This window comes from Canis lupus, chromosome 21 (genome assembly GCF_003254725.2).
Source record: "Canis lupus dingo isolate Sandy chromosome 21, ASM325472v2, whole genome shotgun sequence".
NCBI classification, from domain to species: domain Eukaryota; kingdom Metazoa; phylum Chordata; class Mammalia; order Carnivora; family Canidae; genus Canis; species Canis lupus.
In genome coordinates this window covers 5,984,605-6,096,274 of record NC_064263.1, presented here as the reverse complement: position 1 = coordinate 6,096,274, position 111,670 = coordinate 5,984,605, and the positions used below count along the sequence as shown (strand labels likewise).

Below are 111,670 nucleotides of genomic sequence, written 5' to 3'. Positions count from 1 at the left end.
CTAGAATGAAAAAGATTCCTGTCTGCTTGTGGGGTGTTATAGATAGAGATGGATGGTGGCTCCAAGCTGGAAGGACAGAGCTGCCGTTGGCCGAGACCGGAAGACTGTGGCAAAGGCACAGAAAAGCTGAGTTGGGATGTACTAAGTCTGAGGTGTCTCACACAAGACCTGGTGAGGTTGTCTAGGGAGGGCTGGGGTGGAGATAGAAATGCGGGGCTGCGAGTGGCTCAGAGGTTTAGCGCTGCCTTCGGCCCAGGCGTGCTCCTGGAGACCCAGGATCGAGTCCCACCTGGGGCTCCCTGAGTGGAGCCTGCTCCTCCCTCTGCCTGTGTCTCTGCCTCCGTCTCTCATGAATAAATAAAATATTAAAAAAAAAGAAATGTGGAGCTGTCAGGATACAGAGAGGCGGCATGAGGCTTTTTTTTTGCCTGTATGACTTTGTGGTATTTTCACAATTAATTCCCGATGCATGAGGGCAAACACTGTTATTCTCACCTACATGAGGAAAGTCCACTGGGTGACGACGTAAAAGAACTTCCTGCGGCCAACATCTCATAGTAATACCAGCCGCTAAGATATTGGAGCACGTCTGTGTTGGGCACCGTGTTAACACTTTTGCTTCTATCTTGCAACAACACTCTGAGCACAGAAAGGAAGGTTAACTTAGCCAAGGTCACTCTGTGGATCAGACCACCTCCTGATCCTGCCCTGAATGTTCTGTTCCCAACCTTGCGACTCCTCTTCCTCCTCCACATGCTAGGCTCCCCCCAGGGCTGGGCCCAACCATAGGCAAAGTGAGCGGCTACCTCCTTTCTTTGAAGGTAGCAAAAGTCTCCCTCCTTTCACTTCTCTCCTACTAAGCCGGCTGCAGGATCTGAAAGTTCAGTCACTCCCTGGGAACTTCCTAGAACAAGTGAGGTCAAAGTAGTTTGGTTCTTTACTCCCTCTCTATGGAATGGCCTTTCTCTCATTCTCTATATTGTGAACAACTCCTATATATTCTTCCAAATTCTGGTAGATTCCTATGTGTTTTTCCAAACCCAACTCCTATGTCCCTTCCACTGTGGGCCTTTCCTGTTCCCACCAAACAGAGTTAGTTGCTCCCTAATTGACATGACACTTTGTTCATGCCTCTGTTGTTGTAAGTGTCACAGTAAATGGACAGTTTCCTGTGGGTTTGATTGATGCCACTGTAAGATGAAGATTTCCTCTGGGAAAGCTTTTTTTTTTTTCTTTTTTTTTTTTTTCACTCCATGTTCTTTGCTTCATGGCTAGATAAATGGATGAATGGCCCATCAGTAATCACTATCAAAGCAATTTTATAGGTGTCAAATACTGTTTTAGAGATGAGGAAATAGGCTGGAAAAAGTGACTTGCCCAGAGTCATCCAGCTCATTAAATCCTAGAGACTGAGCTCCAGAGAGATGATGAGGTTAGGCTGTGCCTCATGAGGTCTCTGACAGCTGGGGAAGCCCAAGGACTTCACACCGCTGCTACCTTCTTTTTCCAGGGCCCACGCAGGGTCACTGAACTCACCCCCAAATGATCCTGCAGATGGCAACAGAGGCCCAGGAAACGTGCCTCATCCTGGAGGGAGCCCAGATCTCTGGGGGTGTGAGGAAGGCTGAGCCCTCCCCCCACCAAAGCAAAGCAAGGTGATTTGAAGAAATCCAGGCAAGGGAGAGCATCTTTCGCTTCCATCCTCCATCGTTTGTAACTCAGAAAGAAATTATTTTGAATCCTAAAATTGACATGAAGAAAGAAAAAAGCAATTAAAATAAAAAGGACATCCAAAGGCAAAATTAAACTTTACCTCTGGATGGAAAAGCCACATGGTCTGTCACAAGTCACAGGAGTAGAAAAGGGCAGAGGGGCGTCCCTGGGTGGCTCAGTGGTTGAGGGTCTGCCTTCAGCTCAGGGCATGATCCTGGGGTCCCGGGATCGAGTCCCACGTCAGGCTCCCCACAGGGAGCTGCTTCTCCCTCTGCCTGTGTCTCTGCCTCTCTCTGTGTGTCTCTCATGAATAAACACATAAATCTTAAATATATATATGTATGTACGTATTTGTTTTTTACCTGAAAGCCCAACCTCATCAGGCATCTGGATTTGATATGCCAAGCATACCTGTAAGTGTGAGTTCTGGCACGGCATCTCCATCATTCTGACAGTGTTCGGTTTTCCTGTGACCTACCCATAACCACCAACTCAATTCCTGACGGGGCCCTGGGCAGCTAACATCAATGTACGGATGAGGTGATCAACAGGAGAAATTGGGCCTGGAGCTGAATGCAAAATGAAGAGTGACTGCCAACCCAGACATTCAAATTCAGATGTTGAAAATATGTCCTACATCCCCGTTGAAGCATAAAGCAAACAAATACACGCATCCGCAGCTGGAACCTGGGTGAAGCTGGACCCCCTGGCCTGGCGTTGGGCGCCGCTGCGTGAGCATGCTGCCCTCCTCGCCCTGGCCCCCTCGTCCACCAGCCAGTGCCCGCTCACCATGGCCACCACACCCCTGGCCGTCTGGCACCTGCTGGCCGCTCAGGCTCCCAGTGATTCTTCGCACTCCAGGGTCAGGGCACTCCTCTGCCCACGGACACCGAGAGTGGTCACATCGCTTCCTCTCCAACAGCCCGAAGAGAAGACAGGCCGTGACTCTGAGAGGGCCCTACCATGTGCCAAGTCCTTTGTCTATAGACATTTGCTTATTTTTGGCTCCCCCTCTTCGGCGAGGTGATGAACCACTCAAAGGGTGGCACCTGATGCTGGACACCCTCAAATTCCAGCCTGAGTTTTAGTGTGAAGCCGTGCTCAGTATCCACTTCCCAACAGGGCCAAGGGTCACTGCGGACTGGGAGCCCCAGCCTCCCCCAGGGCCCCCCCTGCCCGACATTTCCTTACCACCTCCCAGGACCCCTCCCCATTCTCGCTGCAAACAGTTTTTCAAATCTGAGGCTTCCGTGTGAGTTTGAGCTTCGGGCTCAAAAATCCACTTTCGGCAGAGCTGATTTAGGACCTGAATTTGAAAGATGTCTGTCTTTTTTTGGCTTCCGATCTGCCGGATAGTTCTGCTTTATTAGAAAATTAACCATAGCACCTTCAAAGGCCTCCTCTTGCGCATGTTGAGCTGAACCAGATTTGGGGTTTTGAAAGGAATGCCATCGAATCTTGGCAAAGCCGTAGCTTTTGTTTCTAAGTGTGTGTGTTGGGGGGCGGGGAGCAGGGGGTGGTGAGGAACAGGGAGGACTTGGGTCAAGGACCAGTTGGCCCCAGACCTGATCCACCTCTGATAGGAAAGGAAAGAATCCCGGAAATAACCGAATTAGGTGCTAAACAGGGGGGCAAAGGAAGTGGCAAGCGCCAGCCAGGCAACATTTCTGTCCTGCTAACTCCAAAGACTTTTCCAGTACCCTCCGTGGCTCAGGATTGCTTGGATCCCCAGCTCCTTTCAGGCTGAGAGGTGTGAGCCAGGGGCTCTGCCCTCGCCAGGGCTGCTCTGAAGCCAGCTCGCCCTCACACAGCTCCCTCTGGCTGACTTCCTCTCCTTCCACAGTTGCCTCCTGGAGCTGCCTGGCCAAGGAGGGACCCTTCTGGAAATCCCATTGCCTTTTGAATTCTGCTGTTACTCTTTTCTTCAAAAACAGGACCCCTTCCTCTCAGCAGGAAAAGGTGTCACAACAAATGCTATGTCTCTGTTTAGAATTAGGCTCCAGGCTTCTCCAAGGTGGGGGGCAGGGGGGGTGGTGGTGGTGGTGGAGAAAACTGGCTTAAAAAAAAAACTGGCTGAACTAGAAGTTCTTTATTATACATCAACTTCAAAGAGACTGTACTTGGCCCCTTGGACAGGACTCAGAGCAGAATTTCCCAATCAGAAATCAGGGGCAGAAAAAGGAGACCAGGACCCATGGGTGAATTTTCCTGGATTAGTGGTTTTCCTTTAATAATCTATTTAGTGTCTTGGGGGAAGGAGCTTGCATGTGCTGTATGCCAGGTACAGTGTGGGGGGCCAGGTGGACACAAAAGTGAATGAAACACAGTCCCCCTGGCTCTCCCCACCTGACACGGAGGAACTGGGCTTGGACACCCTGCATCTGGGAGAAGGGGTGCAATGTGGTGTCTATGGCACCAGCTCTGCAGTCAGAAGGCCAGGGTTTGTGCTCTGGCTCTGCTGCTTGTGGGCTGTGTGGCATCGGGCAAGTTACTTGTCTTCTCTGTGCCTCACATTGTGTATCAGCAGAGTTAAATACAAAACCTGCCTTATGGGGTTCCTGTGGTGATTTGATGAAGGTACTTCGGCACAGTGCTTGACACTTGTGCTTACTGCTCTTATCCAGGCACGTAGGAAGCGTGCGAGAGGGCAGAGGAGTGCGCAGCTGAGGGCCTGCGGGCAGCAGGGGAGCTTCAAAGAGCCCGGGATATTTGATTTGCACCTGAGAGGTGAGTGGGGTTGGGTAGACAGAGGTGATGGGAGGGAACCGACCCAGTTGGAGCCCAGTTGGAGCGTGTGGGTGGGAGGCAGGAGAGAAGGCAGGGTCTGTGAAGAAGGAGCAGAGGCCAGTGTGGCTGGAGTCAAGGACTCAAGTCTGGCCTGGGGAGGTAGTAAGGGTGTAGGGAGGGGGTGTGGAGAGGTGGGGCCGGAAAGGCCTTGAGTTCTGTGTCCTAGGTCATTCATTCACTTGTGTCGGCCACTTTGTACGTGGGGTACTGGAAATGATCAGTCAGTTCTAGTGTCATGATTGTGACTATTAACTTCGAGTGCTTTGCAGGCACGATGTCACTGAATTCTCAGAGCATCCCCGGCAAGTAAGTTCTAGTATGCCGTTCTGGAAGACAAGAAGGAAGGTGGACCTTGTGTGATTTGCACGAGGGCACTGGATCAGTAGGGGTGGCCCCCGGAGATGGCACAGCTGGACTTTGAATCTGGATCTGAGTCCAGAGCCTAAGTGCTTTCTTGGCCATGACTCGGTGCTTTCTCCCAGTGTTTGAGGCTGCTGCCTTCACACAGTGCTTCCCGTTTGCCTTGTTAAATGGGGTTACACATGAATCATAACCATGCTGCTGACGCCGAAAAGGATGAAATTAAAGGCATCCAATAAAGCCATCTGATGGGGACCTGGGGTGGAAAAGCTTACTTTTAGTCCGGGGTGTATTTCAGGCAGCCTGGACGGGGTAGCTCTTGGGCTGTACCCCCAGGACCACCTGACTCCCTGGTGCCCTGACCACAGGAATCACCATGACAATCCCAGTTAGCATTTCTTTGCAGACAGCTTGGCAGCTGGCAGCGTTGAGTGGGACCTGACGCCTTCTGGGCCCCTTCACTTTGAACAAGGGCTTGACACCCTTGGGGGTGAGTGAGTGCAGGCGGGCTGGACCTGTCCTCAGGCTGTGGCCCAGAGCCCTGATACCTGATCAGACCAGGGCCTGCGGTACCTTCTCCGCCCATTCGCTGCCAGCCAGGGATTTGGGTCCCAGTCCTCTCCCTTTCTTGTGGGAGACATTCACTGGCCAAAGACACTTAGTCAGTGAGGCCCCAGGGGTCCTCAGCACCTCCGGGTAAGTGGCTGGGGAAGGAAGATGGGCTCCGGTGGGGAAGCAGACAGTGGGCACCAGGGAGCACGGCTCTCCGAGCACTTCTCTGTTCACCCTGCACTGGCATCTTTGATCCAGGAGTTAAGAGATTGTCTTGGACCCTGTGGCCTTGGAACAGCTGCCTCTCATTAGCATCCCAGTGCAGAGTTGCCAATCTGCAGAAATGTTGCCTCCTCTGACAACCCTTCCCTGACTACCCACCCCCCCACCCCCCATCGCCCTTATTCCCTGCCTTTCCCTTTATAACACTTCCTCCAATTTGTGGTTCAGTCATTTTGTGGACTGAAAACTCCATGTGGGCCAGGCGCATGTCTCTTTATTCCTATTGGGTAGCCAGAGCCCTGAGGACTTAAGGGGCACGTGGCCTCTCTGCCTGCATCTCTGGGCGTTCCTTTGCTAGCTCCTTCCCTGGCCAAGTGCCTTCTCCTGCCCTGGCCTTCATGTTGGGTCCTTCGAGGCTGGCTCGGTCATCTTCATCCCTCACTCTTATTCCTAAGCCATCGCACCTGTGTCCAAAGCTTCAGGTCACCCACATGACATCTTTGTATGTCTTAAAGGCACCCCAAATTCCCAGTGACCAAGGCACAGACACATGGCCTCTTCCCTATGACCTGGCCCCTTCCTAGTGTTCTTCGAGTAAGGGGCTCCAGCAGGCAGCAACCTGGGGCAGGTGGGGAGCTGGGGGTCATCCTGACTCCTCCTTCTTGTCTGCCCCAACCTTGTCTGATCACTGCTGCTTCTTGCATGTCCCCGAATCCATCTCCTTCTTACCACCTCTGCTGCACCACCCCCACTCCCAAGTCCGTGCTCCCTGCTCCTCTTACTCCTCCGATGCCTTCTGAGCCAGTCTTCACACTTCTATTCTGGTCCCCTCCATTCTCCATGCTCCCTTCAGAATATTCTTGAGATGGAGATCTGATCAGGTTACTATCATTCCTCCCTCCTCCATATACACAATTTAAAACTCTGCTGTCACTTTTGTTGCTCTTACAATAAAAGCCAACAGCCCAGACCACAGCAGGTGGACTCAGAAGATATATTCTGTGAGTGGTCTCTTGCGGGCACCCCAGTCTGGCCTTTGTGCTGGCGGGATGGGACACCTCACTCTGGCAGGTCTCCCTCTTAGTGTACCTTCCAGATGCTTCGGCCTGGTTACCCATCAAAGTCTTCTCTGGGCCTGCAAGGAGATCAGACCTGCTTGCCATGTCAGATGCTGGAGGGGCAGTTGTGCTTGCCCAAGGGAAGCTCGGGCCGCCGTTTAGCTGTGGGCTTTCTTTTAGATTGGAGCTGCATAGCAGTCTGCAAGCTTCCCCAAACTCTACAAGCTATGTATAAATTCCTCAGAGTGGTCTCTGCAAAGGGAGCTGGACTCAAGCCTGGTTCTTTCTAAAGAAATCTTCTCTTCCTGCCTCCCCTCTCTGGGCTCTTCTGTAGCCAAGAGTGGGGCTGGAGGAAGGCTCACAAAGAGGATTGGGGTCAGCTCTGTGGCCAGTCCTTTCATTTTGGAATATGGGGGCACTTTACCTTCTCCTGAATCGTTTTGGGGTTCACAGGTGGAATTGAGTCGAAAGAGTTCTAGTTACAGAATCCTGTTACATAAAAAGTGCTCAGTGGAAAGAGTTGGTTAGAATCTACTGTCATGGGGTGAGAAGGGACTTGTTGCTTTTGGAAAAGTCAGGTGGATACAGCCCTGAGTAGCCAGAGGCCCCATCAGAGTACAGGAAGCAGAGAGGGCTGTAGGAGCTAACTTGCCTCCATCACCACCACCCCTGGTGCCTGGAGTCATGGGGCAGGGTCTTTGAAACCCTCAACTATCCCCTCCCCTGCTCACCTCCTGGTGTCTCAGTAAGCCCTTGGACGCCATCTGGTGTCCAAGTCGTATACTGAACACAGAGAGGGTGTAGGTAGTCAATTTGGACTTGAGGCCACGAAACCATTTGAGTGGATTTGAGGCCATGTAACTGTGGATAATGTTTTCCAAGGGCACTCCCAAACATACCATGCTCCCATGCTCCCAAAACATACCTGGTTCTCAAAAAGGAGACTTTTGAAGTATGATGCCGAGTACATTAAAAAAAAAGTGTATGTGTGGAGCTTATCAATAGGGAAACCATATGAGCCCTTACCTTTCAATCTAATCCAGTAAGTCTGGGTATTTCTGGGAATACTTATTTTAAAGGCATTTCCCTGAGGCACGTGGGTGACCCAGTGGTTGAGCATCTGCCTTTGGCTCAGGTCGTGACCCCGGGTCTTGGGATCGAGTCCTGCATCAGGCTCCCCACAGGGAGCCTGCTTCTCCCTCTGCCTGTGTCTCTGCCTCTCTCTCTGTCTCTCATGAATAAATAAATTAAATCCTTAAAAAAAATGAAGACGCTTCCCTATAGATTCTGATGCTCAGAAAGAGGGTCTGAGAACCTCAGTTTAGACTGAAATCTAGCATGGTCCATTTAATTTTTAAAGATTCCCCCATGTCTTATCTTCATGGATATATTTCATGCTTACCACAGAGTTATAAGGAGAAGAACAATGACAAAGGCACACGTAGCTCGTGGACCTTTGCACATACAGACATTCAGGTCCATAGAAATACAGATATAAAAGCATAGAGAAATCGACAATAACTTCAATCTGCCAAAGTGTTCCGTTCACAGGCAAGAATGGACACTTGCCTCCTGTTCCTCCGGGTCCCAAGAAACAGGTGTGTGTTTCCGCGTTCACCTTCCCAGCACTTCTGAGATCCCACTGCAAGGAGCAGCGGGGGTTCCTTTGCATCTCTGCCGCGTGTCTTCTCCCCAGTCGGCCTGCGGGTCAGCGCGGTCAGTCAGGGCTGCCGTGGTCTCCACGGTTAGCAGGGTGTCCGCTCAGTGGGACGGGTTTCGAATTCTTGCCTACTGGTTCTCAAAGTGCGCTGGATGTTGGAATCCCCAGGAGAGATCAAGATCAAATGTCCTGGGTGCAACTCGTACTAATTCCATCAGAATCTCAGGGTGGGCGATTGGTTCTCAGATATCGGGGTTTTTAAAGTCTCCAGGTGATTCTGGGTGCGTCGGGGTGGAGAACTATCAATTTACTCCACCCGGGGGAGTAAAGCATAGCAGAAACCTTCACTGACAAGCCAGCAGAAAATACTCCTTTTCCTTGTATCCTGCCCCCATTAGTGATTTTATGATTACTTTCTGTATCCACTTGTCTTTCTGCGGTTTACTTTGCTTTTTTTCTTTTTTCTTTTCACAGACTTCAAATATTACCCTGTGGCATGCACTTGTGTTTTTAATGCATTCAGAACTGGAAAGTTCTTATGCCCCAGCCATTCTCCTTCAAGGTCTGACCAGTGGCCACCAGTTACCTGGGAGCTTTTTAAAAATGGAGGTCCCTGGCCTCTGGCCCATACGCACTAAATCAGAACTGTTGGGGGGTGATTCTATGAATCTAGATCTTTAACAGGTTCCTCAGGGATTCTTATGCTCTGAAGTTTGGATATTTCTGCCCCGAACTCACCAGTCCAATTATGGGTACAGTCATGTTTAAGGTCCCAGATATTGAGGATGAAGACCTAAGAAAGATTAATAGGAAATGTGATACATTTTAACCCCAGAAAGATGGACGTTCTGAGGACAGGGATGAACAGAGGGCTGATTATTAAGTAGCTAACTATATTCACTCTAAAGATGTAAATGAAAATCCTTGTATTCCTGAGGCCATACTTAATAAACAGAGACAGGAGAAAGAAATTCCCAACCCAGGATCTTTCTGGGATGCAGTACTGACCACCCCCAGCATTTACGTCTTATCAGTCACCTATTGCCACAATCATGCTGTATAACACACAGCCACAGAATCTCTATAGTGCTCAATAAGAGATCATGAGTTTTGGGGCACCCAGGTGGCTTGGTTGGTCAAACATCTGACTTCGGCTTGGATCATGATCTTGGGGTCCTGGGATCAAGCCCTGTGTGGGACTTCATACTCAGCGAGGAGTCTGCTTATCCCTCTCCCCCTTCCCCTTCCCCTTCCCCTGCTCATGCACACCCCCCCCCCCAATAATTTTTTTTTTAATTAAAAAAAAAAAGGAATGAATGAGTTTTGCTCGTGCATCTGGGTTGTCTGGGAGAGTCTTCTGATCTAAACTGGGCTCAGTGAGTCAACAGTCAGCTGTAGGTAAGCTAATGACTTACTGATCTTGGGTGGGTTTCTCCACCCAGGGCCTTGGCCAGAGCGATTGAAACAACTTGGCTTGCTGCAGGCCTCTCATTCTCTGCCAGGCTGGGCCCAAACATGGCAGGACCCTGAGACAGAGCAGAGGCAAGCAAGATCTCTTAGAACCCAGGTCTGCAGTTTGTACCATGTCACTTCTGCCACAATTGGCTAAGTCAAGCCACCAGATGAACCCAGATTCAAGAGAAATAGACTCTGCAAACAAGTCTAGACTGCCTAGCTAGAAGGCATAAAGTTCTAACAGCTGTCAGATTGGGCCTGGGTATCAGCAGAGCCTTGCATGGGAAGGGAAGGCCTCGCATGGCCACGGTGCACTCCCAGGATCTTATACTTTACCCACGAAAGCCTGGTGTACACCCCCAGTGGGGATGTGCCAAAGTACTCTGGAGATTATTCCAGATAGGCAGAGAACCCCCCCCCCCCCCCCAAAGATGGCATTCCCCTTACTTTGCACATCCTGTTTCCACGAGGTCCTGAAATTCTAATCAGGTTCTGGTTGTCAAGGAGATGCCGTGGTTTCAAAGTAGGGCACATCCATGCCTGTGCTCAAGACCTATTGAAAATGGCTTTCAGCTCCCTTTCCAAATAAATAAATGCAAGTATTTTAGTCTAACCTCGACGACCCTGTGTGGTCTGAGCAAATGACCCTTTCCAAATTCATCTTCTAACACACAGCCCTCCACTCATGGCCTGGAGATTTCACGCTGCATTTTTGCTTCCTCTGTCCTCTCTGCCTGAATGTGTTGTTCTTCAACCTCTGCAAATCCAAATCTTAGCAACTCCAGGAGTGCCCAAACCTTCACGGAGAACACCAAACACAATGAAATACCTCTTTACTTGGCATAGAAGAAACAGAATAGCAACTAAAGTTAGACTGGCCTGAGAACCGATCTACCAGCCACTTGTTTGGCCTTAGACAAGTTACTTAATTTTGTTCCACCTACTTTTTTTTTTTTTAACTCTTTAAACAGAGGGCCATCCCCATTTGTAGGGTGACTATAATAAAATGATGTTTTCAAAGTTCCCAACATTTAGAAGATTCTTGATAAATAATGGCCAGTTTTATGACTCCATAAAACTATCAAACCATCCCTTTATTTTTGTCTCTGTTGCCTGATGTGCCACCGCTACCCTCTTCCACCCATACTTCCCCTTTCTTAAGGACAGGGGGCTCTGTCCGCCTTCATCCTGTTATCTGCATTTTCCAGATGAGGAATCAGAGAAACCACAGGATTAGGTAACTTGTTCAAGGACAGATGGCTGGCAATGCTGGCGTTGAGATTTGAATTTATTCCAGGATGGGTTTTCGAAATTCCTATCTTATACTGTCTTATCTTGGCCTGGGGTATCCTGGAAGCAGAGCCAGAGACCCTGGTTTAGGAGATCTGGAGAAAGTGGAGGACGGGGAGGGAGAAGGAAAAGAGGGAAAGGCGATAAAGTTGGACTAGTACTTGATTCTGGGGTCTCTGAGTCTCCAGGCCATGGCCTGGCAGACTGAAAGAAGGAAGCATCCATCCTGTCGTTAGTCACTGGCCATGGGTTGGCTGACAACTTGCAGCACTGCACATGCCCAGTGCAAGGGCAGGGCAAGTCCCTCTGGCATCCTTACTACAAGCACTCGGAGCGGCCCCGGGGCTGGAGGCCAGATGTCAGCAGTCTAGGGCCACCAGATGTGCTTCCCCGGGGAACCTGGCCAGTGCCTGCATGAAACTGGCTGCAGCAGCAGGGCAGGAGGGAGTCAGCAGGGGGCTACCGTGATTGTGCAGTGGTGTAGAAGAGGGGTTCACTACTGCCTCTGAGCAAGCAAACAAGCGAGTCAGCGGGTGGTGGAAAGTTCTGTGACCAGGCTCCTCTTCCTAAATTTCACCTTGATATGAAGACGAAGCATGTGTTAACATTCATTTGAGGAGCAGGCTGGTGCAAGAGGGGATATGAAGTCTTCTCTCAGCTGTCTTTCAGAGTTCTATGGAAAAGTTTGGCTCACTTGTGCTTTGAAACATGTTAAGGATGTGAGATTGGGGAGAAGAGACATTCTCTGGCACTAGCTGTACTCAACCCAGAGTGAGAGAGTTATTTATGTGCATTAGAAACTATGACTTTGAACAAACAAACAAAAGCAAAAAGAAAGGAACTATGACTTTGAATTGGTAACTACCACCATAGAATAGAATGGTGCTAAAAACAGAAATGCAATACAGTTTTAAGCTTTCCGGAGTCGTCTTTATAATCAGGTTTGTTCTCTTGAGAGAAATTCTTAGCCTTTACATTTACAGGTACTGGTTGGATATAATTGTCTGGGAACCTTCCCCTCCAGGACCATCTTTTAAATCAAAGCACCTCTTCCTGACTGGAGGGAAAAAAAAAACAACTCGATTTTTTAAAATTAAAAAAGTTGCAAGTTAGCCAGAGAGGAAGGTTATCTAACCTCTTGTTTGGAGCAGGGACTGTCCTTTCACTTTTTTAAGTAAAATGTCATGTTGATAGCATTTACATCATCACTCAAGAGACAGGCTGAATAAAGGTAGGGAAGTTCAGTAGAGGAAGTGGTATTAGACAGACTGGAGTTCAAACCCTCACTGTGCCGATTCCAGGTGCCAACACTTGGGCAAGGAAAGCTCTCTTGAGACTCAACTTACTCATCTGTAAAATGGGGTAACGATTCTTTCCAAAGTTATCCTGAGGAGTACATGAGATCATGCATGTGGAAGGACCAAGCAGACACATAAACATGGCCTTTTATTTCCCTTTTAAAAATGGTTCAACATCGTTAATGAATTCCCAGGGAACCAGCATCAAAAAGGAGGATTCTGAATTGGGGAACGTCTTGAGGAAGGGCCAGGCTGCTGAATTGGCAGGATGTGTCTCCTTTTTCTCCCCCAGACATTGCACATTATCGAGTCAGACTCTAATCAGGAAGGAGCTGGTTTCTGCCCACCCTGTGGGACAGCTGGACATGAAGCATGAAGGGAGAGGCTCTTGCCTTTTTTTTTTTTTTTTTAAGATTTTAAAAATTTATTTGTTCATGAGAGACAGAGAAAGAGAGAGAGAGAGAGGCAGAGACACAGGCAAAGGGAGAAGCAGGCTCCATGCAGGGAGCCTGATGTGGGACTTGATCCTGGGACTCCAGGATCATGCCCTGGGCCAAAGGCAGGTGCTAAACCGCTGAGCCACCCAGGGATTCCCCAGGCTCTTGCCTTTGATATGCATTTTTAGGTCACCAGCATGAACCGAAATGAAGACTTCCCTTGGAAAACCTTGCATGAGAGGCTTTACACATCCTCTGCAGCTTTCCAGAAGCCGCTCTGATGTATCTACTCGCACCTTACTATCACTGCCCATTCCAGGTGTGTATCCTGCCCTTCCCCATCTGTTCTCCTTCCCACCTCTTTATTTCAATTAGCAACAATGCTGTTGTTGGGCTTTCTCATTCAGCCATTCGAATCCGCCACTTTTCTGTATATTTCAAATGTAACATGATTACATTTCACCTCATTCTCAAACAGACATGTTAAGAAGGTATTCTGCTCCTCCGATTGTGGGGCGGAAACCAAGGTTCACAGAGATGAAGTTACTTCCAAGTTTTTGAAGCTGGGCTCCGACCCCAGGGTCAATGCCCCTTTCCCGTTCCCTGCCTTGGCTAACAAGAGACAATCGTGTAAGGCACATGCCTCTTGCGGCGATCACGATGGCCATTTAAAAAAGGTAACAATAATTATATATTTGGCACCACTTACATTATTGCAATATTCCACTAATGCGGTTATCAAGTGATTGTGAGAAATGTCACCAAAAAACCGTGGGTCGGGAATAAAGGGGGAAAAAAAAAGACAATTCTGATGTCTTTCCGAAAGCACATCTCAATCATGGTGCAGAAACGAACTTAGGCAAGAATGCTACTCCAACATAAATATACACACATATAAAAGCAAATAATCAGGGTTCAGTTTTGCCAATTTTATTGAACCAATAAAATTCCTACTAATAACAACGAAATAAATTTCTGCAAGTATAAATGTGATACAGTTTAACAAAACCCATTGTTCTGTACCTATAAATAGATTTTCAAAATGTCATAAAAAGTGCAGTTATGAATTGTTAACATGTTTAATACACAGTTCCTTTATTTCAAATGTGTTTGTCTTGACCCACTAACAGTTCCTTCTGCATCTCTTCAAATAATATTACCCATCCCTCCAAAAAAAAAAAAAAAAAAAGCCATTAAAGCACTAGAATATTACACATAAACTGATCCATTCAGGTCAGCTTTAGTCAGAATTGTAAAATCGGCAACATAAGAAAAAAATAAAACCTACTTATACATACAAAAAAGCTTTCATGGGTTCTATAATCTCCTTAACTGCTGACTCCCGTGGAGGGCATAATAGTTGAAAAGGCTTATATGGTTAACTACCTTAGACTACTACATCTAGAGCAGGGTCCGGTTTGCCAGCACAAGTTTAAAGTGGCTGTTTATCAAGTCTGCTATTTTCAGAATTGAAACTATAAATATAGGACTGCCATTTGACGCCGAAAACTGTGTGAATCCTAAATTGCATCAATGATCTATTTGATAAAAGCTTATTCTAATTGAAAACCTTATATAGTAAGAGACTGATATATATAGCAGTCTTAAAGATCATGTCATCTGCCTCACATTAGTCCAAAGTCACGTGCTTCGTAAAAAAAAATTACAGTAACAAAACACAGGACTACAAAGGCAAAACATCACAGCTTCTGATTACATTGAATAAAAAGTACCAAGGAACGCAAAAGATAAATCTGTATTAATACTGATGAATTAAAGAACTATAATAGACATTTCACAGCATGCTACATATATCGCTCACAACTGAAGGATAAAATGATGTCTAAAATTGAAAGTAAGAAGTTGGCAATCTGATTTCATGTGCAATTCAGCTACAAAGTCTTAATATATACATTCATTATGTAGCTGCCCTGCAAAATCAGGATTTTTTTTTTTTTTAAAAAGAGATTTCAAGTTCAAATCCTATTTCATAAGCTAAAGGATACATCCAGTTCTTCCATGACCAGGAAAGTTTTCAGGTTTGAAGGAGCTAATCCAAGGAGCAAGGCCATGTTCCGAGTTGACATGATGGGGTTCTTTTTTACCTCACTCAGATTGTGCGTGTGGATGTGACTATTCTATTAGCATGGAGAAGATGCCAAATGGGCTTGGTTTGCTTCCTGTGTCTACCTTGAGTTGAAAAGAGTAGATATGAAGAGAAAGAGGAAGGGAAAAATCATATTTTCTTTCAGAGAAGATCTGTGGATGCAAAGACAATGCATACTAGATAGAGAGTTTGGATCACTTTCCTTGATGAGCAAGGGTACCACTGAACTCCTGCTTTTTATTTTAGAGAACTAGTGAAATTCAGAAAGGAGAAAGCAGTCTCTCAACATCACAAAGGAAACATCTTCCTACCCAACCAATAGGTTTCCTTTATCCCTCCTTTTGATCCTTACTTATGAGATTTGGAAGTCCGTGGAAAATCTGTAAAGATGGATTAATTTAAGAAAGAGATGGATAGCCACTTTCATTTGCTAAGTGTCATAATGCACACACTCAGCTAATCAGAATTCATGAACAACACTTTAGCATTAAAGACCAGAGTTTCTCTCTCCCTTTGATAATCTTTCTGTGGAAATGATACATTCATTTTTAAGAGGTTCAACTGAGGGGTACAAGAAAAATAGACTGTTTTAGCAAAATTTATATACCAAAAATTATATTTATTATACTTACTAATGTTTGATGTGGTCCTATCAGCTATAAGTCAAACGGGGTATTTGTTCTAAAGGCTATTTTATAGTATGCCTTTCATTATCTCAAAGATTTCCACAAGCATTGGAAAAAAATCAGATATTCCTTCTCCCCACCCCACCCCCTTATTTTTCCTTTTTCAATTCTCTGCTTCATAGTGATAAGTCAGAATGAATTTAAAGCTAGAACGAACACTTTGGGACATACGATTTAATAAAAACCATCCCTTCAACATCTTTTATGAAGTCTCATTTCTTAAATGAGACATCGATTCATTCCTGGGCCCCTGAAGCCATTTGACTAGACTCTGCTGTCAGGTTGGGTTGTTCATGAACAGAACGTGAAGCGTTCAGATACCATCACAGGTTGTCATAATCTGTACTTCCACACAGAGTGGTTCATCATCAGGTGGGACAGCCATCGGTAGAGCAACATGCCCCATGTTAGAAATCTGACTAGGGCTGTCATCCCTGAACCACAGAGAGTGCACATTGGCCAGAGTAGAGGGACTACAGTGGTTTCCTCCTTTAGGCACGTGTTCCTTAATGACGCAGTCTGGATATGCCTGGAATGCAGCCAGGGGAAGACAAGACTACAAAGTCAATGCATTCCCTTTCCATCCCATAAATACTTTTCTCCCCGCCTGAGAACACAGTAGGAATGGGGGGTAGAAGCTTAATCTGACCCAGGAAAACTTGTCCAAACTCTCATGTGCCCAATTGTGTGGTACTTTATCTATGTTCTGTATTGAGTGGGCTCGTGTGATCTGATGGGACCACAGCAACATCCTTTATACTATCTCCTATTAGAAATGTGTTTCAAGGCCCAAGCAATAACAATGAAACACCACCCATTTACACGCCAGAAATGTCCTGATCCACTGAAGGGTTACAGATCACTCTGGATTGCTAGAGAATCTTAAATTTACATTCAGATAACTTGGACTAACACCAGTATTTATTTCCTAATATAGATCCAGGTTAGGATGGTAAACTCAATCATGTTAAAGTCCCACTAAATGCTAAGTTCTGCATGGTAGAAATAGTTCCATTTCTGTATCATGTATAAATATAAAGACTTCTACTCTGATAGAAGGCAAAAATCTCCTACGATTTATTAAAATATGGAAGTAGCATTATTGGACAACAGAGAGTAAATCCATGAAAAGGTTGGATACTCTGAATTTATAGGCTCTTTGGGGATGAGGTAGAGGACAGCATGATATTTTGGCAGCCAGGAAAGAGTAGAACGGTATGGGATGGACAGGCTTATGCTCAGTGCCGCATAGTATCTGGTAGGGTGTCCAGGGCAAAGGTTAGCCAAAATGTAGCTGGATGGTTGAGGGACTTAGGCGGGGCTGGGATGAAGTCATATTCTTAATGAGTGGAGGAAAAGTAACTCAGAAAAGAGAATGCTGGTGACACTCAGCAGGTGGCTGGTGATGTTTGGTTTGGATTGTGAAAAGGCCTGCAGACCAAGACAGGCTGAGGGAAGTGGGGGACAGTGAGCATGTAGAAGGTTGAGGCACTTGGGGGAAAGAAAGCAGGCAGGAGAGGGTGGATTGAATGCAGGTAGGAATTCCCAGAGGGGAATGTTCCTTTACAACAGGTGTACGATGCTGAGGACTGCCACACTCAGTGTGATGTTCCACGTGTTCTTTGAAAAACTTTTCACAGGGCTCTGCCTCTGCCTCTAGGATCCATTTAACCCCAGCTGTTTTTGTTCTAGGTCTCACCTGAGCGGACACTGCTAACTGAGCCCAATTAGCATGGAAAGAAGCTCCACACATGGGGGGATTTAAGTTCTGTTGACTGAGAGGAATACATTCATGTTACAGTACTGTTCTGAGGAAAGACTCCGTAATTTAATTCTCAGTCTCCAGAGGGATACAGTAGGGAAACACAGATGAAGATGATGGCCACCAAGAATAGATTCTGGTGAGGACAAATTAAGTAACTTTGCACTTGATCTGAACTGAGGGGCCACCTGTCTTTCAGGGTGCTGTGGAATTATACTACCCAGAAAATTTCAGATACTGTTCATATAACATTACTGTTGCATACTTTTTACTCCATGCAAGACCGCCTATTTGCATAAAAGAAGAAAAAGTCTGTTAGATAAAGAGAAGAGTTTAAGGTCTTGCTTTCCAGAGGAATGGTTTTGAATTGTCTTCAAAACACAACACAAAACAAAAACCTCATTTTACTGTCACAGTACAAATCATTTTTAGAACATGCACTGAAATTTATTTTTTCCCCCTGATGAACTGTCTTTAAGAGTTTAAAAGAATCTTACTGTTATCTATGTATGCACTCTGCACTAAAGTGGTGAGCTATTTTTAAGTATAGATCTGTAATTGTTTGCTGATCATTTTATTTTGCATGGGCATAAAAATCTTATATTTTGGATTAAAAAACTCTATAAGGTGGAAAAAGGAAAAAAGCTGCTCTGGAATAATGTTATTTAATCTTCAGAAGAATTTAAGAACTTTAGGAGACTTTATAACACAATTAAAATAGGGGCTCTGGTTCAAATATGGTTTTAATATAAAGCTTCCACTGAGTTTTCTGTTCTAAAACAGCCCTGTGTTGCTCTGCCATAATTAAAGGCCAAGGCCGTGGCCCAGATTCCACATTAGCCATCTTTTATTGTAAAAGTACCCCAGATGGGATGAAGATTCTTCCAGAGACTGAGACAACATGCTTGGTTCAAAAAAGTAAAGAAAGTAATGAGTGGTCTCATCTCAGCCTCTTTTCTGCTATCACAAGCCCATCTGAGGAGGTCTAATTTGAAGGGCTGAATGGGGCAGCTGCTGGGCCACTCCCACAGTCAAGCGATCAGCTTACAGAACAGATTCACTTTCTGATAGGAGAGTATTCAGGTATTTCCTAAGGTGATCTGGGAAATTATGAATTACAACCAAAGCTGGTAAGTAAACAGATATCAATCAAGCATATACATCAGTGGGTTATTAATTTTAACATGATAAGCAATGAAGTTAGAGAATTCACATTCACATGTGCTTTTTTTCCCAAGTACACTTGCACATTTAAAGTTTGGCACAATGTGAGCTCCAAGGTGTAGGTCAGCATATTGTATAATCATGTCGTTACACCAATTGAACCAGATATCTCTTTTAAAAATATCACATTTTAATATAAAAAGCTATACTATAAATTACTACATAGTAAATTCAATACTCTGAAAAAATACCACCCTGGAAAACCACATCAGAATTTCAAGTTTGCATTAGAGAACGTTCCCAGCAAACTTGCTGCAAAATGATATTCACACCCTGGAATGCTGTGCATGCTGTAGCTCAGGTGCTCTAGCACCTCCGCAAGTCAATTTTTCTTAGCTGGTTCACTGAGGTTCATAAATATATTGTTTTGTCTTTGTTTAAAGTTCCAAGTCGACTTATGTTCCTGATTACTGATGAGATAGATCAATGCTGAGCTAAAAAGAAACTTTGATAGAAAAGAGATCTAGGAAAGGCACTAATATTTCCAAAACCCAAACTCAAACTACTTACATTTCTGGGGTAAAAAAAATAAAAGACAAAAACTAAGTGGCCATTTTAGTTACTTACACCTTGTTTCCCCTTTTGGTCTAAAGCTCATATGGTGTTCTATGAGAATTTCTCCTCCTGTTCCATTTATAAAGATTCCATTCATTTTTAATCCTGTAATACAGGTCACCTGCACAACAATATAGGGCTAGTAACTGAAAGGGTTGTAGGAAATAACATGCCCCCCCACCCCCAAATATCAAGAATAAAAGATAACCTCAACTTGAAAGTTCTAAGGTTAGGGAAGTCAAATTAACATTTATGCTATCATCCATGTTTTGTCATTTTCCTACTTTCCTTGCAGTTAATACCATCCATATAATGGGATGCCAAATAAAAATCAACATATGGTATATACAATTAAACAGAAGAGATCTGGCAAGAATTCTCTGAATAGTATCTTTAAATAAACCACCCTTTCTTAAAAAATATTAGTAATTTTTTCCTCACATGGAAGATTTCAAACAAGATTCTGGTCTCTAAAAATGCAGAACCACCTCATGTTAGTAGGTTTACAGTCATCTTTCTGTTTTCTTATCTGAAATCAAATCTAAAAGAAAGCAACCTAACATATTGTACCAGAAAAGAATGATGAATGCAAGGGCAAAATGATCTAACAAAACATTCATCCACGATTCTTTCATGGGAGAAAATTCCTATATAACAAGTAAGGAAGTAAGTCTAAGATGAAATCTTTGTGGGAACTCTAATGGAGAATTTTGATGATATTATTTACTATGAAAAAAATGGAGCGGTTTTTAAAAAATTAGCATGTTTGTGTACAAGTCACCCTTAATTAACCAAAAAAGTGTTTAAGCAGTGCAGTCGTGTCCTACTGGATAGCTGTAAGCATCTCTTAGGCACTTCACTGGTTCATTAACACAATACAAATTAAAGCTATAAACACATAATGTTGTGCTCTGTGAAGATAGTCTAATCAAGCAACATAAACCAATGCGAAAATGTGACTTTTTGGATGCTTATTCCTCCCCTAAGACTTGATATCTTTTTAAACCAGTTGTCCAAAGAGATTTTTTTTTTCCCTGGGGAAGGGGGTGCTTTGGCATTAGGAAAATAATATTGTTCAACCCCAGTAAGGCAAAAGCCTTGAGTGCGATAAAGAAATTGGAACCAAATTTCTTTATGGCTCTGTTCAAAAGGACACTTCTGCAATGACATAATGGGGGGAAAGTTCAGCAGAGTATTTTTTCCCAACATATTGCACTTTTTTTGTTGTTGTTGCTGTTCGATCACATTAATGCATAGAAACACAATTTTTTACCTTTGAGTATTCAACTGTTCAACCTATTGTAAGAAAAACCACAGGAAAGAAGTTCTAAAAGCCTATCAGGAAAAAATACAAGTCTATTAACCTTCCTCTGCTTACTGCAATATAGAAAACACTATGAGAAAAGAAAAATGTGCAAAGAAACTTTTTGGTCAATCTTGTGTGGGGACAAGTTTGTATGTGCCAACTGAATGAATTGTGAGCAGCTCTGTGAGCACTGATTATTTCGGTGACTGAGGATGGCTGTCAGTGATAGAAAGGATTGTGCATAATTCCACTTTTAATATATACATCTGATATGGAAAACGGAAACTTCCTTTTTCAGAAGAGAAAGAAAACAGCTGAATTTGGCATTTCAGTAGCATGCTATAGAATTCATCATGATTAATTTCACATTAAATTATGGACAATGGCTGTATCACATTTCACGTTATCGCCAATAGCAGTTAAAAACAAAAACAAAAACAAACAAACAAGAAAAACCACAAACAGTGCCTGACAAATTATCTCCTGGGGACACAGATAATGTGTCCTGTGAGCAGCTTAGTTCAAAAGCGCATGCTTTTCCTCCACCAGATTTAGGACACAACATTAGAAGTTTAGAATGGCCAGAGGAGGCCATTCTGTGCTGAATTCCAATATCTGAAAAACAATTGCTTGAGCAGATTGTAAGCGCTTTTCCTTATTAAAAAAAAAAAAAAAAAAAAAAAAAAAAAGGAAAGAATACAACATACATACAAACCCAAAAGCGCTGAAGTTAAGCATTAATAAACCAGGTTCATGATTTATGATCAGTATCCCAAATTCCAACTATAAAACAATGCAAAGTAGTGCTCCTCAGTATTATTTTTGCTATTGTTAGTAATGTTAAGCATCAAGAAAAAGAAAACACATCATTGCACATGACAGCCGCCGAAAAGAACGGCTAAACTTTGACATTAGAGAATTGAATAATTTTTGATGCTACATCACAAACAGCTTCTGATGTATATCTTGTGTGAAAAAAGGCTTTACACACATATGACATTTTCGTTGGCTGACGATGCTTCAGGTCAAATGCCGAGTTATGGCACGAAGGGCATAAAGGAGTTCAGCTTGCATCCGTGCTTCCATTAAAAGTAGATTTACGTGAACCTAGAAACAAAAATGTTCATCTCCTTAGTGACCACTGTAAACAGCTGCCAAAACTTTTTTTTTTTTTTTTTTTTTACATATGGGACACTCACACAGGTTCATCAGGTTTATACAGACACAAGTACAGACATGGACATGTCTGCACAGACATCCCTAGGCATATTGATGCAGGTAAATGATGTAAGGGCTCATTTGCAAAACTGTTTGTAAACAAGAAATGTCTCTCATGAGCAGGAAAAATGACCTCCAAAAGCCTTGTGAGATACCAACCATTATGTCAAGATGTACATTATGTAATCAAGCTTCTGGATTATGATATAACTGTTTTAAAATATTTTTATAAATGACAACTTGCCTGCAAGTTATACTTGCTTCCAGTTGTAAAATCTTATATGGCTAAAAATCAGCTCGACATTTCTTAGTGTCTATGTTCATTCCTTGGGAAGCTTTTAAAAACGTTTCTTACTGTGGACTTGAAAGATACTCAGGTGAAAACCTGAAGCTGAAAGCAGTCTGTAATCAGTGTCTGGTCCTTATTATTTCTGCACAGCTTCCCTGGAATCTTTCAGAAGTAACTGAACAAGCTTCTGAGTTTTGAGGGAGATACACCCCAGCTGATGGGTTATAATTAATACCTACATATTTTTGAAATTCACTACAAAGAAATGTATTTTGAAATTATATGTATTTTGAAAACATTCTACAGGTTAGATATACTGTTAGATATATTCCCTAGATGAGTAAAGAAAATTTCTAGATACAACCCATTAAAGGAAGAAAGTCTAATGCAAACATATAAACAGGGCATAAAGATCCACTGAGAAGAGATGCTGGCAGTAAAATGGGTTATCTGATGTGTGACTGGCGCTAAGACTTCAAGAAATCTGTTAGGTTTAGGCCATAACATTCTCTGCCAAGGTCATAGAATTAATTCGTGATTATTAGGACCCTAAAGAGATTTTTTTTTACTCTCAAAAGCTTGTAAAGTGGTAAAAAATGGAAGATTCTTGGACTTACTTGTCAAAAAGACCTAGGATTTATGGGTAGTTCTTACGTTATAATGTTGGTAAAGATCCTTAACATTTATTAGGTCTTAAATGATTCCTATATATTTCGTCTAAAGAAATATTCTTTTATAATGGTACATACACACTTGGCTCAAATATCACGCATTGTATTGTCAAAATAGTCAATTACCAAATTGGAATGAGAAACTGTTCTAGTAGGTTAACTCTAATGGCTAGTTACTCCCTAAATGGAGATACCTTCTAGGCCTGGAACAATCACACCTAATACATCTTGGTAGGTTTGATTTTTATCATTAGAACATTAGACATTTTCCTAAAGGTACTTTAAAAATATCAATATCCAGATCCAGCCTTTCAAAGGCTGATGCTACATATTTACTATACACACCACGTTGGCCAAACATATAACCAAAATTTATAGTTAATACTCAATAGACTGGAATTTTAACATCTTTTTAAAAGATGGCCAGATGATACCACTTCCTTTTCTTTAATGGCACTCATTTATTAGTATTTCCTGTGTAATTTGCAGGATCGTTACTAATTACATTGGAATGTACCTAAGGTGTCTGTAACATCATCATGAAACACACCTTTTCTGAGTGCTTGAACTGACGCCAGTAACTATCATACATGCGCTTGGTGGTTCTTTCAGGATAGCAGGTCACTGTCTTAATGTAAACCTTCAGGCTTCGTTCAAGTAATTGATTAACTTCTCCGTAATCATAGTCATCATACCTATAAGCAAAATGACAATAGTTTTAAAATGACAAAGTCAAAATTTCTGATTTTTTAAATCTTATTTGAGAAAGAAAGAGAGAGCACAAGCAGGGGGAAGGGGCAGAGGGAGAGGGAGAAGCAGACTCCCTTCTGAGCAGGAAGTCCAACGCAGGGCTCGATCCCAGGACCCCAGAATTATGACCAGAGCTGAAGGCAGACGCTTAATCGACTGAGCCACCCAGGTGCCCCCCAAATTTCTGATTTATATCAAGAGATGTTTATTGTATAGCAATTAAATGCAAAAAACTCATTAACTAAATGTTGTAACAAATATTTACTGAATGCCTATCATATGCCATGTACTTTCCATGTACCTTTCTAGGCACTGGTGATACATGGATGAACAGAATAAACAAAAATCCCTGGTCTCATGGAATTTCAATCCTACTGGAGAAGAAAGGAAAAAACCACAAAAAATCTAGCATGTGAGGTGTCAGGGGGTGTTTACTGCTGTGGAGGGAAAGGGAAATGAGGCTGTGAGAAGAGGAACTGTAGTTTTAGGGAGGGGGGTGAGGCTGCCATTTGAGCCTATGCCAGGAGAAGTACCAGCAGGAGCCCAGAGGCTGGACTCAATGTGTATGGAGGCAGAGGGAGTGATGGACTGTGGCCCATGCTACTGACCGATCAAATGTGATGGGAACTGAGCCCTGGAAGCAGCCATACAGGGGCCAAAGGCAACCTCACTGGGAGTGGTCTGGTACCCTAGTGCGTTCAAGAGCAAATGGAGGATAAAATGGTGACAGTAAGTATATACAACGCTTCTTCAAAGAGATGTGCTGTGCATGGGAGCAGAAAAATGAGGCAAGGGCCAGAATGAAAAGAAGGATGAAGAAAGGATTTTTTTTTTAAGATGAGAGAATTCACAGCATTGTGTATATACTGATGAGAAAGTAAAGAGGTAAAGTTGATTCTGCAGGAGAAGGAAGAATTTTGTTTTATTGTTTTATTTTCTTAAGGGCCTGAACTCACAACCCTGAGATTGAGACTAGAGTTGAGATCAAGAGTTGGATGCTTAATAGACTGAGCTGCCCAGGCACCCCCAGAAGCAGGAATTTTTATTTATTTAATTTTTTAAAAGATTTATTTATTTATTCATAAGAGACACACAGAAAGAGAGGCAGAGGGAGAAGCAGGCTCCATGCAGGGAGCCTGATGCAGGACTTGATCCTAGGACTCCAGGATCACGCCCTGGGCTAAAAGCAGGCGCTAAACCGCTGAGCCACCCAGGCATCCTGGAATTTTAATTTTTAATTATAGTTGGCATACAATATGATATTAGTTATAGGTGCATGATACAGTGATTCAACATTAATATACTTCACAAAATGCTCACCATAAATGTAGTTACCATCTGTCACCATACAAATTTACTATAATCTTATTGACTAGATTCCTGGGGTGAACATTACATCACCGTGACTTATCTCTTTTATAACTGGAACACTACCTCTTGATGCCCTTCCCCTCCCCCTCTCCCAAGAGCCCTCAGTTTGTTCTCTGTATCAGTCTGCTTGTTTCTTTGTTTTGTGTTTTAGATTCCACATGAGTGAAATTATAAGGTATTTGTCATTCTCTGGTTTATTTCACTTAGCATTATACTCTCTAAGTCCATCCATGTTGTCACAAATGCCAAGATCTCATTCTTTTTAATGGCTGAGTAATATTCCATTGTGTGTGTGCATGTGTATACACACATACATATATGCAATATATATATATGCATATATACAATATGCTACACATATATATACACACACCACATCATCTTTATTCTAGAATAGGGATCTTTAAATGGAAGGAGATGGGAGTTTGTATACAGGTACACAGGGCTACAGAGTTTATCCATAATAAAAGAGGAGACAGGGTAGAGTCAATGGGCACAGAGACTACTGGGAGCTCATGGGATTTCTCTTCTGTATTTTCAGTTAATTTTTAACCGAAACATATGCTTAGTTAAAAATAAGTATTCAAAGATTTTATACGAGTTTTATTTGGTGGCATCTAACAGATAATCACCCATAACATTTGTCCTTTATTGTCTTGAACATAATTTATCACAATTGAATTATATTGTTAGTATTTATTCTTCCTAGATTAGGTAGGTATAATAAATGTGTTTTAAAATGTGATGATTAGGGGATCCCTAGGTGGCGCAGCGGTTTGGCGCCTGCCTTTGGCCCAGGGCGCGATCCTGGAGACCCTGGATCGAATCCCACATCAGGCTCCCGGTGTATGGAGCCTGCTTCTCCCTCTGCCTATGTCTCTGCCTCTCTCTCTCTCTCTCTCTCTCTCTGTGACTATCATAAATTTAAAAAAAAAATGTGATGATTGTATGTTAACTTACTGTCTGGAATGGTAAGTGAGCAAATAGCATAGTTAACTACCATTTTAACAGTATCTTCTAGGTAGAATGCTTGACTATTAGTTGATATTTCAGGAAAAATTTTTAAATGAAAATTATAGAAAATACTTTGCTTAACAAAGTAAATTCTAATTCCATTCCATAAAGGCTTTCTGATACTCTATTAGAAAGAACATAGTAGAGTCAAACTGAATGTATTCTTAACTGGGAATTTATTCTTTTTCCATAACTGCCTTCAAAACCGAGCTCAAAAAGGCACATTCTCCCCAAAAAGCTTTCCTGATTAGACCAATCTATCTCATTCACTCATTTACTCACTGTCCTCTCAATGCCAATTTTCTAAATTTAGAGGCCATTAATTTATATTGACTGAGAGTTTCATTTCAATATTCTTATGTGAGCTTTATGAGGACACAATCTAACTTAGTTTCATTTATATCCTAATTACCATTCCTTTAAAAATAAACAAACAAACCAGCATTTATTACAGTGAACTAATGGGGCACAATGAAAGGTTTTTAGCTGCCTAATTCTTCCAGGAAGGATTCTTAAATTGAGTCTGATGCTATCCTATCCCTCAATGATTACTGATTTTTTTTCCCTCAGTAAAGTCTTAGTACTGTATTTCTAGGTGCCTGCTAAGATTCCCAACAGTCAAACAAAGAAAAAAGGTTTTTCTATAAAATGGAAGTCATTTTTCCAAATCAGAAGTCCACATGTAATATTTTCTCCCTAGTACTATATAGCACTAAATAGGACTCATGTCAGAATTTTCATTTAGAAATGTTTAAAACTGTCTCAGCAATGAACATACCTGATTCCAAACATACAGTGAACATAGTTAAATAAAGCTCTGCGCAGCGTGGTTGTGTCAACATCCTCATGGGCGGCCATAGTGTTATAGGTGAGATTGTAGACCATGCGAAACTTCTCATCAAGAAGATGTCCAATGTCAGAATAAAGTCTGTTCACCAGGGAGAACCCATGATTTTCCCAGGTATAGTCCTAAAAGAATAAATTGTATCCAGTTACAAAATGGGCATTTTCCAGTTAAATTCCATGTTTGTAGTAAATGTAACTACTGAAGCAAGTACATGAAGATATTTCATATTTAATTCTAAGCTGATAGCTTTACTAGAAACCCTTCACATCAGTTCATAGATCAAAATGCCATGTAAGTTCCCTCAGTGGGGTCCATAGTTTGACATGCTGGTGATGAACTCTGGCCACCTCCTGTTGTTGTGTACTATGCAAACTATACCCTTATCTGGAAGAACCCCAGAAGACCTGAGAATATTCTTATGTGACCAAACCTACTCAGTGACACAGCAGATCATATGAAACAAGTGCAAAGGAGTCTGTCTTAATTCAAACTTCTACTTTCTTTAGGAGCCACATCACTACTGTCGTTCTGTTTTCTAGGGGTGGGGGTGGTAGCACTTAAGCCCATAACTACTGGTCTATGGTTTTATTACAAAATGCCATTTTATTATAAATGTAACTTTATCACTTGATTTCCTCCCTGCTCCTCTAAAAAAAAAATTGGTATGAATTTTATACAAAATTGGTATACAATTTTATACATGTAATAATGCAAGTAACTGAGTAAGACATTTCCTTTTGCCTTCTTAGAGAGGAAACATTGAAATAAAAATTCATCTCCTGGGAGATCAAATTAGACTAGGCCAAAAACTAGGTTACATCAAAAGATTCACAGACTATCAAAATGACCATTAATTTCTTTAGAAGTCAATGTACTTACATTTCAACATTTCACAGTTAAAATGACAGTATTTATTCTCTAGTTTCTCTGAATTAAAGGCATCTTATACCTGAGCTCGGAATGTTGGCAAATGTTCTTCTCCTCGTCTGGCAAAGTCCTCATACCCAAAACCAGGGTCTTCGATATATCGAGAGACATCAGATGTTATAATCATGTCATCTTCAAAATCTAAGGACAATAATGAACAATCCAGAATAAAGGAAATTGTGCAGAGAACAATGAAACTGCTCCATTGCCCTCCACTTTTTAGCTTTTCCATGGATTTCTGAAGTGACAATATTGACTTCATGGCTTAAGTTTCTAATTTAATTTCATTACCAAATACTGACAATCGTAACATTTACCAGTAGTTGTCTGGGCAAAAACATGACTACATTGAAATATCTAATCAGTAATAGCAAAAAATCAATACACTAGCTTTACTTATTTAGAAAATGAAGATAGCACAGAGCTTTGAATATGTATTTCTATGTATATATATTTATACATATAAAGCTTAAACTTTTTTTAAACTCTTGTGGGATGAAGTGGGCTGCAGGGAAAGAGAAGAGATGAAGGTGAAAGACCATCTGAAGTCTAACATTAAGACAGATTTTTGTTAAAATTCAATGGTGTTTCATCTGGATATGTTCATGGTGAAAACTAGTGCAATTTAGTTTTTTTTTTTTTTTTTTTTCAATTTAGTTCATTTTTTAGCTCATGAAGAGGCATTGAGGGAGAAGGCCTGGGAAGAGAACTGGGACAGGGAAGAAAGTGGCCTTCTGGTACCACCATTATTCTGAGTTGACTTGGGCGCTACAATAGAAAGAGTCAGTTTGAGAAAATTCATTGAGTTTTACACCTAACGTATGTGTGCTTTTCTGTAGACATGGAAATAAAAAGGGCATACAATGTATGAGGTAAACAATGTGTTGAGATTGTGATTAGACTATTATAAAAGTGACATTCAGGAAGACAGGAAGACTACAACAATCTTTTAAGACAGCTGAATTCTGTATACTTGATAATATTAAAAATTTACCACTGAACAATGTTAAGTGCCCAATGTATGTTAAATTGTTTAAAGATTATTCGAACTCACTTTTTTTTTTAGGATAGTCTGACTTTATAATTACTTTTCTCTGATTTCAACTACTGAAAGGGAATGAACAACCTTTATTTACTACTTGCTACCTAGAAAATGAACATACGTTTTCAAAATAAAAAAAAAAGCTCCTTCCATGCAAAGAACAGTATTTTCTTAAGTATTTTAATCAATATCAAATAAATGCAACTTAATAAATAACTAATAAAGAAATATTAAATAGTTTCTAAAACAAATTTTTAAAAGATTTTATTTATTTGAAAGAGAGAGTGCGAGCAGGAGCGGGGGTGGGGCAGAGGGAGAGATAGAAGCAGATTGCTTTCTGAGCAGGGCTCCATCCCATGACTCTGAGATCATGACCTGAGCCGAAAGCAGATGCTTAACCCACTGAGCCACCCAGGTGACCCAGTTAAGCAACATGATGGCATAAAAAACTAATTCTTAAATGGACAGTGTTGAGAGGCTTAAAAAAACAATGCAATTATAGTAATTCATCCAAAAGGCACAGTAAATTAATTTGCCTTCATTCTCTTTAATCTTTGCTATTTCATGAAAATCCTAGCAATAATTATTCTCTTCACAAGGGGTTAGCCTTGCTTTAGATCACTGCCATGGACTATAATAGAGTGCTTGATAATGGCAGGAAAGGTCAAGCATCCAGGATACCTAAACTTTGGAAATATTAAAATTCTTACCTAACTTCTTTACTATCCATAATGAGAAGAGACTGACATTTGCTGGGTACTTACTATATACCAGTTACTATGTTTTGTACTTAATATCTATTTTTTGTTTCAGTAATGCAAAAAGAAATATCTTCTTAAGAACTAAATTACTAATACCCTGTCAGTCCTGAGTGTCAGTAAGAAATACAATGTGGATCAGGTTAGGATGGTGTGGAAAACATGTAAACACTGAACTACTTAATTTGATCTGAAGCTTTTAAGTGACTGTTTTCTAAAGGGAAATCTTGGGCCTATCTCTAGCTAACCCACAACTACCACGTGTCTCCTCAGGCTGCAGAAGTCCTTTTGAGTAAATGGAAACACTTTGAAAATGGCATTTTCAATGCTTTGTCTCTTCATATTCATGAACGAGGTTATGCTTTCCTTAATTCAATCCATCACATACTCATCGACAGAAATGAAGGAAAAAAATTGAAAATGTAGTTAGTGCTCACTGAGGCTGCTAGGAAAACTAGGAGTTTTGTGGGCTGTGAAGTAAAATCAAACCAAGAACAGTGAGTGATAACTGAAGTCTGCAAAAGTTTCTCCCCTGATGTGTTCTCACTGCCCACACTGCACAACCAGTTTGGTTATACTGAGCAAACACAGACTCTGGGGTTGACGATTACCCAGCTAGTTCATTTGATTTTGATGTTAGTTTTTGATTTGTCCATAAACATTTTCAAGTTGTCATATGACTTTTAAACATTTAAAAATAAATAATAATGAGTAACTAACCAAATGAGACAATTTATCCCATGAATAATAACCATTTATTCATTTTAAAATTAGGAGTCAATCAAGACCTGTCTTCTAGGCAATTTTGTTCACTTAAAGAAATGTACAAAAGTCTCTCAAAGTACAAATATTTTTTAAAATTTTATTTATCCATTTGACAGAGAGAGAGGGCCAGAGAGCACAAGCAGGGGTAGGGGCAGAGGGAGAAGGAGAAGCAGGCTCCCTGCTGAGCCTGACGTGGGGCTCGATCCCAGGACACCAGGATTGTGACCAGAGCTGAAGGCAGACACCCAACCGACTGAGCCACCCAGGTGCCCCTACAAATACTTTTTTTCAAATTTATTTTAAGAAGCTAAAATTAGCACTCTGATCAACAAATCTAAAATTCCAATTTTAATTATATCTAAAGAAATATTTCAAAGTCTAGACTACAAGGAAATAGTATTTTGCACATTGGCTGCATTCTGCTGCCCCTAACATAATACAGAAAAAAAAACCAAAAAACAACTCTATTACAGTGAAGAAATAGCTTTCTAACTTCAAAAACAAAAACAAAAAAAGAATAAAACCTGGTTAACTCTGTTACCAAGCTATAGAATACTACCTCTGTAGAACATTTTAAACATTTATTTTCTTCAAAAGGCTTGAAAAGCTATTTTTAGAATCTCTACATGGAATCTGGAATGCTTTATCACACAGGTCAAACCAAGAAATTCATTATGGGAAAAAAATACATTTCTATTTCCATTTCAAAACATGGTAAGGTTATAAAAAGGACCCAATTAGCTACTGTATGGAGTCATTTTTCTGTTACTTTTGTGGGACTGGCAAATACTGGGAATGGTTAAGAGTAAACAACGAAACGATTTATTTCCTTGACTGATTTACAAATGATACAGCCTCTTCTGTCAAAATTAGAACATAAATTTTTGGCTAGGACCTAAGACTTGCTAGTCAAAATCCACTACTGTAGAAGGTAGGAGTCCCTGCTTAAGAGCCCAAGAAAGTACAGACTGGGGTCCAACATATATTTTCAAGGGGCACCTGGGTGGTTGAGTCAGTTAAGTGTCTGACTCTTGATCTCAGCTCAGGTCTTGATCTCAAGGTTGTGAGTTCAAGCCCCACATTGGGCTCCATGCTGGGTGTGGAGTCTACTTAATAAAAAAACAAAACAAAAGCAGCTCTCAGAAGAGCTTTATTAAAGGAAAAAAATACACACACACACACGTGTTTTTAAGTATTAAAAAATGACTAAGAGAAATAAAAATATTTATACCCTTCCAGCTCTAGTGATGTTAGAGAAGCTCTTAAAAATTAATGTCTGAAAGCAAATAGATATTACCAACCTTAATAAAAATGTTTACATTTTACAATCTTGGTTTACCTTGAAGGTTCACCCTAGGCTTATGATTTCCCTTTGTCCCATGCGTTCCCTCTGGATGGTTTTTATAAGCGTCTCTTCTGATTTTAACTCCCAATCATATGCCAATCATTTCCAAATTTTCCTCTTGAGTTTAAAAGCCTCTCCTGACCCTTTAGATCATCTGCTGGGCCCTGGCTACTGTGGTTTGTATCCTGGCAGCACTGCCATCACTTGGGGGAATGACAGTAATGTGGTCTCTCAGGTCCTAGACCAGACTGAGTAAATCGGAATCTGCATTTTGATAAGATTCCCCAGTGACTGACATGCAATGAAAGTTTAAGGAGCAGTGTACTAGACATCTCCAGGCTGGAGGTTTTACAGACCTCTTAGCTTGAAATGTCCAAAATATGGCAGGATGCATGCTCCTTAAGCTTAGGAAGGTTATCACAGTAAGGCCTCTCTGTTTACCTAATCAGCTTATGTGGTGGCATTACATGCCTCATGGTTTATGCCTCCTTGTGTCTCTGTCCAGCATCATGTTTCCTTATCATGGTGCCATGGCTCTGTTGGTTGTTTACCATCAACTCTCCTGTCCCGCAGCCACTGACCGACTCCCTTGCACTCCAGTCTCTAAGACATAGAGTCCAATGGCTGGAGGAAGTCTTCCTCTATGGTCCCTCCTCTGCACACTCTTCCTCTACCCAGACTTGATTCAGGGTCCTCTTCTAGGTTCATATACTGCTCACACTCTGCTACGTACAGTGCTGAGACTATAGAAGGTACTCAATAAAATGTTTGTAGGATGGATACTAAGCCAATAAGTAAAACATCAAGTTTCTTTATTTGGGATTTCCTGCTGCTTAGAAGCTCTGAGAAACTAGAACTTAATATAGTCAATGAAGTGGATAAAATCTTTCATAAAAAAGACCACAGGGAAGATGATAAAAGGGGTTTTTGTTCTTCCTGGTGAAACTTCTGAGAACTACTGGTCAATGCTATGTTTAAAATTAACAAACAAGTTATGGCCTAATCAGTTACCCTTGGAATTTATGAGACTGTCTGGTCTTAAGACTAAACATTTTTTAAACCAATGAAACTCTATTTTTAAAATGTTATGTAGATTGATGATTTTGGAGGGTTTCAGCCTTCTATTGAGTCAATGCTATTTTTTTAAAGATTTATCTGAGAGAAAGAAAGACAGAGGAGTGAGGCACACAGGGAGTGGAAGAGAGAATCTCATGCAGACTCCCTGCTAAGTGCAGAGCCCGATGAGGGGCTTGATCTCATGACCCTGAGATCATGACTTGAGCCGAAACCAAGAATTAGCCATTCAACTGACAGTGCCACCCAGGTGCCCCGATGCTATTTTAATAAAATTTACTCTGTGGTGTTCGAGATCTTTTTTTAGTCATAACTGCAAAGTTGCCTAATTCAAAGTCTCTTAGAGTATTACAGGGGGAAAAAGTGCATTTTAAGACAAGAGCAAAGATGTCTAGCTTTTAATACAGAATGAATTCCTCCAAATTCAACAGAAGAAAATGACCTAAATAATGCAGTTTTATAAAATGCTGAAGATGTCTCCAAAGAAATGCAAATGCAAGTACAATGTAATTTTAGAAGTAATCTGGAAAAGTAGCAGTGCGAGAACAATCCTCCCACATCCTCCCCACATGCAAAAAAAGGCAGAGATATGGTTTTTTTTTTAATTTATCTATTGAAACAGGATTTTACTCATCATTTCAAAACATCACAAAAGTAGAACGAACTAGGTATCCCTATCTAACATTGTAGGCAACTGTTCTGGCTTTGAATCACATTTTACCCAGGATGAGGGTGGACTACAAAGCTGGAAGTCCCTCACCAATGGACCTGGAGTGTATTCAAGGATGCATCAATAGCGTTAGGGGGAGCTGTAGGAGGAGTAAATAGGAGGAACATGGTAGTAGACTTGCTTTTATGGATCTGTATGGAAAATATGGATCGTGGTTAATCAGGGATGTAATAACTCAAAGGTAAAGACAGTGGTGGCAGGAGGAGTAGGGGAGCTCACCTGAATGAGGAAATGAATGAAAAGTGTCTCCAGAGACCACAAAAAGACTTTCTTTCTTCTCCTTCTCAAAGCGAGTGGTCATTTCTTCCTGAGATGCCTCTTCATCTTCCCTCTCTCCCTGAAGCCTCTTCATTCTGTCCATTAAGGCCTCTAGCTCACTTAGAGAATCGACAATCTAGGGTCAGGTAAGATAATGTTGGGTGTCAGTTATATTAAGAATTATTCTAGTAAGTGTCCCTACTTTTCCAATGCAACCTTATTATGTACAGTGGTCATAGTTATTTAGTTCCCAGGTGGGTTTTCTGTGAACTCCAAAGAAAATCATATGACATATTCAAATGTTTTCAGAAGTATGAGTTTTTTTGTTGTAGTTATAAATATATTTAACCTAGAATTCTAGCATTTGGTGTATATTAAATTATAGTTTATTTTATTTTAATTTATTTTATTTTTTTAAAGATTTTATTTATTTACTCTTGAGAAAGAGAGAGAGAGAGAGAGGCAGAGACACACAGGCAGAGGGAGAAGCAGGCTCCATGCAGGGGGCCTGACGTGGGACTCGATCCTGGGTCTCCAGGATCACGCCCTGGGCCAAAGGTGTTGCTAAACCGCTGAGGCAGCCGAGCTGCCCCTATAGTTTATTTTAAACAGTGAGGCAGCCTTATAATTTGTAATAATATCAATTTGCTTTAAAAGCCTCTTTAAGATAACTCAGAACTTCATATACAGGTTAAATTTTTATAGTAGTAAAAGTTGTGCAGAAATATTTCAAGTATATGATATCTTGTTTAGTCAGACAAATTCTTTCTAGATATTTTTCATGTTGGGAAGTTTAAAGGCAAAATAGTAAAGAAAAACAAAGTTCAGAAAACTAACCCCAAAGTTGCTGCCTGTAAGGGATGCATTCTCTATATTGTTATCATTAGCGAGATCACAAACACAGAAATTGTTGACTGATATTAGCCTGAATCCATTGGAGATTTCTGGATCCCTCTCTGGATTGATGCCACTACCAAAAACAAAGCTTGCCAAAGCATGATAATGTGCCAGTAGGACCACAGCATGTACCAGTTCGGGCAGAGACCAATTATTTTCTCCAGTTTTGACAAGTTTCTGAAACAAGAAAGCAAATCAGAGTAAGAATGAAAATCACAGAATGCTACACAGCAATTTTAGAAAGCATGGAAAATCCACCAACTTTTTATGTCCATTTATAGCAATTAAACTTAAAACTCCCTTTTAAAAATGCTTTGTATAATAAAGATACGGCTTTGGTCAAACAATAATTACATTCAACTGTCAAACCTCTCAGCATAGTTATGTTGTAGATTCTAAATCTCTTATATGTACAATGAAATTTCTGCTTTCAAAGCACTTTTTACATATGTTATTTTAATAAGATATTTCAGAATATCAAAGAACACAGAAGCTAGAAGAGACTTTAAAGATTACCTAGCAAAGCTGCTCATTTTAAGGTTTTTAGGTAAAGACTACCTTAAAAGTCACATAAAAATCCAATTCAGTAAGTCAACGTTTAGATAGCTTCCTGATGGAGAAAGAGCCTGTAGCAGATGATAGAAACCGTAGAATACTAAGAACTTCAAAAGTTTCAAAGCACTTTTTTATATGCTATTTTACTTGAACCTCCTGCTGAATGATGGAATCACAAGGGAAGCCATTAAAAACAGTGATGTCTGCATCCTCACTTTCTCCAAGAGCCAATTCCATCTGTCGAATCCATCAGAGATTGTTTCCCATCAGAGTCCTCTCTATCTTGCTTGGTGTACATGTGCATGTGTGCACATCCTGCTGCTCCTCACAAATCTACACTTTAATTTGACTCACTTCACAGCCAAACCCCCATGATAAACCTCTTATGCTTTACTCTCCATTAACCACACACACACACACACACACACACACACGCACACGAAATTTAATATATCACCAAAAGCTCAGGAAAAAGAAAAGGAAAAATTAATCATATTCTATCACCTTCATATAACTTATACATATTTTATAAGCATAATTATATCATCAGAGTAACACATCTATTTTTTCTCTGCTTTTCAAACCTGACATTTTGACATGTTCATTTTTCATGAGGCTACACTGTCTTATATTAAGCATGGACTGTATATTCCATAGCAATGGATGTTACTACTTCTGCATGCTTTCCTTTACTGTTAGATATTCAAATTGCCTCTAAAGTTTTTTTTGTTTGCTATTATGAATAGCATCTTCATGCTATAGCTTTGAATAATTCCTAATAGGATTTTTAGGGCAACTACACTTTAAGACTTTTGATAATACTGCCAAAAAGCCTTCCAAAACAACTGGTAGCATTTACAATGCCTCTGTCAGGCTTTTTTTTATTAAACCTGAAAGAATAGACAGTCGATACTCATCTCGAATTTCTCATCTTACCTTCATTTCTGTTTTTTTTTTTTTTAAATTCATTGTAATTTGTTTTCTTTTTTAAAGCAAGCTCCTGAAGCAACTTTCACTAAGGTCACAAAGGACCTCCGAAAAGGCCAAATCGAATTATTTCTGTATGCTCCCACTTCTTCCTATCTCCTACCCCCACCTCATATAACCTTCCCTACATTCTGTAACCTGAAGCTGTTAGCTACTTTTCCAACATATAATGTTTCACACTCTATTATTTGTCTGGGATACCCTCCCTCTACTTGAAAATTCCCACTTACTCTTCAAGACCTATCTCAGATGTTACCTCTTTCATGCAACTTCCTTATCCCATTCTTTTTTACCCATATCTCCATCAACCATTGTGCTGTGCTTATTGTCATTACCTCTCTTTCTTTCTTCCCCTAGAATCCAAGCCTGTTCAAGGGCAGGGTCTATCTTTTTAGACCCACCACAGAAGTAATTAACATACGACATAAAAATAATGATTAATTCTTCCATCTAAGTAACACAGTGTCAAATCAGAATGTAAATCTCAGGGCAGCATTACGTTTCACAGATTCCCAGGTACTCAATCTCTGAGAGTACAAAGACTTAAAAAAGCTCAGTTTGGTTTAATTGAGCAAATAACGAACAAAAATGTAGCCTAAGAAGAGGATCAACAAAACCAATGACATTTCTACTCATCAGAAGCAGGGAATTTAAATACCTCAGGCTTCTCTGATAATAATTTAGATGACAGCTGTTATGTATTGAGTAGTTACCAAGCCCAAGCACCATGCCAAGGATATCCTACAAACGGCCCCACCCTTTCCACCTGCAAGTGCTCTAGTCACCAGCAACTCTGTTTCTCCTGAGTTGGAAGAGTTCATTTTTCTTTCTTTTGGAAAGAATGGAAAGAAGCTCCTTTCCACCTGCAAGTGTTCTAGTCACCAGCAACTCTGTTTCTCATCTAAGCTCCAGCTTCCAGAGGCACCTAAGTGTTCACTCCAGTTGGCAAGTCATTTTTTTTTGCAAAATTGTAATTTCCAAATCTTAAAATTATGAAATGTTAGAACTACAAAAGAGCCTGGAACTCATTTAATCAAGACCCCTCATTTCATAGAGGGTGGATCTCCCGAGGCTGGGAGAAGTTAATTCACTCAAGGTCACAAGTGCAAGAACCCAGGTAGCCTATCGTGCCAGTTTTCCTTTGTTCTACCTCTTGCTTGAAAACAGAAATCAACATTTCTCACGAAAGCAGTTAATTATTGATTACCTGAAGAGGAATATTCTATTTGTACCTAGATTAAACCCCAGACTTTCTTTTTTTTTTTTTCTAAAATTTATTTATGATAGTCACACACAGTGAGAGAGAGAGAGGGGCAGAGACACGGGCAGAGGGAGAAGCAGGCTCCATGCACCGGGAGCCCGATGTGGGATTCGATCCCGGGTCTCCAGGATCGCGCCCTGGGCCAAAGGCAGGCGCCAAACCGCTGCGCCACCCAGGGATCCCCAACCCCAGACTTTCTATATTTCTCTCTTCTACATGTTGATATCTCATTTTTTGTTTCTAACATGCAAATATTTAAAATTAAGTCTTAAGCAAAAAAAAGAAAAAAAGAAAAAAGAAAGAAAAATGAACTCTTAGCTAGAATCAATAGTAAATTTCTTTTTTATTTTAAAACAGCACTCAGTACCTGAATGTGCTCTTTCGTGATCAGCCAGGGTCGGTGTGCTAGCAGCTTGTTTATTTCATTAAGATTTTTCAGTCTTTGCGGTACATATTCCAAACCATTCAACCACTCAGCAATACCTCCTGTCTTCAAAAATTCATCCACGTGCATGTTTATTAGGTAGGAACACTGATGTCTAGCCGCAGCCTAAAACACAAGAAGAGTCAGTTGATACAATAATCATGATTATTAAAATAATAATAATAATAATAATAATCGTGGTTGTTATTCTACTATTTCTAAACAACAGTAATTCATTTGGAGTTTAATAGTTTTAATAACCAATAATTCTTTTCTTACAGATTCCTTCTCCTGCTAAAACTTCTATCACAATATGTCACAGATTCTTTTTTTTTTTTTTAAGACTTTATTTATTCATGAGAGACACAGAGAGAGAGGTGCAGAGACCCAGTCAGAGGGAGAAGCAGGCTCCATGCAGGGAACCCGATGCAGGACTTGATCCCAGATCCCAGGGTTGCACCCTGAGCCGAAGGCAAACACTCAACTGCTGAGCCACCCAGGTGTCCCTATGCCACAGATTCTTGAATCAATACTTGTAGCTGATAGTTGTATTAAGCGAACAGCTGTCACATGTAGATAGTTACGTCCTTAGCCAGAAGAGGGAATGGATTAACCTAGAATCTACTTTCAAGTTGTGTCAAGAACATACATGTCCATTTCATGATGGTAAATGATATAAACTATGTTCTATTTAAAACACAATAAAATCTCACTAATTTATATTCTACTGATTCATAATTCATGCTAATTTGGGTGCTCCTCTTACCCCCTTTAAGATAACAGTGATTTTGGTCTTACTGGAAACATCGCCCTACTAGGACAGGCTCCATGACACCTTTCTTCCTGTGCAGTCAAAACCAGCCTTAACACCGCTGGTTTCGGGAAATCCATTCAAAGCAGGCTTTTCACCGCTCCTTTCCCTAGGACTGCTTCTCAGGAAAATAATACCATCTACTGATTCTGTTTTCTGTATCTTGCTTATCTTCTTAGTTTGCGATCATTGCAAGTCTGCCTTCGGCCTTACTATCGTCAAAATTGTAAGCTGGAATACAGTCTTGGTCATGTTTGTCGGCTGATAGGACATAGGGTGCTGCCCTTTTCTTGTTGTTGTTAAAACTTTGGTTAAGAGTATAAACAAGAGGGGTCCCTGGGTGGCGCAGTGGTTTGGCGCCTGCCTTTGGCCCAGGGCATGATCCTGGAGACCCCAGATCGAATCCCACATGGGGCTCCCGGTGCATGGAGCCTGCTTCTCCCTCTGCCTGTGTCTCTGCCTCTCTCTCTCTCTCTCTCTATCATAAATAATTAAAAATTAAAAAAAAAGAGTATAAACAAGATCATCAAATTAAACCTGGGAAAAACTAATCTGCTAACTGCAGGCTAGCTCTACCAGTCCAGCTTTTCTCCTAAACTTTCCCAACAACAGGGCACTTGGGCCAGATCCTTCTTTTTCTCTGGAAATGATCCACCCCTGAAACTGCTCCTTTCTAACCTTCTCATCCCAATTTATTTTATTTTATTTTTTTCATCCCAATTTATAATTCTCTCCCCACCCCCACCAAGACATTAACTAGTTAACTAGTTTGCACCAAGTACTATATACTTTGGAGGGTTAGAACTCATTGGAGAAATTTTCTCCATTGGTGCTGATGGATACTTTCCTCTTATCTGGCCAGATTAGTGATATTCTTCATGTGTAAAATGAGTAAATCAGATGTCACTGCCAAACCATTTTATGTTAACTATACAAAACAAAGTATCAAGAGCAAAAATAAAACTTGTGGGATGCTAGGGATATTCCTTAGGACATTACAAACATCATTAATTGTAAGAGAGTAAATTGAAAATTCAAGGGGAAACATTCGGTGCATTGAGATGCCTAGAACATTCGACCAATGTTCTTGGATACATTGGACCATGTATCCAAGACCCATGATATCCAAAAGGTTACAGGCTTCATCAGTTCTTACTTCTAGAAAATTCTACCTCGTTCTACACACACCAACACACACAGACTGGTAGGAGAAAGGAGGAGTAAGGGCGACGTCAAGCGAAGTGGGGCAAGCGGGAAGCAGGCGCACCATTATTGCAATGTAGTGCCTGTGTGGTAGAGGAAGGGGGCCGTCCATGCGCAGCATGTAGAACTGGCTCCGCAGGAACGACTCCAGGTACTGAGTGTGGAGACTCATGACCTGGGTGATGTTGTCCAGACGACCGGATGTAGAGTATTCTTCCACAAGAAAGTTAGTACGTTCATCCACTGTGTTTGCTTGGACAACCTTACAAGCGAAGACACACAAAATGATCATTGAGAAATCATGGCTTTTTTGTTTACATACATTATGCCACTCTTGAGGCAAATGAATGTTCTTTTGATACGAACAGACACTGAGATTAGGCAGTTGCTCATACCAGAAATAAAAAAGAAAGCACCACTCATTTTTGGCTCTGGGACCACAATTTATTAAACAACAAATGTCAAATCATCAAACATGCAACTATGAAATTGGAGAAAAGCAGCTTCCATCTGCTGCGCCAGGCACATAAGGCAAAATTTTCAGGGCCCACTTGCCTGGCCTATTATTATACCAATTTGTGCAGCGGCGAAAGCAGTGGCATTTGATTCCTATAGTTAGGATTGTATCTCAACTGCCTGTGAAGATACTTAATCACCTTCTTTTAAGACAGATATTTTCAGCCTGATCTTTTGCTTATTTTATTTCAACATAAAATGAAAAGCTCCCTGAAGTCTTTTGAGGGACAAAAAAAAAGAAAATATGATAATATGTAGGAAAATGTTAATTGAAAAATTAATAAGGGCACTAGAATATTGTCATTCCTATTTTTAGTCTATTGTATTAATTACTAAAAACAAGTTTAGTGATTAAAATGGACATCCTCCATCTTAGGGAATCAAAAGTGCTTCCTCAAAAATAGATTCTTATATATAGCCTTATACACAATGACAGCTTGGGCATCACACCAAGAATTGGCTCTGAAGGTGTTAAGAGCTTATTAGCACCTTGTAAAAGGACCCGGCTCTGTGGGAATTAATGGACATGAGATGAATATTTCTAGGATTGGTTCATTATTTATTGATAGTTTAGAATTAGAATTCTGGACTTAAGAATACATTCCTTATTTCAGATTCAAAATTAAATTCGAGCTCATGCTCCGAGTTGATGGCAGAGCCTGGTCCAGAATCCAGATTTTCTAAAGTCCAGACTAATGGTCTTTCCAAAGATCCATACTGCTATTAGAAACTCTGTTTACTCTTTAAGGCTGGCTTCACAGTCTCTTCTGAAAAATAAGTACAAATTACACAAAGGCACTATTGACTGAGGAAAATCTAATCCCAAAGGAAATAGAATGTTTGGAAAGTGTGAACTGTGAGGAAATGTTAATTACAATGGCGTCAAAAAGCAATTTCAGTTCAGCTGGTTATAAAGCCAAGTACACTTTCACTTGCCCATTTCCCCCCATTTTGTCAACTACAGGGACCAAGTGATGGTAAAAACAATAAGATACAGATCAACCACATGTAATTAAATGTAGAATATTTGTTGGTTTTGTTTTGTTTTCCCCAGCAGAGTTTCTTTTGTTTAACTGATGCCAGAGATTGTTAACGGATGCAAGAGGTCCTGAAAACAGTGGTGGCTCCTGCAAACCAGCTTACCTTCAAATATATACTGTGAAAATGACTGTGTTTTAGGAAGTCTTTATGTATCTGAGGTAATCTCTCGGCCAACAGTGGCCCCAATGCTGTAGGGAGAAATGGGCACAAATGCAACCATGTCTCTAATGACTGGTGGCCACCTAGATCAGCTAGAGATACTGAGTTCCCAAAACATTACTGTTACTTTTCCTTCCACCTTTCCATCCAGATGGTAAGGTCACTCATAAAGTGAAATAAAGATGAACTACTGACTCTGCCCATAACCTGGCATGTATTCTTTGAATTCTCTTCATCCCTTCTTTTAAGACAATGCCTGGCAGGTGCTCTGTACATTTATTGACTACTTTCAGAACAATACAGGAATAATGCTGGTGCTTTAAGATAAATGTCTTCACAGTAAATAGTGAAATCAGTATATACCATTGTATTCAGTAAGTTAATAACTCCTTCTAGCAGAGAAAAACTCAATTTAGTGGTTCTTAAGCTTCTCTTAACCAAAGCATATACCTGAAAGGCATCGAGGAATCAAGGAAATCCCGCACATTGCTGTCACCTTTCATAAAGATGTACACCCACAAAATGGGCACAACTCTTCTACTGATTAGAATTTCTTTTGCATTGTATTTTATGACCTCTCTTTCTTGCAGTTACTGTTTTGACATCCCACTCTCACCAAAGGTACAGATTATACAGATTGCATTGACATTCTGCCCAAGAGACTAAGAACCAATCAACCAAACAAACAACTACTAACGATGTCATGGCATGTTTTGCTTAATAGGTTTAGTTGGGAAACTCCCTTTTTCATTTCAAAATATAGTTTCTTAATATATTAAATCACCATGAAACAGTGGCCATTTAAAAACCTAAAACCTTCAAGTTGATATTAAACTTTATTTAAAAGAACTTTATTACTATTAGCAGCTTTGTTCAGAAAAGTTGTGTTTGAAATCAAAAATGGTAAAATTTACATTTTTCTAGCCTTATAATACAACTAACTCTAAAATAAGAAGGCAGATTATTAAACACACAAACTTTTAAGTGAAGTTCAAAAGAAAATATCTCTATGTTCTGACATATAAATAAGGAACAAGAGCAAAACATAGGTTTACTTCCATATTAAAAATGGAGATATTCTTTGATACAATTAAGTCACTTTTTTGTGTAACACGTAATATATTTTAACACAGATAAACTTACTTCCTTCTCTGGAATAAAGGCACTTGGTCCTCTTGTCAAAGGTTGAGATACTCGGATTCTTTTATCCTATTTTTAAAAGAAAGGTTTTGTGTTAATGGTGACTTTCTAAGAAAAGTTAAATTGGTACAAATTTATTGCTGAGGTACTAAGACAAACTAAATAAACAGAATTATGTAAAATCAAAATAAGGGACAGGTCTCAGATAACAAAAATCCATAGGGCTAATGAGGTAATGGGGCAAGTTCCTCAAAAAGTTAAAAACAGAACTATCTTATGATCCAGCAATTGCACTAGTGGGTATTTACCCAAAGAATACAAGAACACTAATCCAAAGGGGTACATGCACCCCTATTTTTATAGCAGCATTATTCACAATAGCCAAGATACAGAAGCAGCCCAAGTGTCCATCAATTGATAAGTGGATCAAGATAATGTGGTATGTACATACAATGGAATATTAGCCACAAAAAATAATGAAAATCTTGCCATTTGCCATAACATGGATGGAGCTAGATAGTAAAATGCTAAGCAAATTAGGTCACTCAGAGAAGACAGATACCCTACGATTTTACTTCTACGTCGAATTTAAGAAACAAAGCAAACATGCAAAGGAAAAAAAATGGGAGAGACAGAAAGAGAAATAAAGAAACAGACTCTTAACTAGAGAGAACAAACTGATGACTACCAGTGGGGAGGTGGGCAGAGGGATGGGTGACATAGGTGATGGATAAGGAGTGCACTTGTGATGAACATCATGTGATGTACGAAGTTCTGAATCACTATATTGTATGCTTGAAACTAATATAACACTTGTGTGTGTGTGTGTGTACACACTATATAACCAGTTAGCACATTAACTGAAATTAAAATAAAAACTTAAAAAAAAAAAGATAATGGGGTAATAACCTCCTCCTCCAGTGCTGGATACACAATGCACTTCCAAATTTCATTTCCCTCAGTCATATTCTACAGCACCAGAGATTTTTAGCTCATATTTGACAAGACTAAAAACTTTCGATCTCCATAATAAAATCATATCTAATAGTACACTAGTGCACTAACAGTGCTCAATCTGAAAGCTCCAGGAAAGGTTGAATTCAGAGGATTACACACAACTCCCTAAAATGATGACCTGACCTGTGGGGTTTTTTCCTGAACAAAATAGGAATAAACATATCTAATATAAAGTTTTGAAGCTTTAAGTAAGAAAACTGTACAAGCTGGAGAAATAGAGGTTAACTTAATGTAAGAAATGGAGAATATAGCAATGTTTATTGTTCTACTTGCTACTCTATTTAAGTGGTAGATCACTAATGGCATGTTTGAGTGTTAGATTTTTTTTTTTGAAGTTTTTAATTTTTTTGTTAAATTTTTTTAATTAAAAAATATTTTGGTTATCCCCATTTAAGTGTAATATCTATAATGTCGCATCAGTAGAGAAGATATTTGCAAATCAGATACCTGATAAGGGGTTAATATCCAAAATATATAAAGAACTCATATAACTCAAAAGAAAAAAAAACTCAATTAAAAAAAATGGGCAGAGGATCTGAATAGACTTTTTTTCAGAGAAGATGTTCAGATGGCCAAGAGACACATGACAAGATACTCAACAACCCTCATCATCAGGGAAATGCAAATCAAAACCACAATGAGGTATCACCTCACACCTGTCAGAATGGCTAAACTCAAGAACACAAGAAACAAGTGTTAACAAGGATGTAGAGAGAAAGGAATTCTCATGCATTGTTAGAGGGATGCAAACTGGTGTAGACACTGTGAAAGACGGTATGGAGGGTCCGCAAAAAATTAAAAATAGAATTACTCTATGATCTAACCATTCTACTTCTGGGTATTTTTCTGAAGAAAAGGAAAACATTACTTTGAAAAAATACATACACTATGTTTATTGCAGCATTATTTATAATAATCAAGATATGGAAATAGATTCTAAGTGTTCATGAATAGGTGAATGGCTAAAGAAAACATGGTATACTATATACATAAAATGGATTACTTCTTAGCCATAAGAAAGATAGAAATCTTTCCATTTGTGACAACACGGACAGACCTTGAGGATATTATGCTAAGTGACCTAAGTTAGACAGAAAAAGATAAAGACTGTAGATTTCACTTACATGTGGAATCCAAATGATAAAACGAATGAACACACAAAACCAAACCAAACTCCTAGATAGTGAAAATAGACTGGTGTTTGCTAGAGGCAGAAGGGTAGAGAGGTGGGCAAGCTAGTGAAGGGGATTAAAGAGGTACTAACTTTCAGTTATAAGATAAGTCACAGGATTATGATGTACAGCATGGTGACTACAGTCAATAATATCGTATAGCAAATTTCAAAGTTGCTAAGAAAGTAAATCTTAAAAGTTCTCATCACAAGACCAAAACAATGTGTGAGTGTACATAGTGACAGATGGTAACTAGACTTACGGTGGTAATAATTCTGCAATGTATACAAATGTTGAATCATTGTGTTGTACACCTGAAACTAACATAATGTATGGCAATTATACTTCAATAAAAACAAAACAGAGACTATGCCATGGTTTACAAAGATTATAAAGAATGCTTGGAAGACTGAAGAGCATGAGAACAGAGGTCTATTGGGAAAGTAGTATGTTAAGCTTTAGGTGTCACCAAGCCCTCCTCAGGAAACTTCTAAAGCGAGGAAGTGACTCTAAAATGGTTCCTTATCCAAAATGGGCAATATCTACTTCACATGACCTTGTTTCCGGCCATAGCAGACTAGACCAACCAGCACAGAAGCTTATCTGCAACCTATGGGTGCCCTGATGCAAAAATTCTGCCCAAACACAACTGAGGGTAATTCACTGGACCATTTAAGATTCTAGAGTTAGGGACATCTGGGTGGCTCAGTAGTTGAGCGTCTGCCTTTGGCTCAGGTTGTGATCCCAGGGTCCTGGGATCGAGTATGGCGTCAGGCTCCCCTAAGGGAGCCTACTTCTCCCTCTGCTTATTTCTCTGCCTCTCTCTCTTTCTATGTCTCTTGTGAATAAATAAATAAAATCTTTAAAAAAGGAAAAGATTCTAGAGTTACTATAGGTGTATGAAACCAATGCACTCTGATAAAGAGAAGAGCAACAACATAGCACTCAGAAGGCAGAGGCAGAGAACACAGTAAAGCAGCATTAGAAAAGGCAACAATAGATAACTGCTTCTAAGGGCAAAAGCACCAGTGTTTCTAGGGAGTCCCTAGAGGAAGTCAAGTCTAATCATGGGCTCTCCTATGTCTTTTCCTCTTTTCCACCTTCACTCCTCTCTCTAGAAGATAACCGGAATCCTTGTTGTTCCTTAAAATCAAAGAGCCTACCAAACACAAAACAGTTATTCCAATCCCTTATTTCAACAAGCAGCAGTTACAAAACAAACTGACAAACGCAGGCAGCTAGGGCACACTCAATGATTTTTCTTTTTTTTTTTTTTTGAGAACTTGATCACCTCTGATAGACTCAGGGGGTACAGGGCAAGCAAAACAGAAAGGGTCCCTGCCCTCATGAGCATGGCACATAATCTCCATCAATTTTCAGAATTCTATCAGAATAAATATATTGAATAATGATCATCTAAACCTGCTCAAGTGTCAGAAAGAACTAGGCATTTAGGTTGTATTTATAAAGGGATGACACATACATCTTTAGCCTACTGGTCAAATATACTAGAAGACTCTATGTAAAAAGGAGTAATTTAGAATTTCTAATATCGGCATTTCCTGTCTACATCAACCACAATCTAGTTTAACCCAGAAAAAAAATTTAGAAGAAAATAATAGATTTCTTCCTCTGCTACCTCTGTGAGTTATAGAAAACAAAATTTTAAATACTCTCTATATGATATAGCCTAATGCAGTCATATGTGAAAAGCAATTTCCTTGATGATGAATCATTTCGAATGAATAAAATAGTTAAGAGAAACTGATTGTGAGGACCTATCACAGGTTTGAGGAGGAAAATGCCAATAGGAAGATAAGTGAAGGTTTTTATTTATATTTATAAAAATATACGTGAAATGGAGAGAAAATACAGGGAGCAAAAAACTGAAGGTGTACGAAGGGCCTTTGGGAGACAAAGAATGATGCATTAATAATATGATTTGTTTATAAAAATCACTATTTGATACATTTATCAATTGAATACATCTTTACATGCTTGAAATTATTATTTTGCCTACAAAAATATTTTCTGGAACAGATGTTTAAATCTGAAATACGTCTTCATTACAAATGGAACAGTGTGCTGCTGTACTTCAAAGAACATAATATCTCTCTTCGTTTTGACCAATTGATAAGAAGCAACAGAAACTCAATTTCATTTGTGTCGACATTCATTTGGTCATTTAGTCAGCAATAATTCATGGGGTATTTACAACATGCTGGATACAAATAAGGACTAGCCTGGCAGAAATGCATGCAACCAACCAACCATTCGGCCTCTGACATACCTCAGAGCAGATACATACACTAGGTGATATGGGAAGACATCATTTTAACTATTGCCACTTAGTCATTCCTCTTTCATTGAACATTAAAGTTATGTCCAGTTTTTATTATTATAAATAATGCTGAGTATCTTTGTACAAAGAGATTTTGTACAAAGGACAGGTTTTACAGTATTTAGAATAGATTCTTTAGGAAGAATCCTAGATGTGGATATCCTTTTAGGTCATAAGTATCTTTAGAGTTCTTGTTGCATGCTGCAAAAGTGCTAACAAAAATGTTTTACCAATTTTATTTTCATCAGCTGAGAAAATGCCCACTTAACCCATTCACTTTTATTTTATTTTTTTTAAAGATTTTTTATTTTTTATTTTATTTATGAGAGAGAGAGAGAGAGAGAGAGAGAGAAGCAGACACAGGAGGAGGGAGAAGCAGGCTCCATGCCGGGAGCCTGATGTGGGACTCGATCCCGATCCCGGGACTCCAGGATCACGCCCTGGGCCAAAGGCAGGCGCTAAACCGCTGAGCCACCCAGGGATCCCCAACCCATTCACTTTTTTAAAAATTTTTTTTTTTTTGTAAATTTTTATTTATTTATGATAGTCACACACACACAGAGAAAGAGAGAGAGAGAGAGGCAGAGACATAGGCAGAGGGAGAAACAGGCTCCATGCACCGGGAGCCTGACGTGGGACTCGATCCCGGGTCTCCAGGATCGCGCCCTGGGCCAAAGGCAGGCACTAAACCGCTGCGCCACCCAGGGATCCCCCATTCACTTTTAAAAGTGAAAAAAAAAAAACATCCAAAAATGTGATGGGAACTTTTCATGATACATATTTGAGGTAAAACTTATGTAGAGATGTGTCATATAGTCAATACAGTTTTTTATAGAAAACAATTTTTTAAATAATATAATTCTGGGAGTGACGTAGCCCCTGGGCCGAAGACTAACACCAACCAACCAACAAAAACATCTCCGGTGGGAAGTTAACTGCAATAGCCTGGGGGGAGGATGATGTGGCCTGACTTAAGAGAGCTGCTTAAACACTAAAAGGAAGGGAAAAGTTAACAGCATTGCTTTTTAAAGATTTTAAGGTATTTGAGAGAGAGACAGAGATAGCACATAAGTGTGTGTGTGTGTGGGGGGGGCAGGGGGAGAAGATCTCATGACCCTGAGATCATGACCTGAGTTGAAACCAAGAGTCAGACACTTAACCAATGGAGCCAACCCTGAAAACTAACATCATTTTTAAGTTTTGCCATCATGTACCCTTCTTTGCTTAGGTTTTTAAAATGGTGCCACTCCTGAAATAATCAGCCTACTTCCTGCTTCTGTAAAAGGAGCACCTTTTTGGTGAGGATTCTACTATTGTTTCAGCTGCTTCATATAGTTATAAGAATATAAACAAATATATTTGAAAAATAAAATTTAAAAAGTGATCAAGGCAGCTCACAAATTCTACTATGAATTCATCTTTCTAAGTTCTTTTTTTCCCCCAACTACGTTGTTGGTGTACGTTTTGAAAGTTTAGGTCAAACCCAAAAGAAAGAGGACGGCATCATATCCCAAAGATTCATCTTAAAACCATAAGTTGAAGTTCCGTTCTCCTGTAATACCCTGTAACACCTTTCCTCAGCTTTCATTTCAAATCCAAAATGTCCAGGAATGAGTTCCTACTTCATTCATACCCTTGATTAACAATCTGAATCTCTAGACCTGTGTTGCCTTGTACGATAGCTATCGATCACATTTAAATTAATTAAAATTGAATAAAGTTAAAAGTACAGTTCCTCAATCACTAGTTGTTGGGGCCAGGTGGGAAGGGAAACTCCTCAAGATGGCGGATACGCCAAAATGGCTGAGGTTCCTGTCACCACCTCCACTTGGGACGACAGCTTGAGCAGACCCTTACACCTCTCCTTTGGACTTCCCCAACCGAACCCAATGCCCTTCAAACCCCAGAGGAGGAAGTCACCTTTGACTGGTCGAATTGCAATCCTTCCTTTGCACAGTGAGGGTCACTCTGACTGGTTGGATTGCAATCCTTCCTTTGCATATGAGCCAACCAATAGGAAACCGTTCTGCCTTACAACGTTATGTAAACCCCCTACCACCTTGTCTTGGCGCGACTTCCTCGACTCACTCTCTTTCCCCCGTGAGTCGTGGAACCTCGCCCGAGGGTGCCTGCAATAAAATCTGTTCTTGGACCCTCGCTTGCCTTGGCGGTCTCATTTCCATCTAGTTACTAAAAAACTTAACACTAGTCACTGTTCCTGTGCTCAGCAGTCACATGTACCCATGGCTACTATAAAGGACAGTGGAGACTTTCCCATTTGCTAACACAGAAGGTTCTACCAAATGGCACTGTTCTAGACTCTTCAATTTAAAAAAAAAATCACATCTTAGGCATTTTAGTGTTTTTTTTTAAATGATAAATGATTTCTCCACAGAATTATCAGTTTGATGATCACACATACTAATCCCATAATCAAGCATTTTAGCGTCATTGCGGAAATGCTCTCAACGAAATTAAGAGTGAGTCCGGATAAGGGCAATTCAGGAAAAACAAACCAACAAAATCAGCCAGTTCCAAGAATCCTTGTCTCAATGTCTGCTCATGTAACAGTTTCCCGAAAAATAAAAACTTTTTTTTTCCTTTGAAAAATTTATGGTAAAAAACCCATAACATGAGATCTACCCTCTTAACAAATCAAGCGTACAGTACAGAATTGCTAACTGTAAGTACATTGTACAACAGATGTCTAGGACTTTTTTTTATCTTGCATAACTGAAACTTTATACCCATTGAACAACAACTCCGCATTCCCCTCAACCCCCAGCCCTTGGCAACCACTACTCTGTGCTTTTTATGTAAGCACACTTCAGATCCCAGCTGAGATGCTCCTTACGTAACCACCAGCTTTCTTGCCTCCTAGCACGATTCACCATGCAGATCTGTCTGCTGTGCAAGTCCACTCTTGGTTGCTTCTATAACATTGGACCACCCATCCTACTTAGTCTTTGACCACTTTTACATTTTTCCTGGACATCCCCTTAATTTCTTTCATTAATATTCATTCTAAGGGCAACCTGGTGGCTCAGTGGTTGAGCGTCAGCCTTTGGCTCAGGGTGTGATCCTGGAGTCCTGGGATCAAGTCCCACATGGGGCTTCTTGTGGGGAACGGGCTTCTCCCTCTGTTTATCTCTGACTCTCTCTGTGTCTCTCATGAATAGATAAATAAGATCTTAAAAAATATATATTCATCCTCTCAAGTGAGTATTCTCTTTCAGGGATTACACCTTCTTTCCACAAAACCAAATTGGCTGAATTGTGTGATAGTCCCTGTACTGGGGGGAGGGGGGGGGGTGGTGGAAAAAAAAGAACATGTGAACTGAAAATGAGCAAGGCAGGCAACTGACTCCTGAATCTTATATCTAGCTTGGAGCTCTTGTTGGCCCTTGGGTCTGGCTTTGGGGCATTCTGAGCTGCCTGTGAAGTCATCTGTTTATAATATTTACACCTTAAAATCAACACGTTTAAAACCAATGTTCTGGGGCATCTGCCTTTGGCTCAGGTCATGATCTCAGGGTCCTGGGATGGGGCCTGGCATGGGGTTCCCTGCTCAGCAGGTGGGTTGGGGGTGGGAGGGTAGAGGGGGGGTGGTTGTCCTGCTTCTTCCTCTCCCTCTGCCCCTCCCCCTGCTCATGTGCCTCTCTCTCTCATAAATAAAATATTTTAAAAAAAAATCTTCCACATCAAACCCACTGTCCCTTTTCACTTTCCTGTCTGAGTAAAATCACTGCATGCACCAGTGGCCCTGGCTCTAATGCCAAGTTATCTTTGACTCTTCATCCTAGGAGCCTGCATTCAACAGTTGCCAAATCCTGTAACTGCCTTTTCCCAACTAAATCTTTAAGTCATCCTCTCCACACACCCTCCTCAGCCATAAGAATTGAGAAATAGTTTCCCCTCCTAACTAGGAATAATGTCAATTCAACGTCTTAGCTTTCCTACAGGTGGGGAGGCTTTGAGAAGATAACACATAAAAAAAATGCAAAGCATAATACATACCAAGGTCTTAGTTTTATTTTTCTTCTGCCAATTGTCCCTACTGTAAAACAAAACAAAATATCCCAAACTAGAATAGCTATATTTTCTAAACAAAGAGAACTCAAGGGTTGTTCTAGAAGTGAAAGTCACCTGTAGCCACAGTAATTTTGAGGAATAATACTGCCATATTTTCCTGTTTTTAAGTATAAAGCTGATACTTACTCTACAGAAACAAATGGCTTTGATCATACTAGCGAATCTTGTACAATGGCCTTGTTCTGCTTCTATGAAAATCTAAAATCCTGGGGTGCCTGGCTGGCTCAGTTGGTGGAGCATATGACTCTTGATCTTGGGGTTGTGAGTTCAAGGCCCATGTTGGGCATAGAGATTACTTTAAAAAATGAAAAAAAAAAAAAAACAACCAAATTAGAGAAAATCTAAAATCCCAAAACTAGCCCTTGAGGGTTTTTTTTAGCTGCATTGTCCATTACAGTAGTCACATGTGGTTATTTCAACTTAGGCTAACCTTAAATAAAATAAAAAATTTAGTGCCCTAATGCACTTGTTACATTTGAAAGTGTGCAATAGTCACATGTGGCTAGTGAGGTCATGCTGCACAATGCAAAGCTAGGATATTTCTAGTCATCACCGAAGTATCTATGGTACAGCATTGCTCCACAGCATCACTTAATCCTGATTTTAGCAACTGAAATGATGCAAAATACAAAATGGTTAAAATTTCAGAAATGAACATACGCATAATAAACATGCATTAAAGTAACTTTAAGGGCATCTCAGTGGCTCAGTCGGTCAAGCAGCTGACTTTTGATTTCAGCCTCAGGTCATGATCTCAGGGTCCTGGAATTAAGCCCCACGTCCGGCTCCATGCTCTGCAGGGAGTCTGCTTGAGGATTCTCTCTCTCTGTCTCCCTCTGCCCTCACCTCAAATCAATAAATAAACCTTCAAAAAAAAAAGTACCTATAAAAATAAAAAAAAATGGATTTGCATATTAAAACTAGAAAACCAACAAGTTAACTATAATGACAATAATGTTGGAAGATACCATTCTTCGGAATCTTTATTTGGTATCAATGTTCAAATCACTATCTAAATAGAACAAAATTTCTAAAATGTTGACTTTATTGTTAAAAAATAAAAGGTTATAGAAAATTTTATGAAACAATTTTTTTTAAGTTTTTATTTATTCAAGACAAGAGTATGAGAGAGAAAGAGAGACTGAGAAAGCACGCAAGCAGGGGCAGGGGGAGAGGGTGAATCAGACTCTCCTGAGCAGGGGGCCCCAAAGTGAATTGGGGGCTCTATCCCAGGATTCTCAGATCATGACCTGAGCCAAAGGCAGATGCTTAACCAACTGAGCCACCTGGGTGCCTCAATCTTAAGAAACTTTAGACAATAGTAAATTTAATTGGGCTTTGTTTTCAAGTGTCTTAGACAGTAGTCACAGGATTTGTTGAATTTTTTTCCATAAAATTCCATGATTTTAATCAAGAAAAGAAACTAGCTATAAAATAGGAACTAAGACTCTGTCAGTTATGTGTTCTAAGATTGTTTTACAAGGGTTGGAAGGTCAAGAATGCTACCATGAGAAAAGTTTCTTTTTTCAGATGTGTTATTATAGCTGAAAGAAATTATGCTTGAAATTCATCAGTGGAGGGATCCCTGGGTGGCACAGCGGTTTGGCGCCTGCCTTTGGCCCAGGGCCCGATCCTGGAGACCCGGGATCGAATCCCACATCGGGCTCCCGGTGCATGGAGCCTGCTTCTCCCTCTGCCTGTGTCTCTGCCTCTCTTTCTCTCTGTAACTATCATAAATAATAAAAATTTAAAAAAAAAAAAAAGAAATTCATCAGTGGATATTATGCCTGTTAAATCATTATCTGCTAGAAAACAAAACACTGAAAGGATAAAGATTAATTATCTTTAGAAAACTGCTTCTTTTGACATGTAACAGCTAAGCAATTTACCAGATAACTTTATATAAATTAATCTCTAGCAAGTTAAGGATACTTGGAAGTCAGGAATTCTTAAAATTGTGAGTTTTTAGAGGTGATCAACAAATCACTTGGCCCTAAAAAGCTGACTACCCTGGAGAATTAGGTGCTGCACTTCCTGCTCCTAAATACTTTTAAATTATTAAATTTCATTTTTCCTTATCTCGCCAGTATCATGGGAAAGCAAAACACATGCACCTTCTATTTATTAAGATATAAAAACTGCTTATGAATTTCTCTCTTTAGGAGAGAAAAATATTAAATAATATGTATCATTAACTTTACATAGAGATAGTTAGAGGTTTTAAAATCTTCAACATATAAAAATTATGGCAAAACAGAAATTTGACTCCACTGTGCACAATGATCCTTTAGCTTTTTAGAATATCCTGAGGGGGCAGCTGGCTGGCTCAGGTGGCAGACCATGTGCCTCTTAATCTTAGGGTCATGAGTTCAAGCCCCATATTGGGTGTGGAGCCTATTTAAAACAAAACAAACAAATAAATCCAAGAAGGTAGTTTAATATCTTTGACATGGGTTTTTATTAAACATACAACAGTGACAAAACATCTTACATAATGAAACACATGCCCCAAACAAAATTTTTAAGTGTAACGATAAGGAAGCCAACTCCAATGATCAATACAAATAGTGCATTTCAGTTGTTGAGTCTCCTATTCTTCACAGGTGTCTCACACTTGGCACAAACCACTGCAGAAAGGCACAGATGGACAGGTGGCTCTATGCTATGAGATAATGGTGATGCCAACTTTTTGTTCCTTGACAGACAATTTCAGGGATAATAACTGGGTTTAGAGAAATTGGTGATATGACATATTTCAGAGAAAAAGGGCAAATGGAAAGGAACACAGAGATAAAAACTACCACTACCTCCATGAGAAAAGAACAGGCTTTAAGATTAATTATAATAGACTGGTAATTTTATGGTAAACTCAAATTTAAGTTTCTGTAATGATATGGAATATACATTATGGTCCCACCACCCCCAAATGGCCTAAAAGATAATTTAACAAAGTTGTGACCTCTCCTACACTAGATTAAAGTATGTATTGGCTTGCAGGATACTGGTAAAGTATGTATTGGCTTGCAGGATAACTGAGATCTAAGGCCATTTCATGAGAAAAGATCTGGTAGCAGAGAATGGTAACCGCACCAAGGATGAGAATCAAATCACTCCCAAATCTCTCCTATTACTTGGACCTAGGGTATGCAAAGAACCACTAAGCATCAGGAGCCCAACCAGGCACTGCAGGGTGTGGCAGAAATGCACTGATGCTCCCCAGGGCACTCAAAATTCCCCTTCACAGGTGAGAGATCCTTTTCAGCGCCCTAGACCAGGAGGGGACTCCTTTTAACTAACCAAGTGAAATGCAGCCTATCAAATCCTTGCAGCAACAACAGCTCCAACCATGGCTAGAGCCACTAGAAGAACAATGCAAAGACCTTGTTAACGGAATTTCAGTGATTCATTACCAACACATATTGACTAAAATTTTACCTACCTTGAAATCTCAGAACACTTCCACCAAAAGCAAAGCACTTATCCAGTGTATTTTTTGTAAAGATTTTATTTTTTTTATTTGAGGGGGGAGTAGAGGGAGAGGGAGAAGCAGACTCCCTGCTGAGTGGGGAGGCCAATGCAGGCTTGATCCTAAGACCCTGAGATCACGACCTGAGCCAAAGGCAGACACTTAACCGAATGAGCCACCCAGGCACCTCCTGCCCAGTGTATTATAGTAATTTCTTTACCTTCTCATTCCCCTGCTAAGCTGTCAGCTCCAGGTAGGCCTGGATAGTGCCTTGTTCACCTTTGAGTATCTTAACTTGATATAGTCTACATTGTGAGGCAAACATCTGGTCCAATTCTGAAAGTTTTATGTAATGATCATTTGAATAACAATATCTTTTTTGTTTATTTTTCAAAAAATGAGTTCCAAGAAATGAGACACCATGACTAAGTAACTCTCATTAAATAAACAAAAAACCTCAGTGTGCCGAGGTTTGCCATTTGCCTCGGTGTGCTGTTTGGTAGAACTGTTCGGTAAATTTGTTTTACCAGTAGTGGGCCTAAAGACAGACAAACTCACCTACTGAATATGACTATCATTTAGCAGATATCAGTAATAATAGTGGCTATAGTAGATGCACTTAAGTACGTGAATATGAATGAGCCTCATCCCATCAATAAAATAATTAAACAGGTATATCTATATAGTAAAGGGTAGCTAATGAATTAAATTTGCACCGTAGTATAGCTAAATTTGTAAATGAGCTTTCCCATGATTAGTAACAAAAATCTCTTAAATGTATTCACTAGAACACATGATGAATTCTGTGCAAAATGAAGGCAAGTTTTTCTATTTACATACTGACCATGAATAGCAAACTTGTAAAAACAAAAGGACCACTAGCACTCTGTACAATCACAGAGTGACAAAACTTATATAAGTAGAAGTATTAAAAACAAATATGGGAGGAATGCCTGAATGTCTTGGTCAGTAAGAATCCGACTCTTGATTTCAAATCAGGTCATGATCTCAGAATCCTGAGATAGAGAGCCCCATGTTGGGCCCCACACTGGGTATGGAGCCTGGTTAGGATTCTCTTTCCCTCTGCCCCTCTTTGCTCACGATCTCTCTCGAAATGAAATGAAATGAAATGAAATGAAATGAAATGAAATGAAATGAAATGAAATGAAATGAAATGAAAGATGGGGCTAGGCTAGTCTTTAAACTACATGATCTTTAAACTACATGAGTAGCATCATACTACTAGCTAATCCTTTAAACTGGAAATAAATCTAAAATCCTGTTCATGTCCAAGGCCATCCAGAGGCAAGCAGCAAAGAACACAACCCTCTTTTTCACTTTCTTCCTAATGCCACAGAGTAGTATAAATCTATCAAGTTAGATTCACCTATATATTAAAAATCAGTGGTTCTAATTTGACAGGTCTTTTCCATATACTGTGGAATTTAGATATGTTTGAACCAGCACTTCCTGACTCTGCCTTCCCTTTTTTGTGTCTATTGAAATTCTACCCATTCCTCCTCTAAGACCCAGCTCAAATACCATCTCCTTTGGTCCTTCCTCCACTCCTACCAATTCCCAAGTTCTGCTATGAATGTAAATCTATTCTTCTAGGGGTGCCCAGGTGGCTCAGTCGGTTAAGCATCCACCTTCAGCTCAGATCATGGTCTCAGGGTTCTGGACTGAGCTCCAAGTCAGGCTCCCTGCTCAGAGGGAAATCTGCTTTTCCCTCTCCCTCTGCTCCCTGATCATCCTTTCTCTCACTCTATCTCAAATGAATAAAATATTTTTAAAAACAAAACAAAAGAACCCAAAACCTGTTCTTAAGGTTCACAATTGTGTTTCTCTTTCTTGTAACTATTAACATAGGGTATTATCTTATCACTCCTTACAAATAAGAAGCTCCTTAAAGAGAAGGATCAATTTCTGATACAATATCTGTAGTATTACAGCACAGCAACATGAAAATAATAGGGTACTCGTATATACTTGTTGAACTGAACTAAGGAGACAAGAGTCTGGTACAGGCTCTTCTATCCTTTTTCCCTTCCTTCAACAGGGCAAAAGCATCCTGTTGACTTGAGGCCATTCTCTGTATTCTTATTGAGAAACAAGAGTAAGTTAAACTAACAAACACAGTGCTGGATATCAATCCATTCCTTCCTTGTACCCCCTGGTTCCCTATGGGACACTTTTTCCCATTTATTTTCTTATATTTATAAAACAAGTAATATCTGCAAATTCCTAAAATTTGTAATATTTTCTAGAAATTAGTAATAATGTTATTACATGCTGTAACACTAATCCTGAACAACAAAGGCTCCTATATAAGCTTTTCAGTGTTGGGCACTTCTTTTTTAGAGATGCAGAACTAAGAAATACACTTGCTGAAAATGCTATTAAAATTTTGGGCTCAAGCCCAAGACGATGAGGAGAGAACTATTACTCTTTGTATCTGAGATAATGCAAGTCCATAATAACTACCTAAACTCAATACGTCTCTATTAACATATAGACAATATACTTCTACCACCAATTATAGGATCTCTCCCCAAGCCCCAAAAAAGTATTAAGAAGGGCTTTACTTCTCTACAGTGTTTAAAGTTTTGTATTATGTAATAATAAAAACTCTCCTTGATTTTGAAAGTTTTTTATTAAAGTTAGGTCTTAAGTAGATTATAAGAAATTAAAATCGGGAGTTTTAGAAAGTAAGACTTCCATTAGAGACAATTACAGTTACATAATATTCTCATAATAGTACATGGTCGATACTACTAGTCTTTTGGAGAAACAAAAAAAAAATGCTATAAATGTAGTTCCCTTGTATATGAGGGAAACACGGTTTTGTTTTTTAAGGATGTACTTATTTTAGAGAAAGAGTATAAGGGGAAGGGGCAGAGGAAGAGGGAGAGGGAGGGAGAGTCTGAATTCTGAGAGCGGGAGAGGGAAAGAGTCTGAACATTGAGCCTGTTGGGAGGCTTGATCTCAAGACCCTGAGTTCACGATTCTAGCAAAAAACCAAGAACCAGACACTTAACCAACTGTGCCACTAGGCACCCCAGGGAAACATACTTTTAACTCAAATTTCTATACTCAGCATCTACCACCTAGGTTGTAACAAAATCAAAAGGCCTTTAGGTTATTCTAATGGAACACAGATTGCCAAGACAGTTTCCAGATCTTTCAAAACACAATGATTAACAAAATGCAGATCACTTGCTTAGCTTAGAGGAATCAGGAAAAAAACATTAAATACAATTGATTTCTGGAGATTGACAAAATGTAAGCATTTTAACCACTTTACACACTAAGTAGTAAAAATAACAAGAAACTCATGCTAATTTACGTTGAGAAAGTGCCTTTCACACAGTCTTGCAGGAACACAACAGCTGAGCAAATTAAAGTGTGTTTGATTTTACATTGAATTATATTTAACTTCAATTGTAATGAAATTTAAAAGAAAAACAAGTTTTTGTTTAGTTTTGAAAAGGACTGGTATGTTTTAATTTTTGCCTGGAATAGAAAATCTGATCTGAATAATAAAATAATAAAAAAAAATCTGATAATGAATTCTCATTAACTTCATTTCTATGAAGTTAGATGGTGTCAACCTCTAAATCTATAAAGAAGAACTACCAAATTGTGCTTTAATGTACACAGGTAAATTTAAAATCTATTGTAATCAGAATTAAAATCATGAGTTGTTATGTTCATTTTTTTAATTAAAGATTTATTTATTTGAAAGAGAGAGAGCATGCACTAGTTGGGTGGGGTGGCAGGGGGAGGCAGAGGCAGGGGAGAATCTCAAGCAGACTCCCTAACCCTGAGAGATCAGGACTTGAGCTGAAACCGAGTCAGATGCTCAGCTGACTGAACCACCCAGGTGTCCCCGTTATGCTCATTTAAATGGATGGTTTACAAACTTTTTGGTATCAGGACCTCTATATCAAAAATTATTGACCCCAAAAGCTTTTATGTAAATAATATCAATAATTATCATTTAAGAAATTAAACCAAAGAACATTTTGAAGTATTATTCATTTAAAAGTAAAAACAGGGGCACCTGAGTGGCTCAGTCGGTTAAGCATCTGCCTTCAGCTCAGGTCATGATCTCAGGGTCCTGGGATCAAGCCCTAGGTCCTGCTTCCTGCTCAGCAGGGAGCCTGCTTCTCTCTCTCTCCCATGCTTGTCCTTTCTCACTAATAAATAAGTAATTTTTTTAAAGTAAAAGCAGAAGTAATAACCCATTACATGTGAACACAAATGAATTTTTTGAGACTATACACAGCAGCAAAAAATCACTGAGAAGGGGAGCGTTATTTTACATTGGTACAATATCTGGCTTAATTAAAAGGAACTGGAGTTTTATATTTGCTTCTGCATTCAAACTATTGCTGTTGTGGTGATTGTACAAATGAACAAAATTGGCCTCAAAAATTGAAAAGGAAGGTGTATTTTAATAGCCTTTTCACATAATTTTGCACATTCTTTGGTACTACAACTGGACAGATGGTAGCTTTTAAAAGTTTGTTGCAATGTGGAATCTGAAACCTTATCAATAAACTTCTTTCTCTGCTACATTAAAACCCATTGGCTTAGCTTTTACTTTGAATTGATCATCTACCCACATATGATTTTATAAAGTTAATCACTGGTCATTTAGAAAGTACTGCTTAGGGGCGCCTGGGTGGCTCAGTGGTTGAGTGTCTGCCTTTGGCTCAGGGCATGATCCTGGAATCCCAGGATCAAGTCCCACGTTGGGGTCACTGCATGGGGCCTGCTTCTCCCTCTGCCTGTGTCTTTGCCCCTCTCTCTCTGTGCGTGTCTCTCATGAATAAATAAATAAAATCTAAGAAAGAAAAGGAAGGAAGGAAGGAAAGAAAGAAAGAAAGAAAGAAAGAAAGAAAGAAAGAAAGAAAGAAAGAAAGAAAGAAAGGGAGGGAGGGAGGAAAGAAAGAAAAAAGAAAAGAAAAGAAAGGAAAGAAAGAAAGGAAAGAAAGAAAGGAAGAAAGGAAGGAAGGAAGGAAGGAAGGAAGGAAGGAAGGAAGGAAGGAAGGAAGAAGAAAGAAAGAAAGAAAGAAAGAAAGAAAGAAAGAAAGAAAGAAAGAAAGAAAGAAAGAAAGAAAGAAAAAATATTGGCTTCCGGGCAGCCCCAGTGGCCCAGTGGTTTAGCACTGCCTTCAGCCCGGGGTCTGATCCTGGAGACCCGGGATCGAGTCCCATGTCAGGCTCCCTGCACGGAGCCTGCTTCGCCCTCTGCCTCTCTCTCTCTCTCTCTCTCTCTCTGTGTCTCTCATGAATAAATAAATAAAATCTTAAAAAAAAAAAAAAAAAAGAAAGTATTGGCTTCCTGAGCTTTGCAGGGTTTTAAAATACTGACACACTTAATATAATATTGAAAATAAAATTTAATACCACCACGGATCCCATTAGAGGCATCTGTAAGTACTGAGAAGTGGTCAAGCTCATGATAAAGGATACCAGTTTTCCAAAATTCTTTTCTCAGGAAAGCTCAAATTTTATCATTGGCAATAAGTTCTGTCAGTTGTTTTCCTTAAAGTGGCAGGCTCATTTGGTTAATTTCTGTGAAAATGTCTGCCAGATGCCCAAGTCTGAATAACCACCAGTCATTCTCTCACGTAAAAATGTGTGCAAAAAAATGATGAGTTTGGCTCACAACTCAGTGACATGTCTGCTTTGCCTGGATATAACCACTATATACCTTGACATGCAGAAGAGCTTTGTGTATATTCTCTATTTTGAAAGACAGACTTAAAAGATAAGTAAGTATTCAATGGTTGAGATGTAATAAAATATATAATCTCTACTGTCCCATCAAGAATATTCTTCAGTGAAACTGACTTTTTTACTGTGAATACAGGGTGGTGAGGAAAGCAGTGGTTACCATTATAGTGTGATGCCACTGCTCTGATTTGTGCTAAGGCCTAAAGGTCCACAGACCACACTTTGGGAACCACTGATTGACATAAATGTTTCCAATACACTCTGGTCTCTCTTTTAATTGTGTATCCTTATAAATGGTTTCAGTCATTTGCAAAAAGATTGCCACATTTTACCTACATATTAAGACAAGTATTAAGAAGCTCTTAAGAACAATTATGTTTTGTTTTTCTCATTACTACATGGTCACAGAACTTTCATGGAAGTGTTCATTTTCTTATTTGTAAAATAAATAAATCTTCAGTCAATAAAGTACATAAAAATGACCAAGGGGATCCCTGGGTGGCGCAGCGGTTTAGCGCCTGCCTTTGGCCCAGGGCGCGGTCCTGGAGACCCGGGATCGAGTCCCACATCGGGCTCCTGGTGCATGGAGCCTGCTTCTCCCTCTGCCTGTGTCTCTGCCTCTCTCTTTCTCACTGTGTGCCTATCATAAATAAATAAAAATTAAAAAAAAATGACCAAGAAAATCCTGTAGGAGAAGCATAATTTAGGAGGGGTGCTACCCCTACCATATAGTAAAATACATTTCTATAAGTAAGAGTTCTGTTGACACATGAACAGATTCACAAACCAATGGGACATTCATAATTATGACTCAATATCCAGAAACAAACAAACAAAAAAACTGGTAATTAAACCACACACACACACCCCTTTTACATGTTACAAAAACATAAGCAAAATCAGATGACAAATACTTGAAATTTAACACCAACAACAGTTAATTCTCTAATTGTTTAAGGAGCTCCCAAAAATCAAGAGGAAAAAAACAAAGCCGAATTTTAAAAAGGACAAAGAACAGGCATTAAAAGAAGAAATTACTCATAAAAAGAGAAAAGCAAACATTTTATTTCATATATCAGACTGGCAAAAAGCCAAGTTAGGCAACATATTATTTACTGACAAGACGATAAGGGAACAGACACTCCCCAAAATTGTGGGAATGCAAAAATCCAACAACTCTCAGGGACAGGAATTTGACAATGTCTAGAAAAATTACATTTGCACTTATCCTTTGACCCAGCAATCTCAATTCTAATAATCTAACCATCGATCGAGTCATAGAAAAGGATGAGAAAAATATCAACGTGTCAAAAATAACTTGAACCCAAATCTAATCAAGATTTTAGTCCACACTTCAAATTAACAGGAAACAGAGGTTTAGATGCACAAATTAAAAGACAACATGAGAAAACATAGAAAACTATCCAGATGATGAAATATTCTATAGGACAACTGACCCAACTGGCTAAAGGCATGAAAAAACAACATGAACAACAAAAGAAGAGAGACTAATCTGAAGAGAGACTTCAAAGACAGCTTTGGTGGACCGAAGTCAGAAAAAGTCAAGTCTAAAAAGATGAAATGTTACGTGGTATCAGGCAATTGCCACTTTTGTTAGGTGTGATAGTCCCATCGTAGCTTTACAAGAATGCATTCATATATTTTAGAAATGCATGCCAATGTAGCAGAGGTAAGAGAAAATGGCTTTGAGATTTAACTGAAGTTACCTCAGCAACAATAACATCAGATTGATGAAGTAAAGTGGCAAAATCTTGCCAATATTGAATTTGGTGATGGCTTTCAGAGATTTGGTGTACTACTTTTTCCGCTTTTGTTATATAGCTTGATGTATTTTTTATGAAAATTTTCTTAATGGTGCCTAGCAATGCACCTGATGTGTAACAGACATTTAGTAAATGGCAATTATTAAAATAAAGTTTTGATAACTTCTAATACAATTTAAAGAAGAAAAACATGTCATGTATATTTAAACCTTACTAAGATTCAAATTAAACACTGATTTTTATAAAGAACTATTAATTCTTTCAAGAGATATTATCTTTTTAAAAGGTTGTTATTGGGGCACCTGGGTGGTACAGTCAGTTCAGCGTCTGCCTTCAGCTCAGGTCATGATCCCAGGGCCCAGAAATCAAGCCCTGTGTTGGGGAGTCTGCTTCTCCCTCTCCCTCTGCCTCTCCCCCTGCTTGTGCACTTTTTCTCTCTGTATCAAATAAATAAACAAAAATCGTTTAAAAATAAAATAAAATAAAATAAAAGGTTATTTAGAAGGTCTTGGGCCACATACTGGGAGTACAAAGACAAAGCAGAAGTGCTGACCTCAAGGACACATCAGGTAAATAAATACAGATGTACAATCACATTTCAACTTCTGGAAAAATGTTATGAAACCAACATTAGAAAATAAGTCATATTACAGATATATTATGTAATTTACAATATTTGTATAACAGAATGGTATTCATCTTAAATTAATCTGAAAACTTTTTCAATGTTCTACATTTTATATTCTGTATCAATGATCCAGTTGAGAAGACATACTAAATTCTAAAAACTTTTTTAAATTAAAAAATCAATTTTTTATAAGGATCCATATCGCTTTATAAGATTAAAAATCTTTATAATCTATTATTGTAAATGATTTTTCTAAGTCCTCCCAAAATGATGTATGGACTTGTTGTTCTCAGATATTTCTATAAGAAAAGTATTGTAGAGTTTTAGCTTCACCATTAAGGATTAGTAGGCCTATATATATTTGTGAGACTTCATTTTCCATAATTTATTTTTTTAGGGAGTTCATACAATCTGAACAGGTCTTCAAATACAGCTATTTCTTCACTAGAATGCTATTCCAAAAAATACATTTTTCTCTTCTAAAAGAAAAGTCATAGATCACCACTATGCCAAACATATGTACAACTATCCAAGTTTATGGGTTGGCTACTAGTTCAGGATGCTTCACTCAAATGGCTGGTTGGCGCTGGCTACTGGCAGGGGTGCCATGCCTCTCATCCACATGGGCTGCTTTTGCTTCCTCCAACTATGGCAACCAGGTTCTAAAAAAACCCCACAACCAACTGGGAAAGGTTGAAGCCACAGATACTCCCCATGAGTTTTTACTGATAGCTCTTCAAATCCTAATTTTACTTCTGAAAGCAAAGATTTGTAGTTTTCTTAGTTGCACCCCAGACCATCTTTGCTCCAAGATGAGTGTATTGGAGTGGGAACAACCCCATTCTTCCGGCACAATGAGGAGTGGTACCAACACCTAAAGACTAAGTTCACACAGATAAAGCACATTTCCAAACCAACAGAACTTGTCCAGTCACAGGTTTTAGAGGATTTAGAGACTAATCAAATGGTGATTTTATATTATGATCAAGAGCAGAAATGAACTTGGCAAAGTTAAGTCATTCTTACCCATCATGTAAATAAAGCTATTTTTAACCAGTTTGACTAGATGTGTGATTATTTAAGCAGCAGAATTTGGTTGGCAAATATTTGTAAATACTTTTAACATACCAAGCAGACGTCTGCATTTCAGACGTCAATCATTTTTTTTCGTATTTTTTAATGCTATTATTTGACTTCTTAGAGAAATAAACCAAAGTTTCAAATAAGGATGCTATATGGAACAGAGGCACTGATAAGCACTAAAATAATGCGTATTTCTATAGTGGCAAAACACAGAATACAGATTCGTAAGTCTTGAATGGCAATACTCTACAATGTTATAAGGCTATGGTATCCTCCACAAAAGCTAACAAAATTTTTTCCCCAGAAAGTGTTTTTTCTAATTTAGAGAACAAGATGATTATGTTTTTCTTATTACAAAAAGATAAACAAGTGTTTCAAAAATACACATTTCCCCAAAGAAAAAGAAAATAATACATTATAACAGTAATACTGTAGCCATCCAAGCAGCAGGTAAAATTTAATCTCTACAAGCCTCAATTTATTCTTTCATAGAGTGGAGATGGTATCTCTACTTTGTAAGATTGTTAGGAGAATCGAATGAGATAAGGTACGAAAAAAAGCCTACTACTGGGTCAGGAATATATTGGGCACAGAATGAAAAGCAGTCCTATATTCAAATTTTAGACAGAATTTCTGACAAGGGGACATCTGGGTGGCTCAGTGGTGGAGCATCTGCCTTCGGCTCAGGTTGTGATCCCAGGGTCCTGGGAGGGAGCCTGCTTCTCCCTCTGCCTATGTCTCTGACTCTTTCTCTGTGTCTCTTCATAAATAAATAAATAAAATCTTTAAAAAAAATTCTGACAAGACTTATTAATTTCCCTTCAGTCTGGATTATGTTTCCCTGAGACCTTCATGAAGAAATGAATTAATTTATTGTTAGTATATCCCCCCACACCCACTTTTTGAATTACAAAGCAGTGGAAATATGATGTGAAACTGGATGGAAAGCTTCACACCAAGTGAGGAGAGATGGAACTAGAACACTGGCACACTGAGGTACACAGCAGCTGTTGGAGGTACATGGGTATGTTAGGTCATACCCATGACCTAGGTAGCTTAGCTCAGACAGGTGCACTTTTCTGAATTTACCTTGTAAATTCAGATGAAATTGGACAAAGTAAATGCAAAATTCACCATTATGCTCAAGTCATTCCCTTACACAACAATTGGAACAAATTTGCCTAAGTGCTATAGCAGAACCGACAGCATGTTGCATTCTAATACTACATCACTTCACAGCTCTTATTAAGACAGAAAGTAAGACTAAATACATTTACCATTATTACCCCATTATATCAGACTTAAGATTCTTTAATCCATACAAGTTAAATTGTTTTATGTAAAAAATTTTAATTTGACAAAGTTCACAGGCAAGATGGAGAGAAATTTAAACATGGATAATCTGCTTTTAATTATGTCATATAGTTTACTACAAATAATACTCTATACATAAATACTTGTCTTCTCATATCAAAGATTTGGCCCTATTTAAAAAAGAAAAGAAAACAGAGTTAGTTTAGGCAATTTGTAATTAGATTTGCATTATTTGTAAACCAGATTCATAGAAAAAGATAATTTTATCAAGAAAATTGAGATGCCTTGATTATCATTAGAGTAAAAACATAGGATCTGAACCTCAGATAATAATAATTTCTTGGGTAATACTTCTAAAGTATGTTTGTGAAACAGTAGTGACAAGCCTGCAAATTTTAAAGTTGTAATCAAGTAAAGCAGCAAAATTTCTGTCAGCCAAAAGACATCCTATATTAACTTACTTGGACCGCCTGGGTGGCTCAGTGGTTGAACAACTGCCGTCAGCCCAGGGCATGATCCCGGGGTCCTGGGATCGAGTCCCACTTCGGGCTCCCTGCATGGAGCCTGCTTCTCCCTTTACCTGTGTCTCTACCTCTCTTTCTGTGTCTCTTGTGAATGGATAAATAAAATATTAAAAAAAATATATATATATAACTTACAGAAACATTAGTCTTTAGAAATGAAGACCAGTGGACCGTTCCCTCTAGGCTAGGTGGAATAAAATCCAGGGTTTCCATTATTCTGTTTCAAAGACTCTTAAAAGAGGAAAACCAAAACTATCGCTTTTCTTGGTAGGAACTATGTCTAGCAAACCTCAGTCAAGAAATGCAAATGTATTTAACTACACTGGAATTTACAGACTTAGAAAGGAAATGAAATAAAGCCATCAGGGCACTTAGATGAAAACTTGGCTATTAGTAACAAAAACACTGAGTTGGTTCATTTCTATATGCTTTTCTGTTATCTTTGAATACCGAGAATCTCTATCTAGGATGAGGGAAAGTAAATACAGGAAGATCGTTGAGGGTATGGTTGATACAGTTTTAAGCACGCTACCTGGGGTATCTGATAACCTCATCCATGAAATGCGGATAACACCTACATCAAAGGTTGTATGGTGCAAAGCCTAAAATTGAGGCTCCATATTATAGGCTGCCTTGACATTTGATAAAATAAGGAGGATCTCAATTAGCCTAACTACAAATTCCCATCCTCCTATTGTTCATGTAGATAAGGTCCCCAGGCCAAACAACCCTCCTTACCATATGTATCAGGTACATTCCTGCTTGTCCCCGAGAAGGTGGTTTCAGTTCCACACTGAGTAATTCCTTGGAATTATTCAAACAAGCCAATCATAGATTCCCACAGGCACCCCAGGGCATCTCAACCTCTTCATGTGACAAAGCCTCCCTCCCACAACCATTGTTGCTCACTCCTGAATGCAACCTCCATGTGGCCCTGAGTGGTGTGCAGTGTTTTCTTGCCCTGGGCTGTGAGTATATGTAACAAGTTGCTGATCTCATCTGTCCAATGCTGGGTGTTGTGTGTCTGGCCATCCCCATGACCCAGAGTTGGGGATCTCTTCCTCACCATGGGGTAAATAAGAAGCTATTAAAACAGGTAATGAGAATAATTATATGAGTAAATACCTGTAAACTTCATAAAACAGTGCCATATTATCGACTACATATCTGCTATTATTAGAATTAGCTAATAGTGAGTTCACCGATCACAATGTAACAAGTCAAAATGTTTAAACGTTATCTAACAAGTTAAAGGAAAGATTTATACAGTAGACTGGATTTACAAAGCTACTAATTGGCTCACAGTGGTCCCTTAATTAAATATCTTGCTCAACAAATGACCCAGACAATTAAAAATGGAAAACAGAATTGGAAAATATAGCCACTTAACTGAGAAACACTCATCATCACAGTAATTGGTTATAGATACTCTTTAATGAGTAGATCATTTTTAAGAATTAAAATTTAGATTGAAAAAATTATTAAAAATATAGTCACCAAGACCACATCATTCTACCTTGAAAATAACAAAGGCATTTAATACTTAGTCTTTTCCACACACTGTATTTAGATGATCAACACTGTATTCATGCCTTCACAACTGTTAAAGTAACAATTGATAAGTATCTATAAAAAGCCAAAATATTATGTTTTTCATTTTTATCTCCTTTCACATTTATTTTAAAAATACATTTCTCTCCAACCACACAGTAAGCTCTTTAAAACCTAGGGCATATTATATGTGTGTATGTGTGTATATATTCATTCTTACAAAAATGCTGGAATGTATATATTAAGTACTTGCAAATTAAATTATTTCAGAGGTGCCTGAGTGGCTCAGTTGGTTAAGTGTCTGGCTCTTGACTTCAGCTCGGGTCAGGATCTCATGGTCCTGAGAGGGAGCCCTGAGTCGGGCTCCTGCTCAGCAGGGAGTGTGCTTGAGAGTCTCTCTCTCCCTCTGCCCTTGCCCCTGCTGGCACGCATGTACACATTTTCTCTCTCAAATAAATACATAAATCTTTAAAAAATAAATTATTTCATAAAATAACCATCTTTCCCTATCTTCAGATCCTAATAAGTAACAATTCTAGATTAATATATAGTGTTCAAATTAAATATTTGATAAATTCTTGGAATTTATACAAGTCTATCTACCATGTGGTATTAAGATAGAATACAATGGCAGCTATCTTTTGAATTCAAAATCAAAGAGAAAAAAACTAATTTTCTGTTTAAATATTAGCAAGTATATCAGGTTCCTAAAGAGAAATCCTGGCATGATGGATATGATAACAGAGAGGAAATTGCTATCCAAACAGCTACAATACCTCCATTCATTTCCAGATTGCATTCATCAATGTCTACACATTTGAGTCCTTATTAACCACCTACACACCCATTATTATTCCCTTGGCAATTTACCCACAGCTACTATGGATATCTATTAAATCTATGACCTTCTGTTTTTGTCTCAATTGGGCCTTTAATTTACCATCTCATTTTGGATTTGCTCTCTACACTTAAATTATTTGTTCTACTTATTATTTCAAAACAGTACTAGCTCTTCAAATTTTTATGAAACACACATTTATTGTGAAAATAAACAACAGACAATGAAAGAAAGTAAATAATAAAAATAATTTCCAGTAATCCCATCACCCAGGAATTGATATTACTAATTTTGGAGTCCATGCTTCTTCTTCTTCTTCTTTTTAATGAATTAATTTATTTGAGAGAGAGAGAGAGAGAGAGAGCATGCAGGTATGGGGGGAGAAGAGGGACAGAGAGAGAGGGAGAGAATCTGAAGAAGACTCCCCACTCAGTTCAGAGCCCAACCTGGGGCTCAAACCTAGGACCCTGAGATCATGCCCTGAATTGAAATCAAGAGTCAGACACCCAACCAACTGAGCCACTCAAGTGCCCCTGAAGCCCACCCTTCTATATCTCTTTACCTTTTTAAAAATGAAAATGAAAACTTCATATCCTCTGGGGGAAAAAAACAAACAAACCTAGGCTTTCCACTCAATAACCTATTATAGACATGAGTTTACTTCACTACATAGATCTAATCCCAAGAGCTGTCCAATATGCCACTGCATTTATGCCACATATTTGTTTAATCAATTCCCTCATTAAGAGTAACCTCAGACTATTACCCATTTGCTGATGATACATTAAGGTAAGAGATGATTCAACTGGAAATAAACCCTATACTGAGACAAGGCTTAGTCGAGAAGGAAATAAATATAGAAAAGACAAAAGATTACAAATGATAATGTGGTCTTGTTCTTTAGCCCTGGCTCAACAGCACTCTCGCTGACCTTTACTGATAGCTTGGTGGCCCAACACTGAGAAGCTCTTCAGTGGGTGTGAATACAAGGAGGAACAAGGCAGGCAGGCAGGTTGCCAGTAGAGTCTCTTTAACAGAAATTATCTGTAGACTCAAAATTATAGGAAGCAGTTGGGGGAAAAAAATAGGCATGAAGTGTTGCTTTTATTTTTAATCTTGTCATTGCTTCCAGTGTTCCCCCAGAGAATTCTATTTAAATATAATCAAGAATGACCCATAATTTAGTATTTTTATTCTTTATGAGAATAAAATTACAACTAGAGCCAGGCAACCCATTTTTTTTTCCTCAGGCAGAGGCCCCAATCCTAAACTTACATCTGAGCTGCTCAAGTTTTCCATTAATGTGACGATGATAATTATCACTCATTAACTAAAGGAAAGAACTGTTGTATAGTAGCATTGTGAAATGTTCGGATAAAAAGTGCTATGTAAAAAAAAAAAAAAAGTATGTTATGCTAGCTTAATCAGACATGCAATAACTGACAGGAAATATTCTCATACCTTACTTTTGCTGCACTGCTATTTTAGACCATGAAAATGCCTTTCTAAATTTCCTTTTTTATGAGTCTCAAAGTCAAAAGCTGACTGCCCATTGCCATGGAGACAGTTCTATTTAAGGTACTATATTAGTCCTTTCCTCACAGAAGGATAGAAAAGTGGTCAATAGAAAAGCATCACTCTCCATGGGTTAGAATTAAGTAATTTACATATGTTTCTAGAGCAGCAAACACATAAATGGGAATTTGGGAGTGGGGGCAATTGAATGCAGTTCGTTATTTTTCCTGAGAAAGATCAACACAGATTAGATTTTACCACCAAGCTAAAGACGATAAGAGAAAAATTCCCTTTTCCTCAAAATTATATGCAACCAAATAAGAAAATAAAATTATTTCTATTTACTATCCTAGAAGAACTGCCACTAGCCGAGACAATCTGTCTTTCAAAGAGCAACCATTTTATTCTTTGGATTTATAAAGAGCCCACATATCACAGACATCCCTTAAGTTTCCTTTGTGTTAATTTTCAGACCTCCTGATTTGGCTTTCTGACATCCCATTTGTACCTGAAGAGTAAGCTACTAGTTTACAGGTAAAAGGGAATATCCATAATTTACACACATGTTTAAATTTGTCTAAGAGACTGGAAACAAAACAAAAACACCCAATCTTTCAATCCTAAACCTGTAATTAGGACAAATATTATCACTTCTCCTTCTGTTTAAGAAAAAAAAATGTCCAAGGTAATCTTCTCCTTGAAACCTTAAAACATCAATCTTCTGTGAAATAAAAATAATATAAGATGGTGAGGCCCACCAAAGTCTATCAATGTTGGTGCTGAAACACTATTTTTATGTAAACAATCAATTCCCAAAGATATTTTCATTTAATTTCAGTCATAAGGGGGCATCTGGGTGGCTCAGTAGTTGAGCATCTGCTTTTGGCTCAGGTCGTGATCCCAGGGTCCTAGGATCGAGTCCCACATAGGGCTCCCCACATGGAGCCTGCTTCTCCCTCTGCCTATGTCTCTGCCTCTCTCTCTCTCTCTGTGACTATCATAAAAAAAATAAATAAATAAAATAAAATAAAATAAAAATAAAGAAATAAAACCCAACTCTTTTTTTTTCCCCTTAAGCTGAAGTTCAGAATCCAGCAGCAATAAAATAAGACATTATATTTCTTAAGGTGAGAGCATCTTGTACTAGATGGTCTCAAATCTCTATCTTTTTAAACAGGCAAAGAAATATTTCTGATTCTAGAGCTGGTACTACCTTTATTATCTATAAAAAATAGGGATTTTGTATTGATTCAATTTGAAACAATTTCCTCTTTTTACTATATTTCTCAAACAATTGATAATGCATATTGGAAATAAAATGGACACACTATTTTGATTTGTAGAAACATCTGGTTAATAACTGTAGACCTGTGGTACTAGATCCTTAGGAGTGCATCAGGATCACCTGGAGGGGTTGTTAAAATACAGATGAGCAGGCCTCACCTCCAAAATTTCTGATTCAGCAGCGCTGGGTTGGGGCCCCAAACAGCGCATTTTTAACAAACTCCCAGGCGATGCTAATGTTGCTGGTTTCAGGATCACACTTCAAGAACCACTGCCCTAGGCATTAAACAAACTTATTAACTTATAGAATTGTTATTCTTTTAGTATATCATTTTAATCTTTCCCAAAGGAACCATTTTAAATAAAACAATAGCTTCAGTCTCAGGGGTGGAGCTGGGGGAGGACAGTCAATCTTAGCAATTTGAAAAGGATATTGATTCTATCATAACCAAGTTAATTCCTAAAACTTGCTATCCAGTGGTTAGGGAGCTGTTTGGGTTACACTGACATTCAGGAAAACAAACCATCACCAAGAAAAAATGGCTGTGTCTCCTGTGGATTCAACTGGCCTTGAAGAGCAACTATCCACTACAAACTTGTGCAGATGAACTTAGTATTTGAATGTAAATTTTTCTTAGAAATGACTATAAACCAATTATGCATTACCTATGTTCCAGAAAAGGTATGTATCAAGTTTCTGAGTCCAATCTAGCTTCCCATTGACTTACATTTTCATTTTAGAAATCCTTTATCTTGAATTGATCTACAGCTGACAGCACACTGCATTTTAGTTTTCAAGTGCTCTACAGCTCTGTCAAATAGTTAATTATCCATAAACACTAAAATGCATGAAAATGACTATAAAGATAGAATAAAAGGAAACAGCCTTTTAAAATAACAATATACTCCTGTATTTTATAGTCATGAAATGCATACCTGTCACCGACAAAGTGATGGGCAAGTTAGAAGTGCCAGTGGACAATCTACTTCATTCTCATGACATCGGAATACCTTGCATAAATGGTAACACTGTGGTTTATTAAAAGCTAAATTGCTAAATGCCCAGTCATGACAGGTTCAAATTTTAGTGACACCCTAAAACAAAAGACATAACACCTGGTAGCACATTGACAGTAGGATTCTGAGTTTCTTACTCAGTTTTTTAAAAATTCCACGGTTTCTATAAATAACTGAAGTTAAATGGAGTTATCATCAAGGTACTCATTAATGATCAATTCTTTCCATTTGCCATTTTGACAAACATGTTCTCTTCAATAGCTTAATAAAGACCATTAGTAAATGAAACAAATGAAAAACACATAGATGTACTTACCTTTGAAAGCTTACCATCAATTAAAAGTATTTTCCATTAATAGCTGCTTTTACATCATAGGATTTGTTTTTTAAAACCAAGTGCATCAACCCTAAAATTTATGTGAAACCACAAAAGATCCTGAACAGCCAAAGCAATCTTGAGGAAAAGAGCAAAGATCACACTCCCTGATTTCATATATTATAAAGCTATAGTAATCAAAATAATATAGTATTGGGATAAAAACAGATACATAGATCAATGGAACAGAATAGAGAGCCCAGAAATAAACCCAAGAATATATGGTCAACTAATTTATGACAAAGTAGGCAGGAGCATACAATGGGGAAGAACAAGCCCTTCATGAATCGGTGCTGGGAAAACTGGAAAGCCATATACAAAAGGATGAAATTGGACCACTATCTTAACCCATACACTAAAATTGACTCAAAATGGATTAAAGACTTGAATGTAAAACCAGAAGCCATGAAACTCCTGGAAGAAAACAACGGTTGGTAAGCTCCTTGACATCATTCTTGGTGGAGTTTTGTTTTTTGTTTTGATCTGACTCCAAAAGCAAAGGCAACAAGAACAAAAATAAACAAGTGGGACCAAATCAAACTAAATAGCTTCTGCCCAGCAAAGGAAACCATCAACAAAATAAAAAGGCAACCTTCTGAATGGGAGAAAATATTTGCAAACCATATATCTGAGAAGGGGTTAATATTGAAATATGTAAAGAACTCATACAATAACAAAAACCCTAAATAATCCAATTTAAAAGAATGAGCAAAGGATCTAAATAGACATTTTCCCAAAGACACCCAGATGGCCATGAAAAGATGGCACATGAAAAGATGCTCAACATCACTCATCATCAGGGAAATGCAAATCAAAACCACAATCGGATATCACCTTGCACCTGTCAGAATGGCTATATCAAAAGGACAAGTAATAACAAGTGTCATTGAGGATATGAAGAAAAGGGAACCCTTGTATATGCTGGTGGGAATGTAAATTGATACAGCTACTATGGAGGACAGTATGGAGACTGCTCAAAAAATTAAAAGTAGAACTACCATATGATCCAGCAATCCCACTTCTGGGTATTTCTCATCAGAGACCAAAAAGACTGATATAAAAAGATATATGCACCTCTATGTTCACTACAGCATTATTTACAACAGCCAAGAGAAGGGCACAACCTAAATGCCCATTGATGGATGAATGTACAAAGAAGATGTGGTATATATACACAATAGGATACCACTCAGCCATGAAAAAGAATGAAAACTTGTCATTTGCAACAAGGATAGCCCTTGAGGGTATTACGCTATGTGAAATACATCAGATAGAGAAAAACAAATACTGGATGGTTTCACTTACCTCTGGAAATTTAAAAAAATAAACACACAAAATCAAACTCATAGATACAGGAATAGATTGGTGGAGAGGGAAGATACTTAGGGGAAGAAGGTGGAAGGGTGGGCAAAACTGGTGAAGGGGATCAAGAGGTCCAAATTTTCAGCTTTCAAATAAACTAGTGGGGATGTAATATAAAGCATGGTGACTATAGTGAATAATATAGCAAAATTAAAAGTTGCTAAGAAAATAAATCTTAAAAGTGCTCATCACAAGAAAAAAATGTCATAACCTTGTATGACAGGTTATTAGACTTGTTGTGGTTATTGTTTTGCAACGTATAGAACTGTCTAATCATTATGCTGTACACCTGAAACTAATATAATGTATGTTGATTATACTTAAAAAACAAAACAAAACCAAGAGCATCAGATTTTATATTTACTTCATAAATATAAGAGTAAGATAAGCCTAATCATCCATATCATTATTTGTGTTATGTACATTTAATTCCCCCATATATAATCATAACAATATGCAATCATAACAAGAGTTGGTCAAAAGAACTCCCTACCAGATCTAGTATGAAGCACACGATATTAAAATGCATAGCTGTCAGTCTTCACTTCAATGTAAATTCTGATTGAATGAATAGGGTCTGAATCTTGCACTTTGTATGGGCTGTGTCATTCATTGCTCTGGATATCATTAGATCTCGACCATGGAGGACATCACTATACTGATACTTGTACAAATGTGCTAACATGGTAAATGGTGCTATTTTACATTCACTGACTAAATACTTGGTGTGAAATGTTTAAATCTCATCATCTTAAAAAGTATCCTGAATAATTAATGATTTTCCATTTTTAAATCATTGACAGACACCACTTCCGCTCACCATAGGAGGAGTTTGCTTCCACTGAATTACCCTCCCCTTACACACACTGCCCATACCAACATTCATACATTTCCGCATTCGGGTACCACCCTTGTCAGCTCTGGAGTACGTGTTTGTTTTCCTTACCATATGACACAGTTCTTGAGTGTCACTATGTTAATGTTAATGGAAGAAAGTAGTTAGGACTTTAATAGAATAAGACAATGAGTTCAACACTTTAAAATTTACTATAGAAAAAGTACTATGCTTGTTGCATTGCCTATCTGTAGTCAAATGAAATGTCTATAGAACTATCATATAGTCTCCTCACTCAAGACCTCAAAGATAATATGAATGACAGAGCTCTGAAATCCTAACATAAGGACTCTGATCAGCACACAAAATATTCAGACTCTTGAGTAACTAGTTTTGCATTATGGTGTATCAATCCAAACCATTTATATAAATTAGGTTTTGCAAAATTCTCAAAATGGAATTGTCATTAAAATGTAAGGCTATGTGATACATAATGTTTCTAAAATCAAACAAGGTGTGACAAGGTATTACTTCAAAAGAAGTAAAAACAGCACTCTGTGTTTATAAGTGTTTAATGACCTGACAAATGCGCTTTCAGGTATATTTAGTATCTACAGAGTTTTTAAAAAGTTTTACTTTAGATCCATCCAAATTATGTTATCTATCCAGGGACTAAATAGGTCATTCTAATTAGATGTTTTTACAAATGCATTATTAGTAGTCGGCTTTTGATTAATTTTGTACACCAATGAAAGTATAGTTAGCATGATATAGAAATGTATTTTTTAATGGGTACTGTTACTATCTATCTATGTTAGTAATGAGCAGATACAATTCAGAAAGATCACCTAATCTAGGCCTCTGATGCCAAATTCCTTGTACTATCATCTACATCAGGAGGTCAGCATTTGAGGTCTCCTGAATGAATAAATGAATGAATGACAGATATTCATATGGTATGTGAGTGGCTTACAAATGTTAACAGCCTTTATATTTCTTGTCTGTTTAAGAGTATGAAGGCCGGGGCACTTGGTGGCTCAGTTGGGTAAGGGTCTGCCTTCAGCTCAGGTCATGATCTCAGGGTCCTGGGATAGAGCCCCACATCAGGCTTCCTGCTCAGTGGGGAGCCTGCTTCTCCCTCTGCCTGTTACTCTGCCTACTTGTGCTTGTGCCCTCTCCCTGTCAAATAAATAAAATCTTTAAAAAAAAAAAAAAAAAGAGTATGAAGACCACGAAAGGGTAGTAACGTTGTGATAAAGAATAAGCATAAAATGGCAATGTATATATTTTTAGCAAACGAGAATTGTTTCTACATTGTTTGTCTAAACATATATTTTTCCTCATTTTTTTGAAAGATTTTTATTTACTTATTCATGAGAGAAAGAGAGAGAGGCAGAGACACAGGCAGAGGGAGAAGCAGGCTCCATGCAGGAAGCCCGATGTGGGACTCGATCGCGATCCCGGGTCTCCAGGATCACACCCTGGGCTGAAGGCGGCGCTAAACCACTGGGCCACCCGGGTTGCCCATTTTTCCTCATTTTTAAGGGCACTAAATACGAAGTAGGTCTCTTGCATAAATGAACACCTATGAATTCATGCTAATCTCAGGTGTTCAACAATGTGTGTTGCCTAAATAATATTAAAACCTAGGCCTTGTGGTTATCTTAATAGCTACCTGATATAAAACGATAGCTTACAAGATTATTAACTATATAGGTAATATTCCATTAAAAAATAAAACTATAACACAGACAGATATTCTGCACCCTACCTGGGAAGTCACCAATTTCAACTAATATATTATACAAAAAGGTTTATATAAAAGAATCTTAATATTACTTGGGGTTTAGGGCTGAGGTGCCTTTAGTGAACCACATCTTCCCACAAACTCCTCTCCTCAACATAAACCCTTTGTAAACTGGAAACTCCTCTGTAAACCTTCTGTAGACAGTGCATACAAAATGTAGATGGGGGAGGCCAGTTGCAGGACACCATTCCCAGGGGATTTGTGTTTCCCTTTAGTATCATTTTCACCTTACTGTAGAGAGCCAAAATGAATGGTGGAAATGAGCATTCATGTTATTTCTTATCTTCACGAATAACTGTTTCCTACTGCAAAATATTACTAAAAACTGAGAACATTTCTTAGAAGTCCTTATTCAAGAAACAAAACACTTAAATTCAAAATGTTACCAGACAATGTCTTCTGTCAGATATGTTGGCAGTATTGAATAAATCCACATTACTGAACTAATGAATGACTGGTTGGCAAAAAGAAATAGGATAAAGTGCTGGAAAATTAGGAAAAAAAAAACACATCCTGGGATTAGGAAGAATGATCGCATAATTAACAACAGACATAGATAAAAGAGCTAATTAGATAGGTCAAAACTGTCAATGAGAACCTCAATTTGTTTCTCAATTGATTTAATCATTTAAAGAAATTTGCATTTCTAATGTAAAAATAAAGTAGTAGAAAATATCTGAATTTGAAATCTCTTATTAATCTCTTGAGTAATCAAGTCCTATTAAGTTTCATTAATTTCATATTTTGTAAAAGTTGTTCTCATATAGAAAACACGGAATGTAAGAAAATGCAGTGTTTATATCTGTATAAAGAGCCAGGCTTTGGAGTTAGACCTGGTTTCAAATCCTGAATCTGCCACCTCTTGGTACTATGACCTTAATCAAGTAACTAAAGCTCTCTGAACTCTAATTGCTTCATCCATAAAATGTGAGTAACAATCCTTTATAGGTTCATTGTGATGATTAAATATGATACATATGCAGGGTTTAAATATTTAGCAGTCTATGGTACAGAGGTGGTATTCAAAAGAAACTAGTATCATTATTGACGTTATAAAATGCACTTCAAAACTAAGAGTTACGATCTCAGATAATTACAATAATCTTCCATGAAATCCAGCTTTAGTTAGCCTTGAGGTTAATTTCAGCCTTCTCAATATTCAATCTATAACTGGTAAGAGAGATTTCATTTCTTCAAGTGACTAGTTTCATCTTTGCAATAGAGGATGTAAAAATAAAATGTTTTAGAAATGAGAATATGTACCTCCATTACAAGCAGCTGTTAATTAATAGAAAAAAATAAGTCTCACTCCAATGTATATACTTTAAGAAATCTCTGGTGCAAGAAATAATACGGCCCTAAATCAGCCATTTTTATACTTGGTCATACTTATTCATATATGCTATGTTCAGTACATTCTTCACAAAATGAAAGGCAAAATGCCTGTTACTCCTTATTAGAAGCTTTGAGCAAGAAAAGGCAAACTTATTCCAACCCACCATTAAATATCCCATAATACTCATGTGTCCCTCAGGGGGGCAGTCAATATCTTAACCCATGGACCATTAAGTGACTCACTTCTGGGTGGATCTAAAAAAGTAAAAGCTAACTAAGGGGCAGTCTAGGCCCAGGAATAGTTCTCTGGTTCAGTTACCAAGGGAGTGCCTGCTGGCCACCGGGATCACAGCTGGCTTGGGAGATTTCCAAAATAAAGGACTTGGGGGAAGTAGAAGAAGGAAAGCCTTAGCCAAAATAATATGTGAAAGAACTTTAGGAGGTGGCCTACAGAGAATCTTCGAAGTTTGAAGGTCTGTCCTTAGTACTCCCAAACTGCCATCCCTTACAGAACATTAGCACATTCCAGGAGGTACAACATGCATCCATAGCAAAGCAGTGGCCATTTCGCATTTCAGAGAAGGACCAATAGCTAAGGCCTGTGTCTTGACCCTCTTAGTGAACTGACATTCTTCCTCCCTACTAGAACTTCCTCCAAAAAGTAGGATTTTTCACTGAAACATTCCCATGGCCACAAAGATGATAAAAATCATCTTTGCCACTGAACTTCTCAAAGTGGTTGTTCTAGAGAACAAAATATGACCGTAAAGGCATATCAGACAAATATCAAACATGTTTTGGAAAATGAGAGTAGTTCTCATTATATCAGATTACATTCTACCCAATATAAGTATACTGCCAATATCTATGAGTGATAGATTTTTAAATCAGAATTCTAATTTTGCTAAAAATAAACTATTAACCAGATCCCAAATAAGAGATTTGGGATAACTAGATTTCCCCTAGTAGGGGAAAGATAGATGTAAATAATTGTTAATTATAATTTAACATGCTAAGTGTGAAAACTGCAGTATATTTTTGGGCAGAACAGAAGTCCTGAGGAGACAAAAAGGACAAGAGTTTAAAGATTAGGAAATGCTTTTGAGATGTCACAAGTCTTGAAGAAGATTTTTCAAAGACAAATAGGATTTCTACATTTTTACTGTAACTTTAGATGGTATAGGATATATACTTTTAAATAGTTTATACCACACATACTTACACATTTAAGGCTGTGTGGGACGCATCACTAAACATTTTGACTTTGCCATATATTTACCTTTATATGGTGAATCCCACCTCCTCCCCCATCCCTGCCCTGACCACAGTGATATCTTAGGGACAGTCTAGAAACTGGTAGTCATTTATAGGTCTCACTAGATCTAATCAAATAAATAGATCCTTATCCCCATGCCTTCAGGAACTGCAGGTAGTTGTTGTGTGTCATAGCTTGTATGGACAGGGTAACTACATCCCCTCCACATAAAATATAAAAAACCCTGTCTTTGAGGATTGCAGAATCTAGGGACTCCCACATTCAGAGCGATCCTAATTCCTCTCTACAGTGGTGCTTTTCTTTATTCTAACAATGCTTGTTATCAGCAGTCTACGTTGATACTTCTCTGATTCTTTCTGGTCTCCTCTTCTTCTGTTGCTTCTCCCACATGTCTCAGCTTTCAAGAAAAAAGGCTCACCTGGCTACTTTTTTGTGTGATCCTCACACAAAATAGAGTTGTCTGGCTTGGCCTTATCTACATTTTCTGTCAGTGGTATTTAGCCTTTTATATTCCACATGGACTCCTGGGAATTATATTTACATGTACCGTACATTTACATGAACTCTGGCTTAGCTATTTTCAATGGTCTTAGAACTCCCTCACGCTCTTAAATTTAAAATTATGGAGGAACCAGAAGACCTTTTGTTTGCATACGGGCTATAACTCAATATTTACTGTATTAGGAATTAAAACTGAGAAAATGTTAAATTACTTAAAATAATAAATCCATTCCATGTTAACAGAAGGCAAATATTTTTATGAAAATAACTTTATTTTCCAAAACAAAAAAAAGTGAGCAGTGACATTTAGGTTTTTGCAAATCTCTTTAGTGTTTGTTTAACAGAAGACAGCTGAATTTCATATCTGATTCTGTATTCAATCTGTTGTGATGTTTTGACTGAATTATGTAAGGAAAATCTGGCCTCATACACATAAGAAGTTGGGAAATGAAAGAGTTAATTGTGAATATTCTTTGATAGCACACCAAAAGTCCACAAGTAGAGCTTCCTAATGGTTAGTTACAATGTGAATCTGAAACCCTATCAGGAAACTTAACTTTCTATACCCTATTATATTAAAATCTATTATCTAGCATGCACTTTCAATGGATCTTTTATTGAGGTCTGATTTTGATAAATGTTTGCTAAAAAATGAGACAAGAAACCCTGAAAATTGAAGAACCACTGACAACTATCGTTGCTAGTAAGAGAAAGAATGGTCAGATGGAGAGTTTTGGGAATCTAAAGCTGGATGTGAGGCTATTCCCTGGCAGCTTCAGTACTGCAGGGGACTCTTAGAATATCATTTTATTATAAAGGCAATTCTAAGAATTAAATGAACTTTTTTACTAGTTGTATAACAGAGATCAAGGCGCTTAAAATTTTGTTTGTAAGAATCAACTGAGACAATGTGAAGGCACTCTAAAAATTGTAAAAGTCTAGACAAACTTAAGTCATAACCCAATACTTTCAAAAAGGATAGATGGGATAGAGATAGGGAGAAAAGATTAAGACACTTTTACTCCTAAAACTTTTCTCCTAAATTACAATTATTAATTCTTTGCCCAACTTCTATTAAGTATAATCAATTCTGACTCTTAGTCTTTTCAAACTAAATACTAATTTCCTTCATCTGCTAAAGTGTCAAAAAGACAGTTTCATTTTATTTAATTATTGGGAAAAAATGAAAGCAATGTACTAGATTACTATGTAAGAGGGGGAGGAATAGGTATAAGTAGAAATATGCAAATCAAAAATCAGTATGTTGATTATTCTAACCAAAGCATAATATCTTTACCTCTCATTTACAGCCAATAACTAAAAAGGGCAGAAGACTAACCAAATTACTCAATATGTATTGGAATATATTGCTACAACTCACAAAGAACTAAGGTATTCTGGGAAAATAAACAGGTTTACGTTTTCTTTACATTTGTAGTTATACTTTATGGTTTACAAAGGAGTTTAACTCACATTACCTCTCTAGATGTATGCAGCAACCTCTAAGTCAAATAGAATTTATCTACATTTTACAGAGAAAACTAGGCTTCAAAGAAAGTAACTAATTTGCTCCAAATTAAAAGACCTACTAGAGACCTGTAAAAGACCTATCAGAGACCATGGGCACACCTGGTGGCTTCCAGCATCACTACATTAGCAGTTACGTTTTAGCAGTTTACTTATTTGGTGGTAGGAAAGTGGGAGTCACAGCATAATCTTTTTGACAAATGAAATTTTAATTGCACCCAAACTATGCAACATATAAATATACATAACAATGATTTCTAATGTGTTTTGGCTACAAAGTAACAATTTCTGTTAATAAGCTTGTCAACAAGTAAAAATATAACAGTAGAAATGTAACTTGAGTAGATATGTGGGGGAAGGATTTTTTTTTTTTGAAGGTCAAAGCCTTCATAATCAAAATCAATGACTATCTCTCTTACCATTATCCTATTAACCAAAAAGTTCAAATACATATACTAAGGTAGCAGAACAAGTTTTTAATTCAAGACCTGTGCTATTCATAATCTTATAATAAAAGATAACTTTTAAAACAATTTGTTAAAATTTGGCAAAACATTTTTAGGTAGCTGTATTTTTAAGTTATAACTTAAGAACAACTTTAAATGTACTTAAAAATACAATCCAACTCTTGCATTTTGAACACTAAAACATTTTAGGGCTCCCTCTGCATAATGGTTTGCTATCATAAATTCACTGCTTGGTCTCTGCCTAGTTCACTTAAATAAGTGAAAAACTGGCTTTGACAATCAAAAAGATATATATAAGAAACCTGATTAACGAAGCATATAGCTACAATATCAGTCAAAGCCACCACCTTCCATTGGTCGAAACTTATAAAATTGCAATTGGCAATTTCAATTATAAAAATGAGGCTCATTTAATATTTCCCATTTTATACTCGCAGTCTTTTCACTTAAAAACCCATCAAAAGTTGCCAAAATAAGTGATTATATAAACAAAGTGGAAAGATGCAATAACCAACAAAGATCTATCACTAGAACTACCTAAACACATTAAGAATTTTTAAGTGTTAAATGTCCTAACTTACAGTGCAGTTTTATTCACTTCAGTAGCACTGGCTTCTCCATATTCAAAGAACATTGCAATATGCCCCCTTTTATTCATCAGGAGATGAGCACTGACAGTTACCTACCTTTCTTAATGCAGTTTGGTACTCCACTTTGAAATTTACCTAGTTGTCCCTGGAATTTCTTCAAGTAAAATGTATCTTAATTCAAAACTCATTCACTTTTCCAAAGTAAGTGAAAACATTTCCTCTTTTATTAAAAACTTTATTGACTTACTTCATTGATAACAGAATAAGTTAGACCTACCAGGAGTTACATATGTGAGGATAGTTTTTGTTTGCTGGTTCATTTGTTTCCCCATATGGGAAATATATTCCTTTTCTAACCTAGGATACCAAACTAGGGAAATTCAATATTTTAAGAAATCTTTCTATTTTAGAAGACGCTGAATCAAAATTGCAAAGGCCCTTCTAATAATAAATGTGACTCTCATATAATATATAACTCAATTTTCAGACATTGGGCTAAACCAAGCTATTCTATTTGGAGATGAAGCCAGTTCCTTTTGAAGTTCCCCCCAAATTCAACACACTGCAACAAATTAAGCTACTTAAAGAAAAAGGTTCCCTACTGCATAAAAGGTGATTCTTTCCCCCATCATTAATGAGGATTGTTACAGCAAAGAGTAATTCACACTGAGTGTGCATGAGTTTCATTCTTCATTATGAACTACACTGAACTAAAATTCAAAATGCTATGACTCACTTGGTTATTACTGAACACTTTATTAAGAGGAAAATATAAGATAAATTCAAAGAATCACATTTTCAGAGTTGGAGATGAATTTCCAAGTTATATACTTTCTATCAAAAATAAACCACCTTTATTAGAAATAAATTCTTACATGCTCTTTTTAGAATGATGAATTTAAAATGCTAAACACTTGATATCTTTTAAGAGAACTTAAGAAGAGCAGCCTTTAAAAGCTACAAATGTGACCAAGTCATGTCAGAACTGGCTCAAACAATCCCATTTCCATCTAAAGTTATTTCATGCTACTGCATGAATCAATATTAAACATCTTGGAGTCACTAAAAACTGGTATATTGGCAAAGATACATAGCAATCACAAAATATGAAAATGGTGAATGTCCATTTCCCATACACCTTTTTCTTTTAAGAATGACTAGAAGTGAGGATGTTCTTTCTAGGTAAATAGAAATAGTTTCATAAGAGCTAAGAGAAAGCTACAAAGAACGCCAGCAAAATGTGATGGATCCATAGCCATGATTCTCTTTAAAGAAAAACTAGATTTTGTGAAGCCTAATATCACCTCCAAACATTTCATTAGCCTACCAAATTGACAGAGTCTTTAAAAAAAAAGAAGCCAAAGTCAATAGTTCTTTTGTTTCTTATTCAGTAAACCAAAACAACCCCTCCCCCCGCCAAAAAAAACCCTCCCTAGCTGTTATTTTAACCAGGCTTGAGTTTAATCAAACGTGTCTCAAGCAACATCTTTTTTTCATCTTAAAGACATAACTTACCACGTTTGAAGTTAGGAAGTAATAATTATTGTGTGTGTGTGTGTGTATGTGTATATATATATATATATATTTAAAGCTCGGTTTGGATGACATCTGACCCTGAAGTGAAAGAGTTAACATTCAACTAAGCAGATCTGTGCTTCTGATCCATTACATTTCTCACAAGCTGCCCTACAATGAGCTGAGCAAGTATCAACTGTAATTTGATCCGAGTTTATGGAAAAAAATAACTGCAGATACTCAACATGCACATTTAATAAAAATCGGTTTCAAGAGAAACATGTCCAATAAACACAATTTAAGGCATATTTAACTGTTCGATTAACTTCAAATCTGCAATTCCTTTGCTTTCTTCACGCTCTCAAATAAAATAGTGGGGGGGAATAGCAGCAGCCCTACTGCAGGGAAAAGAGGCTTGAAAAACAACTTTGATTGGCACTTGGCCTGACCCACAGAGGAAGAAAAACAGTTTTTGGACAAAGAGCGCAAATATTTGAGCTTGCTTACTTACATGCTTTCTTTCTACTTTTAATATATAAAGAACAATTCCAATAGAACTGTATTTAGAGAAATTGACTAAAAACGGTACCGTATTCATCTCAGTCTTTCAGTCCCGATGCATTTGCACAGCTCAGCAATTTTAATTCATTGGTACTGGACAAACAGGGGCATCTCAACGACTGCTTCCACTTAATGAAATGTAAAAATCGAGTTTGGGGGGGAAAAAAACTGATCATAGCATTACCAAGCGGAGGCTGTTCAAGTCTGATGAAAAAGCTTTTCTCTGTCTAAAGCGACCTCTTTTCCTTCCCCTCCCCCACCCCTTAACGGAGTGATTAAGCCAAGTAAGCTAAAGAATCCTGGAGTAAACTTTCCATCCGTCAGTCTGGGAAGCAGTACGCTGACTGCACCTCTGATTTCTCTGGATCTACACGGGCGGGGGAGGGGGAGCACTAAGGAGTGATAACCCTCGACCACCTCAAGTCTCCAGGACCCCGAGCCCCAGCAGCATGTAAGGTCCATCAGCATTTCCCACGGGCATAAAGTTCAAGCTGCTTCCCCAGCTCCTTCCAAGACTGCACTACAGACACAGGACTGCCGTCAGAGGAAGGCAAACGGGCGTTCAGGGCGAGCGCAGGGAAGGCAGAGGCGACCGAATGACGCCCCCCCGCCCCCGCCGAGGGTTGGCCGCCTCCGAGAGGGAGCCAGGCTCCTGCAGATCCGAGCAGCGCAGGCTGTTCGGGCTGCACACCGACCTCCATCCGCGGCTCCGGGAGGAGGATCGCGCCGGTGCCGGCCGCCCGCCCGCCCTCCCTCCGCGCGGAGGCCAGGCCGGGGGTGGCAGGGCGCGGAGGGGAGCCCAGAAACAGACTCCTGGCTGCAAAAAAGAAATGCGGAAAAAAAAATCCCCAAGCCCTCGGGACCAGCATCTGTCCCCGCGGAGACAGGAAGGCAGCAGTGCCCACCTCCACCCCCGCCCACGCCCCCTTTCCCGGTGTCGCGTGGGCAGGGCGCCCGGGGTCCCCTCCAGCCTCGCCCCGCGCGCGCCCGGGGGCCGAGCCGCCCGAGCCCCGCCGGCCGGCAGCGCCGCTGCGGGCTGCACCCCCGGCCGAGCGCGTACCTTCCGCAGCACTTTCCGGCAGTTGGTACAGAGCAGGTAGTTGGCGGCGGCCGACGGGCTGCCGCCGCCCCGGTGCATGGTGGCTGCGGGCGCCGAGGGCCGAGGCGGACGGCGGGGCCGGGGCCGGGGCCGGGGCCGGGGCCGGGCTCACTGCGGCCGCCCGCGCCGCTGCGGGTCCGGACGGTCCCCCTGCCGCCCGCCGCGCTTCAGCCTCCGCCTCCCCCGGGCGGGATGGCGGGCTGCGGGAGGCGACGGCCGGAGCGTGCGCGGCGCTGCCCGAGGCGACCACCGCGGCGGCGGCTGCTCCTCACCGGCCCGTTGTTCCTCCCGCCCCCATCCTCAGACCCCCGCCCCCGCCAGCCTAGGCCGAGCAGCCGCCACCGCTGCCGCCGCCGCCTCCGCCGCCGCCGCAGCGCCTCAGTGCGGCCCCGCCCCCGCCTCCCCGCCACCTTCACCACCTCCACGCTCCGGGACCGCCCCCTCCCGCCGGCGGACAGCCCCGGCCACGCCCCCGCGCCGCCCGCCCGCAGCCAATGAGCAGCCAGAGCCCGCGGGGAGCGGCGCCGGCCAATCACAGAGGCCGAGGACGCCTTGAATCTCCGGGCAAGTTAAGTTTGTCTCCGAGGCTCGGCACTGGAGAGAGATGGCGGGTTAGTTAGGGAGTCGGGGGGAAGGGATTACAGTTGGTGCGGCCCCGCCAATGGGACGGAGAGGGTGTGTCGCATGCAAATATCCCCGGAAGCCCCGCCCCGCCCCGGAGGCAAGCCACGCCCCCTTCCCTAGGTCCCTGCAAAAAAATGGTAAGGAGAGTGAGAGAGAAAAAGCTGGGCGCTAGAGCCTGGCTAGAGAGTCTAAAACTGAGCTGAATATTTCCTGGTTTCTTGAGAAGGGTTGCGGACGTTCACACTGTCAGGGCAGTGATTAAGCTTCCTCGCGGCCAGAATCTTAGCTTAGCTGTACAGAAGACTGCAATCACGTAGCCCTTGGCACCCAGGGATCTCAAAGAACTTTATGCATCGTTTATCTTGAGCCTTGTTTTGCAAAAGACCAGTTACCTGAGACACGGGCGGGAGGCAGGGGTAGATGTTGGGAGATACATTTACACCATTAATCGAGTTGGGGGGGGGGGGGGACACGAAACCTCTCTAGTGTAGCGGTTTCCTCCGCCATCTGAAGCACCTTCTCGCAGTCCTTTCAGCAAGTAAAGTTCCTTTATTTGTCCAGCAGGAGATGGCCACAGAGACAGGTTGATCCTCCCACCCCATGGTCCTTTCTGAGGCAGTTGATCCGAAGCATGGATAGCTCAGAGGCTGGCTCGGGAAGGAGGGTTCAGAGAACAATTCGTCTGTAAACTATGGGGCTGGACTTGCCTCCTTCAAAGCTAAAAATGGTGAGTCAGGATTTTGGCGTGCACGCTCTAGGGAGAGAGGGCACATGGACGTGGGGGAAGCTCCGGCTGGCAGAGTGTGGGGCGCAGGAGAGGGCAGGTCTCCCGAGGAAGCCAGCAGCGCGCGTGCGGGTCCAGTGCGGGTCCCGACGCGAGACACCCGGAACGGAAACCTGCTCCCCGGTGAGAACAAAGGCAGGCGCCGAGCAGGAGCCTGATTGGTGCCGGGTCCCCCGGTGTCCTCCCGGCCGCGGAGATAACTGGCTTGGCCCTCGGGCGCGGAGCTCCGTGCTCGCGGGAGCCCCACATCCCCACCGGCCTTGGCGGTGACCGCACAGGACTGTGCGTTATGACATCACCTGTTTTCGATCTTTAGGACACCATCTGTATTCTCAGCTTCTCCTTTCATACAGGTCTCTAGCGGACCGGAGTTTCTGAAGGCCTGCAGTCCGCAGAATGAATCTGGAGAGAATGTAAAAGAACGGTTTCGCTGGTTTGCATTTCTTTCTTTTTTTTTAATTAAAACACACACACACACACACACACACACACACACACACCTCCCCGGTTTCCTTAGGGATTCAGTGTGGCGTTGTAATGCAAAATCAGGAAGGTACACTTGGAGGAGCTAGCAAGTTTAGCATATCAAAGCTATTAGACCAAATTGTGTGGTTAAAACTGTCAATCTCATTTTTCAACAGCTGCCTCCTCTGTCCCTTTTAGAGACCAACACACATAAACCCAGTCTACACAAGGAACAAAGGAAGTGGAAATCTGCCAGTGTCAGGTTTAAATAAATTAAAATTGACTGGAAAACCCCTGAAGGGTCTGAGCTATGTGGTTGGGTAAATGTGTTGATCCATTTAGCCAGAGATAGCTAAAGGTCACTTGATGCTGTTGTAGACATATATAGCCTAGAATAGTAGTGTGGGGAAAGTGCTTAACAGAAACTGTAAAAAGCGAGAAAATTAGGTAAGGAGAGAAATCACCACCTGCTCTTCAATGTAGACAACCAAGAAATCCAGGGAGAAAGTTAACAAGGCACAGTTTTCCTAAGAACTGAAACACATATGTGTCCCCATTTAGTGGTAAATTTCTTGGGCTATATTCCTGGCTGGTTCTCTCTTGTAAAGCAGATTTTATGTGAATACATTTTAAAGGATAGGAGATATTGAAGGATGGAGTGAATTTTTGTGCAGAGATTGAATTTTCTCAAATAGTGTTTTAGAGTCAGACTGTTTTCTATCATATTCTTCATATAACCTTTCCTCTTAGTAGTTAAAATCCTTTCACAGTGAAGTTCTTTAAGCTCTTCAGTAACTAAATTCCCCAGAAAGGATGGCCAAGATAGTGTAATCTCTACCATTACCCCCTCTGACAAAGATTGCTAAATGGAGATTTTAGAGGAATAGCTTCACTGATATATGGTCAGATACATGTATGTGACCAAAGGATGGATCTCTCCACCAGACTCCTCCAGACTTCTATTGTTTGTCCAGAGGGCCATTTATTTTTTTGACATTTGACTATGTACTGCATTGTGACATTCTTATATTGAACCCTTATATATGTGTCTATATTTTCAACCCTGAAATCTTCAAGCCAATAACTCATTTTCAGCACACAACCACCACCCTTTTTTCTGGTCCTCACAACCTTCACTCCTATCATCCTTGCTCTCTGCTCTCCTGAGTACTCTAACATTCACCTTCTGGATCCTGGCCTCCCTTCCTTTTCTACTCATCCTGGATATCATAAAGAGAATGTGACCTAAGAGAATAAGTGACTTGTGAATCCTGCATCACACTCAAGACAGAAGAAAACAAAAAGCCGTTCTTTTGATTTCACACAGGACAGGGAGAAATTCCCTCCCTTTTGTTGTCTAGTATGTATAAAACAAGAAAGAACTTCAGAAAAGTAAGATATGGGTGAAAGTTACAATCAACATTGAGAATTACTTTTTAACTTATTACAAAATTAGGATGATACTTTATTAACTGTTTTACATTGTTTTTTAAATAATTTTCGCTTGTTTTGAAATATTCTTTTAAAATGTGATTTTTCCCTCCACATAGTGCATAAAATCATATGGCTCAGATGTTCCATAACTGATTTAGCCATTACTCCATTATTGAACATGGAGACTGTTTCCAGTTTTTCATGGTTATAAATAATGCTGTGATAAGCTTCCTCATACATAAGTTTCTGGCAGCACCTCTGATTCCTAGATATGGAATTTCTAACTGAAAGGATGTGAATATGTTTTAAGGCTCTTGTTACAATTTGCTAAAATATTTTGTGGAAAGGCTTAACCAATTTGTACTCATCCCACAGTGAATGAGAACACAGGGGAGAGAATCGTTTGGAAAGCACAAATCTGAACTGTCATTCTCCTACATCAAGCCCATAAATAGTCCACTCACCTCTGCCTCCAATGCTTTCCTCTCCCTTCTGCCTGGTGATTTTCATCTCCTGTTGAAAGATCTCCTGGTGGAGTCAAGCACTTGTCATAGTTGTCTATGGTGTCACCCTCTTATCTCTTCTTTAGCGTCAATCTCAGTATTGAAATGATTGGCTTAAATTCTCCTTTCTCATTAGACTGTGAACACCTTGAGGGTGGTGATGAACTTACATTTGCTTTGGATTCTTAATTCCTAGCTGAACCAGAAGAGAAGTGCTTTAAAAATCTTGGGGGGAAAAAAAGTTTTCACTCTTACTTTCCTAAATACACCATGCATTCTTCCAGGGCATCTTTTGAATCTTGAATAACAGTGATAACATCTTATAAAAGGGCCCCAGTAAATATTTATGAATTGAGCGGTTCCCAAAACCTTTGCTGCAGAGCAGATCGGCTGGATTCTTGTCCTTATCTGTCACCAATTATTTCTCTCACATTGAACATAATGGTTATTATGGCTATTGCTACAAACTCATGGTGTAGAGAGGATTGGGGGCAACTTTTCCCGTTCAGTAATTTTGAAAGAAGGTACCCTGTTAATAACATGCTGTGACTTTTGGACTTGAAATTGTTTACTTCTCTAGATATTCTACTGACCTAAGGACTGGGCCCCTTTAGAGTTCCTAAATAAGGATTCAGTTGGAAAAAATCAGTTACTAAAGATGTTTTTTTAAACTCCATTTCTTGAGACAATAGGTCATTTTCTAACATTTTGCCTTCTCAGACTTCTTTCTCCTTCTCCCTGGGGGGACCCAAAGCATTTGGATAGCAGAAAGTGCTGCATTATTTACAAATTTGTGAATACTGTAATTTGTTTCATGCACAAAGGAATTTGCACTTCACACAATTGTAAATTGATTGCTCCCTTTGAGCTGTTAATTAGATTCCTGCTATTTTTTTTCCAAGGTCCCAAACCAATACTACTCCAAAGGAGAAATTAAGAGGATCTGATCCAAAAGGACTACTGCTTTAGTGCCCATTTCCATCCCACACCCTGAGTCACCCACTCCCACCAAGAAAATTCTTACCAAAGCTCATTTTTCAAAGAACAAATATTCCACCAAGATCCAAATTTCTCTCGGCTATCTCTTGTAATTTCCCATTTCAGAGGTCCCTGCATTTAACCCCATACAAAACAGACTTGCAGGGAGAGGCCTACAGATGTGGGGTTCTTGTTGGTTGTTTGGCCTACACAATGTCAGCCAGCACAGTGCTTTAAAACAAACAAACAAACAAACAAACAAACAAACAAAAACTGAATCACTTTAAAATTTTTATAAGTTGGGAGATTTTACACCCCAAATCCAGATTTCCAGTTTATCTTGAAAAATTGTCAGATCACAGAAAAATTGTCACACCGAGCTCATATTGCTTCATGACAACCTTTTGCTGGAGCCCAGTACCTGCTCTCTGGCTCTGGACAAGTACTCTCTACGGCGGTCTTTGTCACTCCCTAGGGGTTACTTTTGCCACTTTCTTTACATTCTCTTCTTGCCATCTGGAGGGATTTGCCACCTCTATAAACTTTCTAAATCATTGGGCTGCTGATTGTCATTCTTTATCACAGAATATGAATCAAAAATAAATTTGCCATCTCTAAGGGACAGCAAAAGTTGATGACAGGCATCAGATGCACGGAATATCATGATAGTTACATGCCCTGACACACACACACCCTCATCTCCACCAAGAAAATTCTTACCAAAGCTCATTTTCCAAAGAACAAATATTCCACTAAGATCCAAATGTGTCTGTGTGTATGTGTGTGTGTACAATGGCATTACACAAGGCTGAGGATAGTTGTCTAAGGGGGGAGAGGCCTGCAATGTCCTTTATGCTGCTAACCCCGCTTCTTAATTGAATTGGCCCACATACCCATTCTAATTGAAACTTTGGGGACTATAGGGAATGTGACAATAATAGAAGGACATTGAGGATGTCTTCTTTGATGGGCATTATCATGTACAGACTAAGAGCCCTAGCCCTGGAGTCAGGCTTGGATTTGAGTACTGACTTTGCCCCTTACTACACATATGACCTTGGGCAAGTTGCTTAATTTCTCTACACTTCTGTTTCTCGTGTCTAAAATGGAGTAATAATGTTGCATATCTTAGCCGGTGAATGTAAAGATTGAGTGAAATAATGCACACTAGAATATTTGTAAGGCCATAAAAAATGTTTGCTGCTAGCTCCACAATACGAAGGATGTCATGCTTTCAGCAAACTATGACCTTGCTCTATTCACTTAACCAATCTATGTATAAATTTTTGCTCTGAAAATGAGGATACTAATATTAGCTTAGTGACAGAGTTGTTTTGAAGATTAAATGAGCTATATGTAAGACACTTTCAAACAATGCTTAGCATGTAAGAAATGCTATATATGTGTTTACTATTATTATATACTGTGGTCAGGGGATTTTTTAATTTGATTGATTGATTGATTGATTTTGGTAGAGATCATTAATTATTGGGTTACTTCTCAAAAGTAAGATAATGTGGGTTAAAATGGCAATGGACAGAAAGTCAGGAGACCTGAAGTTTAGTTCAGTACTACTGTGAACCATGTGATATGGTAGGGCCTCATCTGTTAAATGTGGAGTGGTGATTAAGTAGGGCCAAGGCCAAATCCATGTTTTAGGAAGACTGAAGCTTATATAATGAGTTTTAAAGAAAAGAATATAAAATTATAGATGCAAATTAGTTGTGAAATGAACACTGACTTAAAATCAGTAACAAAATCACAACAAATTTTAAAAGGGTAAAAACACCATAAACATCACAAAATCCAAATAAATGTTTATTAATTAACTATCTGATACTACCCTTTATTGCATTTTTCCTACATTTTTTGGCTCATTTCCTCTTCATATGACAATTATTTTTGCAATATTATCTTCTCTAGAGAGAATAGAAAGATAGTTTTATCTTTTCCCTACCATACATTTCCAGTGCTAAATGCCTTAAGACATATATGCATCATGAAACAGCCTCTAGTCCTACATCTTTGTGACATGATGCCAGTAAATGGGCCTAATGGGCAGTGGAACTGTCTAGAATCCGTCCTTACACTGGAACAACTCAAAGGAGCAACCACACACTGAAATGGCTGTGATCCACATATGTGTGGATATAATTCAGTAAACCCAGGCCAATGGTTTCTCCATCTCAACTACTCCTTAGCCAGATCAACAAAAATACCCACAGCTTTCCCAGTTCCTTTAGCATGAGGGGGAGTTTTAAGGAGGTATGTTGGGCTGCAGAGCCAATAATGATTAAAATAGCTTACTTTTGATATTTAGTTAAAAATATGGACATGTGAACACATTGCTTGGACCTCTTCCAGGGCCAATGCTAACAATGAACCCTGAGGCTTAAACTTCATTATATTTGTGGTTAATCCACGTTGAAGTAGAGAGTTGCAAAGACTTTTCCATACTCTAAAATTCCGTGGGTCTGTTTTGTCTTAGTACTTCCATGAGAATCTAGTGCAAGCAGGATATAAGAGAAGTGGGAGAATTTCTTCAAGTAGGCAGGAGAAAATACAAGTAGTTTTCTCAAAATTGTCAGAGTTGTGTTGGGTTTTCCTTTGTTCACTCAGGGATTATTTCTCCTTGTTAGCCTATTTGTCTATTTGGTATGCCAAATTCATTGTCCCAAATTCTCAATATCCTTCTGTTAGAGATGAGGAAACTCAGAGAAATATGTTCCACATTTCAAGAAAGATTGTTGTGAAATAGGTTGTCTAGGTGTTAAAAAGGAACATGGATGAATAAAATAGAAAAAATCCACATGACAGTAAGGAAGTTTGGGAGTAGGATCTAACTGATGGGAGTACAGAAGAGTTATTTGTAGACTCAGAAGTCTTCAATGCAGTTGTAGTTTATTGTGAGGGATTTGCAGGAGTCAACATTCAACTTTCAGACTCTCTGAATGTGACTATGGTACATGAAGACTGAGCATTTTCAGGGATGAATCTTATTCATTGGAGTAATTAAAATACTTAGAAACTAAGAGGTGCTCAGAAAAGCTTGTTAGATGAAATGATCAGATGTATTAGAGTCTAGAAAACAACTAGAAAGCAAGAGAACATGTTATTTTTACCAAGAAAAGCTCTCAAGTTATCCTAAATTGTAAAAAAGCTTTTATGCAGGGGTGCCCGGGTGGCTCAGAGATAAGCATCCAGCTTTTGGTTTTGGCTCAGGTCATGACATCAGAGTCCTGGGACTGAGCCCCACACTGGGCTCCACACTCAATGGGGAGTCTGCTGGAGATTCTCTCTCTCCCTCTGCCCCTTCCTCCTCTCATGCATGCATGTGTGTATGCACACACACACTCTCTCTCTCTCAAATAAGTAAACCTTTAAAAAAATATTTCTGTGCAAAGGGAAAATTTGCCTCATTAGCAAGAAGAAACTTTCAACATTGGTGTGAATGGTAACAACAAAGACAGCAATTTCAAAGATAAAATGTTAGCTTGAGCTAACTATTTCTACATGAACTGCAAGTTTGGAATCACAACAACAATTTGTGAGGTTCTAGAAGGCTACAAGTTTGGATAGTATGCTTTGAAATATATAGTGATTAGATATTCCCTTATTCACTTATTTATGTATGGGACCTTTACCATGTAGTAAGTCCTGGTAATAAAAATAACAAAAGACCTGCTTAAAATCTAACAGTGAGACTGAGGTATCATCTCTGCATTGGTATAGAAAATAGAATACGGAGAGTAGTAAAAAGGATTATTAGCAAAGAGCTCAGAAAGACCTTCTGAGAATTTATGCCTGTAATTGGATGTTTTTTGTGGTAGAGGCATATGATACAGAATCCTTGCTGTGTCTCAGTGCAATTTATAATGTCAACAGGAAGTCAGGACTAACCCTTATAAATTTTAGAGAACAATGCAGAAGAGTATATGATGAAATCACCTTTGAATTCCACATTCATTACTTAGTTCATTCTTGTGTCCATTCACTCAGCATGTTTGTGAAGTACCTACCACCTACCAGGAACTTGGCTAGTCGTGGAAATAAGTGATGAATAGTAAGTCAGGGTCTTACAGAACTTACAGCCTAGCTCAGAAGATGGACTTTAAAGAAGTAATGTAAGTAAATACTCACTATGTAGTGAGTATTTTTGTAGGGAAAACACAGGAAGAGAATATACAGCAGGAGACTCTAACCTGGCTTAGGCTTCCCCAGGGAAGTGAAATGTACACCCAAGTAGTGGGCTGTCCCCTAGTTTCTGACAGTGACTTCCATGTGTTCCATCCAGTAGGTCCTTTCCATTTGCAATTCTCAATGCTTTGAATAGAGTTCATCTTCCAGTTATGAAAATCCTAGGCATCCTGGCTTTTTACATTACAACAGATAAACGTTTACACTGGAGCAATCCCTCCTTTCTTTTTGAAGAGGTGTTATCCTTATTGAAAATTCACCAGAATTTGAACCTCCTTTTCCTGATTAAAGACCATCACTAAACATCATTATTTCACACATAACAATTCCCACTTAGTCCACCATTCTGCTGACTTCCACTTGCATAATGTGCAAATTCTACATATGCCCCACTTCTAATATGTACATCTATATCATCTCACTTAAGACTCTATAGTTTTTGAAGATAATCCTCATATCTCTTATCTATATTCTGCAATCCCCACAACACCCATGGTAATGATATTATAATCAAAATAGTGATAGTAATAGAAACCATTACTACCACTTATTGAGTGCTTACTATGTGCCAGTCATTTTGCAATAACTGATGCCTAAATTATCTTATCTAAATATTTATTGATTATAAGTAATACTATAAACATGATCTTGCCTAAATATTTACAAAACCCCTATGGAGTGGTTATTATTATATCCAAATAGGGACTAGCAGTTTTGTCAAAGTCACACAGTTATTATAAGACAGCTGTGATTTGAATTCATATTTGCTTGATGCCAGGGTTTATAGTCTTAGGCAACCCTGCCTTGGCATTATATAATCAGTCATTATTGTAAATGTTCTTTGAACTAATTCTCTATATTAGGTTACCAAACGGTGAGGTCAGCTGAGTTAGATCTTCTAACATTCACCAAATGTAGTTTGGGCATCTGTATTAATTGGATCCTAATAAAATAAATGCCATGGGAGCTGGCAGAGACGTATGTGTTTTCCCTATTCTAATATTTGTTTAAAGATTTTATTTATTTATTCATGAGAGACAGAGAGAGAGGCAGAGACATAGGCAGAGGGAGATGCAGACTTCCTGCAGGGAGCCCGTTGTGGGACTCCATCCCAGGACCCCGGGATCACGACCTGGGCCAAAGGCAGACGTTCAACCCCTGAGCCACCGGTGCCCCTCCCTATTCTAATATTTTATTGCCCACTGGCATGTTACTCTAAAATATAATAATTGAGTGGTTCTAGAATATGAAAAATACTGTTGGCACCCTAAGTTGAAATTCCTCATGTTTTGATATATAAGTCTGAAGATTCCTAGGCATTTGGTCAGTTGTGGCGTTAGAGTGCTGGATGTAGGTAGTGGCGTTAAAGGTGATAAATTGAGGGAAAGAGGAGAGGAAAGAAGGCGGTGCTGCCACTCTCAGGTGCCTTGTCACAAATAGTCCGGGTCTATTGTGATTAGTTGAGATTAGCTCCTTTCAGAAGGAAGATGAATAAACTGGTTTCCACATAATCTGCCAGCAAACTAGAGATATTCATCTCACCCTGTCCCATCCAAATCCTCCTCTAAGGAAATCTTTCTGCTTGTGGCCTTTTTCCAAATAGTCATGCTCTATGCTATGTCTGCCCCTTGTTCTCCGATGAGTGGACCAAAAGGTAGACACTTGATTTGAAGACAGCCATTCTGTAACCCAGCCAGCCATCTGTGACTAGCTTAAAATGATAATTGGGGCCAATCAGATGCCTCTCTTGGGGATTTGGCAATGGGAAGCTAAGACACTCAGCCAGTTGGCAGCAAAGTCGGATTGTGGGAGGATGCCGTGAACCATATGCAGGCTCAAACTTTGAAGGATCAGAACAGATAAAGAGTGAAGGTTGAGGGAGCCAGAGTAATGCAAAGAAAGAAAGAAAATGAAGGCACTAAAACACTAGTACTTAGAGATGCCTCCAGTCCTGGTGTGTTTCCGGTCCAGCCCTTGCTGCCTGTTCTTGTAAGAATTCCCTTCCCCCGTGTCATCTCCTTCCCGCTGCGAACTTTGGGAAGTAACTTGAGTGTACCTCTGTTTCTTTCAACCAAACAAGACTCACTGAGACAGTCTTCCTTCATTTCCATGTCAAGCATATGCAAATGTGAAATATTACTTTTAGTTCTCATTAGTAAATGGATGTGAAAGTTAGACATTCCCAAAGAAAGTACTAGAACTCACTGGGCCAGAAAACCCCATTTTAGTTTTTGCACATAAAAAATTCTTACAGCCTGCATTTCATTCAGAAAGACTGCTTTGCATAAACCTCAAACTTTTTAGAAACTTTTTGCGCTCTTGGTTGGAGAGTAGAGATCAGTCATCTTTTACCCAAACTGCTTCTCCCCTTCACGTTCAATGCCAAAGTGATTCTCATGTGTCTATGTGAAGAAAACTCTGCAAAAGGGATTCTGCCCTTCCCATTCTTTATCCTTCATTCAGACTTTAATGCCTGCTGGCCCCATGTAATGACAGTCTTAGGGTTTTTGAACCAAAAAGATTATTTAAAAAGTAAAAAGAAACAGAAGTCAAAGTTCAATTTCCTCAAAAGTTTCCCAGGACGAAGTAGCCAAGAAAAAGATAAAGTGAATGAGGGTGGCTTTGTGTCGGTTTGCAGGTTAAAGGTCACTGCGGTGGTCTTCATGGGGCATAAAGGAGACCAGGCATATACTAGGAGGTCATTTTGTTTTGGAAATATAAATACATATAAATTTTTTAAAATTTTTATTTATTTGGGAGTGAGAGAGTGAGCATGAGTGCAGGGGAGGGGCTCACATGAGGCTCGATCCCAGGACCCCGGGATCATAAACTAAGCCAAAGGCTGATGGTTAAGGGACTGAGCTACCCAGGTATCCCCACATATAAGTGTTTTAATTTGCTTCAACTTGCCAGATGTGGAAGGTGCCTAAATGCCTGACCTGTTTCTGTAGAGCCCATCACTAGCCTTCAGAGATCTGGGCTTTTCTTGGTTTTCATTCCTGTGCCTCATATGCCTTGTCTGTGCAGGAGTCCCTGCTTCTTTTCCTTCCTAAAATCAGTCTTAATCTGTCTCCTTTCTCCTCCCTCTTCTCTCTTTCTCTCCTTTACATTGGGCTCATTCTCAGCTTAGCAACCCTTGACCCTTTCTCTATCTCCTAGGTAAATAGTTCTCAGGCTATGTTAAGCCCTTGGAAAATGAAGGAGGTACTTCACCTTTTCAATGAGGATCATCTTTGCAGGTGTGCCTTGCCACAACTTTGGAAACTTTGCGGATGGGGGACCAAAGGAAATGGGGCTTCTCTCTGGGCAATACTGGAAGGCTTTGGTTATGTTGGACTTGCTGGAGATGAGACAACTCTACTGTTATTCTGGACAAACAAGACCTGTCACTCTGCATTTTCTATTTCTCCAAGAAAGCATGAACATCCAGAGATGCACATGTCTATTGGGACCTAGAATGCTGAGGAATGGAAACACATGGAAACATTCACATATTATACAAAGATGATTTTAGCTGTGACCTGGAATATATTGTCTAAGAGCTCTGTAAGAGTGAAATTGAAAATATTTTTCTTTTATTACAATGTTGTGTAATCTAGTCACTTCAAAAATTCTTCAAATTTCATTTTTAGTACTTAGCTTTATAGCGTATTTTGAGGATTAAGTGAAAGAATATATGTAAAGTGCATAGAACAATGACCCTCAGATTATGAGTGCTCAGAAAATGTTAGCTATCATTATTTTTAAAAAGTTCCATACAACAATCATACTCCTTCCCAAGAGGCATTGTAATTTACTTGAATTTTAATACTCTGGTTTCCTGTTATCATTTACCACTGCTTGTTTTGATTTAAAAGGGCCTTGAGTACTTGATAACATGCAAGGTTTATCATTAAGCATCTTTTTTTTTTTTTTATCATTAAGCATCTCTATTGCACTTGTGTTTGCAAAGAACGTTTTTGTTTTCTATTTGCCTATCCAATCCACATTCCAAGATAGAGAACTCCATGTCAGAGATAATGTCGAATAATGAAGAAGCTAAGTGCTTGGAGAAATGAGATGACGGCAATGTATTCCTCATTCTAATCTCTAGGTGAAGAAAGATGATCTTCTCTGGAACGTGGGCTTGTACGTGTATATAGGCGAGTGTATGCACACACACATACATACGTATATCCCTTTATGTGTCTTGTGCTGAATAAATTCTTTTTTCTAAGCTAGAGATAGCCAGTCATCATTATTATTTAAAGTTTTAACTGAAAAATTGCAGTTTGGCAGCTCATATTATTTACATTGAAGAGCTGGAAATCTCAGAGCACCTCAAAATATTTTAAGAGTTTTGCCTACTAACACGTAGCTGAGGATCTTCAGCTTTAGTCTTCAGGAGGCAACTACCTTTTGCATTGTGAACAAAATCATGAAAGATAATATGACTGGTGTATTCTATATGACTCAAGCAAGAGCCTAGCTATATTAACGGGTCTGGTTTTTTAAAATATAGATCTGGGCTGAGAGGGTCCTCTGGGTGGTGTAATGGGCAAGATATATAAAGCATGGACCAAGCCATTGGTTCTGTCATCTTTGCCTTTTACAATTGCCCTCTGTGTATAGAAGCCCACTTGGGAATCTGCCTTGGTCACCAGGCAAAATGCCTTATTTATTTCCTGGTTGTTTACAAGGACCCGGGATACAGGATATATATATTGTTGTCTATCAAAGCATTCACTGGAACAAGAGATAAGCAAATCATCTGCCAAAAATACTGTGGCTTGCAAATTATGGGTGCATGTAAGAAAGGCCACTGTATTACCAAGTCATAGGTAAGTGATTGAGCAAATGATGCAACTCATTGAGGTTGATTTCACTTTCCTCAAATGTCATGAACATATTTTGCTTTCTCACTGTCATTCTTAGCCCATTGTGCAGTGACATCTCAGGTAAAAAAGGGCTGAAGCAAAGTCTGATAATGCCAAGAGGACTGTCTCCTATTTCCCAAATAACTAAGGAATATACTTAGCCAGGCAAGGGTAAGGTTCTAGATGTGGAGGTTAACAAAAATGGGTAAGATTTTTCTAGGTAGAAAAAGCAGAGAAGGGAAGGCAGATATGTCGGTATGTTGGTGCCATAGTTTCTGGAGCACCCTGGTGCCACCCAAAGTAGCTTCAGAATGAAGACCAGATGTCTGTCCCCCTAAACAGGACAAGAAGCTAAGGTGAATGGAGGCTCTAGCCGCAACCTGCCAGCACCACCTCAACTCTGTTGTCTTTGTCTTTTGCCTTCTGGAATGCAGCAACATCATCCTATCCCTATTCTAAGTGACATCAGGTGAATCGCCCAGAGCCCCTGGATCCCAGCGACACATTAGCTACACTGACTGTGTCACACTGTTTCTGGGGCTCCGGAAACAACTTGAACAAGATTACAGGATTTCAAAGCCTTTTAATGTCTCCTGCCTTTTGCCCTGTCACTTATCTGAGCTACTTCCAGGTTTTCATTTTCAGGCTCCTATCCCTTGAATTAATCTGTCTCTTCTCCATATTGTCAGCCACATCCCCTGCTCTGTTCTCACTACAGCAAACTGCTAAACCCGAGGATCTTTGCTCTGTTGTTCACATTTTCCTCAAAAGTCACCCAAAGTATCCTGGAAGCAAAATAGAAGTGCTTAAAAATATTTTGCAGTGAAAAACCAAGGGATGACCTCCCTAATATGGCCTATTTACTGCTCTAGTTCTTGCTCTTGCCAGGCGAAGTTATGGGTGGGATTTTGCCCAGACGCACATGGCTATTCTGTGTTTAGTGCTGCCCATACTGCTGACTGTTGTCTAAGTATATGAAGGCAGGTGTCTTTGAGGTATGGTAATGGAGGCCTTGGTGACATTCACTTGGCTAAAAACTGGCAGGTTACCTCTGTTCCTGCCCACGAATAGAATCTCAACCCCAGTCATATCCATCCAAAAGAAAAGATCATTTTGCCCATTAGACTAGAACCTGCATGAGGGCACATGTCTCTGTCTGGCCTCTATTCAATCACGGATCCTAGGAGGAAGGAACAGAGCCTGTCCCATCATAGGAGCTCGGTAACTCTGATAATACAAATTCCTACCGGATGAAATTATATTCAAGCAGTATAGTCCAACAAATAGCACAATATCAAATGGGTACAGCAGCCTAGGTTTTGATATTAAAATACCCAGAGAAAATGGTCATTGCATCCATCATGGGGCTTTGGATGAACGTTAGCTTCTGATGGCTATAAATGTATCTCAGAGCACAGGGTTAGGAACAGAGGGGAAATACAATACATCTTAAGGAGTATCTCAAAATGAAGGTGATAAAAAGAAAACTTATTTTTTAAATTATAGAAATGTGAAATTGATAGAGTTCCCTGTTTATCTGAAACACTAAGTGTTTTCTTAGGATTTTAAAGCTGTTGTTCTAAAAAATGGCGGAGGGGACTTAGATGAGCTAAAATTCCTTCCTCATCTAAAAAGTTAGGGAACTATGATTATAAATCATCAAAAATTAGAAAAAATAAATAAAATGGAGGACTTTCTCCCTCTTTTTGGAATGGACCTAGCCCTAGAACAAAGGATCTTAACCTAAAATCTATGGTTGTACAGCCTTGTGTCTTTGAATTCTCTAAAACTGCACGAAAACTTTGTAAATGTGCATTTTCCCCCTGAGGGACAAGGACCCATAGTTTTCATCAAGTTCCCAGGGAGCTTTGAGACACCAAAAGCCTTATAAGCCACTGGATTTAGATAACATTTTAGATTGCCTCCTTATAAGGCTCCCAGAACACTTTGTAGCCTCAGGCATTATGCTAACCATTTTGTATGTATTACCTAATTTAACCCTAACTTCAAGATGCTGCTGCTTTTCTGAGAAGAAGTGAACGTTTCGAGAGTCTTACAGCCAACAAGTGGTGAAGCTGGGTTACCAGCCCAGGCTGAACCAGAATGCCTGCTTTTGTTTATCACACTGATCTACCTTCTCTTTCAGTAGACAGCACATTTGCCAAAACCCAGAGCCTTTCCAGCCTCAGCCATCATTTGCCCTTTAAATCATCTTTTATATTTATATAGTAACTGCTTTCTAAGCATCTGCAAGCTTCACCCCATGCATGCAGCATTCCTCTGTGGAACCTTCTAAAGTCTCCTAAAACACAGAAGCCACCCTCTTCAGACCGCTCACCTCAGTTTTTTTCCATTGTGCCACTAGGCTGCAGTAAACATAATTTCATCTTAATTGTCTCCTCTAGACTCAAGTCTGGCCACATGGCACAAATGGACAACCCATACATTTGGAGAATCTCCAAGAAATCCATCCCAAGCACTGAATGGTACTGGCACTGTTCCAGAATTTTACTAACTTTCCACAAATTGTGATTCCAGACACGTTCATACCTTGGTCCCCAGGATAATGGAAGCCACAAAAGAGACAAATTAAAATGTCAGCCCAGCCGGGTCCACAATGTGGGCAATTACAATGCAACCACTCACCTCTTAGATCACCTGAGTGTAGCACATCTGTGCTTCCTATAAAAGGGATAACAAAATAATCCAGAGCAGTTTCCTAGATGTTCCTTGACTCTGTGTAAGTGCAGTGTGTGTCTTCATAGCACCTGAGATTTCAATATGCAACAGGAAAGATTTTAAAAATCAGGTGAAAAGCAGAGAACAGAATTCTGGTAAGCTTTGTAACCCAACTACCACTGGCATCATTCGGGACCTGACTAACTTGACGTATAGGATCGAGGCTGGAGAGACAAGCAAGATAGAGTGTTGGTATTCTCTGCCCGAGAGAGGAGTATCACCCATACCTCGTCACTTACGGCGGATTCTGAAGGACAAGTATGCCATGTCACTGCAGACGGAGAAGAATGTACACAGCAAAGGTGACATCTGAGAGGCAGTACACCTTGAGGGATCACGGTAGAAATTCTAAACGTCAACCCAAGACCATCGTCGGAAGTCTGGGTGACATAAGGAATTAAATGGTGTGGGAATCGAGATACTGCTTTTCTCCTCACTTTCTCCTTTTTTATTCTTTATAGATCCAGCTCCTATCAGGAGTTGCTCACCTCATCTGAAAACATCTGTTGTTTTCCATGCTCTGAAGGCGGTGACCACTGTTTCTGCGATGTGACGTCCATGAGTATCTGCTAGGTTTGCAGCTGAGGGCTCCAAGCCAGCAGATAGGGTCACTTCCTCTGCGGGCCAAGGAAACACTGAGATTACTTCAGCAAAAAGTAATTTTTCTGCCCCTCTGTATCATCACTCAGGCAGCCGGTTGAGTTAAAAAAGAAAACTGATATGTTGTGAAGAAGCTTGATGAAACTTTTGCTTGATCTTTTTATATCTGGATGCAGTAATATGGAGTTAGGTTATTTCCTCACATGCTTGTCACCTGCTTTGCAATTGCTTTCTTACTTATTTGCCTGCTCCATAAGATTGTAAGCTTCATGAGGACAGTTTTTCTCATTGTTATATCCTCAATACAATAAATTTTTTTTTTGAAGAACGAATAAAGAAGGTCAATGTACAAAAGTCCTCTGGTTGAGTGAATTCTTACTAGGTTAGTAAAATGTGGGTTGAATGGCTTGGGAGCTTTGGTGTTTTGTTTGTTTGTTTGTTTTTTTTAAGATTTTATTTATTCATGAGAGACACAAAGAGAGAGGAGAGACACAGGCAGAGGGAGAAGCAGGTTCCCTGTGGGGAGCCTGATGCAGGACTCGATCCCAGGATCCTGGGATCATGCCCTGAGCCAAAGGCAGACACTCAACCACCGAGCCATCCAGGCGCCTCTGCTTGGGAGTTTTTAATAACCAGTGGTTGTCAGCCAAATTAAATTACGTGCAAAAAATGGACAATTGAATGCAGTTGCACATTTTATTGTAGGAGCACTGGGTGCTGATGTTTGAGAAACACTGGCCTGGGTACTTGGGATACAGTGGTGAAGACATAGGATGACCAACACCCCGGCTCTCACAGGGAGCACACTGGAGCGAGGGAGGCGGATGGCACACGGTTGTGCCAGGGCTAACTGACTGCAGTAAGTGCTAGAAAGTTCCCACATGGTCGGAACCAGCAGTGTGTGATAGAGGGCTCTGGTCTGGGCTGCGGTTCAGGGGATGGTTCCCTGAGCAAGTTAAAGCAACATGGAGAGGATTTTGCTTTCGATTCTCAGCTTCAGGAGACAGGAGGAGAAAGCCCAGAGCAGCATCAGGAAGGTTGTGCAGAAGAAGAGAGCCGACAGCCTTTTCTGGTGGCCTCAACCACAACCCACTCCTTTGCGAAGCCCTATTGCTTTAGGCTTTTTCCCTTTTGACCCTTTTTAAAGAAAGTTCCATAGAGCTGGTACTCTGTATTTGACCCTATGGTGGGCGAAGGAGGGATTAAAATACTTAAGATGTGATCCCTGTCCTTAACGGCTGAGTAATGACATTTGGTTTAGCTAAAGAAACTTGTAGTCAAAGGAAGAGCTTCCAGTTCATCGTTCCCTATGTCTTCTCACACAGGTTGCTTCCAAGTCGGTTCTCTCTCCTCCTGTTTTTATATATTTGGTTTTTTAATACAAATTTTTACATTTTTATTGGTTTCAGGCCATCCTCCCAGCCTGCTAGATCTTTCTGAATCTTGCTGTAGTCGTCAGTTCACTAGCTCTCTCCCAACTTGATGCAATATGCAGATCTGATAAACATGTCTTCTCTTTGCTAATTTAAGACTCTACGTTTAAAATGGATGACAGGTCTCTGAGGAACTTTGAGTCCCCTTGGCATGGCTGTATTAGAGATTCCCTTCTAGGTGATTACTGATTGATTAATCAATGCACGTTGATACCAGGAGGTATTTTTTTCCTGGGAAGCATCTCCATAGCTTGTAACCAGAGAGGAGTACACTACTGCTAGGAACCCATGGCACCTGTGGATCACAGTACTCGTGACCTTGTACTTGTGACATTGTGCCTTACCCTTGTCGGGTACCCGACTGTCGGTACCGGAGATAGCTCTTTTACTCTTCACTGGATTTCCCATACGGAGCACAGTGTGTTGTGTGTGGTGCTCACTCAGTACACGTTCGTTCGGGAACTTAACCTGTATCATTTTTTATGGACTTGCAGAAATTATCCAAGACAGCCAGGCCATTTGATAAGTTTCCAGGATTGAAATATGAAGTTTAGCCCTTTAGACGTTTCCCAGGTCTACCCGAGCCAGTAACGCAGGCTCCTGCTCATTCCCCAGAGTCAGTGCCACCGTATCACATGCTTCACTCTAAGGAAACATTTTCTGATATTCTGTGAAAGATTTTTGTCTCTCTAGTTTATCCTAGAGGTTCTGGAAGTGATGCAGTGAAGTCAGGAGAAAGATTCTATGTATCACTGATCCCCAATTTCATCTCTAGAGTATATCAAAAGGGCTGGATTTTGCCAAAAGGACTCTAATTAACAGGCTTACCAAATGTAATAAAAGCCACAGTTTTATTTGGCAAAGCTCATTAACAACAGCAACAAAAATCCTTCTTTTTGATGTTAATCATCTAATCTTTCATACTATCTCAGCATATTTCACTTTTTTTTTCTTTAACAGAGCCATGACAGATACTTATTATTGAAATTTGCTTTCATTTTATTCCTCGTTACCTTGATTTTTTTCCCTTCCAGCCTCTGAGCTTTTGTCCATTTGGCGAAAATACTCAGTAACACTTATTGGGATTCTTCTACATCCCACTTCTCAGTTCTGTGATATGGACTTCACACTCTTTAATCCTCATCTATATAAGAAGTGCATCTGTGACTACTCTTGATTTGTAAATAAAAGTATAAAACAGATGGGGGGAGGTAAAATGATCTGCACGTTTATATTGGGATCTGTTCCCTTCTCAGCATGCTCCTATATTGCAGAGCTGAGGTTTGAAGGACACCTGATTCCAGAGCCTGAGTATAATTTTGCAAGGCCCAGGGATTCAGGGGGCCATTCTGGAAGTACCTTTGGAGATCATCTAGCTCAGAACATGATAGATGCTCTGTTGACTTGATTTTATCTGTCACTTTCTAGGCAAAATGAATCTCCTAGGGGAGATCAAAAGGCAGGGAGAGGGAGTTGGGTGGATTAAGAGAAAGGGATGATCCAGCTCCTGGAATCCTAGGAGAGAGTTTTCAGGCCTGGAGCTTTAGAATGGGCTAGATACTGTACAAATGTCTTAACCTACATTAATGTGTTTCTTTATAAAAAAAAAATATTTGTTTAAGTGAGGTTGGGATCTAATTTTAGTTTTAACCACCACCAACCAGCTATGTGGCCATAGGATTTTTTTTTCTTCAACATTTACTGAGTGCTAACTCTGTGCCTTTTTTAAGACAAACGTTTCTTGCAAAGGGACAGCAGGAGCAAAGGTGTGGTGCATTCACTTGAGGGAGTGGGAAGCATTGGATGTGGAGACTGCCCAGGTTCACTCCAGAGAGTTCATTAGACCAAGATTTTATTGTTCAATATGAAAAATTGTGTTACCTTAAAATAACACAGAAAGACCAGCATCAGTAAGTTTGTACTTCCACAGGTAGTGAAAACCTGAACATCGGAGCAGTGTAAAATGAAGCAATTTCAGAGACTGACCCATGTATACAGAAGTTGCACACAGGAGTCAGGATACATGAGGATTAAGTGGGACACATAGTCCCATAATATACCCAAAGGGAGGAAAGGTAACTATTGGGAGGATAGATGGAAGCATTCACAGTACCTGGAGATCAGCTAAATTGTAGAACAGAAGTCACAGTACTATGTTTTTGTGCTTGCAGTCACAAAAGATCAAGATAGAAAATAAACGCCTACAGTTTCAGGTCTGAGTCATCTGTACCCTCACTTCTCATCCCCTCCTCCAACATTTAAGTCTCTGAAGTCCTTGTGGAAGGAGTCTGTCTCCTTTAAAAATCAGGATGGCTGAGGGAGTATTGTTTTTGCCTAAGCAAACCAGATGTGATGGGCTCCAAGGAGTAACTCGGTGGTTTCTTTCTCTGCCTATGTAAAAATAACTTAGGGAAGCTGAAATATTTCAAATGTGCATAAAAGGTGGAAGAGAGGGGGCACCCAGGTGGCTAACTCGGTTAAGTGTCTGAATTTGGCTCAGGTCATGATATCAGGGTCCTGGGATCCAGCCCCAAGTCAGGATCCACGCTCAGTGGGGAGTCTGCCTCCACCCCCTGCCTTGTGCTCCAACTCTCTCTCTTTCAGATAAATAAATAAAATCTTAAAAAAAAAAAAAAAAAGTTGAAGAGAGCAAGGGTTTGGAGCAATGAATGAGATGAAAGCAAAGCCCTGGCCAGGCAAGATGAAAGCCAGGCAAATGGTGGTTAATCATCCCAGCTGGAGATCAACAAGAGAAATCCAGTGTTTCCTCCCGAGATGAGATGAGGAGGAGCCCCACTTTCCACGGCAGAAATGCCTCTGCCACCTAAGTTACTTGAGCTGGTATGAAGCCTGCTATTTCTACTCTGTCAAAATCATTCCATTAAAACTTAAAATAAACCTTGCAACTAGAAAAGCTTACCCCTTATAGAAGTCTTATGTAATGTATGCAAATGTGCATCTGAAATATTAGCCTTCTATTTTTTCCCCTTAAAGCTTCACTTAATAAGTGAAAGCCTAGGGATTTTTAAAATAAATGTGTATCTAAGAGCATCCCTAAAGAAAACCTGAAGAATGGTGTCTTGAGAGCTCACAAGAGGTTTAGAAGAAAGGGTCTTGCGCAGAGAATGAGGTTTGCTGGGTCAGTTCTGACACTGGGTTAGCCACTTTGGACTGACCTTTGCAAGCCACTAAAGTCTCCCTGGGCTGAAAGATGTTATGTCTGAGTGGACAAAGTTCAGAAATGAGAGTCAGAAAGCCTGGGTTAGAGTTCCAGCTTTGTCATTTTTGACTATGTGGCTGGCAAAGAATTTAATGTTGAGGGGCTTGGCTCCTTATCTATAAAATGGAGGAAGCCATATACTTAGTCATAGGATTGTTGTGAGGGACAAATGAGGATGAATGTAAAAAGCACTTTGCAAACTGTAAAGGGCAATACCCCAGTTGGCCTTTGCCATCCCTTCCCCCTTTATCAATGGCTCACAGAACACTAGGAGAATGACAGTTGGGGAAGCATTTATTACAGAAAGTCCGAAGTACTGCTCACTATCCAAGTAGCAGTTAAGAACAGACTTCAATTCTGTTGATAAAGGTAAACATACACCGATCGGAAAGCCAGCCTCATTGGGAGATGTAGACAACATCGACCATCTACCCTCAAAGAAGGAAGGTATTCTAGAAGGAGGTTGGGTTGTGTAGCTTGGAGGAGAGAGTGCCATGCAAAAGCTTTTGCACCGTTATGGGGTGGGGTGGGGGGTTGCAGGCGTGCGTGCTCTTATTTAAGAGGCCTAAGGTGATGGAAAGGATCGCAGAAGGAGAGCGTTCCATTTGAGCTACAATGTGATTTCGCTGTTGAGTACAAGGTCGCCTTCTCTAGAATCTGCAGGCAGGATGGACGGCGGTGCAGCAGTTTCCACCCAGCAACAGGATGATGTCAGCGGCCAGGAGAGCGGCCAATCAGCAGCCGGAGTGAATCAGAGCGTGCTGGGATTTTGCTCAACGGTTTCCTAGCAAAGCAAACTCCACTCTGAAGTGCAGAGGCTATTTGCACTTCCCCTGCACTTGAAGCTGAGGCTGAAAGGCTCCTTAGGTGAAGGGTACCAATAGTTAAGATTATTTGCATCCAAACAGTCCTATGGGGGTAATAAGAGCCCTAGGGATGCAAGTGTTTTTGTTTGTTTTTTTTTTTTTGCCTCAAACATTTCTGAATCAATAAATATTTTAAATGCTTGATTTATATGTTGCGCCATATAATTGTTTGAAACTTGTTTTGTCTCATGCACTATGTGCTGCTGGGCAGCTCCTGGCACATCTAAAGAGTGATACTGCACATTATAGGGTTTGAACTTGCTTCTGGTGTTTCAAGTCTTCTGTCTCATGACAAGCAGTCTGGAAGCCAACGGCTGTTTCATTTCTGGGTCAAAGGCTCCAGTTCTCCAATTTCACTAAAATGTGTTTGGTGTATGCTTTAAAAATAAGTCTAAGTGGGAAGTTTAAGGATATGACTTGTAGATATTGCCTCATGGTGGGGGAGGGTAGACCTCCGTAGCAGTTTTAAAACCATGCTGTAACCCGACTGTTGTCGGGTTTTCTGACCTCATAGACAGTGCCAGCAGTACTGGAAAGGTCACAAAGGGTTAAACCTCCCTACCTGGCATTGGCATTGGCATTGGCATCGCACTTTATTATGTTCCCAGGCAGGATCCTCGCCTGCCTGGCCTGCACCATGAGGCCACAGGCAGTCTGTCTTTCCTGTGAGTGCTGAAAACACATCTTCCCCAAAGAAAAAATAAGATATAACAAAGAGGGAGTGATTTTCCATTGCATCTTCTTGCAGAGTGGTTGGTAGAGCTCAGGAAGCACCACAGGCTAGGATGTGTTAGCCCAGACCTGCAATCTCCCTCTCCTCTGACAGCTTGCTTCTTGGCTGAATGCCTCCTTCTCCTTGTTACTGAAATGAAAGCTGAGTTTACAAGAGCTAGCTAATTTGGGCTAGAGGCAGACCATTCTGAAATACTAAGAACACTGAATTTGGGAATATACTTTAGAAAGAAGCAGACTTTTTTTTTTTTTGCATTTTTTAATTTAAATTCAATTTGCCAACATATAGTAGTATAACACCCAGTGTCCTCCTCAGTGCCCATCACCCAGTCACCATCCCCCCCAGCCACTTCCCCTTCCACAACCCTTTGTTTGTTTCCCAGAGTTAAGAGTCTCTTATGGTTTGTCTCCCTCTCTAATTTTTCCCACTCAATTCCCCTCCTTTCCCTATAATCTCTTTCACCATTTCTTATATTCCATGTATGAGTGAAACCATATGATGATTGTCCTCCGAAGAAGCAGACTTATGTTTGAAGGTTGATAACATGCAGGAGATGGGCCCACAGGTTCTGGCGTCCAGGCTTGCCTGGGTTTGAAATCCAGCTCCAGGGACTGCCAGCTCTGCACCCTGGGTCACATCTCCTTTCCCCAGGTGCGGACCGGGGCAATGCTAGGTCCAAGGATGGCCTCTAAGACCAAGAGAAGCAATCTCTCATCCAGTACAGGCAAAACACAGGGTCGCTGCTCAATAATTCATAGACCCTTCCCTTCCTTTAAACTGGAAATAAACAACTTGTTGGCAAATAGAAATCCCAGAGGAACTGGCTTTCACAAACACCGAAGGGTTTGTAATTAGCATGTAAAAGGATTGCTTCCAAGCTTTGAAAGCAGGTTGTCCTTTACAGTCTCTTAGGCTGACTCAAGATGCCTTGTTTACACTCCAGCATTAATTTGCTCCGCAAATCCTTACCGCCAGAGCAAAATTAAATTTTGTTCAGGCTCTGTTTGAATGACCCCAAGCTCAGATGAAGGTGCTTTGGTGTGATCTAAGTTTCACTTTTCTGGGAGCCTTGAGAGGAACACAGTGGGCCTCCAAATACTTCTATAAATGCCCTGGCACTCTTTACAAGAAAGATGTAACTGAGAAGTATCTGAACTCATCCTGTTTTCATTCTTCCCCTTCAGCATCTGAACACCCTTCAAGGGGACACGCTCCTGGTGCCCAGAGTTGTTGAGAAAGGCTTTCTGCAGACTGGGCAGACTGGGATTGTGTGGGGATGTGAAAACCCCAGGGCAGGTTAGAGGTCAGAGCAGCTGTGGTGCCCAGAGGAGGAGGGAGGCGGGAGGAAGTGGGGGAGTGCATTTCCTGCTCGTGGCCAAATCAGCTATTTTAGATTCTTGTTCCTCAGTAGTCAGCAGTCTAGAAGACTACAGAAGGGTAAGATTTGATTCTTTTCACTGGGCCTTACTCCTGAAAAATGCTTTTGCCATGGAAGATAAAATGTCACGGATTCTCTGTTCACCCAACGCTTGTTGCACCATGGAGAAAGAATTGAGAAGCTACCTTCTCCCCACTTTACAGACAGATAAACTGATAGCTTGTGACCAGGCTCGGGGACCTATGAGAGATCCCTTGGTGCTAGGACAGCAGGGTGCGAATGCTGAGGGGGAAACCCTGAAGCAGAGTCTGAGATTACCTCACTCTTCCTCTGTTATTCCAATCTCTTTGAATCCAAGTTGATTTACCTTTACTAGAGTCAAGACCTGCCTATTTTTGAAGCACTAGACCTCCATGTATAGGTGTATAGGTCCTAAGAGATATTGTAAAGACCTGTATTGAGGCACGGAGAGCCAATTTATTCTAAGAGAATGCCCTTTTGCAGCAGACAACCTGATACGGTGTTACAGGTTGAATTGAATTGTGTTCTCCCCACCCTCCCCACTGAGGAAGGAGTGGGGCGATTGAATGGAGCCCTAGGTACCCCAGGACCCCCAAGCATCTCCGAATGTGAACCTCTTTGAGGACAGATTTGTGGTAGCTGTAATTAGAGGACATGAGATCCCACCAGAAAAGTGTGGGTCCTCCACCAAATAGAAGTGGTAGCCTTATAAGAAGAGGACAGTGCAAAGACAGAGGCAGATTGGGAGAATATCATGTGAAGAGGATCCATAAGCCAAGAAATGCCAAAGATTGACAGCAAAGCACCAGAAACTAGGAGGAGGCAAGGAAGGGTGCCCCATGAGGTTTTAGAGGAAGTGTAGTCCTACTGGCGCCCTGATCCTGGACGTTAGCCTCTTGTTTTCAGCAGCCACCTAATTTGTGGTATTTTGTTTTAGTGGCCCCAAGAAATTAACCTGTATGGCAATTATCCAAATTACTGGTGTCACTTCAGAGTAGGTAAAGCTGGCAGTTGTGTGATCTTGGACTAGTTACTTGACCTCTCTAGTAGAAAGTTTTCTTACCTGTGAAATAGGGGTAGAGCAGGTGACTCAGAAGAGTCTACAAATGCTTTGGGACTATGCAGGCATCCCTGTTATTTTATAGCGCTTCTTCCTCCAATCTAGTTCTTAAATCCTTCCCCATCTTCTCACTGTTCTTGCCCTTGAGATTCAGGACTCTGTTATTTCTTGCCTAAAGAATTGCCACATGGTGCTCTTCTTCAACCTATATGTACAACCCAAGTGCCCGAGGGATCTTTGTAGACACAGATCTGATAACATCAACCCTCTACATACCACCTCGACAGCCTGATGCTGCCCACAGAATCCTGAGGAAACATTTCAGCTTGGCACGTGGGGCTCTTCACATCAGGACCCAGCTTGTTCCCTCTGGCCTGCTTCCCCTCACCCCTGCCAAGGTCCCCTCATCCCTGCACTTTATATATTCTAGCCACACTACTAGCTCCTAACCAAGCCTTGAACTTTCCTCTTCTGAAATCCACACCCATCTATTCCCCCTACCCTTTTATTTCCCATGAGACCACCTGGCTTTTCAGTTTTTTTCTCCACCGCCTGCCTAGCACTTTCTTTAGCATGGAGTAAGAGCTTGATGAGTGTGAACTATAGGAAGGAACCTTTTATTCTTTGTGACC

General features: G+C 39.8%; 1 protein-coding gene and 3 long non-coding RNA genes across 5 annotated transcripts; 1 reads left to right on the top strand and 3 right to left on the bottom strand.

Moving 5' to 3' along the window:
* Nucleotides 1-8,012: 8,012 nt before the first annotated feature.
* LOC125753239 (uncharacterized) lies at nt 8,013-10,237 on the bottom strand. Its single transcript, XR_007404568.1, has 2 exons — nt 9,768-10,237; nt 8,013-9,145 (listed from the first exon to the last, which is right to left on the bottom strand). It is a non-coding gene; the product is annotated as an uncharacterized LOC125753239 (long non-coding RNA).
* A 3,509-nt stretch (nt 10,238-13,746) lies between these two features.
* On the bottom strand, nt 13,747-85,252 carry SESN3 (sestrin 3). Of its 2 annotated transcripts, none has more exons than XM_025419237.3 (10): nt 85,109-85,252; nt 42,529-42,594; nt 39,734-39,931; nt 37,599-37,781; nt 34,369-34,605; nt 33,493-33,667; nt 27,582-27,700; nt 26,564-26,754; nt 23,201-23,345; nt 13,747-21,579 (listed from the first exon to the last, which is right to left on the bottom strand). In XM_025419237.3, the coding sequence occupies exons 1-10, from the start codon at nt 85,184-85,186 to the stop codon at nt 21,493-21,495; spliced, it is 1,479 nt and encodes a 492-aa protein (XP_025275022.1). In that variant the 5' UTR covers nt 85,187-85,252; the 3' UTR covers nt 13,747-21,492. The 2 variants fall into 2 exon arrangements, with proteins under 2 accessions (XP_025275022.1, XP_048954773.1); XM_049098816.1 differs by lacking the exon at nt 85,109-85,252 and adding an exon at nt 62,445-62,764.
* A 357-nt stretch (nt 85,253-85,609) lies between these two features.
* On the top strand, nt 85,610-102,681 carry LOC125753238 (uncharacterized). Its single transcript, XR_007404567.1, has 3 exons — nt 85,610-85,758; nt 86,336-86,988; nt 102,189-102,681. It is a non-coding gene; the product is annotated as an uncharacterized LOC125753238 (long non-coding RNA).
* On the bottom strand, nt 86,301-90,252 carry LOC112641989 (uncharacterized). Its single transcript, XR_004808023.2, has 3 exons — nt 89,982-90,252; nt 88,919-89,153; nt 86,301-86,957 (listed from the first exon to the last, which is right to left on the bottom strand). It is a non-coding gene; the product is annotated as an uncharacterized LOC112641989 (long non-coding RNA).
* Nucleotides 102,682-111,670: the final 8,989 nt, after the last annotated feature.

What these genes read in the sequence shown, in the direction of transcription:
- SESN3 (XM_025419237.3), bottom strand. Translation starts at nt 85,186, where the DNA reads ATGCACCGGGGCGGCGGCAGCCCGTCGGCCGCCGCCAACTACCTGCTC. An exon ending in TCACGAAAGAGCACATTCAG is followed by an intron (nt 34,606 to 37,598) that starts GTACTGAGTGCT and finishes TTCTTGTTTCAG; the next exon opens with AAACTTGTCAAAACTGGAGA. An exon ending in TGCCAACATTCCGAGCTCAG is followed by an intron (nt 26,755 to 27,581) that starts GTATAAGATGCC and finishes TTATTCTTTTAG; the next exon opens with GACTATACCTGGGAAAATCA.